General features: G+C 43.8%; 2 protein-coding genes across 2 annotated transcripts in view; one reads left to right on the forward strand and one right to left on the reverse strand.

Moving 5' to 3' along the window:
• Positions 1-10,587, forward strand: part of ASIC5 (acid sensing ion channel subunit family member 5) — a 23,530-nt gene extending 12,943 nt beyond the window's left edge. The window contains exons 6-10 of the mRNA XM_069976182.1: positions 79-226; positions 2,120-2,176; positions 6,732-6,900; positions 9,396-9,487; positions 10,200-10,587. Of these exons, the coding sequence (XP_069832283.1) occupies positions 79-226; positions 2,120-2,176; positions 6,732-6,900; positions 9,396-9,487; positions 10,200-10,381 (648 nt within the window). The 3' untranslated portion in view covers positions 10,382-10,587. The remainder of the gene's footprint in view (positions 1-78; positions 227-2,119; positions 2,177-6,731; positions 6,901-9,395; positions 9,488-10,199) is intronic.
• A 32,930-nt stretch (positions 10,588-43,517) lies between these two features.
• GUCY1B1 (guanylate cyclase 1 soluble subunit beta 1) lies at positions 43,518-99,143 on the reverse strand. Its single transcript, XM_069976629.1, has 14 exons — positions 99,045-99,143; positions 95,195-95,268; positions 81,301-81,401; positions 72,109-72,227; positions 70,285-70,482; positions 62,455-62,685; positions 57,534-57,650; positions 55,614-55,747; positions 55,091-55,288; positions 54,687-54,924; positions 51,513-51,653; positions 50,095-50,249; positions 45,542-45,668; positions 43,518-44,578 (listed from the first exon to the last, which is right to left on the reverse strand). The coding sequence occupies exons 1-14, from the start codon at positions 99,045-99,047 to the stop codon at positions 44,573-44,575; spliced, it is 1,842 nt and encodes a 613-aa protein (XP_069832730.1). The 5' UTR covers positions 99,048-99,143; the 3' UTR covers positions 43,518-44,572.
• Between the last annotated feature and the right edge of the window lie 45,036 nt (positions 99,144-144,179).

A 144,179-nucleotide genomic window follows, 5' to 3' on the forward strand; every position in this document is an offset into this window, starting at 1 on the left:
CTCAGGCTTCAGCTTGTTTTAGACCTCCTCCTTCTTTCAAGCCACTAAAATAGATCTCATATCTTGTACAAATTCCAGTCAGTTACTCAGGAATATCCGTGGGGTGAATGTAATCCTGATTTAGCACTAGAATATCATGAAGTCTACAGCACTTACGGATGCCTCCAAGAATGCAAGGCTGCCTATATAAAAAAGGAATGTGGATGCTTGCCTTTTCTATTGCCAGGTATTAGTTTTATTAAAAACTATTTTGACTCCTCTAATATAAAGTATTACTGTCACATATAAAAAAGAAAAAGTTACATGTCACAGGGTCTGGTTGCTTAGAACCATGCTGGTCACTAGAATGAGGTGGCAGAAGTGATTAGCAAAGCACTTCTCTCTCCTATCACTGCTAGCTGCATAAGACGGTCCAACAGACTCGCTATAGAGTCTGTCTCCTGAAGCAAAAAGTTCTTCTCTGCACCCAGTCCCGATCGAAACTTATGCTGTCTGTGACAGTGATACTTTTAGTGTTAAAGTGTCACTGTCATCAAATTTTTGTTTTTGCAGAAATCAATAGTCCAGGCGATTTTAAGAAACTTTGTAGTTGGGTTTATTAGCCAAAAAATGAATTTTTATCATGAAAAAGCAGTTTGAAGCTCTCCCCTGTCTTGGTTGTTTTCCTATGGAGAGAGGGAAATGAGACACCAAAACAGGACAACAAAGAGTTAATTTAAAGCTACATCACCGGGCTCTCTCCTCTTATGTCACCACTGACCTATCTGACCTCTGAATAGCACTCTGAATAGCTCCCCCATTGTGTAATCCTTTGTTCTCTGCTCTCTGCTGCGGACATTTCTCCTCCATCTCTCCTTCCCCCTCCCCTCGCCATAGCACAGACAGGATCCGTCTGATTGAGATTTCCAGATTCTCAGCAGTGGATGACAGAAAGGGGAGGGGGGGGGGACCTGGGGAAAGTCTTTTTAAATGCAGATAATGGCATATTTGCCTAATAAAAACCCAATTACAAAGTTTCTTAAAATCGCCTGGACTATTGATTTCTGCAAAAAAAAAAAAATTAACGACAGTGACTCTTTAAGTTAAAGAGGTTGTCCAAGAAAAAATAATTGATAGCCTGTCCACAGGATAGGCTATTATTGTTGATTGGTAAGAGTGCCAACTATCGGCACCCTGCCAATCAGCTATTCATGAAACAGGAAGAATTTTGAACATACTCCTTGTAATGGTGGTGCCGGATAACTGCAGCTTCGACTCCTGTTCACTTCAACAGGAGCTGAAGTTGCAGTAACATAGCTCCACCGTAACACTAGTATAAACCAACTTCCTATGGTCCTGTTCTTTCTGTAGTAAGGGCACCGAGAGTGCTACCCTGCTGAGAGCTATTATTTTTTCCTGGCCAACCTTTTTTTTTTTAAACTGTTAAAAACATTATTCAATAATACGTATTTTACATCAATATCACTCACTGTGCAAACATATACAAAATGTGTTCATAAACATTTTAGTAAAGGACATCTACTTTCACTGCATAGAAATACATGGTCTCCAGACCCCTACTACTATCCTGCTACAGAGATTAGAATTGGTGCTGCCAACTCTCCAGAGCTGAGAACTACTCTTTAGCAACTTCCTAAGCACTAAAGTTATAGATCTCTCTTCAACCTATAACATATCAAAGAGATTTGGTGATTCTTGGAGAGGACTCCAACTGATCACTATCAAAAATAGCTATATAAACTGGGCAGATAGTTTGGTAGAATTACGCCCCTGTTTCTCTACCTGAAGCCTATATATTTGTTTTTGGATATGAGACCAGCCCTTATATCGTATATCTGCAGCCCTTCCAGACACAGCACCTCTGTTCATTGCTTGGTACAGCAGCTTATCACCATTCTCTTTTCTTGGAATAAAAATATATATATGGATGTGACAGAAGGGGAATTCACTAAGTCGTGTAATGCAGAGTACTTAAGAAAATTATAGGAAAATGTTTACTGTTCTTCAATACAGTCAGTGTAGGTCACAGCCCACCTGATGGTGTTTCTTTAAACTTCTGTGATAAGCGTCATTATTTTGTATGATGAAGGAAGCCTGATGTACATTTGTTTCTTTATAGGTTTTGGGAAAGAATGTGATATTCAACAATTTTATAATTGTGTATCCCCAACAATTCGTAAGTATAAAAATTCACTTACAATGTGTACATTTGTAAACTCGTAGAATTCATACAGTAAATGTGCATGCACTGGATGGACAGAGGATCTAGTCATAACTAGCATAGGTACTTGTTCTGGTGACATGACAAAGCAATGGCGCAGCAAATGTGTAAATATGTGCTATACTAAAAGGGAGTCAGATTACTGGATAGTTTTCTAGGAAAACTCAATGTTTGACATGTGAATGTAAATTGTTTAAGGCTTCGAGGTAAAATCTGCAGTGTGTAATCGGTGAGTTTAAATATTTACTTGATTCTTCTTTCAATCATTGGACATGTAAAAATCACAGCATAAAATCTGTAATGAAATCCTTAGAATCAAATCCACAGCATCAGCTTTTATACATAGAAACTTGATGACTACATATTGTATAGATTTTATCTGTATATGCTACATGTGGACATACCCTTAAAAGTAGTCAGTGCCATGTAAGTAACGATATTCATGTAAGTAACTGTAGTAGTATGTGCTCATGTATGTGCTTAAGTACAGTAAGTAACTGCTGTACTGCGGGTGTGAGGGAGCATTTTAGACATCAGCACTTCAGGAGCTTGGGAAAGCCTCCTTGCACCAGAAAATAAAATAATTTTCCACGTTATGGAAGTATATCTATATGAAAGGTACTATATGTCTCTTGGTCCTAACAGCTAAGCTTAGAGTGTCAGCCATGACTTGCAGCTAAAAGATTTACTTTAAACCTTTAACAACCCATGACATCCTACGTAATCCATGTCGTCGTTAGGGGAGTTCAGAGAGGGGCCGCTCTGCGACCCCGGATACTTACCCCAACTCGCCAAGTCCCGTTCCTGGAGCTAGTCCCGGGACGGAGATATCCCCGTCTGAAGCCCGGCACGCGCGCTGCTGAGATGAGTCCGACGCCCATAGAGAATGAATGGAGCCCACATTCTATATGGGCGTCAGACTCATCTCAGCAGCGTGCGCACCGTTCTTCAGACGAGGATATCTCCGTCCCGGGACTGGCTCCAGCAACGGGACTTGACGAGATGGAGTAAGTATCCGGGGATCTAGCCGGGGGGTTGAGCGGTCTTCACCCCGGCCCGGGGGGTAACAGGTTTTCTTTAAAAAAAAAAAAGGTTTTTTTCTATTTCTATTAAAAGTCCAAATCACCCCCCTTTTCCCATTTAATAAATAAAAATAAATAAATAAACATATCTTGTATCTCCGTGTGCGTTATTGCCTGAACTCTTAAATTATACCATTCCTGATCTTGCACGGTAAACGGAGTAAGCGCAAAAAAAATTCCAAAGGGCAAAATTGTGCATTTTTTGTTGTGATCAAAAAGCCGTACTGTATATAGGCAAACAAGGAACTAATGGAAAGTACAGATCATGGCGCAAAAAAAGACACCTCACACAGCCCCATAGACCAAAGGATAACAGCGTTATAAGAAATGTAATAGAGCAATGCTAAGGAACATTTTGTTTTTTAAAAAGATTAAAAAAATTTAAAAGCTGTCAAATAAAATAAATGTTATACAAGTCGCATATCTTTGTAATCGTAACAACTTGAGGAACATGTACAACCTGTCAGTTTTACAATAGGGTGAACTGCGTAACACGCCCCCTCCCCCCCATGTGGGTCTGTAGGTGAAAAAATACAAGCACTATGGCCTTTTAAAAACGAGGAGGAAAAATCGAAAGTGCAAAAATAAAAATTGGCTCAGACCTTTAAGAGGACCTGTTACCCCGGCTGCTGAGGAAGAGCCAGTCTGAACCCCCTGTGGAGTCCCAGATACTTACCCCTGGAGCAGTCATTTTCTATGGACGCCAGACTCATCTCTAGTGATTAGCATAACGTGGGCACAGCTTCAGGCGGCAATTTCTCTGCGTCGGGTCCAGGTCCAGGAGCGGGACTCCCAGGAAAGGGTAAGTATCCGGGGCTCCACCAGGGGGTTGGGCGGGCTCTGCCCCAGCAGCTGGGGTGACAGGTTCCCTTTAAGGGGTTAAATATTTTAAGCTTTTTTCCATTTTATCAGTACTCATGTGATCTCCACAAGAGACAGCTGGATTACTCAACAAAAAATTACATTAGTTGCTTTTGAAAAGGGACTTTTGTAGGCAACTGACAAAAAAACATTGCACTTCCTTAGTGAATATCTCTAATTTGCCTTTAATTTACCTTTTATTTGCCCTTTCTTGGTAGGCAGAGGCAATTACTCTACATTAAATTGAATTCAGTAAGTTTGGTATCCAATGAACACTCTTTCGTTAAATATAACGTGTACAAATTTGATTTAGATGTTTAAGGCATATGTCACTTTTTTGGGGGTTGTTTCGCAATGACATTTTAAAGTGGTAGTCCAGTCAAACTTAAAAAAACGGGGAGGGCAGGAGGTGGTGGGGACATAACAATTAAGTTATAATTATCCATCTTGGTGCTCCTGCGCCAATGCTCACAGTCACCTGCTGGTCTCTTGTATCTCCCGCTTTCTGTTATGTCTTGACCCCAAAGGAACTACCCGCTCAGCCAGTCCACCTAGCATGTCAAGTCCTACTGTAAATCTTAGGGCCCTATTACACGAGATGCGTGATACCTGCGACATGGGGACATAACAATTAAGTTATAATTGTCCATCTTGGTGCTCCTGCGCCAGTGCTCATTGCTAATTCGTTCGCTAATCGTTCGCTGTAATTCCACATTCGTTCGCTGTAGTTCTGCATTCGCTCACTAATTGTTCAGTGTAATTGCACATCGTTCGTTATTTTGCTGGGATCAGATGTAGTAGCAGTTAGAGATGAGCGAACCTCGAGCATGCTTGAGTCCATCCGAACCCGATCGTTCGGCATTTGATTAGTGGTGGCTGCTGAAGTTGGAGAAAGCCCTAAGGCTATGTGGAAAACATGGATATAGTCATTGGCTATCCATGTTTTTCAGACAACCTGTATCTAGATCGCTGCTTGTTTACAGGTTTTATCGGGCCCCCATCGGCCCGTGTAATACCACCCTTAGTCTAATAGGACCCTTACTGCCTTAATCCTCTTGTGCAAAGGTGGTGAGTTGATTCCTACTTCTATGCAGACGGCAGATATTAGGAAGAGCCCGGCACTCACTAAGTAAATTATGCTTCTTTATTGTAGTGTAGCAAACATATGGTACAAGGACGCGTTTCGGCCAAGCATGGCCTTCATCAGCTTAGGGGTGTACCTAAGAGTCTCAAAACACAGGACTAGCCAGATATCCCTCCGGGAAGGACCCAGCCAAAGGGTGGCTCCTGTAAGGAAACCACCAAAACCACCATATTAAGTGGCCCTATAAGTCAATGTAATGACGAGGGAAAAACCAAGACCAGGTAACCATCCACAGCTGTTTCGTGGTGTTGTCCCTCATCAGCGTGGAGCAGGATTCTGGCTAGGTGGGAGCAATGCCTAGTAGAGCCATAAGAGAAACAGATCGCTGATCTCAGGGAGACCAGCCAAACGACAACACTGCCGGCTGCTAGTGAAAGTGCTCAATGCAGTGAAGTCCTAGGTGCATTGCCCCCTGGGAAACCTTAATATGCAAAAGAAGAGCCACCTAGCCAGAATCCTGCTACACACTGATGAGGGGCAACACCCTGAAACAGCTGTATGTGGATGTTACCTGGCCTTGGTTTTTCCCTTGTCATTACATTGACTTATAGGGCCACTTAATATGGTGGTTTTGGTGGTTTCCTAACAGGATCCACCCCTTGGCTGGGTCCTTCCCGGAGGAATATCTGGCTAGTCCTGTGTTTTGAGACTCTGTGATGTGGCTCCCTGAGCTCTTTTTTTGCATATTCATCTTTCCCAGGGGGCAATGCACCTAGGACTTCACTGCATTGAGCGCTTTCACTAGCAGCCGGCAGTGTTGTCGTTTGACTGGTCTCCCTGAGATCAGCGATCTGTTTCTTTTATGGCTCTACTAGGCATTGCTCCCACCTAGCCAGAATCCTGCTCCACACTGATGAGGGGCAACGCCCCGAAACAGCTGTATGTGGATGGTTATCTGGCCTTGGTTTTTCCCTTGTCATTACATTGACTTATAGGGCCACTTAATATGGTGGTTTTGGTGGATTCCTTACAGGAGCCATCCCTCGGCTGGGTCCTTCCGGGAGGGATATCTGGCTAGTCCTGTGTTTTGAGACTCTTTGATGAGGCTCCACGGGCTCTTCTTTTGCATATTCATGTTTCCCAGGGGCAATGCACCTAGGACTTCACTGCATTGAGCGCTTTCACTAGCAGCCGGCAGTGTTGTCGTTTGGCTGGTCTCCCTGAGATCAGCGATCTGTTTCTCCTATCCACCTCAGGTAGAAAATAAATCAACTAAATGAGGTAATACTAGCTTGTTGTAAACTAATATCGGCTAACTAGCTGCATAATGAGTAATAAAAAAATTGTAGGAGTGCTTCTTTAATTCAGTATTTCAACTTAACTCATAATGTGTTCTTTGCATGATCTAACAGGGAAATGTAATATTTAAGACAAATCCTTTAAAATGTAAAAGTTACCGGATCTGGTGTTTCTTTGTCTGCAGAGCGAATTGAGAAGGATGAACTTTGTAGTATAGGAACGTACCATTCCGCATGTCCAGTTCCTTGTCAAGAGACAGACTATCCTGCTTCACTCTCATATTCGACGTTTCCAAGTAACAAAGCTGCAGATTATCTCTCCACTAAACTTAACAAAAATGCTTCGTACATGAGGTAAATGTGAATGTCACCAGTCTGAATTAAAGTTCTTCTGTTGTCACCTTTATAATGATATTTATTCAAGCTCCCTTATTGATCACAAATAAATATCTGAGCTCATCAAAGACCTTAGATATTTTCAAGCTGGGGTTTTATTATGTGCAAACAGAGGAAGCCCAGAAGGCTCATAGTCAAACATCTTAATGCATAAAACATTGTTCTATCACTAAGTACTTAAGCAACATAAATCACATACAGTAAGCGACAACCATCAGCCGCCATTTTCTAATGAACACTCTATTGATTTTGAATGTGTTACCTGAGGAAAGAGTTCCGTGTACAACTATTCCCTAGATAAGAAAATGGACCATCCGCTAAGGAGGTCTCATAAATGTGTTTTATACACCGGTATTAATGACCATGAGGAACACTGCATACAAAATTATTGAATTAGATTTCTATTAATTATGGAACATGTTTAATATAAAGACAGGGTACAATCTATCATATTTGACAAGACTAACATAGTAGATTTTAGTCCATGGAAAAAGTCTGTATTTTAATTGCCAACTACAGGTATGTATAACAAGTCTGTCTTCTCCAGGACATTACTGTTTATGACAATAACTCTTTAAACTAACCAAATTAAAGGTTAAGAAAGTTAAACAATGTATTTATATGTTCAGTGATGTACTTATCCTTTTACACTTGGTGGATCTACTTTTCAACACGTAAGATAAAAGACATCTGTTAAGGCCCTATCACATGAAGCAATTATCGGCCATATTCAGTCGATACAATCTGTTATGGCCAATAATCGCTTTGTGTAATAGAAGACAGCAATCAGCCAACATGGATGATCTCGGCTGATCATTGTCTTTCACCAGGCTGAAACACAAACGATCAGCCTATTAACGATCTGCTGCCATAGCTCTGTTTAAGGAGCCTATTTCACGGAGCGATAATCGTCCGAATCAGCCCGATTATCATATATTTCTGTGGAATAGAAAGAACGATCAGCCGATGATCGTTGTCATCGGCTGATCGTTCATTTAGATTCATACCTAAAATCATCTGTTGTTACCCGCACATCGCTACATGGAATAGCGGGCGCGGCGGGCGACCAACGATTTCAAAACATCATACATTACCTGTCCAGGACAGGTCTTCTCCTTCTCCCAGTCCCACGCAGCAGCAGCAGCTTTGGAGCGGCCTGTCTGAGCTGACAGACCGCTCAGTCAATCACTAGCCGGGACCGCCGCGGCCAGTGATTGGCTGAGCGGTCTGTCAGTTCAGACAGGACCGGGAGAAGGAGAAGACCTGCAGCCCGGACAGGTAATGTATGAAACAAGGGCTGCAAGGACATCGGTAACAATGTCCTTGCAGCCCTCGCTAAACGATTTTCGGGCCGTGGAATAGGCCCAGTAAACGAGCGCCGATCTAGCAAATGGGCGCTTGTTTCCATCGTTGATTGGGCTCCCATCGGCCCGTGGAATAGGACCCTAATACTGTGTAATACCGTGTGGTTTGAAAATCACACTGTATAGCATTATCACTATATACACATACATGTTGCTTTGTCAGCTTAGCCCCACTGAAGAGACAGGGAACTGAATGAATCAACCCATATTGATGGGAGGGTTCTAGGATCAGTGTTCTTTCTTATAATCCCAACCCATGTCAGCAAAGCTGGATATATTAAGAAGCAATAATCTCCAAAAAAAAAGTCCAGTATTATTGTGGAGCAATGCATGCAGCAGCCTTAGAAATCTATGCATCTATGCAAGAGCTCATATAGATCTCCACCATCATTGACTGTATATACTGTACTTCATGACTATAAGTATAATGGCTATGCAAAACTCTGCCCCTCTTGGAAGACCTTGGAAGACCCCACATAGTTTTTGGCGGATGGGTGAAAGGGGTTTTCCAGCACTACAAAAACATCATGTGGTTTTGTAACTTAGTTCCATTGAAATGAATGGAGCTTAATTGTAAACCACACCTGAACTGGAGACGAGTGGTGCTGTCTCTAAAAGAAAGTGTTCATGTTTTTGTAGCATTGGATAATTCCTTTGAAAATGGGCATACATTTTACATAAATCAGGGTGTGTATTTTTTATGCTTAAACACAGGTGCAAACAGTTGACAACACCCCAACCCCCCCCCCCCCCCCCCCCAGAGAGTTTACTTGGACACTATGTAAAAGCCCCATTCAAGCTGTGATAAATACTGTAAATACATAAAAATAAACAAATACATGAGACATGCTGTTCCTAATGATAAGATTTCGGTGTGGACATTTGGACCCTGATCAGATTTAAATGCATTCAATAACTTTTCTGATATCCTGATAAATAAATTGACTTTCTTTTATTTATAATTACGTAAACAGAAAGGAATCTATAATTTGTCTACACTCATGAAGAAATCTGGTTAAGTACAAACATTTCAGTTTAGTTTTAACAGTGAGGATGCATTTGATCCATTTTTATTTTTTTTTTTTTTAGAAATAATTTGGTCTACATTGACATTAGATACCAGGAGTTGAATTACAAAATAACCAAGCAACAAAAAGCTTTTACATCAAGTGAACTTCTTTGTAAGTAAAAACAAAACAAAACTATAAACCTTCCAAGTCTTCATTTATGTGACTCCCATGTGTATCCAGCATACATGTACTAGAAATCAAAAGCCAACACTTTTTCCATCATTTCATTTCATTAGGCTTTACCATCTATCCCAGAATGCTGTACTGTAACAGGGGGAGAGATATCAAAGGGTGTAAAATATACACTGGTGTAAACTGCCATATGCAACCAATCACAGCTCAGCTTTTATTTTACCATACCTGAAAGCTGAACTGTGATTGGTCACTATGGGCAGTTTACACCAGTGTATATTTACACCCTTTATTATATCTCTACCACAGTGTGGTGTGTGTGTGTGTGTGTGTGTGTGTGTGTGTGTGTGTGTGTGTGTGTGTAAATATACAGTACTGTGCAAAAGTAAAAATGCTTTGAAAAACATTAGTGTTATTCAAGGTTGGGGTCATTGTCTTGCTATGGAATAAACACTTGAAGCCAATCAGATACATCCTTGATGCGCCATTAGGGTAAACTACAGCAGATATGGCTCTGCTTCTAGCCGCATTTGTTGTGCATATGCCAAAGCCACAGCTCGCCCAAACAGCTGATTAGTGGGGGCTGCCAGGTGTTGGTTGTTGTACCCTGCCAATCAGATTTTGTGAGATAAGGCGATACCTATGCCCTAATTAGAACCGTTTTAACAGATTTTTTTCTCTGTTTTTTTAGCTGAAGTGGGGGGACAGCTGGGTCTCTTCTGTGGAGCAAGCATGATTACAATTATAGAGGTTATGGAGTTCCTATGTACTAACTTTTTCTGGCTGTGTGCCTTCCTCATTCTGAAAATCCCCAATATCTCACAATGGACTGACAGCCAGTCAAGATATAAACAGGACAGACAAGAATGCTGAGGACCTGTATGTTATATGTCTTAGATAACTGATGTATATAAGTGTTGTAAAGGGGTTATCTTATATTTTGTTATCTCTGCAATCTGCTCATCAGCTGGCTTCCTTTTAACTGACTGCCACTCTGTGCAGCTCCTCCCCAGGTGCTAGGAAAAGCTGGATGAGCGGATTGCAGAGATAACAAAGCACTTTGCTTCATTATTACTGTAAATTCACTCATCTCTAGTTATCTGCCCGCCAAAAAAATATACCCATGATAGCCATGATGAAAAACTACAATCCTAGCATGCATTTCCTATTATGATATAACATTACACAGGTGTAGGCTGGCTCCCAGACTCTGCTCAATAACTAGAGCCCATCTTATGCAGGCTGCTTATGAGCATTCATAGTGACGCTCCTTCCCGATAAGTGGCCCAAGTAAAAGGACCAGAGCAAACTGGTTAGATTTTTTTTTATACAGGACTTAAAGTCATTGTTATTGGCCACACGTTTCCCAGTGTAAATGGGGTATGTGTAGCTGTTGCGCAGTGATCATTTGTATGGCCCGGCCTGCATGATAATTGAGCTATGTGAAGGCTCCTTAAACAGATGCCAATCAATAATATCAGTACAATTATCCAAACCTGTACCTCCTACCTTAAAGGGTCCTATGTCAGTCTACTGAGGTCACATGATTAGTGAAACATTGATACACATAGTAGAGAGAAATGTGGTAAGGCCCCAAAATCCCCCAATTGGTCCTGTGAGGCCCAGGTATCACTTAGGCCTGTTGGGTGAAGCTCCTGTTAAAATAGGAATTCCTATTAAAGTTTTGACCTTCTTCATTTTCAAGTGTCTATTGGGTGTTTCTTCATCTATAAAGTATCCTGGGTTATTGGCAGCATACCCTATCATGCTCTGTACTCTTGTTGTCAGTGTTTTGGCCTATTACACTGGCTTTCCTTTTGATAATCTGTTACAGGGGTGTTGCTTTATGTCCCTAGCATCCCTCTTATGCATCTTCCCTCCTTCCCTGGAAGCCAGCACAGGAGCGTGCATTTTCACGGTGCCATTCACAGCAGACAAATGCATTAGAGATCAGAGGGGGTGGCGAGGGGGGTAAGTTCTGGCGCCTTGTGACAGAAGGGTGGGTCCTATAGGAGCACGTGCATAGGGGATAGACAGGAAGAATTTCATAGACAAGTTTTATAGGCTTGTCTATGGAATAACCTATGGTATGCTAGTTGTCTATATGACATGAAAACTTAGCGACTGTAGTTTAGGATGAGAAATGAAATATGAAAATAGTCATAATTATTAATATATATTAAAAAAGCTATTTATCTTCCTTTCACCTATAAAATTAAACTGCATTAAAAATATATAGTTACATTTAAAATTTGGGGAATATTTCCATAAGAGAGTAAAATAAAAAATTAGAAAAAGTATCACCAAATTTCTTTAAATAAAGATTATCGATCTTCCAGTATGTCCAGGTTAGTCCACAGTCCACTCATTTCTAATATTTAACTTAAAAACGTAATTTTTAGGTCTTTTTGACTATATGTTCTTTTTGTTATAAAAATCAATGCTTCTTCATTTTTGCCTGCTGGAAAATCCTTAAAATAATAAATGCAATGTATAATATGTGTGGATTTTATAGATTTTAAAGATATAGATGCATGTATTTTTCAGACGTATAAATATGTAACTGTGCAAAATCTTTTTGAATAGATATAGAACATTGGCACTATAACTTTTTTTTTTCATGTGTTTTCTTGTGCATTTTATATGTATGAATAGTATATAATGATCTTCTGGTTTGATTACTGAACAGGATATTATAAAACACATTATGTGATGGTAAGATTGGTCCCTTTGTTTAACGGACAGCAGTAATGTAGATAAAGGCACATGTATATTTCCTGCATTGAAAAATATGTTTTAAAGGTGAAGTCCCACAAAAACTGAAAATGGCAGGCAGGTCGGGGGGTGATGAGATAATAACAAATAAGTAAACTCACCTCTCCTTGTGCCTCTTAGTGCTTATTCACAACAGTCGGTGTCCTAAAATGAGCAGGCATTGCCCGCCAACACCACCACAGTCACTGACTGGCTGAGCGAGCAATCGTTCAGCCGGGTTATGACGTTGCAGCTGAAAGAGCCGGGTACGCGACATACCATGTATCCAGCAGAAGATGACAGCTGGCTACTTCGAACAGGACCCAGGAAAGGCACAATGGAGGCACAGGAACAGTTGAGTTCACTTGTTTATTATTTTCACCCCCCTGCCTGCCTGTGGATTTTAGTTTTTGTGGGACTTCCTCTTTAAGGCTATGTTCACACTGCGTATGAATCTGTCCCTAGTGCGAACCGCGAATATACGCACGTAGTTTTGAGGTTGATGCGTTCGCTTGAAAGTATACAATATACGCCCGCACAGTGCCCACTACTTATGAGCTTACGGACGGATCGTATTCGGCGCTGTGAAAAATGAACAAGACCATTGTTTGAGGACGGAAATGTTGAAACTCACGGCCGTGGATTTCCATGCGGTCCCGTACGGAGTACTTATTTCAGCCAAATTGAACTTGATTTTTCGATCCAAAAGGTTCTGTGTGGTTTACGGGGCTGGGCAAAGATTTCCAAGTAAATGACCTGCCTCAGATCGCTTCGAAACAAGCTAGGGAAGCATAACTGTACTGCGGGCGTATGTTCGCGGTGCGTACACATTCGGCGCCATGTCGATTTTTCCCACGCCCGTAGTTTCAGCCGCACATGTACGGCGGCATAAGAACTGCGGATGGAATCGTACGCAGTGTGAACATAGCCTTAAGGATCTTACAATAAGATGTGGGGAGTCCTTACGCTTAATAACAGACTTGTAATGTCAGCATTACACGTCCCTGTATGGTACCACCAGAAAACACCATATTTTTCCCTAAAAGCAATACTTCTGCTTCTATTACAAGACATTTGAATGGAGTATGCCACATTTTTTTTTTACAATAGATTTGATAAGAAGAAAATCTCCAAGTCTCTTTGAAAAACTAGGCTAGTGTATATGATATTGTATGTCACTGTTTATGCAACATATTCAAGCTCTGTACACAAATTCATAATATTATTCCTGTGGACAAGGCTTAACAGTGCTAAATATATCAATAGGTGTTACTTATAGCTGCCCTAGTATATCCTTGTGCTCCATCAGAATATTAGACATTATTAATAACATTTATGCCCCCAATGCAAAATACAGATCAATCACAAGAACAAATCGAATATTCTATTCACTTCAGATACACATTATGAAAAAACAACATTCATGCCTCAACAGCAAAACAAACATCAATCTTTAAAATAAATCAAATATTCTATTTAGGCTGAGTTTCAAACTATGTTTTTTTCATCTATTTATTTCATCCGTTCTTACAACAACAGAAAAATGGATGGAAAAACAAATGCATTTGTGTGCATCTGTTTTGATCTGTTTTTTAATTGACTTTCATTTAAACAAAACACATCCGTTTCTTTTAGCGTACACAAAATTGGTCGACTGCGTTTTGGAGTACGCTAAAAAACAGATGTGTCTTGATCCTTTTCTTTATAATTGAAGTCAGTGGAAAAAACAGATCAAAACTGATTTTTTAAACTGATTTTATTTTTTTTAAAAACAACATAGTGTAAACCCAGCCTTGCTTCAATACAACTATTACCCAATTGATGTATCATGTTTTCCATGCATTTTACAGTTTGTCCAGCAGATGTCATTACAAACCTTTTTATAATTTCTATCTGTAGTCACATTTAGGCAGGAAATATTTGCAGTGTATATATTACGCTTTGTGTGTGTATCTCTGGTTAGCTTTTTTCGTCAATACTCCCATCACTTTTGATAGCAAGAACAACAATCACCCAACAGATCTAGAAACATGGGTTTTGTTGTAAACAGAAGCCATGATACCAGTGTGAACAGAGCCTTACAATCATTCATTTGTATCTGTAAGGAGTATTTGGCCCAAATGTAAATTTTTTACCCACATGTATTAAAACTAAAAAGAAACTACAAACTGTATCAATCAGTCAACTTTAAATACATTGATAAAGCAGGAAAAAAAAGTTGGGTGAAGTCATTGGCAAGCCATTCGTGAAAATGTCAAACCCCAGTTGGGTATTTTGCTGGGGGGGGGGGAATAAGCCTTTGATTCACAGACAATTTAGCAAATTTTCCCCACCTACAAATAACAAAGAGGTTTGTAATTTTATTGTAGGTACACTTCATCTATGAGAGACAAAATCTATATAAAATTACAGAAAATCACATTGTTTGATTATTAAAGAATTAATTTGCATTTTTTTAAAAACATGAAATAAGTATTTGATCACCTACCTACTAGCAAGAATTCTGGCACTCCTACTCTGCAGTTATTACCTAATTTAATTGCAAAGAGCTGTCTGAAGACACGAGGGACATAATTGTAGACCTGCACAAGGCTGGAATGGGCTACATGACAAAAATAGAAGCAATTTGGTGAGAAGGCTGTAACTCTGGGCGCAATTATTAGAAAATAGAAGAAACACAAAATTACATGCCAAGATCTCGCCTTGTTGGGTAAGGGTGATTCTAAAAGAGGTTAGGATTTATCGCAGAAGTACATGGAAGGTCCTGGTCAATGATCTGAAGAGTGCTGGGACCACAGTATCAAATATTACCATAAGTAACACACTAAACCATCATAGAGTGAAATCCTGTAGGATACAGAAGGTTTTCCTTTTCACGGCGGCTACATGTCCAAACCTGTTTTAAGTTTACCAATGATCATCTGGATAATCAAGAGGAAGCTTTGGAGAAGGCCATGTGGTCAGATGAGACCAAAATAGAACTTTTTGGTATCAACTCTTCTTGTCGTGTTTGGAGGAAGAACAGTACAACTCCAAAAACATAGTCCCAACAGTGAACCATAGGGAGTGGAAACATCATTCTTTGTGGATGCTGTTCTGCAAAGGAAACAGGATGACTACACCATATTTAAGGGAAGATGGATGGGGCCATGTATTGTGAGATTTTGTCCAACAACCTCCTTCCCTCAGTAATAGCATTGAAAATGGGTTGTGGCTGGGTCTTCCAATCATGACAATGACCCGAAACACACAGCCAGGGCAACTGAGGAGTGACTCTGTAAGAAGCATTTTAAGGTCCTGGAGTAGCCTAGCCAGTCTCCAGACCTGAACCCAATAGAAAATCTTTAAAGGGATCTGAAACTCAGCAACAGCCCCTGATAGATCTGGAGAAGATCTGTATGGAGGAGTTAGACATAATTTCTGCTGCAGTGTGTGCAAACTTGATCAAGAATTACAGGAAAGGTCTAACCTCTGTAATTGGAAACAAAGGTTTCTATATCAAATATCTTTAATATTTGAATGAATTTTTAACAGTGGCATGTCACCCATAGACTACTATTAGTGATGCATTCACTGAACAGATGTCACTGTTAGGTACCCATATTATTTTATGTTTTTTTTTATGGAATCCAGTGGCATGGAACTGTATATTCTACTACACTATGGCCACCTAAGGGTGCTTAGGATATTCTTTTGGACTTTGTATGATGATGGACCACTATAGAGACATTTAGCATGCATGTCATATTGTTTGTTAGGAGATTTCCCAACTAACAAAGGAAATAGCTTGATGTGAAAGGTGCCTTACTTTAAATTACTCACATTCTACAATATCTGCTTAATTTAACAATTTATTAAATATTATTTTAAGGATCATATAAATACACAGCTCTGTTTTCATCAATTAACTGCTGTAAACTATATGTTACTATTTACACCTAGGGGGACATTTATTAAGTCCGGCGTTTTTTACACCGGACTTATAAATGTCCCCGTATCTCCGGCGCTACGGAGATTTATGTAGAGGCGGACCGAAAACCTACCCTACCTGAAAGGTGGAGTAGGTTTTCGGCATATATTTGCGCTGAAAAAATGATAAATTGCGCGGACTCTGATTCCGCGCCCCCCCCCCCCCCCCGTAACGCCCCCTCCACACCCCCTCCCCGCCCCCGGCGTACTCGGCAGAAAGTGCCGATATGCGAATATTTTAGTCGCAAATCGGGCATTTGCGAATAAAAAATATGCAAATCTGCACTTTCCGCCGAAAATCATCCGTACGGCGGATGATACATGTCGCCCCTAGTCTTTTATTTTTACTTTAGATACAAGTAGATGTGAAATGTGCTATGAGTGCATGAATGGATTAATTGGGATCACTGAGTGCACAACAATATGAACAATAATGTTGGCTCTCAAGGTGTTCCTATTAAAGGGGTATTCCCCCCAAGAGCTAAAAAAAATTAAATGCCTCCAAACCTAGCTATTCTTACTCACCAAATCCCTCTGAGTATTTTGAGCCATCTCACATCTTTCTAGCTGCTGCCGCTCCCGAGTTACAAGTTTTTCTAAAAGATGGTCTCTATCCAAGATAGGAAACTACATTTCCCATCATGCAATGCTTCTACCTGATAATGGTAATGATGATAATATAGCAGAGCTGAGATGTGATGGGGATATAGCAGAGCTGAGATAGTGAAAACGATGTAGCAGAGCTGAGATAGTGAAAACGATGTAGCAGAGCTGAGATAGTGAAAACGATGTAGCAGAGCTGAGATAGTGATAACGCTGTATTAGAGCTGAGATAGAGATAGGGATGTAGCAGAGCTGAGATTTCCAGGGGTGAGGGGGCTGCGGGCGTCCAGGGGTGAGGGGGTGAGGGGGCTGCGGGCGTCCAGGGGTGAGGGGGCTGCGGGCGTCCAGGGGTGTGGGGGCGAGGGGGCTGCGGGCGTCCAGGGGTGAGAGGGCGAGGGGGCTGCGGGCGTCCAGGGGTGAGGGGACTGTGGGCGGCCACAGGTGAGTGCAGAGCGCAGAGGGCTGCGGGCGGCCACCGGGTGAGCTTGGGGGGAGATACATGGTGCAGGTGAGCTTGCTTTGGGGGGCATCACGCAGTTAGGGCTGCAGGCACAGGAGCGCTGCAGGCGGCCACCGGGTGAGCGGGGGAAATCGCAAAGCCTGGTGGAGAGGCACAGTGCTGGTGAGCTCAGCGGCGGGCGTGCAGGGTTTGCATCCAGAGGAGCGCCGGGCGGTCTCCAGGTGAGCTGGGTGGGGGAGGAGTGAATGGGTAGTGCACACAGTGTGGGGGGAGATGCATGATGCATGGGCGCCATTACACAGTCGGGGCTGCACTCATCGGAGGCTGCGGGTGGCCACCGGGAGACGGAAGGGGGGGTGGCTGCGCTCACAAATGCCGCCACCGGATGAGGGGCGGCACAGACTCAAACTGCGCCGCGGGTGAGCTGCGGGTGTGGGGGGCACAGACTGTGGGTACGCTCTGGGTGGGGGGGTTATATAAAGCTGGTGAGCTTCAGGGCGAGGGGCACACAGTGGGGGGTGCTGCTGTCAGAAAGGCAGACAGCTGCAGCTGTGAGCGTCTCACTGTCCTCCCTAACTTTAGTGGACTGGGTTAGAAGCGCTAACCCAGCCCATTGAAGAGAAGGAGAACAGTGATGCCGTCTCGGAGGGTGGGGGCCAGGAGCAGGGAGCAGTGTCGGGTTGGACTGAGAGTTGATGATTCTCTGTGTTTGGTGGGGGTGGATGCATCTAGGTAGCAGCAAAACTGTGCAGAATCCATAATAACTTGATATTGGAAAGATTGAAAGCTACGGGTGGGCAACGTATTAATGCAAAAATAATTTTGGGGGGAATACCCCTTTAAGATAATAGTTTAATCGTTAAAAATATATATTGGAGGCCGCGATATATGTGTAAATAAATGGGTGGCACATACAAATCACATATAAAATAAAATATACAAAGCTTAAAGGGGTTGGCCACTTTAAAGTAAACTTGTTCAGTGTACAGTATTAGTAAGTGTACTCACTGTATATAGTGACAGCAGCTCCCTGTGTACCTCTTAGAGCTAAAATCAGACTCCCCTCCTCCAGGCTGTGCTGCCCTGCTCTGTGGTGAGGCTGTCCATAAGATGGCCGACATGGAGGAGCATGTAAGCATGGACAGTGGGGGGTGGGGCATGGTCACATGGTGCTCCATGTCAGCCAACTTATGGACAGATGCAATTCTGTTACGGACTCTCTGTCTTCTGTAGGCTGTTTTGTGAGGTTACGATGTGGGTAGCACGATCTGTGTCTAGTGTGCTCTCTGTAGGCCATACTTAGATATGCTTAGATCCCTTGGATACTTATGTTTGGATCCCTGCTCACGCTAATAGATCCAAAGTACTGAGACCTCTCTCCTGTCACTGAAGCCTGGTAGCGGGAACTGACAGTGGCAGTATTGGAATGTCACAATAACCTCACTTCTTTTTCACTGACATCCGAACAGAGTGAGAGTATAGTTTACTGTGCAGCCTTGCACATGTTTAGACTACTCCAGTAGTTTTAATAGTTCAATAAGACAGCCTTACCAGGACACGGGAAGGGGGAGCGGTGGACGCCACCAAACCTGTGCAATTTGTACTCATTACAGTTATCACAGTGCAAAACAAAAATGTCATCTGTTGTCGGCATACTATATTTATTACCAGTATCATAAACGTCATATATATATATATATATATATATATATATATATATATATATATATACACGAACTAGAGATGAGCAAATTTACAGTATAATGAAGCAAAGCATTTCATTAGCTCAGCAGTTGGCTAATCAGCCAGCTGCCTTTGAACTCTATGCCACTCTGCTCTAGGTGCCTGCAAAAGCTGGCCCCAGTCCTGGGAAACTGGGCGAAGTTTCCCAGGACTGGATCCATCTTCTCCAGGCACCTGGGGTGGAGCGGCATGGAACACAAAGTCAGCTGGCTGATTAGCCAACTGCTGAGCTAATGAAGTGCTTTGCTTCGATAAAGGACAACTCTGGCGTTTGTTTGTTTTTTTACTTCTTAATTAACATACATTATAAACATACACACATAAATAAATAAATAAATAATAATATGTTTAATATTTTATTATTTATTGTTCTTCTCATTATTATTGTTATATTTAAAATGATCTAATTTTGCAAACATTACATCCAACTGTAAACCAAATCACATGCAGCACTCATGCAGCTTAACTGTATTAAGTGACAATGGCTCTAAATAGCTATAAAATCTGATAAAACCTTGTGTGACAGACTAATACATTATTGATTTCTTTTCACTCTGTCCTGTTCTATTCTCATAGCCTGCCCACTGCATTGACCCAGAGAGCACAGAAGATATTGGCATACTCTGGAATTTAATTATTACGACCACAGAAATGAGCAGGTAAACGACAGGCTTAAAACAATCAAATCCTGCAGCAAGCTGTCCTGCTGGCTATCAGTCATGGATTATTAACCCACCCGGCTGATTATCTGATCCAGTAGACAGATTAATGCCATTAAATTACCAGACCAGATAAACAAATCTGGTCATGTAAATTGCAGACAGTGACTGCAGAACTGAGATGTGAAATAAAATTAGATTTGTCATCTGTTCTACTAATTGTAGTGAACATAAACTGCCCATCATGTGCAAGGTGGCTGCATGTTGCCATTTGTAAACAGTGGCTCTATGGTCAATAAAGAAAGTGAGGGACCGCACAAAAAGGAGACGGTGACAGTTGTCTCTATAAGCATAGATCTACTAGATTAAGGCTGGGTTCACACACAGTATATTTCAGGCAGTATTTGGTCCTCATGTCAGGTCCTCATATTGCAACCAAAACCAGGAGTGGATTGAAAGCACAGAAAGGCTCTGTTCACACAATGTTGTAATTGAGTGGGTGGCCGCCATTTAATGGCAAATATTTGCTGTTATCTTTTTCTTTTTTCTTTTTTAAACCTAATTTTTATTGTTTTGAAAAAACATAACGAGTGAACATCTGCACTACAGGGGCTGTACGCAGACAGCCTTTCATATAAGAAGAAATCAAACAAGTCACCTCACAGTGAATAATCAGTGCCGATAAACACAGATCACAAAAGAAAGGAGAAAGGTAGAGAGGAGATGGGGAGAGATGATGATGGGGTAGAGAGGAGGTGGAGAGAGGAGATGATGGGGGAAGAGAGGAGATGGGGAGAGATGATGGGGGTAGAGAGGAGATGATGGGTTAGAGAGGAGATGGGGAGAGATGATGATGGGGGTAGAGAGGAGATGATGGGGGTAGAGAGGAGATGGGGAGAGATGATGATGGGGTAGAGAGGAGGTGGAGAGAGGAGATGATGGGGGAAGAGAGGAGATGGGGAGAGATGATGGGGGTAGAGAGGAGATGATGGGGTAGAGAGGAGATGGGGAGAGATGATGATGGGGGTAGAGAGGAGATGATGGGGGTAGAGAGGAGATGGGGAGAGATGATGATGGGGTAGAGAGGAGGTGGAGAGAGGAGATGATGGGGGAAGAGAGAAGATGGGGAGAGATGATGGGGGTAGAGAGGAGATGATGGGGTAGAGAGGAGATGGGGAGAGATGATGATGGGGGTAGAGAGGAGTGATGGGGTAGAGAGGAGATGATGGGGTAGAGAGGAGATGGGGAGAGATGATGATGGGGGTAGAGAGGAGATGGGGATAGAGAGGAGGTGGAGAGAGGAAATGATGGGGGTAGAGAGGAGGGGGAGAGAGAGGAGATGATGGGGGTACAGAGGAGATGATAGGGGTAGAGAGGAGGGGGGGGGGAGGAGATGATGGGGGTACAGAGGAGATGATGGGGGTACAAAGGAGATGATAGGGGTAGAGAGGAGGTGGAGGGGGAGAGAGGAGATGATGGGGTAAAGATGAGATGATGGGGTACAGAGGAGGGGGAGAGAGAGGAGATGATGGGGTACAGAGGAGGGGGAGAGGAGATGATGGGGTAGAGAGGAGATGATGGGGGTAGAGATGAGATGATGAGGGTAGAGATGAGATGATGGGGGGAGAGATGAGATGATGGGGGTAGAGAGATGATGATGGGGTAGAGAGATGATGATGGGGGTAGAGAGGAGATGATGGGGGTAGAGAGGAGATGGGGAGAGATGATGGGGGTAGAGAGGAGATGATGGGGGTAGAGATGATGATGATGGGGTAGAGAGGAGATGGGGAGAGATGATGATGGGGTAGAGAGGAGATGATGGGGGTAGAGAGGAGATGGGGAGAGATGATGATGGGGGTAGAGAGGAGATGATGGGGATAGAGAGGAGGTGGAGAGAGGAGATGATGGGGGTACAGAGGAGACGATGGGGATAGAGAGGAGGGGGAGAGAGATGATGATGGGGTAGAGAGGAGATGGGGAGAGGAGATAATGGGGATAGAGAGGAGATGATGGGGGTAAATAAGGGCTAGAGAAGAAGTGGAGGGGGTGGATTTGGAATTGGGGGGGGGGCAGGGGGATGTGCTATTATGAGAGGGGTCTGGCCAGCTTCCGGTAAGGGAACCAGGTCAGCGAGAAGGTTGTGGTGCGTGGGGCTACCCCGCCGGAGGCTCCTGCAGCAGTGGATTGTGGACCGGCAAATGTGGCACCACACTTCCACAGGCAGCAGTGTCAGCCGTAGGACGTGGGGGGCCCCATCCCCCGGTCCACAATCCACTGCAGGAGCCCCTTAGCCACTGACTTTATTTGAGGCCTTGCTGGTCCGGCAGCCGCCTGCAGGGATAGCAGCCTGCTGCCGCCACATCTCCTCTCCGCCTGTGCGGGTCACCTCAGACAGCCTGCCTGGGATTTCACATATCCTCCTTGAGCCCCCGATCCGGCAGCCCGATCCTTCAAATTCATCCTTCCTCCAGCAGCCTCGTACCTCTCAGAACGCTAGTGAGCTGCTGCTGGGGGAAAGATGTGAGAGCAGCGGCGGTGGGGATAGGTGCCGGGACATTGCTGAGTGATAGCAGTGTCCCACCACCCAAAACAAAAATATTCCCCACCACCACCACCTACCCCCTCAACCTGCAGTGCGTAGCCCCCTGGGGTACGTGTACCGCAGGTTTAAAAAACTCTGATTTAATCGGTAAGTCATAAATCCTGGAGTCCCTGCTGTGTGCCGATGTCTGGCACAGACCGGGACCCTGCGCCTCACCAGACTGCGAGCTGCGCCTCACAGTTTGAGAAGCGCTGGTCTAAACCATAATACAGTCTTGACTCTGAGCACCAAGCACAATTTTCTGCAGGTCGGCCATAGACACGGACCTGTTGTGGAAAAAATACAGCACTTCCAAAGTATGTTCACATGAGGCAGGTCTAGGCTGGATTCACGCAATATTTGATCTATATGTCACAATATACTATAGGATACAGCAAAAAATGTGTATCCTAAAGTATACTACATTTAAATTTGCATTTACTGCACCTCAAGTAGTCTATAAGCCACTACATTGTATCTAGTTCCGGAAGGGATACCTTTATTTTGCATGGCTCAATATATTTATATATCTGAATGCGTCTGTTTGAAAAACCCCATTGAGGAACTGGTTTTCCAAAATCTCTGAACAAATTCGAACATGTTCACTATGTTCACACTACGTAAAAGTACAGTCGTTGTTGCCATCAGCAACAACGACTGTACTTTATGCGCCTGTGAACACTGCCTCTACTTCCATGGGATCCCGGCCGGGTCACGGAACGGCCGGTCTAATACAGAATGTGAACATAGCCTAATACTATAACAAAACTTCATGTAATATTTGCTACTAATACTCAGCCAAGATAAATTACACATTAAAACTGGCACAGTAAGTATCAACACTGAAGTGATCGGTGTGATGTGAAAACTCATTAAGTCATTTTCTACGGAGCAGATTCTTTTGTAGTGATATTTTACTTCCATTGTTCAGCCTGAATGTCTAACTTATACACTGCCATTTATGGAGGTCGCTGGCTTTTTATGTTCTGGGCAGCCTAATCCGATTACTGAAACACAATGATATAGATTGTGAAGATTGATTTATAAGCTTATAAGAAATGTAGGTGATAAGTTTCCTTTCATGGGTCATTTACATAAGTAGCGTATGTTTAACCATAACCCAGGTCCACATCTATATTTAATGGATAATTCTCAACAAACTGTACCACACAGGCTTTGAAACACCCCAACTTGCCCACATTCTAGAATTTGTATTAACCAAAGCCAAAGTAAATCTATCTTATACACTTGTGCATAAAGTAAAAAGAAGCTTTCTATTTTCATTGTGAATGGATAGGTTGCCAAATGACACCTGAGATCAGGAGAATTTATATGATTAACCTAAAGTACTAAAGATAAATTGAGGTAAAAAAAAAAAAAAAACTTGTACAAAGGTGAAAACAGGCTTTCTATAAGGATTTGCTGCTGCTCTGGACAGTTTTTGCCTCGGACAGAGATGTCAGTAGTAAGTAGATGTCGGCACAGTGTCAGACAGAAAAGAAAACAACATTTCCTGCAGGACTTACAGAAGCTGATAAGTATGGGAAGACTGAAGATTTTTAAGTAGAAGTTAATTACAAATCTATATAACTTTCTGAAACTAGTTGATTTAAAAGAAAAAGATTTTTGCCGGAGTACCCCTTTAACCAATAAATCCAAAGTTTAGTGTGCAAAGCAATTTGCATGTACTGTAGAGCAGACATAGAATTGATGGATCTGTCAAGAAACCATTTTCAAAGCACTCTATGATGAGCCCAGAGTGTGTGAATAAGGCCTAAAGATCCTGTGTAATTACGTAAAAGAACAAGCAACAATATAAACTGCTCATAAAGTAATGTATACTGAGCCATTAAAGGACAACTCTGGTGCCTGGGGAAAAAAAAACTAAACAAAATACAGTTTTAATACTTACCATCACTTCTGGGTCTATCTTCATTTGAATTTCCTTCATTTGAATTTGCGGGTCTCTGGAGCATTGGTCAGCGTCTTCTTTTACTCCTGGATCTTCGGCTGGTAGAATCAGATGACTGACAGCTTACTGACAGCCAATTGGAGCTGAGCAAGCTGTGAGTCATCTGACAACGTAGTAGAGGGAGGCTGTCCTAACTGTTAGGCCAACCACACTCTGTGCCATCAACTCAAGATGGCACCGGCCATGGTCGACAGCTAAGTATGTATTTTATTTTAATACTTTAAAGGACAACTCCCACAAAACATTTTTTGGCTTATTTAACACACATTACAAAGTTATATAACTTTGCAATGTGGTTTAATAACCGGTCTGGCCCCCTTCCCCCACTTTCGGACCCCCGACCCCCCACCGCCCCCACTCCAAGGAAGTTAAATATTACATATTATGGTCGTCACCGTCCTCTTCTCCCAGGCGTCATCTTGTAACGATAACGTCAGAGCCGGGGGGGGCGGTCCGGGTCTTCTTCCTCCTCGGCGTCTTCATAGAAAGTGAATGGGAGAGAAAAGGCTGCTGGTGCACATGCGCACCAGAAGCCTTTTCATTGGCTGGAGCGCATCACATGGCTTCCAGCTTGCTCAGCCCTGATTGGCTGAGCTTGCATGAAGCCATGTGATGCGCTCCAGCCAATGAAAAGGCTGCTGGTGCGCATGTGCACCAGCAGCCTTTTCTCTCCCATTCACTTTCTATGAAGACGCCGAGGAGGAAGAAGACCCGGACCGCCCGCCGACTCTGACGTTATCGTTACAAGATGACGCACTGGCAGCCTTTTCTCTCCCATGGACCCGGAAGTGAGAGACATCGCTGGACAGCGGGCAAATCAAGTGGCGATAGTCACCTGAGGGATGGTGAGTATGGTGTCTGTGTGTGTCTGTGTTTTGTTTTGTTTTTTGGGTCCCATGGGAGTTGTCCTTTAAGGCTATGTATACACTACATAAAAAAACATTCCCGGGATCCCATAGAGGAATAGGCAATGTTCAATACTGCATTAAGTACGGCCATTGTTGCCGATGGCAACAACGGCTGTACTTTTACGTAGGGTGAACATAGCCTAATACTGTAATGTGTTTTAATTGCCAGAAAAACAAGTTTTCCACTGGGATGTCCTTTAATTTTATCGTTAAGGGTGCCTTCACCCTGCGGATCCAGTACCATTAACCCCTATGATAGCACATATTCGCAGCGGGATTAACATCCCGCTGTGAATATGTGCTTTAACCCCTCGCTGTCCGCAGCCCCGCCGCCGCATTAGCCCATCCTCGGCCGCATCCCCCATCTCCGGCCACATCCCCCCATCCCCCGCCGCATCCAGCAGCCCGCATCCCCTATCCCCGGCCGCATCCTGCAGCCTGCCGCCGAGAGCATAAAGTACCTGCTCGGCGGCGCGGCTGCAGTGAGCCTCCCGGCTCCGGTCCCGGGGACTGGAGCCGGGAGCCTCACTGCAGCCGTGCTGCCGTGCAGGTACTTTATGCTCTCGGCGGCGGGCTGCAGGATGCGGCCGGGGATGCGGGCTGCTGGATGAATGGTACCGGAACCGCAGCGGTTCTCGCTTCTAATCCGCAGAAGTGAGATCCGCTGTGGATCCGGTAGGTGTGAAGGCACCCTAATGGTGCGTTCACACCTACAGGATCTGCAGCTGATTTTCTGCAGCAGATTTCATTTAAATAACTGAACACAGCATCAAATCTGCTGCAGATCTGCTGCAGATCCTGTAGGTGTGAACGCACCCTAAAGGGTTATTTTGGAGTCTCTGTTTTCTATAATGTGTGTATTCACATTATCGTAGTGATCAATGTGTGTAATACTACTCCCAGTAGTATTGAATATTCCTTGTTTTATGCTGAACACAGTAAACTGCATATCTACTATGTGTGTTTGTGAGCTGATTATTATCTATGTATCTGTTTCCAATTTTACAATATAAAAACTTAAAGGTTTATGTCTATTCACTGGCTTGCAGTGGTTGTAAACATGCAAAGACTAGTGACAAATTACTACTAATGACCCTCTGCTTGGGTATGGCCTTCTAAGCTATGCCTTATTAAAATCCCTATGATTAAGGCTATGTTTACACAATGTATAAACAACGGACGTTTTTTGGAACTCAAAACAATGGCTGTTGTTTTGAGGATCAAACAACGGCCAATTTTTTTTTTTTTTTTATTGCAATTAAGTCTATAAATAAAGGCCCGAAATGCCATAGCAAACAATGGCCGTTGTTCAATACATTGTGTAAAACAGCAGCCGTTGTTTGCATTGACTTCAATGCACATCATTGCATTATAAGAAAAATGTTCAATATGAAAATTGGAAACAACATCTGTTCCTTTCATAAAAAGGATGTTATGTGAACATGTTGTAGCTTTTACAGACGTTAGTTTTTGCCTAGCTATGATTTACAACTGACCCTGTTCCACAACGAATGATGAGGATGTAACAGTTTGCTGGTAAATAGCCACTGATTCACTATTACAAAACAACATTCCACTTGCCAACCTTACCTTCATCCTTAGCACCCCATGCACACTAGGGACATATCCGCAGGTTAGATTCATTTCCCTTTAATAGCTTGTTATGTGTAGAATATGTGTAATTCAGTATGTTAATTTAAGTTTCTAATATAGAGTTAAAAATTTAGTGCTTCTAAATTTTATCAGCTTCATTCACATACAGCCAGCACACTCCATGTATTTGATTATAGGATGAAGCAAGATGATAATTGAATTACTGCAGCCCTTTATGTCCTCTCTGCGAAAAGAAAGTGTTAGAGAGAGCGAGAGATGGCAAAGAGATGGCAGTCTCTGGTGGGAGATGAGAGAGGAGTGGCAAGTAGGATGTGTGCTAGCATGCCAATAGAGTGCCAGTGACCAGCATTAAGTGCAGTCACCAGGGGACCCTTCATGGGAGTGCCCCTTTTGTAGCCCATCTGCTGACATGCTCAACTAGCAGAAGAGAAACAACCTACTTCCTGAAATCACCAAGAGAGGCCCCCAGCATCACTTCACTGGCAGGACCCAAAAGTTCCTGCAGCTCATATAATGCTGGCCTGGGTTGTCTTTGTGAAATATGTCCAGAATACAGTAATGCTTAACCCTTTCATGACTGAAGGTCAAATTGAAGCAATGTTCCTCCTCGTCTTCTAAGAGCCATAAAGCTTTTTATCCTTCCACTTACAGGGCTGGTTGGGGTGTCATTTTTTGCACCATGATCTCTAGTTTTTATTGGTATCATGTTAGCGTAAGACAACATTTTTTATTGGTTTTTATTTTTTCTATTATATAATTTAAAAAAATAAGCAATCCTGGTGGGGTTTTTTCCACTCTTCATTTACGCTGTTTACCATGCGGGAATAATACTGATATATTTTTATAGATTAAATTATTCCATACGATACAATATGTAATATCTTTATTTTTATGTTTTTTTTTTACTATTTTAATTGATATAATGGGAAGGGGGTAATATAAATCTTTATTGGGGCATTTTTATTAGTTTTTTTTTTTATGTTTTTTTGTCCCCTTAGGGGACTTATATATGCAAAGCTCTGATTGCATATACTGATCTATGCTATGCCATAGCAGAGCATTCATCAGTATTATCAGCCTACCTAATGCTCCCTAACCAGTTAGGGGAAAGGTAACCCTGTTGCTGAAAAATTCAGAGCAAAAGATGTTTGTCAGGTTCTTTAGAGATATGTCACAGCTGGAGGAAATTGTCATGGTGGTCATGACCAGATGGAGAAGAAAAAGGGAAAGTAAATGACTTTAATCAGGGAACATGTCACATGTAAGCCCCTGGATATAACAGTACTGTTATTAAATGGTCTGTACAAACTATAGTGGTAATGGTAAGGGTCAGGGTGTGGTGCTATTATGGCCCTATTTCATGGGTCGTCTAGAGGAGCAAACGAGCGCTCTCAGCACTCGTTTGCTCCTCATTCCCCGCTCACTGCCGTGGCTACTCAGCGCGGCAGCAGCGAGCGGGCAAGTGCGGGAGGTGCGGCGGGGACCTGCGGGGAGGGCTGCCCGGGCAGCCCATACTATACTGCAGCGTCTGCTGCCGATGCTCCTATTCAACGGAGCGACGGCAGCAGATCGCTGCTATATCAGTCGCTTGTTTTTCAACATGTTGAAAAACAAGCGACTGCAACGATCAGCCGACATGAACGATGTCAGCTGATCGTTGCACTCTATTCCACGGGACGATTATCGTCCGTAGCGGCCGATAGCGGCCGAATATGGACGATAATCGTTCCGTGGAATAGGGCCTTTAGGTAGTGGTATCATTGTCAATATAATTCTGTGTATAGGGCAGTTAGTACTAAGGTAATATTTAATCACTTTATGGTGTTAATATTTGCTCCTGGTATGGAATTGCTCCTCAGCAACAACGTTAATATATTAATTATATAAGTATATAAGGTATATAATTTTTTTGGAAAATGTATATATTTTTAAATTTTTGTCCTGGGGTTTGTGTCCCTGGTCTCTTAAAAAGAGTCTGTAACTTTGTACAAGGTAAGATGGTAACACATTCCCTTTAAGACTTGTCCCTGATGTAAATAGTATAGCATATAGCAAAATGTGTTAGTGGCCCTTTTATCTCACACTTGGAGTAATTCTAGAGTTTGTAAAGGATCCGTGTTAATAGAGGGTCCCTAATAGCAGAATAACATAACAATAGCTTTGTGTGACCATATTCTGACACTTATAATTTCTCTAAGTATTAAGCAATGTCACTGGTCATTTTTGCCTGGTGAATGGTAGTTTGTATTGTCATTTTGAGGTACCTAAAGAGGTTGTCCATAGGATAAGGGACAAGTAAGAGATCATGGGGGTCTGACCTCCGTAGGCCACACTAAGACATAGGACCTGTGGCTCTATTCATTTCTATGGAGCCACTGAAAAGAGATGAGTGCTGTCACATGTCGTACCCACGGCTGCATTCATAACAAAGGAGCCAGGGGGCCATACTGGGATCGGCAGGGGGTACAGAGGTCGGACCCCCTGCAATCTCTTACTTGATTTAAAGAACTCCGGGCAAAACAAATTTTAAAATATGTTTTGTGCAACAAAAGTTATGAAAATTACTAACAGACACTTATGATGGGAAATGCACCTATACTGCATTTTCCCTGCACTTACAGGGAGAACTGTCAGAGCTAGCTGGGAGCAGTGGGAGCCGGCGGCTATCGGTGCCAAGGGCCACCATCATAGAGACAGGTGGAGAGAGGTGTAGGGAGCTGGGGGAGGATGTAGCGGGATGGAATGGCGCAGCAGGAGCCGTCAGTGCTGGAGCAGAGGGGACTTCTACTATGTGACATAATGTCACCTTCTTTGCAGAGAAATGAACAGGCCATGCTGTAGTAAGTGCAGGGACAAAGCACTATAGGTGCACTTCAGTGCCCCAGCACAAGGTGCTGCACTATGTCTCTTATGCACCTGTGTAAAATTCTCTCTCAGGTTCACATAGTGGGATATGGTCTAAATGTATTCTATATTTTCCACACTAAGTGTCACTACTGTGTTTCTCTGTAATTTATTTTGTGCACAGCTGAAGGAAAGTATTGGGTTAACTGTCATTGTCACAGGTTGTTCTCCTGTCCAGTTACAGGTGTAGTTAATTTTCCGTCCTTTTTCCAACCTATCCTATCCTTTCTCTCTTAGACACTCAAACTACACCAATTACAGGGAAGCTTAGTACGCCCCTAGAAAAGGGAGATTAGTTCCTGTGAAAGGAGTCCTAGTTCCTGGTCAGTGGAGAGAGCAACCAAGAGACGCAGTTCCTGCTGCAATTAAGCCAGGGCTGTCAGGGATCAAGAAACTTAAACTTATTCTTCTTTGTCTCCAAGCAAATAACCGCTATCATGCAGTGCTAGACCCTCTCAGGAGAAAAAGAACGTCCTCTGAGCATCACTGTACTCATGGCAGGGATACCAGACACACAGTACAGGGCAGTGGCCTGGATCCAGTTAGGCCCTGACCCCAGTGGAAGAAAGCTACAGCCTACATATTCCACTGCTTAACGCAGGGCTATCCTGGAAAGCTTCAGGAAGTCTGCTCAACCCAGCGCAGGGACCTGGGACTCCGTACTACCTTCACAGGATGGGTACCTCGACACTATAGGGCATTGGGCGGTTCAGTAAATGTGAGTACGGGTATCTTCTCTTCTTCTTCTCTACTACTTCCAGCTACGATATCCTGACAGATTACAGTACTAAATTGGGCAGAGCCTTCAAGACGCTTCACTACTCCACTCTCTCCCAATTCACAGACTAACACTTCTTCTGTCTACCTTCTAAATCAGTTGTTATTGAAGCGGAAACCTATTTTTGTGTATTGCATGGGCGTTATTTGTGGTTAAGTCATTGAACTCCAACACACCAACACACCATCATAAACTTGGGCTACCTAAACCTGTGGATGCGGAGCTTGTCTGACTGGGGGGGGGGGGAGGGTAATAATGCCACTCCAGCCTACTGTGACAAGTGCCCAAGTGACCCTACACCCACCTAGCTTTCACAACATTGCCATAAGCTACCCCAGTATCCAACCCCGGCTTCAGCGTGTCACACATTTACCATAATAAGTGTCTATTACAATGCTGGGCAATAACATATCCTAAAATTGAATTTTTACAGAATCCTCCTTTAAGGTGGACAACCTCTTTAAAACTTAAAAGCATTTATGGTGTTTACTCTCAGGCAGATAGGGAAAGAATAAAGAAAATTATTTCAAGTGTGGTCCAATATGACCCTGGGTTTTCTGACACTGGGACACAGGTGTTTCCTCTGCTGTCAGATAAAAAGGCTCTCATAAGCTACTTTTGGGTAGTGTACCTCTTGGAGAGAAATGCACTCAAAAACATTCAGAGATGGCTTATCATTATATAAGTGAAGCAGGTTGGCCATTTTGCCATATTTCCTGCAATCTAGGCCATTTTGTCCAAACATCCACTGCTATATATTGGAATTGTATTGTTTTCAATAATTAATCCAGGTTCTGTTTGGGATCCAATAACAATCAAATTTTAGCATGTAGGTCTCGTAGTGAGAGTTTCAATCCTTCTTTTGCTGTAGAGTGACACACTTCTCCATCTGCTGGCGTTATGATCTAAGAAGCCATTGCATAAAACAGTCGGTCACTCATCTCGAATGGCCTTGTACAATATGGTTATGTGTGCCAAACATACCTCAAAGTTTACATATGCATATTCGAGAGTTGATATGTTTCCTGACATATTTGTAAATTACTTAATTTAGCAAACTAAGAGAGAGAGAGAGAAAGAGAGAGAGAGAGAGAGAGAGAGAGAGAGAGGCTTGCTAAAGTTGATCCATACTGTTCTCACCTCTCACCACTCATAGAACCCAGGGTAGCTATTCCTTGTGTAAATAAATACCAGTGTACCAACTGCTGTATGACACAGTGCTATAGTCATTGTGGCCCCTAGTGGCTATGACAACTGATTTTTACCCCATTCTAGAGGGTCGTTTGGAACCGGTGAGTCACTGTCATGCAGCTTCAAACCACCTTTGGTCATTATTGACAGTGGCAGTTATGCTTTTGGCTGCTGACAGCCACCAGGTGTGGGGAGGTCTTTGCTCCTGAGCCCAATCCATATGCCTCTGTGACAACAATGATGTATGCTATGTATCTTTCTGTTTTCTTCTATATTGTTTCCCTGTTGCTAAAGGGTTAAGTGAGAACCTTCAGTGTACTGGCTAGTTAATGACCCCCTGCTAGGCTCACATCCTGTCTTAAGGATGAGCCAAGCTAGTGGAGGATTATGGGATTGATAGTCTCTATATTGCCTTTGTCCTCAAGAACTCAGTTAGGGTTTATTACCTACCGACTCCGGTCACCAAAGGGATTGGCTGGAGGGCAGTAGAACCCAGGTAACTTGAGGTGATTGGGGAAGGTAATACAGGGGGTGGTCTGCCCAGCACAAGTATTAAAGACCCAGTGAGTATTGGGAGGGGAGAGTCTGTGTGTGGAGCCCATACCATCATTTCACAGCTCCCTGGATTATGGACTATACCAACAACTGAAAGCCAAGCTCCACTGGCAGGAACACCTACATCACATCTTTTAGGGACATGAGTTAGTCTTTTTATGTATCCCCTTTTATTTACCTTCCTTTGTATTGTCCTTTTGTAACTTCTATGCACTGTTGCTAAGTCATATTAAATCTTTTGTTTAATAGCTGCTGTGTTGTCCTGTTGATGAAAACTGGTTATATTTAGTATTACAGTCTACTGTGGGTATAACAGTATATTGGCTCAGCTGCAGGATACCTGAGTGGGGTATATCCTATAGTCTTACGCAGTGGGTGGGCATACTTCTGGCTTAGGCAGGAGTCCCAGGCAGATAAGGGTGGGGTCCCAGAGATTACAGTACTGTGGCAGGCTTTAGATAGCCTGGGTAGTCTAGGGACAGCCCTCTGCAGAGACCCACAGGGAAGCAAGTATAGGCTGAGTCAAGGGTTGGTTAAGGAAGTACGGTGTCTGGAGTAGTGTACCGTGACAACCGTTGTACTTTTTCTGGTGGCAGCGTGGTGGGATCATCAACTACAGTGAAGAAACCATTAGGAGAGTTCTTTACTGTATGGGTCCAGGACACTGTTATAGTTTGGAAAGGACTTTGTGTCTTGAACCTAGGAACACAGCAGCACAGTGCATTAAGGCAATACTTGGTGGATCCCCTCCCGGTTTTCATTTGTAGTAGTGGTAGGAGTCTTCAAGAGGATGGCTGACTACAGTAGGATGAGACTGAGTGAGCTGCAATCTCAGTGCCATGAGAGAGGCCTCCATGTGGACTCAGGAGCTACTAAAGCCATTCTGGCAGAGATCCTGCGTGATGATGATGAGAGGAGGGGAGAAACAAGCAGGGCAGTTTCTAGGTCATTTTGACAACAGGGCGAATATTGATAAAAGCGCCCCCCCCCCCCCCCCCCCCCCCCCGATCAGCCCTGGGGAAGGAAGGGGAGGTTACACGGGCTACTAGAAAGAATATAGTAATAATGCTTACTGCTGTACCCTCCATATAGTAATAATGTCTCCAGCTGTGTGTGTTCCCCCCTCTGCCTGCAATAACTCCCCCCCCACACACACACACACTACCCCCACCTGACCCCCCTACACACACTATCCCACCTGACCCTCCTACACACACTATCCCACCTGACCCCCCTACACACACTATCCCACCTGACCCTCCTACACACACTATCCCACCTGACCCCCCCTACACACACTATCCCACCTGACCCCCCCTACACACACTATCCCACCTGACCCCCCCTACACACACTATCCCACCTGTCCCCCCTACTCACACTATCCCACCTGACCCCCAATACACACACTATCCCACCTGACCCCCAATACACACACTATGCCACCTGACCCCCCTACACACACTATCCCACCTGTCCCCCCTACACACACTATCGCACCTGACCCCCCTACACACACTATCCCACCTGACCCCCCTACACACACTATGCCACCTGCCCCCCTACACACACTATGCCACCTGCCCCCCTACACACACTATCCCACCTGACCCTCCCTACACACACTATCCCACCTGACCCTCCCTACACACACTATCCCACCTGCCCCCCTACACACACTATGCCACCTGCCCCCCTACACACACTATCCCACCTGTCCCCCCTACACACACTATCCCACCTGACCCTCCCTACACACACTATCCCACCTGACCCCCCTACACACACTATCCCACCTGACCCCCCTACACACACTATCCCACCTGACCCCCCCTACGCACACTATGCCACCTGACCCCCCCTACACACACTATCCACCTGACCCCCTACACACACTATCCCACCTGTCCCCCCTACACAAACTATCCCACCTGACCCTCCCTACACACACTATCCCACCTGTCCCCCCTACACACACTATCCCACCTGACCCTCCCTACACACACTATCCCACCTGACCCCCCTACACACACTATCCCACCTGACCCCCCCTACGCACACTATGCCACCTGACCCCCCCTACACACACTATGCCACCTGCCCCCCTACACACACTATCCCACCTGTCCCCCCTACACACACTATGCCACCTGACCCCCCCTACACACACTATGCCACCTGCCCCCCTACACACACTATCCCACCTGTCCCCCCTACACACACTATCCCACCTGACCCTCCCTACACACACTATCCCACCTGACCCCCCTACACACACTATCCACCTGACCCCCCTGCACACACTATCCCACCTGACGACCCCCCCCCCCCCCCCCACACACACCCACACTACCCCACTTGGCCACCATTCCAACAGACACACTACCCCAACAGCCCGGCCCTAGAAACGGCCCTGGGTCACGTCTGTGCACAAGCCGCTCCACAGTGTCAGGAGATAGAGATATACTACAGGGTGGCAGATGTAGCAGAGCTGAACTCCCGGAGACCTGCAGTCCCATGTAACACCACAGATAACACAGTGATAACTCTAAGTACAGATAATGTAATCGATGTGGCCTGCAGTCCTATGTAACACCACAGTGATATCTCTGAGTACAGATAATGTAGTAGCTGTCCCCTGCAGTCCTATGTAACAGCACAGATAACACAGTGACATCTCTGTACAGATAATGTAGTAACTGTCCCCTGCAGTCCTATGTAACAGCACAGATAACACAGTGATATCTCTGTACAGATAATGTAGTAGTCACCTGCAGTCCTATGTAACAGCACAGATAACACAGTGGTATCTCTCTGGGTATAGTATAGAATATGGGGACAGAAGCACAGTATTGGGGACACCCTGCATTACCCCCATAGTAAGAGTCCTCCTGCATTGCCTCAACACAAGAAAACAAAACAAAAACAAACCAATATACTCACCTAATCCTGGCCCCGGTCTTCCTCTCCTCTCTTCTCTTCTCTCCTCTCCAGCCTGTCAGCTGCCGCATGGATCCTCTAGCAGGCCCGATGACGTCATCACTGGCCTGCTGGAGGATCTGTCTGAGAGAGATGCAGTGAGATCCGCGCAGGGAGAGAGGGGGCCGGCGCCGGCAGCTTGCAGGAGATCATCAGTGGAGTCCGGAGGGGAGGGGCGTCGGCAGCTTGGAGGACATCAGTGAGGTCTGGAGGGGAGGCGGAGGGGGAGCCAATTACTTGGTCAGGGCAGGAGCCGGGTGGTGTCGGGCGCTGTCAGCGCCACGTGCGGTGGCCCGGCCCGCCCGGTTCTAGAAACGGCCCTGGAAACATGCAGTAACCTCCTAGAGGAGGAGTCAAGGAGGAGCTACGAAAGCAATGAAGCAGAGACAATACCAAACATTTCCACTAGAGGGCTGGATCGGGAAACAAGAATGCCTCCAGCCTCAAGTGAGATGCCTTTCAACTGCTTACTCCCAGGACTATTAACCCAGGCAAGGCAGCTTGCAGGACCACATGCCAGTGTTGATGAGGTCCTTAAATGTTGCCAGCAGATGGTGGGCATGGAGCTAAGCCTGCGACAAAGTAATAATACTGGACCCAACAGCCCCACTCCAGCTTCTAGTGCTTATCCCCAAGCCAAAGTCCGAGCTGACATGTTTCCCCAATTTAAGGAGGATGGAGATATCGACAGTTACCTAGAAGCTTTTGAAAGAGTGGGAGAAGCAAATCGTATACCTAAGGATCAATGGGCAGCAGTCTTAGGTGGGAAGCTTTCTGGCACCGCCATGGATGCTTATAATCAAGTACCCCGAGAACATCTGCACAACTATGACTACATAAGAGAAACGCTTCTCAACCACTATTCTGTTACTCCAGAGACTTACAGGATTAAATTTCGCAGCATGCACCGTCAACAAGGAAAGAGTATAACAGGACTGTATCAGAGACTTCTTACCCAACTAACTAGATGGTCAGAGGGGTATAAAGTTCAAACTGCAGAGGACTGGCGTGACTTAATTTTCTGGAGCAACTGCTGTAGCTATGCCCCCCAGAGGCCAAAGAATTAGTTCTTGACCGTGAACTTACAAATGCCAGAGAGGCGGCTCGGGCTATCGATGCCTACCTGGCACATCAGCCCCACCTTTCACGGCCTGTTCGACATGGGCCACCCACCCCAAAGTCTTCTAAAGGACTTAAAGATTTGTCCCATACCTCAAATCAGGTCAGTAAGTCTGCCAGCCAAGCAATCAGACCCATGGACACTAGATATGAGAAGAAATGTTACCAATGTGGTCGACCTGGCCACTTCAAGGTGGACTGCCCTCATTCACCACCTAAAGAGAAGGCCACAGGTGGCCACCCGGTGGCCTGTGTGGAGCATAACAACCATGGAAGGTTACCTCCCTCAGACTTCCTGGGGGAGAGAGCATCCTACAACAGCAGACCAGTTGCGGTCGTTGGTCGGGCTGCAGAAGATAATCGAAGAAATCATTTGCATCCAGTAGTGGTGGGAGACAGACATGCAGAAGGTTTCCTTGATACAGGGGCCACCACAACCCTTGTACAGCCTAATCTGGTCCCACCTGAACAAGTGATCACTGAGAAGAAGATGGATATTATTGTTGCGGGGGGAGCCAGAGTTACCATACCTGTGGCTCGCATCCTTCTTGATTGGGGAGATGGACGTGATTATAGAGAGGTTGGTGTTATGGACGGGCTCCCTGCTGATGTCCTTCTAGGAAACGACCTTGGCCAAATGGTCAGTGGCTACATCACCCCAATCACAAGGAGTCAAGCAAAGCAACAAGCTAAAAGTCTCAGAGACAGAACACCCAAGGACGACGTTCTCAAAGACAGCGCACCCAAGGACGACGTTCTCAAAGACAGCGCACCCAAGGACGATGTTCTCAAAGACAGCGCACCCAAGGACGATGCACCCAAGGATGATGTTCTCAACGATGAAATACTCAGAGAAAATGCAGGACACTGTAGGACACTGTTCCCGCTGTCATGCAAATGACAGACCCTGAGGATAACCCTGAATCCATTCCCTTCATGAGTAAACAGCTTGCTTTTAAGGAGGCGCAACATACTGATCCTAGCTTGGCAATAGCCCATGAAGAAGCAAATAATCCCTCCTCAGGGAGATTCAGTGCGTTACCTGTGGGAGAATGACTTGCTGTATAGGGTTACTGATGCCCAAAGCCAAGAAAAGCCATGGACTATGACTAAACAGTTGGTAGTTCCCATGAAGTACCGTCAACAGCTTCTACATTTGGTTCATGATATCCCCTTTGCTGGGCATCAAGGCAATAAACGCACCCTTTACTGTCTGTCACAGAACTTCTTCTGGCCAAAGATGTCACAGGAGGTAAGCCACTACTGCAGATCATGTGACTCTTGCCAAAGGGCTGGGAAGCCGGGAGATCGTAAGAAAGCAACCCTGCATCCAATGCCTATTATTAGTGAACCTTTCCAAAGGGTTGCAGTGGATATAATAGGGCCCCTAGCAGTACCCAGTAGGACGGGCAAAAGGTATATTTTGACCTTGGTGGACTATGCCACGCGTTATCCTGAAGCTGTGGCTTTGTCATCTATAGAAGCAGAGAAGATAGCAGACGCACTGCTCACTATTTTCTCCCGAGTTGGTTGGCCCACAGAGATTCTCACAGACCAAGGAACTCAGTTTATGTCGGAGCTAGTACAGAGCCTCTGGGAGAGATGTGGAGTCAAGTCCTTGCGCACTACAGCTTATCACCCACAGACAAATGGACTCTTGTGAAAGGTTCAATGGCACCCTAAAACGAATGCTGCGAATCTTTGCGGAATCTGGGGACAAAGATTGGGAACGCTATCTGCCACACCTTCTCTTTGCTTACAGAGAGGTGCCACAGGAGTCGACAGGATTCTCTCCCTTTGAACTCTTCTATGGCCATAGGCCATTGTACTTAGTCCGTGCGGACTGGGAAGGACAATTTGACACTTATGAAGTGCCTGTTGCTGAGTATGTTTTAAAATTTAGAGAGAAGCTTCAAGATCTAATGGGGTTCGTAGAAACCAACCTTCAGAAAGCTCAGACTCGGCAAAAGACCCACTATGATCGCACGGCAAAGGACAGGGAATTTGTTGAAGGGCAAAAGGTACTCGCTCTGATGCCTGCCCGTCAAAATAAACTTCAAGCCATGTGGACTGGACCATTCAAGGTCATCAGACGTTTAAATGATCATAATTATGTGGTGTCCTTGGATGATCAGGATCAACGGCAAAAGGTGTTGCATGTGAACATGCTGAAAGGCTACCATGAAAGAGCAGGAGAGGTTATGGTAGTATGTAGCCCACCACTAGAGGAACAGGAGGATTAAACCTTGCCGGACCTCTTAGAAGAAACAGGGCAGGACGAGTCCTTGGAACAGGTCATTAAAGAGAACCAATCATGGATGATAATCAAATTTTTTTTTTCCCTAATTAGATGTATTTCATTATTTTATTAATATTTGTAAATATAATTGATTTTTTTTTTGGTTGCGTTTTTAAAATATTAACTTTTTACTTTCCTGTCTCGCGCCGGCTCTTTTAAAAACAGGAAGCTCCCGTCATGCAGAGCGGCAAGGCCGGGCGCCGCCATCTTAATGACGTCACTTGCGTTCCACCGCTGGAACGCAAGAGACTAAATCAAGATGGCGGCGCCCGACCATGCTACAGCGGACCAAAGGATCAGGTTAAGTATAAGATACAGACTGCAAAGGCAGTCTGTGTCTTCATAAATAGACAAAATGAAGATACAGACTGCCTTTGCAGTCTGTATCTTATACTTTACTTGATCCTCTTGTTCGGTGGAGGAAGGCCGGGCGCCGCCATCTTGATTACGTCACTTGCGTTCCAGCGGTGGAACGCAAGTAGTGTAATCAAGATGGCGGCGCCGGCCTTACTGCACCGAACAAGAGGATCAGGTAAAGTATAAGATACAGACTGCAAAGGCAGTCTGTATCTTTATAAATAGACAAAATGAAGATACAGACTGCTTTTGCAGTCTGTATCTAATACTTTACCTGCTCCTTTGTTCGGGTGCAGTAATGGCGGCCGCCGCCATCTTGTTGACGTCACGCTGGAACGCACGTGACGTCATCAAGATGGCGGCGGCCAGCATTACTGCACCGGAACAAAAGAACAGGTAAAGTATTAGATACAGACTGCAAATGCAGTCTGTATCTTCATAAATAGACTTCATAAAGATACAGACTGCCTTTGCAGTCTGTATCTTATACTTTACCTGCTCCTTTGTTCCGGTGCATTATTGCCGGCCGCCGCCATCTTGATGACGTCAATTGAGTTCCAGTGGTGCGTTCCAGCGTGACGTCATCAAGATGGCGGCGCCCGGCATTACTTCACAGAAGAGGAGGAATTAGGTAAAGAATAAGATACAGACTGCAAAGGCAGTCTGTATCTTCATAGATAGACTTAGGGACAGATGACCTTTGATAATAGGGATAGTGAATTTTAGGTGATTGGTTCTCTTTAAAAACATCCAGCTAGCAGGTGGCCAAAGGGATGAATTAAAAAGGCACCTGCAACCCTTTCAGTCTCTGTTTACCAGCAGTCCGGGAGTAACCAAAGTGACAAAACACCATGTGGATACTGGGAACCAACCACCTTTAAAACAATCTACCTATCTTGTATCCCCAGAAGTGCAGAAAGCCATGGAAAAGTAGATAGAAGAAATGTTACACCTAGGCATAATCCAAAAGTCGAACAGTCCATGGGCTTCTCCAGTGGTATAAGTGCCAAAGAGAGATGGTTCTACCCGGTTCTGTGTGGACTACAGGCGTTTAAATGAACACACTGTGGCGGATGCGTATCCTATGCCCCGCATGGATGAACTGCTGGATCACCTAGCAGGGGCAAAATACCTGACCACTCTGGATCTCAGTAAAGGATACTGGCAGATCCCTCTTACACCTGAAGCCCAGGAACGGTTTGCCTTTATCACACCTTTTGGTTTATTTGAGTTCATTGTGATGCCATTTGGCATGAAAAATGCACCAGCCACGTTCCAAAGGCTGGTCAACCAGATCTTAGACGGGATGGAGGATTTTGCCAGAGCATATCTTGATTATATTGCCATTTTCAGTCAGACTTGGAAAGAACATCTCATGCACCTGTCTCAGGTGTTAGATAAGATCCAAGAGGCTGGGCTTACCATCAAACCTAGCAAATGCCAAATAGGAATGGCAGAGGTTCAATACTTGGGATACCGTGTGGGTGGGGGAACACTAAAGCCTGAGCCTGCCAAGGTAGAGGCCATCCTTAACTGGCCCACCCCAAAAACCAAGAAGCAGGTTTTGGCATTTCTAGGTACTGCTGGGTATTACCGTAAATTTGTTCCTAATTATAGTACTATAGCCAAACCTTTGACAGACCTGACAAAAGGACGACTTCCCCGTAATGTGTCTTGGTCACCTGCCTGTGAGGAAGCATTTCTAACCTTGAAGAAAGCCCTCTCCAGTGACCCAGTGTTGGCCGCCCCAGACTATAAAAAACGGTTTATAGTGCAAACGGATGCATCTCTGTATGGGATTGGGGCGGTGCTTAGTCAGATTGATGACAATGGGGATGAACACCCAATCGTTTACCTAAGTAAGAAGCTCCTGGACAGGGAAGTTGCATACTCCACCATAGAGAAAGAGTGTCTAGCTCTGGTTTGGGCATTGAAGAAGTTGCAACCCTATCTTTATGGGAGAGACTTTACCGTAGTGACTGATCACAACCCATTAGTGTGGCTACAAAGAGTTGCTGGGGAAAACCCAAAGTTGCTGAGGTGGAGTTTATCCCTGCAGATGTACCACTTTAGCATTCAATACAAGAAAGGCAGTCGCCATGGAAATGCTGATGGCCTTTCTAGACAAGAGAGCTCAATATGAGTCTTTCAGATGGTAGACCTGCGGACCTTGTGGTCAGTCCGCTAGGACTGACACCCAGGGTTCTAATCCTGAAGGGGGGGGGTGTGACAACAATGATGTATGCTATGTATCTTTCTGTTTTCTTCTATATTGTTTCCCTGTTGCTAAAGGGTTAAGTGAGAACCTTCAGTGTGCTGGCTGGTTAATGACCCCCTGCTAGGCTCACATCCTGTCTTAAGGATGAGCCAAGCTAGTGGAGGATTATGGGATTGATAGTCTCCATATTGCCTTTGTCCTCAAGAACTCAGTTAGGGTTTATTACCTACCGACTCCGGTCACCAAAGGGATTGGCTGGAGGGCAGTAGGAGAACCCAGGTAACTTGAGGTGATTGGGGAAGGTAATACAGGGGGTGGTCTGCCCAGCACAAGTATTAAAGACCCAGTGAGTATTGGGAGGGGAGAGTCTGTGTGTGGAGCCCATACCATCATTTCACAGCTCCCTGGATTATGGACTATACCAACAACTGAAAGCCAAGCTCCACTGGCAGGAACACCTACATCACATCTTTTAGGGACGTGAATTAGTCTTTTTATGTATCCCCTTTTATTTACCTTCCTTTGTATTGTCCTTTTGTAACTTCTATGCACTGTTGCTAAGTCATATTAAATCTTTTGTTTAATAGCTGCTGTGTTGTCCTGTTGATGAAACCTGGTTATATTTAGTACTACAGTCTACTGTGGGTATAACAGTATATTGGCTTAGCTGCAGGATACCTGAGTGGGGTATATCCTATAGTCTTACGCAGTGGGTGGGCATACTTCTAGCTTAGGCAGGAGTCCCAGGCAGATAAGGGTGGGGTCCCAGAGATTACAGTACTGTGGCAGGCTTTAGATAGCCTGGGTAGTCTAGGGACAGCCCTCTGCAGAGACCCACAGGGAAGCAAGTATAGGCTGAGTCAAGGGTTGGTTAAGGAAGTACGGTGTCTGGAGTAGTGTACTGTGACAGCCTCCTTTGCACGTTGAGCTTGCATGTGTATCTAATGATACAGACAGGTTAAAAAGTTTTCCAACCTTCTAAAAATTGCCCCCTAAAGACCAGCTGCACCTTCCCCATTCATGTGCAGTCCAACATTACTGTACAGCCTGAGAAGATTGTTCGGGTCTCCAAGAACCCATCAGCTTCTGTAGCCCAAAAGCTTCGGCTCTAACATCTAAAGATTTTTGCTACTTAAGGGGAACCAATCATGAGAAAATTGCTATTACAGCTATAAATATTTTCCTATATGTTACCAGCACTTTTTCCAGGCATATAAGTAAACGCTATGAGCGTTACTCATATATTCTGAAAATGTACTTTTAAAATAAAACCTACCGATGTAGGCATATGGTTGGTCCGGAGCCCCTAACTAGTCACGGCTGGTGGGACATCTTGCCGGCAATCACACCTCCCTGGGAGCATCGGCACTCAGTGACAGCCCCTCTGTGGCGCTGCCGACTCCCGTACACCAATGCTCCCAGGGAGGCATAATTGCAAGATTTTCCACCAGCCATAACTAGTTAGGAGCTCCAGATCACCCCCATGCCTAGATCGGTAGGCTCTACAAAGAACATTTTTGGGACATATGAGTAACGCTCATAGCATTTACTTATATACAGTGGTGCCTTGGATTACGAGCAAAATTTGTTCCGGGACAGTGCTTGTAATCCAAATCCACTCTTAAACTAAAGCTAATTTTTCCATAAGAAATCATAGAAATGAAGACAATTGGTTCCTCACCCCAAAAAATAATGATTTATTATTCTGAATAACATGTAAAACAAATGAAACAAACATTCAGAAACAGCAGAATATGTGATATTATAAGTTACTGTACAGTAAAGGAGAGGATGGGAAACACAGGGGCTGACAGAGACTGCAGGGAGAATGAAGGAATGAGCAGGGCAGATGTGGGCACATACATGCAGTGCTCTCTGTCCGGGGAGAGAGGGGTTACAGCTATGCAGAGATTACCTCCACAGTCCTGTCCCCCGATGTAAACCCCAGCCTGAAGTGGATCTGCTATGATTTGGAAGGTGAGGGAGACTTCCTGGGTCAGAGTTCAGTGCTGTAGACCCCGCTATGCAGACCATGCCCCTCCTCCACTCCTGCTCCCACCCAGTACAGGAAGCTCTTACACCAAAGCAATGCTCTTAAACCAAGTCAAAGTTCTGAAAAACTGTGAGCTCTTAAACCAAAACACTCTTAAACCAAGTTACTCTTAAACCAAGGTACCACTATATCGGGAAACAGTGCTGGGGGCATATTTGAATATATTTATAGCTGTAACAGCGATTTTCTCATGATTGGTCCCTTTAATATAATATTTGTGCATTATTCTTCACGATCGACAAAGTAAAGGTCTTTGCTTTTTAGGAACACAATAAAGTATACTGTATACAGTGTGATGAAAAAATAATTTATTATGGATGTCTTTACAGTACCTGGACGATTTTTACTGTACATATGTGACATGTAAAGATACAGATAAACATTAGGAAGTTTTATATGCAAGATTAAGTAAATCATGAAATAAACCAGCACAGTACATTCTGTATGTCAACTAATTCATCTATATAGATCCTGAAATACACTATTATATGGCACATTGCTAAAAATATGATCTCTCTATTAATATTTACAAGCATTTGCTTCTGTGTGTCAAAAGTAAAGACTTAATTTTGGGGGGTTTATGTCAATGGACAAAGATACCCTGTTAGTTACTATTAAAACCTAAATTACAGTTTGTATACATTACTAGCATATACATGGTTGACATGTATGCACAGCTACTCATAATAAAGTACGGAACATACTAGTCAACATTATAAATTCCACATTACATGTGTTAAATGCATGTTATAGATACTACTGGCAACTGGCAACACTGAGCAGATTAAAAGCAACATGCACTGTCCCACATACTTATATATATTGTTCATTTACTGTATCTTAATTTTTGGCTCACTTTATGTTTGGAAATCGAGGTTTTGTAGACAAAATCAAAATTAACTTAGCGGCGTAACCAAGCAACTGGTTCATTTGTATAATATGCATTAGTGTGCATCACAAAACTATATTTTTTTGATCCACCCTACATACATCACACGTGAATAGTAAGTAGTATATGTGAATGGTGCTGAACAAAAGCTCTAAGTACAGACTATCAATTATTTATAATATTGTGCAACCAAATTTGAGAAACACAACCCCCTCCCCCAAATGTGGCATACAGATTACAGGTTATTAGTTGCCACCAGGGCAACATACAAAATACACTAAAGTAATCTTCACAGTAAACATTTACAGCTACAGTTTACAACTTTGTGTGTAGCAAATATAGGGGTAAACAACAAAATAACTACATCTTAAACCAAGTTATTGAAAAAGAAAAAAAAACACATGGTCGCACATCTTGAAGACTTTCCCTGGATTTGGTTCTTCAGTGTAAATGCTGCACTTATTCCTGGGAAACAAGGACAAAAATAATTAAATTAAGGTAAATCATACAATGCATACATAATGTAATCTTAGTACACTTAAACATTGCCATGTTTAGCCTTTAGCTAAAGTTGACAACTTTAATAAATGTTGGCTGAATGATGGTTTAGCTGACAGTCCACTTCCCTGTCCTTCGGTGACACTGGGGATCGGCACCATTAGAATAGATTTGGTGGGCAATAGGCACCAGTAAGTACATGTTTCCTATTTATTTTTCCCCACCCTAAGGAATTTTAAATGGAGAATTATGTCACTGTAATACCCTATTAAATAAATGTACATATAACAGGTAAAATAATAAATATTAAAACTAAAGGACCTCCTCCAAGACATACTTTAGCATTGTGGTGATATTATAGATTACTTAATATAAATAATACGGAAAAGGCCCCAAGCATACAACTGTATTATGTATATTGTATGGATATGGCGCGCGCAGTGTGACAGTATAATGGTGGTATATCTGAAGATGAATTTGGTGCCTTATGAGGTGGCCAACAACTCCATAATATAGGGACAAAAGGTTGTATTGAATGCCATGTGCTAGAGACCTGATAGTCCAACTGTTCAAGGGAGGAACAGTGCCTATATAAGTTACCATATTAAAAAACAGCCATATACTGTTACTGATACTGTTGCTTCATCCTAGCAAAACAGACCAATGCTTTTGAGATTTGGGTTTACAGACTGTAAACTTCTTTCTAAAGCTCAAGGTCCTTTAAACTGAAATGTGTTATAGAATTTTTCTTACTGAAAATAAATGTTGATTGTACAAACAATGTAGGAGAATACTTGGGCACTGCTAGAGAGTAATATTTAGACATATGAATCATTCCTCTAACAATGATTTATAACTCCAGATTTAATTCAAACATAAAAAATGTTAACTGTTTAGATAAGAGAAGTCTTTCATCCACATTAATCATACCTCTGTTTCTGCAGTCTTTCTGGATAAAAACCATACTTGCATTGGTTCGGTTTTCCCCTTCATGCTAATAGGTCCTCTATATTGTAAATTAAACTGGGGGTCAGCATTCTCTGGACTCATAAGGCATCTGAAAAATCATGAAAATGATAACATTAGACCAAAAGATTAGCAGCTATTTTTTTTTTTTAAAGAAATCCCCACCATTTGTGGTCACAAGCAGTTTTACAATATACTTGCTTTTTTAATAAGTTTTCTATGTTTAAATAAATATTTCACATGTAGCCAAACTATGGTCCATGACAATATTTGGTCTCTTTTTCTATCAAAAAAGAGACCAATCACAGGATGTCCCAGTCCTTTGCACACTTGCACAAAGTTGAGCTTAAAAAAAAAAAAAAAAAAAATCAACAGTGCCTCTTTAAATGGGTTTTCCAGAACTCTTTAGGCTTGATCAATGGGGGTCACAATAAAACTTGCACATGGCTGAGCCGTAGTTCCAGGCCCAGCCAACTATTCATTGTTAACTCATGTAAACAATGAAGAGGACATGCCACAGCCAATATTTTTTGTACTAGAAAACTGTTTTTTTTTTTTTTTTAACATACAAATGAATTTTTGCTTACTTCATAACATCTAGCACCTCGATTCTATGTGTAGCCAAGGAATAACATGCCATATCACTTGGTGAGTATTATTGTTCTCACACTAGCCTTATTCATAGCCTTAAGGCAATAGACAACATCATCCGCTATTGAAGGAATGTTATAACCAAAAGGGTATTCCCATGTTAGACATTTATAGCATAACATAAATGTCAAATAGCTGTCAGTCCTACCCCTAGTCATCAAGTCAGGGAAAGAATAGAAAGGTGACTGCAACTCTCCTCATTCCTGGTAACGGAAGTTATCTGGGAGACCTCTATTCTGGTGATATATCACATTAAAGAATAACACCAGGCAAATGTACAGGGGATGGGTAAGTATGACTTTATTATTATCATCTTTCCATTACCCACTTGCCTCTGTGATTTCTTTTATATTTTCCTTGAGGACCCCTTTGAGGGCAACATGGGAGATGTGCAAGGCTGGTAGCAGTGGCAGCAGCATTACAGTATGGATAATAAAGGACAACACAGGAGATGGTGGTTGTGTATGGCTGGAAGTAGTGATAGCCGCATTACAGCATGCATAATAAAGGAGACATGTGGTTGTGTATGGCTGGAAGTAGTGATAGCCGCATTACAGCATGCATAATAAAGGAGACATGTGGTTGTGTATGGCTGGTAGTAGTGGTAACAGCAATATAGAATGGATAATAAAGGACAACAAAGGAGATGTGTGGTTGTGTATGGCTGGTAGTAGTGGTAACAGCAATATAGAATGGATAGTAAAGGACAACAAAGGAGATGTGTGGTTGTGTATGGCTGGTAGTAGTGGTAACAGCAATATAGAATGGATAATAAAGGACAACAAAGGAGATGTGTGGTTGTGTAGGGCTGGTAGTAGTGGTAACAGCAATATAGAATGGATAATAAAGGACAACAAAGGAGATGTGTGGTTGTGTATGGCTGGTAGTAGTGGTAACAGCAATATAGAATGGATAATAAAGGACAACAAAGGAGATGTGTGGTTGTGTATGGCTGGTAGTAGTGGTAACAGCAATATAGAATGGATAATAAAGGACAACAAAGGAGATGTGTGGTTGTGTATGGCTGGTAGTAGTGGTAACAGCAATATAGAATGGATAATAAAGGACAACAAAGGAGATGTGTGGTTGTGTATGGCTGGTAGTAGTGGTAACAGCAATATAGAATGGATAATAAAGGACAACAAAGGAGATGTGTGGTTGTGTATGGCTGGTAGTAGTGGTAACAGCAATATAGAATGGATAGTAAAGGACAACAAAGGAGATGTGTGGTTGTGTATGGCTGGTAGTAGTGGTAACAGCAATATAGAATGGATAATAAAGGACAACAAAGGAGATGTGTGGTTGTGTGTGGCTGGTAGCACAGACATTTGTCCAAAATTAATCTAAACTAAAGTTTTAGATTCGCCTCATTTTTAGTAACTACAGTGATATCTCAACTTACAATGGCCTCAAGATACAATATTTTCAACATGCAATGTTCCTTTCTGGACCATTGTAACTTGAGACCAGACTCAACATACTGTACAATACTATGGACAGTCAGGATCTGCAGCACATGTGAAAAACTAGATGATGGACCAATAAAAGTGGCCATTTTACTGGTAAAACCCCAGTAGTAGTGAAATGCATTTTACTGTTGTGTTAGTTTCGATCTAGAGTTACGCACATACTTACAGATTATCAGGTGCAAAGCGCAGTTGTCTACTTGAATGTTTGCATGTTTGAATATGTTCATAAATGATTGTTATAACCATTCCAATCAAACAAATTGTTCGTGATCAACGAACAATTAGCATCATGTTCGTACAAAAATATGAACATTTACGAACATTGCTTCTGGGAACACATATTTAAAACCTTGTTGCGGAGTCCAGCCCTTAGTATGATCTCATCATTGGTAGCTACATTTTTTTTATGTAGAGGACCTTTATGAAAAATATAAAGCTAAATATTCCTGGCCAGAAACCCTTGGCATTAGATAAACATTGCTGTTTTCCATTGTTCTTTATCATTCCCTGTAGATGTGCCATTTCATATTTAATCTCCAGATTTTAAACCACATGTGAGTAGCAATTCTGTTGAATGATCTTGCCAGTCATTTTACCACACACAGGTTTATTTTAGTGAATAATTGAGCAATTCTCCATTCCACGTCTGGTAACGTTATATCTGTGCCATAAAGAATACCATAAATCAGTCGTGATGAGCTTAATATCCAGTTACTTGCATCCCAATATATTTTCCAGCTGTAGCAAATAAGTAGTAAATCTTTTCATTGAGAGATTCCAGCACTTAAGATATAACACCCCATTAAGCTTTTATTGTGCATTCCTACCCTTTAATCTAGATAGGTGCTAGATGTCACTGCCTGTCTGATACAAAGACCTTAAAAGAGAAGTTTGGCTGTAGCTAAATTCTGACAGTGTGTAGGGGCAGAGGGGAAAATAAAAATCAAGGATTGTGTACCTCTCATTGTACCCGAGAAGCGCCACCTGACCGTCTTCAGGACCCCCGCTGGTAGGCACTTACCACTAAGTTGTGATGTTGTCACGACTTGGGGGGAAATGCCCATCCCAGCCTATGAATCACACGCTCAACCAATCAGTGACTGCAGCGGCATCCCTCCCCAGTCACTAACTGGCTGAGCCAGTCCATCAGCCAGGTCGTGACGTCAACTCAGCTGGATATCTCGGAGCCTGACAGGGGTCCTGGAGCGATGATCCAGTGCTGGAAAGGCACTGGGAGAGGTTAGTTAGTATCGTTTGTTCCCCCTTTCCCTTGTACTTGAAATAAATTCTTGTGGCCAGAAATCTTCTATAAAGATATTACACTCACTATAAACATGTGCTTGTTGCAATGCTTAGCTCTAAACTGTACAAGTACTTATAGGAACCAATGCTGTTTGAAAGGCAATGGGTAGTCACACCAAATGTTGATGGGATTTACATTCACACTCTTCTGTTCATCCTGTTTGAATTATGTTAATTGATAAAACTATACTATGAACAGTAACATTTCTGAAAACATTCTTACTGTGCAGTATTTTTTTTTTCAAACCCTTAGGCCAGGAATGAGGACTTCAGACAGACGCAGATGGAGCAGTAACTTGGGTCTTTGCGTCCACATTCAGACAGGACAGACACACTCTTGAACAATTCCAACAATAAGTCGGGGGAACTCACACACCCAGGACATGTGATAGGTCCCCTCTGTTGCTGTGGCTTAACGTCAGCACAGCCCCACTTCTGGACCCTATAGTTCTAGCTCTTCAGTTCTCACTTTTTCCATGTTAGTCATTTTACACACACAGATATCTGACAGATTTTTGAAGCCAAAGCCAGGAATGGATTTGAGAAAAGGATAAAGCTCAATCTTTTCTTTATGACCTGTTCTCTCTTTATAGTCTGTTCTTGGCTTTGGCTTCAAAAATCTGTCAGATATCTGTGTGTGTAAAAAGACCCTTAGAACTGTCCAGAGTAGGAGATGAACCATCTGGGGTTTTGCACTGGTTCTGGACAGACAGAGGTGGTAGTAGAGAGCACTGTATTAGACTGGAAGGAACTTTTATGGGACATACAGTACAACAGCTGATAAGTATTAAAGGCTTGATTACAAAAAAAAGAGTCATCTACAAATCTGAATACCATTCTGACACCAGGAGTACCCATTTAAAGCAATTCAATATCAGCCAGCCTAGACATCAGTGCTCCACAATGGTGGAACTACTGATCTGATCTCACAAACGGCATCTTTATCATCATCTGATCCTGGAATCTCTAGAAACAGAGACTTGGGATATGTTCAATCCGAACTGAGTTTTACCTGAGTTGTAACTGGATTAATGCTGGTGAGATTTACCTTTACTATTTTATTCTTTCCTTTTTATTTCATTTAAACTGTCTTACCTGTAGGTATATTCTGAGACATTTATTTTCCCTTTTTCTCCAGTTGTCTCTGTTCTGCTAGTCAGATTGACAGTATTTCCAAACAGGCAGTAGCGTGGCATTCGCTGACCAATAACTCCTGTCACAACTTCTCCTGTATGTATGCCAATTGTGATCTAGAAAGATAGAAATTTTGTAATTGCTGGGGAATTAGATTAAAATTATCAACCTGCCATGCTCAATAGGTAGCTATGGAGCCATTTCAGAATTTAACATGATAAAAGAGTTTATCTGAAGTTATCCGAGTATCTATGCTAATTGGCAGTGGCTTTAGAACTGTTACTTCCAGAAATCAGGTCCTTTTAGACGGCCCAATATGGGGCCATCTATAAAAGTAATGGTGCGTTTACACGGAACGATTATCGTTCAAATTTTCGCAATAACTATCGCATTTGAGCAATTATCGGCTCGTGTAAACACAGGAAACGATCAAGCGATGAGCGAGAAATCGTTCATTGTGATATTTCAACATGTTCTCAAGTCGTTGTTGGTCGTTCGCTCAAAAATTCGCAGATCGCTTCGTGTAAACAGTCTTTCAAAGATTCACCCTATGTGTGAGATGGGCCTTAGCGATCTTAAAAACTATCGTAATAACGATTTTTCTAACGATTTCAAACTATTTATCCGTCTAAATTCTGATCGTTATGAAAACCAAATAGTTGCTTCAAAATCGTTAAACGATCGATTGGGCGAAATATCGCTTTGTGTAAACGGACCATAAGCAAGCGCCATTTAGTGAGATTAGCCCTCGTTTGCATTGCCTTCATAAGGTACAATCAATACTGTATAACTGTATTGTTTGTGTGGCCATTTAAATATACAGTGGTGCCTTGGATTACGAACATAATTCGTTCCGGGGCCATGCTTGTAATTCAAATCACTCTTAAACCAAAGCAAATTTTCCCATAAGAAATCACTGATATGCAGAAAATTGGTTCCACTCCCCGAAAATAATGATTTATTATTCTGAATAACGTAAAACAGATGAAACAAACATTCAGAAACAGCAGAATATGTGATATTATAAGTTACTGTACAGTAATGGGGAGGATGGGAAACACAAGGGCTGACAGAGACTGCAGGGAGCATGAAGGAATGAGCAGGGTATATGTGGGCACAGTATAGCAGCACTCTCTGTCCAGGGAGAGAGGGGTTACAGCTATGAAGAGATTACTTCCACAGTCCTGTCCCCTGATGTAAGCCCCAGCCTGAAGTGGATCTGCTATGATTTGGAAGGTGAGGGAGACTTCCATGGTCGGAGTACAGTGCTGAAGACCCCGCTATGCAGACCCCTCCCCCTCTCGCACTCCCACCCAGAAGGATTTGAAAATCATTCTCTAGTTTTTTTTGTCAACCAAACATTCTGAGTGACTATTTACCTGCACAGATTCCCCATCTACTTGAACTTGTCCTGCAATCTCCATCATATCTAAAGCCAAGTGACATATAGACCTTGCATGGTGGACACATGGCTCTGGAAGGCCGCTCACAGTCATATACTTGTCACCAACAGTTTCAACCTTAAAATATAAAAAATATATTTCAAGCTTCATGCAAATTTTACCTAAGCAAATTGTTTACTTAAGCATGAAAAGTGTATTAATTCAGCAGTAAAAACACATTATAGTCAATTACACTTTAAGGCCCAGTTCACACTAAGCAAAAACGGCAGAATTCCGCCGTGATCAGTGTCCTGCAGTGAGTGAATAGAAAAGCGCGTGTGTGTCTGCTCCCACCATTCTCCGCTCAAAGAATTGACATGTCAATTCTTTGAGCGGGGAGGAAGCAGATGCGCGCGCCCTCCCAGTTACACACTGCAGGGCACTGAACATGGCGGGTTTCCGTGGCTCCGCCTTTTCCACCATATTTGCACAGTGTGAACTGGGCCTTATTGATAATAACTGTATTTCAATGGAAATAGTTTCAATGCCTAAATACTTTGAAATGTATTTCCATGGATTGAGTCCTTTTTGTAACAAATTCTTTTCATGTGACATCACACAGACCCCAGTGTTGGTGTCTGTGTGTGTGTTTTTATATTTTTTTTAAACAATAAATAAAGAACATTCATATTTTCTCTGTAAACACTTCCCTTCTGTTTGTATATACTTAAAGAGGACCTGTCACCCCCGGTGATGGGGTGACAGGCTCCCAACCCCCCGTTAGAGCCCCCTATACTCACCTAATCCCGCCGGGTCCTGCTTCTGGATCCGGTCGGGTCACGGAGATCTCAGCTGCTGCAGCCCGGTGCGTGCGCTCATCAGATGAGTCCAACACTCACAGAGAATGACAGGAGAGTCCAGAGCTCTGTCATTCTCTATGAGTGTTGGACCTGAGTCGCGCGCGCCGGGCTGCAGCAGCTGAGATCTCTGTGTCCCGGCCGGATCCAGAAACGGGACCCGGCGGGATCACGTGAGTATAGGGGGCTCTAACGGGGGGTCGGGAGCCTGTCACCCCGGCACGGGGGGTGACAGGTTCCCTTTAAAGAGACATTCATATACAAATGTATGTAATTTATATTTGTTGTTTAAACACTGCTATAATGGGACTGTACTGAAATATAATGGAGCTGACTGTGCTGTTGTTATTTATTATATATAAAACTTTCTAGATCTGTCTTTGGCATTAATGAAGAAGTCCGTAGTGTGAAATACCTAACATAGAAAAGGAAATATCCTTTTCTAGTTCATCAACACAGTAGAGGAATTATGAAAAATAGTTCCATTCTAGCAGAAGGGGATGGTTACATTTAAGCCATCCAAATAATTGGTTTTGGTGGGATAGGCTAAATACTTTATATGTATGGGAGCACACGACTGTCTCCTATGCCATAATGTCAAGAAAAAGAACCATATGACATGTAGGATTTCAAAAATAATTAAAAATAAAAACCACTATCCAGAGTAAATGTATGTTTGAAATTGTGGGGGACAGGAGACGTAGCTTTTTTTCCCCAATAGCTCAAACTACAGATTATGATTAGATATAGAGCAATGTTGGACTCTAGCTAGTAATGGGTTTTTCCCTATCATAATCATTGACAGTTGTGAAACTAGTGTTACACTAGTAAGTGTTAAAAATGTTCAACTAATAGACATAATATTTATTTGTATAGCACCAACAGATTCTACAGTGTTTTTTTTTTTTTTTTAAATAAACACACACACAATACTGCGGTTATGTTTACACAGTACAAAATTAAACAATTAAAATAAATAAAGACACAAAAGTAGTGAGGGACCTGCTTGCAAGAGCTTACAGACGAAGAGGACTGGGGGTAACACAAGAGGTAGTAAGTGCTTTATTTGCGATGGTACATGGAAACAAAAATGTGTTGGGTAAGCCAGTCACCCATCAATTTTTGCGTACAGGTAAAGGCTGGGTTCACACTATGTATATTTCAGTCAGTATTGTGGTCCTCATATTGCAACCAAAACCAGGAGTGGATTAAAAACACAGAAAGGATCTGTTCACACAATGTTGAAATTGAGTGGTTGGCCGCCATTTAATGGCAAATATTTGCTGTTATTTTAGAACAACGGCTGTTATATTGAAATAATGGCAGTTATTTACTGTTATATGGCGGCCATCCACTCAATTTCACCATTGTGTGAACACATCCTTTCTTGCATGGAACTGTCAGATACTTTAGGGTACGCTTAAAACTGAGTGTTGGGAATGAGGGAGGAGATGTACTGTATGGGGGGGGGGGGGTGTAAAGAATTGTGGAGAGCTTTATGGGTTAGGGTGAGGAGTTTGAACTATGAATATTCTTTGAAAGTTGTGGTAATTCTCTATTTTTGAAGTCTATAGATTCATACTATAAAAGGAATCTTCTGAGATGACAGCCCTTAGTCAGTATCATTAACTCATTTCATACTGAACGCAAATAAATATCCTATTTATGTTGTATTTATAGGCATCTGAGACTATATTTGACACTACCATTCCTAAAGTAGAGCTAGTCTGGGCACAGCATGAATGTGATGATTCGATGCAAAGGAATGTGCCTACAATTTGTGCTACAGATTGTAATACAGAAGACGTAATGGAACTTCCATTACCATGGATATTATTTAAATGTGAGGGTCATGTATGATACATTCACTGCATAAGAGAAAACCGACTGATGGAGGGGATTTGTTTCTACTTAAAGAGATATTAATATACTAATGTATGTAATTAATATTTGTTGTTTAAACATTGCTATAAGGAGACTGTACTGTAATATAATGGGATGTTGTTGTTTATAATATATAAAACTTTCTAGATCTGTCTTTGGCATTAAAGCGGAAGTCTGGGGTTGGACATTGTTTCAAAAGTGTACCTACCTCCCCGGCTCCAGCACTGAGGTCCCCTGTCCTCCGCTCCAGTTTCCGTTTCCCGGGCCGCTACCTTGTCTGAGCAGGTACCCAGGTTGTGACGTGTCAGCCCCGCTTAGCCACTGGGCAGGCCCCCGCTATGGCCGATGAGTGGCTGAGTGGGGCTGACACTAGTGCATAGTGGACATTAAAAATCATATTTTTTCACAAAAAAATTCAATAAGTATTTACCTTATAAACAAATGGATTCTTTCGGGAATCAGTTAAAATATCAAATCTTGTGTAAATGTCATTCAGAAGATTGACAATCTTCATGGCTCCTTCCCCAGAAGCATGCTTGCTGCAAAATGCATTAAATCCTACAATGCCACTAAACAGAATTGTGACATTGTCATATCGCATGGCTGGAACTGGGCGCTTATGTCTGAGTTCATTAGCAACAGACGGTGGAAGCACGGAATACAGCAGGCTGCAAATGAACAAAAGGACTGTTCTGAATTCTATTCATAATAAGCTGACATTGGTGAATTAGACAACAGTAAAAGGCTAACAAGTCATCGTCCTTGAAATGGGGTCATTACATTTATTATGCCACCATAATTTATAATCATTGGTAATCCTATAGAATATCTTACGTATCAGTCTTTTTCTTCTCATCCTCCAGGGCCCTAAGGGTGTGCTGCAGGCGGTCAGTAAGTATTTCCAGTTCTTGTGTCAATTTATATTCTTCTCTAAATTGTTCTCCGAGAAGTACTAGGTCACGAGTAGCATCATGGAGGGGGATGTCACTCAGGTACAGTCCTCTTCTTGTCAAATCATCCAAGTTCATCACGCTGTGATTAAGATTGCATCAATTCATCATTTTATTTTTCACTTAGGTTACTTGCAGGTATACATGCATGTAAGAATTTGTCCAGTGTATAACATGATCTTTTTTATTGGGCAATTTCCATATTGTCTTTTCTCTAGCAGCGGCTCATGTACACAACTTTAGATATACAGTAGCATAAAATCAATGACAGGTAAAATTAATAACATCTAAAAAAATGTATCTGGGGAGCAGAAAAGGTGTTACCTTCCCTTGCACCCAGTGATACTACTGTACATCCCTTGTGTCCTTTCAGAAAGCCATAAACAATTTAATGTATATCTTATTACCTTGGAGAGCAGAGGAAAAGAATGTTGTCGGCTTCTGGTAAGTAGATCATCTGTCCTTTTAGACGTAGACAGCTTATTTCGGTTAGAGTCAGTTCATCTTCGGTCTCTAATTTTTCCACATCGAGTAAACCTTCCTTGTATCAAAGTATAAAAATAAAATAAATTAATTAATCAAAATAAATTAATTAATCAGCCCCACAACTGATTGGACGAGCTCTAGGAATTATGGTTAATTCCTTTCTCCTGCCCATTGACGCTCCAGACAGCTAACATGTGCGGCTGCCATGTTTTTTGTGAATTTCCTTAACACACCTGCAGCGAATCTTGCTTCGCTCATCTCTAGTTACCACTTTCACAGCTGCTCCACCTTTGCACTGAATTTAACTTTCACTGACATCTGAAGTGGAAAGCTTTTTCTGAACTTAACCAAGCTATCAACACTTTGCCGGATGATCTGTTATTTCATGTAGAAAACTGACAATAAAAGGTATTAAAAATTACAGCCACGAGCCAAGCCATATAAATGAGTTAAAATATGTTACATCCTTTTCCTCAATATTAAAGGAAATTCAGCGATTAAACATCTGACCATCACAATAAAAGGAAGGGACACTTCATTAAGGCCGCTTGGCACTTTGTGACATGTAAACATTCAACAGCAGTCTTGGGTTGCTATGATCCTATGTAGTCCAAATATAATCTTGCTGTATATTTAAAAATGTATTTTCCATCTTGTTTTCCCTATGAGACATTTGAGCTGTGGGTAAGCATAACCTTATTAGGGAATATTGCTGCATGAAACATAGTATAAATGAAAGCTGGCTGTTATTATTATTATTATTATTATTATTATTATTATCATTATCATTCTAAGAACTCTTTTCCTATCTTTCACGGGGATCCATTTGTGGCTGTATGTGCATAGACCAACAAAACACAACAACTAAACTTAGGGAGAACAGTGAAAAATTGCAATGGAGTACTCATTTACGAGTCTCCATTGATTGTCCCATACAAAATTTGAATATGCAAAAAAGGGGTCCGTGGAGCCTCAGTTACGAGTCTCAAAACATGGGAATAGCCAGATATCCCTCTCTCCAGAGAAGGAAGCCCATTGCCAAGGGGTGCCTCCTAGTGGGGAGAGCACCAAACCACCCTCGCCACAGAGTTAGACTTTGACTTGCAGGGGCCACCCTGGTGTTTCCCTATTTAGGTCCCAAAGCTCGTAACAGAGTGAGGAGAGAGGGATATCTGGCTATTCCCGTGTATGTGCATAGACCACAGGTATAGCAGTAACTTTAAAAAAAAAAACATTGCAGTACAGTAGACAGGATGTGGACATGTAAAAAAATCTTCATAAAGGAGATTAATGAAAATTCTCTCACATTTCCAGCTGCTAGCCTGAATGAAGAAGGAAAGCATATACTGTATAGGGGAGCTGATTCTGACTTTTAGAGTAGTTAGTTTTAACTTACAATTGAGACCCTGTTGCCATGAAGGATGCCTTATGCCTGTTAATCTGACATTGATCTGTTCTACAATTTTCCTTTTACAGTTCTCTCCCAGCTCATAGAACCTTGTTTACAAATCTTTTGTGTGCATATACTAGAGGATGGATCAAGCACACTGCCACTTGTGGGGTCTTGGAGCAGACAGGAAGGCTCCTCTACTTTTCACACATCCTTAATCTTCTATTTTCCCATACTCCACTGTAACATACTGTATTCCCATCCTTTTCCCTATGTATTCTGCTACTGAAAAACTTTTCTCTGTTTTACCATGTATTTACAAAAAAAGTTTGGGCAGTAATGCTGGGGGAGTTACACATTTCAAGCATAACTAATGTCACATATTTCTTTTTTTCATAAATTCAGAGTGAAAAATGTATGTGCAGTCATAACTAAATGAATTATGCTTTACCTTACTTCTCAGGACAAACACAGTGTTGATGTGAGACAGGATTCCATGAAAGCTTATGTCAATGTGGGGTCGTACCAAGGAGAACACTGACAGAAGGTTACAGTTTCCAGGCTGGAGCTATAAATTTGTGAGGAAAGAAACATTAATATTGATTATCCTTGTCTTACATAGTAGAAAGATCAGCACAGAGTAATGAACGTTTACAAATAAAACTAATTGGGTGTCTCGGGTGCCCTGACCCTGTTTTTACTTTTTTTTTTTTTTGCTATACAGGGGGTTTACTATTTGGTTGACTCTCTGCAATTTTCACAGAATTTTCATATGAGTGGAAAATAATAGGGGGCGAATAATAAGCTGGAGAGAGTAGGTGATTATAAGCTGCATAATTGCACCCCCAGCTTCATATTGACACCCCCTGAGTGTAACAGTCACACCACATTTTGCAGTAAGTCTATCTGACAATTCAGTGAAAAGCACATATAGTTAGCCAAAAAGTAAAATCCCTATGTGCCAGGAACCGTGGGAGAATATAACAAAAAAGAAAAGCTAAAGATTTTCTGGACTGACCACAGGTTCTCCATGGCCTCTATGGGTCACACGTTTGTCAGACAGATGTTCAGTTAAAGGAAGTGATATTCTTTCCAGTCCGGAGAGCAGGAGAGGTTTTCTATGGGGATTTGCGACTGCTCTGGACAGTTCCAGACAAGGACAGAGGGGGCAGCAGAGAGCACTGTGTCAGATTGGAAAGAATACACCACTTCCTGTAGGAGACTTAACAGCTGGACAGCAGCTATTTAGTCCTGGAAAACTTGAGATTTTGTGATAGAATTAAATTACAAATCTCTATCACCTTCTGGCATATGTTGATTTAAAAGAAAGAAAATGTAGCTGAACTATTCCTTTAAAAGAGATCTGAGAAATTTGGAAGTTGGAAGGTTGATTCAAAATAAAAAAAAAAAAAAAAATCAGATTTATCCTGTCAAAGACAGGAGTACTTGCTCCTGTACTTACTGGGTGGCATGGAATAGCACCCTACCCAGCAAATGTGTGCCACTTGGAGCTAAGTGGTTTATGGTTTTGCTTTATGCTCATTTACTGGGCAGCAAGGCATACATTGTATATCTCACTGATCAGTAATTATAGGGGCAGGGGCTTCTTTACTTAGTTTCCATGGTGCCCTACGCTGATAAGCCACAGAAAAAATATACAGGAGTAGCAACTGTGTGAATGGCTGCACAGCGTACAGGAGCCACCTGTCTTAACCTATTAACGACACATGACGGGTATACCCGTCATGTGGCCGTTAAGAGTAAACAGAGAGGGCTCCCGGCGTGAGCCCTCTCTGCAGCGCGCGGTCCCCGGTTGCTAAGTGCAGCCAGGGACCGCGTGTATTAGCCGGCGCGGCCGATTGCCGCGGCCGGCTAATTAACTATTCAAATGCCGCTGTCAAAGCTGACAGCTGCATTTGAATAGCAGCTGTGCCCCCTCTCCCTGGTGTCCAGTGGGGGATGTCTCTGGTAGCCTAGTTGTCCCCCCCATCAGTCATGTCCCTGGTTGCCTAGTTTTTCCCCCCCCCCCATCAGTCATGTCCCTGGTAGCCTAGTTGTCCCCCCCATCAGTCATGTCCCTGGTAGCCTAGTTGTTGTCCCCCCCATCAGTCATGTCCCTGGTAGCCTAGTTATCCCCCCCCCCCCCCATCAGTCATGTCCCTGGTAGCCTAGTTATTCCCCCCCCATCAGTCATGTCTCTGGTAGCCTAGTTGTCTCCCCCATCAGTCATGTCCCTGGTGGCCTAGTTATCCCCCCATCAGTCATGTCCCTGGTAGCCTAGTTGTCCCCCCCATCAGTCATGTCCCTGGTAGCCTAGTTGTCCCCCCCCCATCAGTCATGTCTCTGGTAGCCTAGTTATTCCCCCCCCCCCCCATCAGTCATGTCTCTGGTAGCCTAGTTATTCCCCCCCCCATCAGTCATGTCTCTGGTAGCCTAGTTATTCCCCCCCCCATCAGGCATGTCCCTGGTAGCCTAATTATTCCCCCCCCCATCAGTCATGTCTCTGGTAGCCTAGTTATCCCCCCCCCCATCAGGCATGTCCCTGGTAGCCTAGTTGTCCCCCCCCATCAGTCATGTCCCTGGTAGCCTAGTTGTCCCCCCCCATCAGTCATGTCCCTGGTAGCCTAGTTGTCCCCCCCCCATCAGTCATGTCCCTGGTAGCCTAGTTGTCCCCCCCCCCCATCAGTCATGTCCCTGGTAGCCTAGTTGTCCCCCCATCAGTCATGTCCCTGGTAGCCTAGTTGTCCCCCCCCATCAGTCATGTCCCTGGGATCCTAGTTAACCCCCAAATAAAAAAATAAACATCCCACTCACCTTACCTCCGCTCCCACGCAGTCCAGGTCCTCTTCTCTCCCAGGTCCTCTGTGCCGGTCTTCTCCTGCAGGCGGCGCGCGATGAAATGACGTCATCGCGCGCGGCCCGCAAGAGACTAAAGACACGCGCCGCTCTGCTGGGGAAGAAGCCGGCACAGACAGCATCCTCCGGTGTCCGCCAGCTGTCACAGACACCGGAGGATGCGGTGTATGCCGGCTTCTTCCCCAGCAGAGCGGCGAGCATCACAGGGGAGCTGCGAGCCGCGGGCCGCATCGGGAGGTCTCAGGGGCCGGATGCGGCCCGCGGGCCGGAGGTTCCCCACCCCTGCTCTATTATATACACAGGATTGATCTCAATGGGAGATCAGTTCTGTGTATATAGAAGTCCCCCAGGGGGCTTCATATTACTGTAAGGGAAAGTTAAAAAAAAGTGTTTTTATTAATAAAAAGCCCCCTCCACTAATAAAAGTCTGAATCACCCCCTTTTCCCATTTTACAAATAAAAATAAATAAATAAATAAATAAACATGTTTGCTATCGCCGCGTGCGTAATTGCCCGAACTATTAATTAATCACATTCCTGATCTCGCATGGTAAACGGTGTAAGCGCAAAAAAATCCCAAAGTGCAAAATTGCGCATTTTTGGTCGCATCAAATCCAGAAAAAATGTAATATAAAGCGATCAAAAAGTCGCATATGCGCAATCAAGGCACCGATAGAAAGAACACATCATGGCGCAAAAAATGACACCTGACACAGCCCCATAGACCAAAGGATAAAAGCGCTATAAGCCTGTGAATAGAGCGATTTTAAGGGACGTATATTTGTTAACAATGGTTTTAATTTTTTACAGGCCATCAGATACAATAAAAGTTATACATGTTACATATCGTTTTAATCGTAATGACTTGAGGAAAATATATAACAACTAAGTTTTTCCATAGGACACACGGCGTAAAAATGAAGCCCCCCCAAAGAAAAATAATTGCGTTTTTTTTTTTTCAATTTCACTGCACATATAATTTTTTTCTGGTTTCGCAGCATATTTTATGGAAAAATTCAGCCTGTCATTGCGAAGTACAATTAGTGACGCAAAAAATAAGGGCTCATGTGGGTCTGTAGGTGTAAAATGCAAGTGCTATGGCCTTTTAAGCACATGGAGGAAAAAAACGAAACCGCAAAAATGAAAGTTAGCACGGTCCTTAAAGGGTTAAATGAGGTTCAACAAGTAGCATTATCATGCTGATGGAGGCTAAAGCCAATAGGGAATACTTGGTCTGTCACATTATTTATGTACAGTAGATGCTACTAAACATGTCAAAGTAACATCCACATGAATGCTAGGACTTAGCAGAAGATCGCCCCCAGAACATCACACTGTGATGTGTCTGTGGATACATAACCGCATACACAGCAAACTGCAGTGCACTCTTTCTGACAACCAGTAGCCAGTATTTACTATTTAGTATTGTGTTACAGCAACTTTGGAGCCCATACTCTCATTTTTAGTTCACCTATATTGCTTCCTTGAACTTGTCTTTGTGCATACTTACCACTGTATATAGGGAACATCTCACAAAATAATTAGAATAAGCTATGGAATAGGTATGTAACAAGTATATAAGTAGTAGATATCTTAGACATTTCTGTAGTACAATTCACCACTTGAATGATATGTGGAAAACCTGATTTTTCTATGCATTTAAAGGAGTTATCAAGAGAGCAGAAAAGATCCTAACTCTTTTGCTCTCCGGCGCTCCACTTCCTCGCTCTGGTGTTCTCTGCTGATAACTTATGCAAATAAAAGGTGGTAGGAACTTGTAGCCGGCAATTAGAAACTACACCAACACGTTGCAAGACTACTGCAACATCAGTAACATTGTCCTCAACATGCTCTTCTCTTCTCTTTCTTCTGCAGAAGTTATCAGCAAAAATGGCCAGAGGGAGTAAGTGGAGACCCAGAACTTCTTTAAAGCCATATGCATGATGAACAATTTCCACAGTGGTGAAACATACTAATAAATGTCAAAGGTTTAGAGTTGCACTATAAGGCCATGTTCACACATCATATGTTCAGCATAAATCACGGCCGTTGTTGCAAATTGCAAAAACGGCCATGATTTATGCTAAACATACGTTGTATTTGAATAAATGGAATACCGGCTGGAGCGTATACACAGTTTTTCTGACGGCCACTATTCATTAAATTCCATAGCACAATCCACAATTCATTGATTCCATAGCACAATCCACAATTCATTGATTCCATAGCACAATCCACAATGCTTTAATTTCCATAAATTTTTTATTAGAACCAGAGCATAAATACTATGCAAAATCTGGACCCAACCTAGAAATGCTGTGCCAGGATTGTTAGCTGATCCTAGGAGGATGAATGAGAAAACCATTTCTTTTAGCAAGGTTTTAAATTGTTTTCGTTACCTTTTCTAAAATGTATTTTACTCTATCAAACTCACAAAGAGCATAAAAAATGGATAGATAGATGATAGATAGATAGATAGATAGATAGATAGATAGATAGATAGATAGATATTTTACCTGTGGAAGAACTCTGTATATAGCATTTCCACATTGTGTAACAACAAGGTCTCTATCAAACATTATATGAAAAGGGAATGCTTTACAGAATGTGTAAGGACTAATACGGGATTCTTGAGTTCCATTTTCCTCAAATCTATCCAGGTCTTCGTAAAAGTCTTCCTCTTTAGAGTCTTTTTCTTCTATTAAGAATTGTGTGTGGTCACACTCCTCATTTCTTTGTTGAATAACCTGTGAAAAACATTAAGAAGCAAAAACATATTTAACATTTTTATATTTGAACATTAACTTTTTTACCTGGATTTGTTTGAAATCTCGAATAATGGATTCCAACTTGCATAAAATATTGCGTATTGAACCTGGTATTCCTTACAGCACTGTTAACAATGCTCTTTACCTTGACTGTAGATATAAACAATTTATACCTGTTACACGTGAAAGAAAAAGATGGCCATAGCGATTGTCTTTGTAAGAGGAGCAGGGACGGCAGCAGACTACTTTCCCATTGGCCATGTGATCGTTGCATCCATTTACACAAAACGATTACTATTTAAATTTGAACAATAACCATCCCGTGTAATAGGGTCCTAAGTCTACAACAAGGACATAGCTATAGGAGATGCAGAGGTTACAGTCACCCCTGGGCCTTGGAGCCTTAGCATCCCCAGAAACTGCTCTGTATAGGAAACCAATTGGTTAGTTGGTTAGTTGGTTGGTAATACGCAGTTTCAAAGTTAAACTAGTAGTTCTGCATTGAACTTTATTATCCTGTATACTGTATACTGTATTATCTACCTGAAACCAAAACAGAAACCAAAAAGCAACCATTCACGGATGAATGCACTTTTAGGCTGGGTTCACACTACGTATATTTCAGTCAGTATTGTGGTCCTCCGATTGCAACCAAAACCAGGAGTGGATTAAAAACACAGAAAGGCTCTGTCCACACAATGTTGAAATTGAGTGGATGGCGCCATATAACAGTAAATAACTGCCATTATTTCAATACAACGGCTGTTGTTTTAAATTAACAGCAAATATTTGCCATTAAATGGCGGCCATCCACTCAATTTCAACATTGTGTGGACAGAGCCTTTCTGTGTTTTCAATCCACTCCTGGTTTTGGTTGGAATATGAGGACCACAATACTGACTGAAATATACGTAGTGTGAACCCAGCCTAAATAAGGCACGGTAACCTGCCTTTGGCTACGTTCACACAACGTTTTTTTTAGCTCACTTTAAAATGACGTCCGTCATTTTGAGTCTAAAATACCAGACGTCATTTAGCTGTCTGGCCTCCCCATAGTGCAATGACGGCTGTTGGTACTTTATTCTAGTTTGTAAAAATGGAAAAAGAATGGGGACAAAAGAAAAACTACGTGTGAACAACTAAAAAAAACTCTGCTGTTTGCAAAAGATGTCCGAAAATATGTTTTTTTAAATATCAAAATCGGCCACCTTTTCTCTATTTTTGACGTGTGAACATAGCCCTTCAGTGACCGATAGCTGCTAGTAGTAGCTTTAGCGGTTTCTTATATATACTGTATATATATACTATGTTGGAAATGCTTTGGCATGGGCACTAAATTTAAAGATGGGGGAAAAATTTCAAAGGGGTGTAAAGTACAACTGACTCAGTTGCCCCTAGCAACCAATCAGATTCCACTTTTTGTTCTTTACAGGTTCCTTGGAAAATGAAAGGTGGAATCTGATTGTTTGGTAGGGGCAACTAAGCCAATTCTACTTTACACTAGTTATATCCACATTGACTATGGGTATTTGCTACAGGATTATCCTATAAATTTTTGGCTTATGGAGGAAAATTACTTGGTATGTATAAAATAATAAGATTACTTAAAATGGGTGAATATTTTATTGGGGACTTTACTTTGATGGAGACTGGCCCATGCCCCGGGGGTCCCAATTCTTTCAGTCAGTGGGTTAGTGATGCTCCATATGCTGACACATAAAAGTAATGCCTGGGTTTGGACCCAAACCCCAACCCATTTTGTGGACACATGTTATGTATAGCGGAATAGTCTTTTCCACCATCAAGACAGGAGAACTGCCACACCGATGATGTCAGTGGGAGGTTCTTCCAAGCACACTGGTAGGCTCTTTTAGACTGCCGCTGCTGCTGCCTTGTGGTACCCATTGAGTGCCAGGGCCTTCCAGATGTCTTTTGGCTGATGCTGTAAGTCTACCCCTTTTCCCTCCTGACCCAAAATCTTCGTAATCTGGGGCAAACTTGTCCTCAACCAAGCTTTCTTCCTTCATAGCCATGCAGTAAGATCTCAGGGGTCTGACTTTGACTAGGACCACCATCTGTGCCACCTTGGCCACTGACTGTGGCTGTACCCTGAGAAGGGACAGATTTTTGTGCACGCATGGACATCTTATATTGTAATGCAAACTGTCATAACAGCCCCAGTGACTTGCTATTATGCACAATCAGCACTTAGGGCCCTATTCCACAGTAACGATAATCCCCATTCGGCCGATTATCGCTCTGTGAAATAGAGAGAACGATCAGCCGATGATCGTGTCATCGGCTGATCGTTCATTTAGGGCCAGACCTAAAATCATCGTTCCCCCACGCGCATCGCTACAGTTGAATAGCGGTGCACGGCGGACGACCGACGATTTGAGAAGCAGCAGCATACATTACCTGTCAGGTCTTCTGCTCCGCTCCGTCTTCCTCCCCGGGTCCCGCGTGCTCTGGCTTCAGAATGGCCTGTCAGTTGACGGAGCGCTCAGCCAATCACAGGTCGGGACCCCCGCGGCCTGTGATTGGCTGAGTGGCCTGTCAGCTGAAAGGCCATTCTGAAGCTAGAGCGCGCCGGACCCGGGGAGGAGGACGGAGCGGAGCAGAAGACCTGACAGGTAATGTATGCTGCAAGGACATCGGTAACGATGTCCCTGCAGCCCTCGCTCAACAATCATTGGGCCGTGGAATAGGCCCAGTAAACGAGCGGCGATCTAGCAGATTAGCAATCGTTTACATCATTGATTGGGCCCTCCTCGGCCCGTGAAATAGTACCCTTAGTCATTTGTTAAGCACGCCCAGTGACTTGGTATAATATACACCCAGCAACTTACTATAATACACAACTAGCTCCCAGTTACTTTGTATACTGGACACTAGCTGCACAGCTCCCACAGAAAACCACCCACAATCTATCCACAATGTACCACAATCAACCCACAATCCACCCTCCTATCCTCTCCTCTCTGTTTCTACAGTATCTCTCTGTATTTTGCTTACTGCCTGCGGCAACCTGTTGTCTGCTACACCCTATTATTATTTATTTATAAAGCACCCTTAATTCCAGAGCGCTATACAATAGATAGGGGTAACAAGCACGAACAATACAAGATCAGGACACATTACATAAAGGCAAAAGACAGGCTGGTACATGGGGGAAGAGAAACCTGTCCGCGAGGGCTTATAATACAGTCGACTGCCCGCCTCCAGGAAGTAGCTCACCCTATATAGAGGGTGAGGTGCTGACATCCCAGAGGGGCTTGCAGGTTATTGGACGGTCACAAAAGATTTTGAATAACCCCTTGCTCCCGCCCAGTGACAGTGCAGTAAGCTAACATGTGCAGCGGTCATTGTGGTCACCATGTTTAGCAATTTGGTAACAAATCGATGTGAATTCACTTTGCCATATTTGTTTCGCTTATCTCTTCCTATAGCTAAATCATTCTAATCTGGAACATAGCAGTAACAGTAAAATGAAAGGGAAATCACAGCTAAAGTTAGAGACCATTAAATTCAAATGGAAGGTGTTATACTGAAACGCCAAAGAATTTCTAAAATATACCAACAGCTTTCCTCATTTATAGCTGTTTGGCTAATAAAAATTTTTGTATCAGTGGGAATTATTGGCAGATGGGAGATAGACAGTTCTCAGGATGCAGGGTACTATAAATTTGCTCTTCAACGTAAGAGAAATAAAACCCCAAAGCAAATAATTACTGTAATAACTATGCAACAAAACAGCAATGTGATCACGTACTGTTCAAGTATCACCTCAGTGAAATAACATGTCAATAGCCAAGCCGAACACAGCTGGCAATGCTTAAGATCCACTCTTCATGTACATGTTTGGCCTTCATGCGTAGACATTTATTGTACTGATTATTTGTGCTGTTATGCTACATTTACTTTCATGATTTTATGTAATGGCTTTCCTTATTATTTTTTTTAGATGTAGCAAGACTGAAGTAATAGGCTATATTATGTTTTAACCAAAAGATCAGGTCAACTATCATCAAATTCAAGCAATTAATTCTATGCTAAGATTATTCTAGTGTTCAACCATATAAATTCTGAATGCAGTAGAGTACTCCTCCTGCCAAGTTAAGGGACTGCTTAAGGGATGAACACACAGGAATAGCAATGAACTAATAAATGTGTAATTGATGATAAGTAATTCAGATGTTCAAGTATTTCCAAAAATATTTAAAATAACTTGAGCACAAATTTTTGATTTTCTAAAGAGTCTTCTAATGCAGATGCATAACACATATTCTACTAATCTTTAGAAGGTCATATGAAAGGCTCTTTTCACACTGTGTCATTAAATGTCCATCTGAGATATACAGATATAGCTACTGCCATCTGTACTGTTGGCTTGTTACATTTTTCATAAGGCATACTCCACTATGAATGTAGTGTGTTTTCAGGGGAGCATGGACACCTATCTTAGACAGTTGTCCATGCTCTATTGCATACTTTTTTTGAAACTCTATACTGTTAGTGTAGGACTCCATGGAATCAGAAGAAGGACAAGGTCCTTGCTACTGTAGTGCACTACAAGCCACCTAGATAGATTCATTAAAGCATAACACATCAGAGACTTAGGGTAAATTCACACGGAAGGATCCGCAGCGGATTTTACACTGCGAATTTACAGCGAAATCTGCTGAGGATCCTATGGCTATTACTTTCAATGAGAAAACATACTCGCAGCAGGATTTACATCCTGCTGGGAGTATGTACCTCAAAGCACCATTAACCCCCCCCCGCCGGCCGGAGCATACTTTACCTCCTCCCCACAACGGCTTGCTTCGGGGCTCCTGGTGTCTTCACATCCCGTTCAGCCAATCAGTGGCTGCGGCGGAGCAGCGCACTGATTGACTGAGCAGGATGTCAAGCCAAGAACCTCCGAAGCAAGTCGAAGCAGGTAGGAGGCACTTTCACATACATACTCCCAGTATGCATCCTCATCAAAAGTAATAGGCATAAGATCTGCAGCGGATTTTGCTGCGAATTTGCATCGTAAAATCTGCTGCAGATCTGTCCATGTTAATTTACCCTTACTTGTGATTGGCTAGACTGGGTGCAAATGTACTGAAAACCAGCGGTGAATAAAGAAGCCAGCACTTTTCCATAGGGCAAATAAATGTAAACCCAAAATAAATTTAAAAAAAAATTAAAAAGAAGCTAAAGTGATTTTTTTTTTAGGCTGCCATCTTGTAAAGGGGGTTTGAAGGGTTACTACAATATCAGAAAATGTATTTAAATAAAACGTATTAGCCCAAGATATATAACTTACTATAATGTTGTCACTTATAGCACTGGCGTCAGCATCTTTTCCATGCTTCACCACCATTAGTTATGTCCCAGGCTCTTTCCTCTCTCCTGTAACAATGCATCATCCTCTGATGTCACAGGAGGTGGGGCTGTATCTGCTCACTGAGCTCCAGCCCCATTCCCCAGAGTGATGCAACATCTCTGACCATTCTCTACAGCCTATATCACCATGCTCTAGAGCAGACAAGGACTGAAAGAAGCTGGTTCTGCAACTTTATTGATTGTCCAGTATTCTGCTGGAAGAAAGGAGTTAGCAGGGTCGGAGAAATGTGATGAAGAGCCAAGGCAAAGCAATGGGACTTGGGACCAGGAAGTACCAGTATGTCAGGAATGTGCAGTAGCCTGGTGTGAACTGGGCCTGGTGTTTGCTTTTATGTTCCACACCCGATTGCTTCTCAGCTTTCGTCAATGCAGGAGTTCAGCTGAGAAGCTTCTGGACTTGATTATGCACCTGGGTTGTCTCTGTGATTGATGGGTTTCTCTGCCTGTCTGTAACCTGGAAGATCAGAGCGCCGGTCCAATGGGGATCCGGACCAGCCTCTTGGTCAGCATAAAACAAAGCTAAGGCAGAATCCCAGCGCTGATTATTTAGGTTAATACCTTGGTCCCAGCTCCCCCTTGTCTATTCCTGCAATCCCCGTCCTAACTCCCTCTGCTTGCTTTTCTGTGTTCCCTGACCTCTGGCTTTGACTTTTGACTATCCGATTGTTACTTGTTTTGGACTGCGCTGCCGTTTGGTTTTGACCCTGCCTGTTTGACTATCCTATATTGTGTTTGTCCATCTGTCTTGTTCTGTGTGTCACATACTCAGTATAGGGAACGTCTTTGTGGTTGTCTGCGGGCGCCTAGGGACAATTTAGGCAAGTAGGTAGGGACAAAGGGTGGGTTCAGCCCTAGGGCCCACTGTTGTGTCTTGTTCCTACCTGTCCCGTCCTGACACAGTGTTTATTTATTTTTATTTATTTATCTGATGTCAACATACTGAACGCCGGGGGATTTCCAAATGCTTACATTAAACATACACCAAAAACATAATGGTGTTGAACAAATTTCTTCAAACTATTTTATGTTATCCAACACGCTCTAGTAAAATGTTAGGTGAGGTTCATTAGTTTGCTATAGATCACACTCTATTTTTTTTTATAAAACACAACATGCCCATATTATAGCTCTTTTCCTGCTACTTTCCCATACAGTAGGTTTCACTGCAGGAAATGGAAAAATGCCTGTTAAAATAAATAAATAAAAAAGACACAAAAGAGCACTTACAAAGAAAGATGTGAAATATGCAGCACGTTTACAATCTGAAAAATGTGTGAAGAAGGTCTTAAAGATTTTTTTATTATAGGTAGTGATGACTAGGGGATGATTTCACTCACACATGGGTGGGGGAGTGAACACCTTAATCCCCAGAATGAAGAGGCTGCAGCACTAATTTAGTATATTTACAGAAGGCATAGCTCTTTGAGAGCCAGCAATAACACCTGTCATCCAGCAGGGAAGAATTCCCTTCACCTCTAGCAGTGGGATTCTTGGGAATTGCTTTATAAACCATCAATTGTTCATATGTAGTTTAAAAAGTCATGAATGGTACTTTAGGCTAAAGTTATAGGGACAATGAATAAATCACATACACATGAAACTACAATAGTGATCTATAGTATCTCTAATCCTATTTAAGAGTTGATAAAGTTCACATAACAATTTTCTGGAGTGTCCCCTAAATCCAAAAGATTGCGCATTAATACAGGTACTGAATTAGGGCTAGCCTCGTGTCAGCTATTGTCCTTTGACATACTATGAACAGTGTGTTCACACAGAACTCTGAAGTGTCTAAATTGGTGCGACCACCAAGTTGCCACAAAGGGGGAGATTTATCAAAGGGTGTAAAATTTAGACTGGTGCAAACTGCCCACAGCAACCAATCACAGCTCAGCTTTCAGCTCAGGTCAAAGGAAAGAGGAGCTGTGATTGGTTGCTGTGGGCAGTTTGAAATTTTACACCCTTTGATAAATCTCCACCAAAAAGTCTTAAAGACCAGGCAATGCTCCCTGGGAAAAGTATGCATAAAAATTTCTAGAGAGCTGGCTTGCCAGGCAGCGGTGCTACACGATTTGCAAAAGCCATTCAGCATTACCAGGTCGAAAAAAGATAAGAATAAAAATATTTACTCAAAAGAAAATTACTTCCTATTATATGTGGAAAAATACATACAAACAAACTCACCTTCATATCTATTTCTGTTCCATGGATCTGTTGGGCCACTGTCTTGATGATCCCAATAACAATATCTTGTAGTCCTTCTCTCTCTGAATAGTAGTGTAAAATAAGGCCTTTCCCCTTCTCTGCATCAGTACACCTAAATGATGGTGCACGCATACCTGGATAGATAGTACCCAAGTGATCATGCAGAGCATCTAGGTTCTAAAGATATAAAGAGAATGTCAAAATTAGCATTAAGTGAACCTACCAAAATTACTGCAACCTATAGCTGCAGATAAATGGTGTTTTTCTTTTAATAGAACTCTTATCATAGATTTATAGAGAACCTAAGGAAACCGAAGTTGGGTTTAGTAGAAATGTGGGGATTTAATTACAGAACAATATTGCACCCATATTGCAGTCATGTGAGAGTCAAAATTTTAGATTATTGGTGGTAAAATTGGCAGAAAATGTAAATCTTGAATGATGCAGAAGTTAACCTTAGACACATTTAAGGAAAGTTATGAATACTTGTACACCAAATTCTTACAAAAAATGATTTTATGTCAGTCTTATGCCACCCTCGCAACTCTTAAAAGTGGGTGGCACTTAGTGAGAGGGTGTGGCCTCCTATGTCTCAGTGAGTATATTATAATTCATAATTATAATTCACTTTAGCTAATTGCAGTTGTAAGTTTTAATCCAATGGGGTTAGCCAGGCATAAGTTTGGGACATTCTACTTCACCAAAGTTTCACTTTGGGGTTTTTCTGAGCAAAACAGACCGAGCTGATAGGTCATCATTAATTGTTTAGCATGGTGCTGACACACAGAACCATTACCAATTAGCCGTTTAGTGCCCACACTACACAGTGAACAGGACTGGGAACAATTTGCCAAGTTCATTGTGTAGCAGCAGCAATGCAGCTCAGCTCCTGTTCAAGTAAATGGCAGCTAAACTGCAGTAACCAGATCTGCTCACTACACAGTGAATGGAAGAGACGACTTCTGATCCCATTAAATTATCTCTGTATATCAAAGGGCCACATAAGCAATCTTGTCCTTGCTGTGTTTTAGCCATATGATCATTGTGTAAGGAGCTAGGATAATCCAGGAAATCATTGCTCTTTTAGGCTATGTTCCCATAATGTCTTTTTAGGCAAAATAACAGCTGTTGGACTTAAATAATGATCATGATAATTTTTAAGACCACATAATGGCCGTTATTTCAAAATGTTATTTGTAACGGCTGTTATTTTGACTCAAAATGATGGCCATCCTAAAAGTTGCCCAGTCAACAGAGCCTTTAAATGATGACAATTATAGCAATAATAACCAGTACAATGACCTTTAGCTACAAGAGTTTATGGACACAGCATTTTTTTTATATAATTATGGACACTAACAGAAATTTTTTTTGTTGCCATGTTTAAGAATGTCTGTGAATTCATGGACAGCTGGGTATCTAACTAAGCTTCAATTCCTCATTCTTCTGATAGCTTTCTTTAAGAATAAAGGAAATCTACTAAGTTTCTTACCACAACGTTTAATCTGCTAGAAGATGCTGCCACTATTCATCCTTCTCACATTTCAACATAATTGATTCCCTTTTCATTTTGCAATGCAAACCTTAAAAGCTCACTTGAGACTCTTTAATCGTTCAGTGATTCACTGACCGACATCTTGTTTTTCATAACTGTTATTGATTTTTCTTGTACTGTGTAAGAAATACCATGGCTTATGTATCTGTTTAGTATTTGTGGTCACTATGCGGAAAAAGTATTATCTGCTGTACATAATTTATAGCTTTCTATTAAGCTTACTTATGTGCAACAAAACAGGAACTGACCTGCAGGAACTCCCTGACATTAGATCCAAGTACCCGAAGAATTGTGTCATATCCAGATTCTTGGCAAAAAACAAAAAACATATTTCCAAACATTTGGAGAATATCACCGGCATTGAGATCTGTAGAACAATTCAAGAAAAAGATAAAGCTTGATTTACTGTACATTTAATAAAGATAAGGATTACCTGATAAGAAACGTTCAACATAACACAAACCTGTGAAATAAATTTGGCATTATATACTATATTTGTCAGGACTGTATCTTTGCGGAGCATTATGCGCCCCTCGGCTCATGCTGTGCGGCCGAGAAGGCGCTGATTTTCTTGCATTCTGTTTCTGTGTTTTGTTTTGTAGTGTGTGAACACTGGTTATTTGCTCACCTTGAGAGACACACCCGACTTCACCTGCTGAGTTCTGTCTGGCCATGTCTGGGTTAATCTGTGTTTTGGTTCTGCTGTGACTGACAGGTCTTCCTGCCAGTGATCTGGTTTGTTCTCAGCTGTCTGTGGTTGGAGATCAGGGGGATGGTCCAATGATGTTCTGGATCAGAACCCTGGCCTCCTATATAACTTCCTCAGTCTGGGATATCATTGCTGGTTATTGACTTAGTCTCTGCCTGCTTGAGTTTTTGCTATTATCTGTTGTTTCTCTGACCCTTCTGCCTTGTGTTCTGACCTTCCTTGCTAGCCGCCTGCCCCTGACCATATTGCTTGTTTTTTGACTCTGCTTATTGGATTGTGATTTTGTACTTTTGCTGCCCGATTGTTGTGACCCGGACTGTCGACTATTCTTCATTGTGTTTTGTCTGTCTGTCTTGTCTTTGTGTCCCACCTAGCCAGTGCAGGGACTGCCGCCCAGTTGCTCGCCGCCATCTTAGGGCGGATTGTGGCAAGTAGGTAGAGGACAGTGGGCGGGGCTGAGCTTAGGGCTCACTGTCTTTCCTTGTCCTGCTGTCCGGTTCCTAACAATATTGTAAAAAGATCTAAAAGTCATGTATCTCATGCGGATGGAAAAATCGTGCCAGATATTAAAGACTAAGAGACATGGGTCAGTTTTTCTGAGTTTATGCCTACAGTTTTTAGTAAAACGTTGGTGCATTTTGGTACTTCTAATTTTGTTGATGTGTTCTAAATAAAGTGAGGGAAGTAGGGGTGAGGTACTTACTGACTCCTCTGGTGGTGGACTATTTATATAAGGATAGAATAATTGAAATTTAACATGCACCATCCTTCTCTCCTCCAACCTCATCTATCTAGGCAAAGTCAGGAGGTCCCTGTGCCCATTAGATTTTTGTCCATTCCTGCTAAGTGGTAGGTTGAGTTGACATGTGTTTAATGTGTATGCTGACTTTAAGTTTGTGTTAAAAAGGTTCTCCTGGATTTTTCAATAAACTAGCATGGCATTGACCTCTGCGGGTATTGCATATTGTACATACATTTCTATTTTTTATTTAGAAAATTTATTGTGTTTTCAGACTTCAAATTAACACTATGCCTGTGTTTTCTTTATTGCCTGCAATATAGAAACATGTCAGATCTTTGGAACTCACCGGGGACGGAGAAGTAGGACCAGTATCATTGCTGGACGGCACAGATCAATGGCAGCTATATTGGCAAAAGTTACTTTGTCTCATAAACAAAGCATTTCAGGGTATACACCACTTTATCAAGTTTTGCAAAAAGACATGTCAGCGTCAGCGATCAGCCAAGGAGTATAAGAATCAGCATCAGCGATCAGCCAATGAGTGTAAGAGTTAGTGTCAGCGATCAGCCAATGAGTGACCACACACTGATCATTTTCTTTCAAGATGTTTAAAAATAATCTTTCATTGTCTGCGCATCTTTCCATGTAATAAGAGATGTTTGAAAAGTTTGAAAAAGTGTCCATATCCTGTGTCAGTATATGTTGGAAAATGTGTTTGGAAATACTGAGTTTGAATTATTGGTTTCATAGTTATAGTCCACTAGTGGCTATTCTACAATATCCTGAGACTAATATATAGCTACCAGCTCAGGCCTATTATACATGGCATAACAGCTCCTTGAAACATAGGTCTCTAGTTCCATTGAATATTTTCCATTCCTGCTTGGAGGAGGCAATGTTTGCTCTGGGTTCACATTATTGAAAAAAGACTGTTTATACGGTTCACCCAGTAAATCAGTGACTCACTCCAGAAGGAGTCATAGGGGACATTTACACATAACATTATTTAAATTTGAATGCCTAAAGGAGTTATCCTAGAATTAAGTAGAGCAGTAGCAAATGTTTTTAAAAAACAAACAAACAAACAACCATAGAGATTACCAGTTATATCCCCTGCCAACTCATCCCGTATGGTAAGATGATCCAGCGCCAGTCTTTGTTTACATTTCAGGAGTGATGATGTGTGATCTCTGCGGCCAATCATTAGCCTCTGTAGTGATGCCAGTAAGTATGATACATGACTGCTGAGGCCAGTAATCAGATGTCAGTACGGTGTGCCATCACTCCTCATATGGAAACAAAGACTAGCAAACCATTGAGGCTAGAGCTGCAGCAGAGGTTTAAACTAGTGATTACAGTGTTACTAACATTAGTTTTATTTTTTTACCTTCAAACCCCCTATGGTCAAGTTTTTCAGAAGTACCATAACTTTTTTATTTTTCTATTGACACAGCTATGAAGATTTGTTTTTTTTACAGGGCATTATATGTACAATATATTGCATTGCATAGCCACATGGGCAGCCTCAGATGCACCATATCTACACAGAGTTTTCTGCCTCTCAATAAATGTAGGGCAGCTGACTGGTGGGTTTTTATATGTGAAATACTAGTCTTAGTATTTTACCCCTTTAAGTAATTTTCTAACATTCACTCTAAGCTATGTAAAATATTATTTGAGGTAAGTAAAATAAACACAGATCTATGCTTAAAAATACTCTTAACCCCTTCAAGACCAGGTCATTCGTGCCAGGATGCCAGAGCCAAATTAATGCAATGTTCCCCCTCGCCTTCTAAGAGCCATAGCACTTTTTTTTCCCCTACAGGGCTGGTTGGGGTGTCATTTTTTGCGCCATGATCTCTAGCTTTTATTAATATCATATTGGTCTAACAGAAAAGTTTTGATCGCTTTTTATTAATTTTTTTCTCATATATAATTTTTAAAAGTCAGCAATCCTGGTGTTTTTTTGTTTTTTTTTTCCCATTTACGTTTTTTCCCTATTTCCCGTTACGTTTATTTATTTATTTATTTATTTTACTATTTTTATGTTTATAATGGGCAAGGAGGTATTTTAAACTTTTATGGGGGAGGGGGTATAATTATTTTTTTTATACTTTTAAAAACTTTTTTTTACTACACTTTTTTTACACTTTTATTTACATTAAAACATGCAATCAATAGATTGCATATACTGATCTATGCTATGCCATAGCAAAGCATGGAACAGTGTTATCAGCAATCTATGCATAGAGCCTGCCTGAGAACAGACTCTATGCACAGATCACTGAACCGTCAGGATGGAGGTAAGAGGCTTACCCCCATCCTGATCACTCAGTGACAGGAGCTTCTTCTGTCACTGAGTACCTTAACCCCTTCGTGCTGCAGCTAGTTTGGGCCTTAATGACCAGGCTAATTTTTCAAAATCTGACCTGTCTCACTTTATGCTCTTATAGCTCAGTGATGCTTTAACGTATGCTAGCGATTCCGAGATTGTTTTTTCGTGACATATGGCACTTTATGTTAGTGGCAAAATTTGGTCACTACTTTGTGTGTTTTTTGTGAAAAACATCAAAATATCATGAAAAATTTAAAAAATTAGCATTTTATGAACTTTGAAATTCTCTGCTTCTAAAAAAAGAAAGTCGTAGCACATAAATTAGTTACTAAGTCACATTACCAATATGTCTTCTTTATTCTGGCATAATTTGGTAAACATATTTTACTTTTTTAGGGTGTTATGGGGCTTAGAAATTTATCAGCAAATTATCACATTTTTGTGAAACAGATTTTTTTAGGGACCAGTTCTTTTTTTAAATGGATTTAGAAGTCTGGTATCCTGAAAACCCCCATAAGTGACCCCATTTTGGAAACTACACACCTTAAAGAATTAATCTAGGGGTATAATGAGCATTTTAACCCTACAGGGGCTGGAGGAAAGTATTCACAATTAGGCAGTAAAAAAATGGAAAATTTTAATTTTCCAATAATATATACGTTTAGATTAAAGTTTCTCATTTTCAAAAGGAATATGAGACAAAAAGCACCCCAAATTTTGTAATGCAGATTCTCTTGAGTACAACGGTACCCCATATGTGGGCGTAAACCACTGTATGGGCACACAGCAGGGCTCAGAAGGAAGGGAGCGCCAATTAGCTTTTCCAATGCAAATTTTGCTGAAGAAGTTTCTGAGCGCCAGGTGCGTTTGCAGTGCCCCTGTAGTGTCAGCAGAGAGAAAACCCCCCATAAGTCACCCCATTTTGGAAAGTACACCCCTCAAAGAATTCATCTTGGTGTGTGGTGACCATTTTGACCCCACAGGTATTACAGGAAAGTATTCAAAAGAAGACAGTAAAAATGAAAAACTCGAATTCTTCCAATAATATGTTCGTTTAGTTTGAAATTTCTCAATTTCACGAGGAACAAGAGGAAAAAAGTACCCCAAAATTTGTAACGCAGGTTCTCCTGAGTACAATGGTACCCCATATGTGGGCATAAACCACTGCATGGGCACACAGGAGGGCTCAGAAGGGAAGGAGCGCCAATTAGCTTTTTCAATGCAGATTTTGCTGCAGAAGTTTCCGAGCACCAGGTGCGTTTGCAGTGCCCCTGTAGTGCCAGTGGAGTAAAATCTCGCCATAAGTCACTCCATTTTGGAAAGTGCACCCCTCAAAGTATTCATCTTGGTGTGTGGTGACCATTTTGACCCCACAGGTATTAGAGGAAAGTATTCAAAAGTAGACAGTAAAAATGAAAAACTCAAATTTTTCCAATATTATGTTCTTTTAGTTTGAAATTTCTCAATTTTATGAGGAACAAGAGGAAAAAAGTACCCCAAAATTTGTAACGCAGGTTCTCCTAAGTGAAAAGGTACCTCATATGTGGGCATAAACCACTGCATGGGCACACAGGAGGGCTCAGAAGGAAAGGAGCGCCAATTAGCTTTTTCAATGCAGATTTTGCTGAAGAAGTTTCCGAGCGCCAGGTGCGTTTGCAGAGCCCCTGTAGTGTCCGCAGAGTAAAATCTCCCAATAAGTCACCCCATTTTAGAAAGTGCAACCCCTCAAAGAATTTATTTTGGGGTGTGGTGAGCATTTTGACCCCACAGGTATTTGAGGAAAGTATTCAAAAGTAGACAGTAAAAATGAAAAACTCAAATTTTTCCAATATTATGTTCTTTTAGTTTGAAATTTCTCAATTTTATGAGGAACAAGAGGAAAAAAGTACCCCAAAATTTGTAACGCAGGTTCTCCTAAGTGAAAAGGTACCTCATATGTGGGCATAAACCACTGCATGGGCACACAGGAGGGCTCAGAAGGAAAGGAGCGCCAATTAGCTTTTTCAATGCAGATTTTGCTGAAGAAGTTTCCGAGCGCCAGGTGCGTTTGCAGAGCCCCTGTAGTGTCCGCAGAGTAAAATCTCCCAATAAGTCACCCCATTTTAGAAAGTGCACCCCTCAAAGAATTTATTTTGGGGTGTGGTGAGCATTTTGACCCCACAGGTATTTGAGGAAAGTATTCAAAAGTAGACAGTAAAAATGAAAAACTCGATTTTTTCCAATAATATGTTCCTTTAGTTTGAAATTTCTCAACTTCTCGAGGAACAGGAGAGAAATGTCACCCCAATATATGTAAAGCAGGTTCTCCTGAGTAGAACGGTACCCCATATGTGGGCATAAACCACTGCATGGGCACACAGCCGGGCTCAGAAGGGAAGGAGCGCCAATTAGCATTTTAAGTGCAGATTTTTCTGAAGAAGTTTCTGAGCGCCAGGAGCGTTTGCAGAGCCCCTGTAGTGTCAGCAGAATAGATTCCCCCCAAAAGTCACCCCATTTTGGAAAGTGCACCCCTCAAAGAATTCATCTTGGGGTGTGGTGACCATTTTTACCCCACAGGTATTAGAGGAAAGTATTCAAAATTGGCCAGTAAAAATGAAAAACTCAAATTTTTCCAATAATATGTTGGTTTAGTTTGAAATTTCTCAATTTGACGAGGAACAGGAGAGAAAACGTACCCCAAAATCTGTAACGCAGGTTCTCCTGAGTACAACGGTACCCCATATGTGGGCATAAACCACTGTATGGGCACACAGCAGGGCTCAGAAGGGAAGGAGCGCCAATTTACAGGAGCAAAACCGCAGCTAGTAATGGTTATTAGAATAGCGCAGTTACTAAAATAAAATAAAAAAATGAGATTACAGGTAATGTGGGGTGGTTACGGGCAACCAGGGGTGGTTATGGGCAACCTGAGGTGGTTACAGGTAATCTGGGGTGGTTACGGACAACATGGGGTGGTCACGGGCAACCTGCTGTGGTTACGGCAACCTGGGGTGGTTACAGGCAACGTGGGGTGGTTACGGGCAACGAGGGGTGGTTATGGGCAAAGTGTGGTGGTCACGGGCAACCTGCTGTGGTTACGGCAACGTGGGGTGGTTACAGGCAACGTGGGCTGGTTACAGGCAACGTGGGCTGGTTACAGGCAACGCGGGCTGGTTACGGGCAATCTGCTGTGCTTCCAGACAATCTGGGATGGTTACGGGAAACGTGGGGTGGTTACGGGCAACCTGCAGTGCTTACAGACAATCTGGGGTGGATACGGGCAACGTGGGGTGGTTACGGGCAACCTGCAGTGCTTACAGACAATCTGGGGTGGTTACGGGCAACGTGGGGTGGTTTCGGGCAACCTGCAGTGCTTACAGACAATCTGGGGTGGTTACGGGCAACGTGGGGTGGTTACGGGCAACCTGCAGTGCTTACTGACAATCTGGGGTGGTTAAGGGCAACGTGGGGTGGTTACAGGCAATGTGGGGTGGTTACGGATAAACTGAAGTTCTTATAGGCAATCTGGGGTGGATACCTGTAATCTGGCATGGGCACCGCAATCTGGAGGGGGTCATTGGCAATTTGGGGTGGTCAGAGGCGCCGTGGCGTGGTCAGAGGCGACGTGTGGTGGTCAGAGGCGACGTGCGGTGGTAAGAGGCGACGTGCGGTGGTCAGAGGCGACGTGCGGTGGTCAGAGGCATCGTGGCGTGGTCAGAGGCATCGTGGCGTGGTCAGAGGCATCGTGGCGTGGGCAGAGGCATCGTGGCGTGGTCAGAGGCAACGCGCGGTGGTTACGTGCAATCTGGGGGGGTAACATGTAATCTGGCATGATTACGGGGAACCTGGGGGAGTTATGTGCAACCTGGAAGGGTTACAGACAATCTGGGATTGTTACTGATAAACTGAAGTGCTTATAGGTAATCTGGGGTGGGTACATGTAATTTGGGGTGGTTACGGGCAATCGGAAGGGGGTCACTGGCAATTTGCAGTGGTTACGGGCAGCGTGCGGTGGTTACGGGCAACGTGCGGTGGTTACGGGCAACGTGCGGTGGTTACGGGCAACGTGCGGTGGTTAAGGGTAATCTGGGGAGGGGTTAGGGGTAATTTGGGAGTAAACTGCAATTATTACTATAATAAAAAGTGTGTGTTTTATTTTTTTGTATGTTTGTCACTTTTTGTACTTTACATATTCATTTTCACTGTATTACTATGATTACTGTGATATTTTCTATCACAGTAATCATAGTTCAGTGACAGAGACCAAATTGGTCTCTGTCACTTTAAATTTTCAGAGTTGGCTGGTTGTGAAGCGCATGCGCACTTCATAACCAGCCAGGACGTCGAGGAGGACGGAGCTCCAGGAGCAGGTGAGTATATGGGGAAGGGGGGGTGACTGGGGGACGGGGGTGACAGGGGGGGTGACTTGGGGGGTGGGAGGACATCACTTTTTATCCCCTGTCACCAATCATTTATGGTGACAGGGGATAAAAAGTGCCGGGAGCACATGGTACAAGCGATCAGCGGTATATAGTATATACCGCTGATCGCTTGTACCGGGACCCAACAGGGGGGTCCCCGATGACTGCCCCATGCTCTCTGCTACCTCCGGTGGCGGAGAGCATGGGGCTTTCATTCATTTTAACTTTTCCATCGCTGTGAACCGACATTAGTCGGTTCACAGCGATGTCGGCGGCCATCTTGGAAATGATGGCCGCCGGGGGAGGGGGGTTGGAGATCGCCCTACTAGGGGGGGCTGATCTGAGGTCTGGGGGACATTTATTTCATCTCCCCCAGCCGTAGATTCACGGCGGGGGGAGATGAAAGGCGGCGGCAGCACCGGTAATCCCCTTTACCGATGGCTGCCGCTATAACGTTAATAGCGGCGATCGTCGGTAAGGGGGGGGCGGGACGGACCCCACACACTGCCCCAACTACTCAGCTACCTCCGGTAGCCGGGGGGATGGGGTGGGGGCCGTCCCGGCCCCGCAGCCTTATTCTCTGCCATAGCCGTAAAAAGCTGATGGCAGCAGAATAAGGACCATTAGTGACCGCCGTAAAAAGCCGTATCGGCGGTCACTAAGGGGTTAAATGCCGCGATCGCTATAGATTGCAGCATTTAGGGGGTTAATGAGAGGAAGCTGCAGGATCGCAGCTTCCGCTCATTATTCTCGGCTCCCCAGACACTGATGTGGGCGGGACCGCTCTCACTGAAGTGGTCTCGCACACATCTACAGCCTCTTCAGTCAGGAACGTGCATATATGTTCCTTCTGCACTTGGTATGTGCAGCAGGAACATATGCCTACGTATTGCTGACGTTAAGAGGTTAAAAACCATGCTCAGTATATTCTACAGATTAGAATGAATCCAATTCTATGTTTCTACATGAAAGGAAAAATATAGAAACATGAGAAATCATATCTTAAAATGCCCTACAGCTTACAGACTTTTGATAATATTTTATAACCTGTCTAGAAGGAATCTAATCTCTTACTATAAGGGGTTCACTAATAACATTGAACGTTACATTTATTCCTTATATAAAGGTTTATTTAAAAAAAAAAAACACACAGGAGAGTAAAAATAGATTAGAAAGTCATGAACATGAATTGCCTTCCTCCCAAACTTCCTGCAACAGTTATCACAGTTTTACAGGAGTCCGCATTTTACTTACTGAGCACTTTGCTTGCCGCTGCTACAAGGTCATAGGTTTTGGCGTCATCATATATTATTCTCACCAAGAACTGTCCCTCTTCATCCAGCTGTGCTTCCCTCCTAAAAATAAAATGGAGAGCTATGATGCAACATATAAACTGTTGTGCTGTTATCCTCTACCAATAACATTGCAATGTGTTTTCTTATAACTAGGTTTGAGATTTGAAGATTCCCTCAAATAGTCATAATACTGAAAAAATACAATTTAAAAAAAAATCCTACTGTACAGATTTTTATTTTCATTTATTGGCGCCCTGAGTACAATTTCCACCTCTATACTTTTATTTCAGTAATGGTTTTGATCACTTTGGTACTTTGCCACTTGTAATGGTTTTGATCACTTTGGCACTTGTGCCTTTTTCCTTGCACTGTTTAGGACCGTATATGGCCCGACACATTAGGAAACCAAACACATTTTTCTGGCCTGATGCAACTTCTATAAATCAAAGCAAACTAAGTTAATTATTGCAGATTGTTAATGGCTCTGCATAATAAGCTTTGGCTAATGCTATAAATGTAGTGTTATAATGAGCTTTTTTCTAGACCCTGAAACATTCCCATTCTGCTTCAAATGTCTACAAATAACATGTGAACTGGATAGCCTCTCACTGGCTCCAATGTGACTGACATGCTAACTTGTCCATGTACGACAAGTCATCACACTGTACACAAGGGACCAAGGAATTCTTTGAAGTTTAAACAGAATATTATAACTTTAGTTGTAACTTATTGTAAGGAGTTGAAACCCCCCCTTTAAACTAGAACACTAAATTCCACTCATAAGCCTCCAAGTTTCCACTGTACATGGCAATATGAAGTTTATTCTGCCATAATGCATTTGTAAGACAAAATTTAATTTTAGCTTTTCACTAACATGCCAAAATGAGATGTTATATTATTTTAAGTACCGTCACAACAAACTGAGTTTAGTTTCCTGCTGATGTCAGAAAAGCCTTACATTTCATAGTATAGCTTACAATGTGCAATACTATTGTTGGGAATGAAACACAACTGAATTATGCTACTGCTCCTTTTCTACCACAATCCTGCTTAACACACTGTACACAGTGCATGCTGTGCAGAGCAGCTGAAAATTCATTTTGCAAGATTTGCAAATTTCGATCAGATTAAACCATCCAAACAATAGTAGCTACAATAGTGAGACTATTATAGAGTAGCAATTTTTTTTTTTTGTTACAGTGTCAAAAATTGGATGACAATTTATTAAAAAAAAATGTCAATCAGCCAGTCAATCATTCAATTTCCTTTATGGACAGCAGTGTCCCTCGGACAGCAGTGGACATTGGTAAATGACCGATGTAAAATTACACTTTCTCCCAGGACAGCAGTGGACATTGATGGACCAGTGGCATAATAACAATTTTCTCCCAGGACAGCAGTGGACATTAGTAAATGACCAGCGTAAAATTACACTTTCTCCCAGGACAGCAGTGGACATTGGTGGACCAGTGGCATAATAACAATTTTCTCCCAGGACAGCGGTGGACATTGGTAAATGACCAGCGTAAAATTACACTTTCTCCCAGGACAGCAGTGGACATCGGTGGACCAGTGGTATGAAATCAATTTTCTCCCAGGACAGCAGTGACATTGGTAAATGAGCAGTGTAAAATGACAATTTTTCCAAGTACAGCAGTGGACATTGGTGGACTAGCAGCATAATATAAACTATATCCCAGGACAGCAGTGGATATTGGTAAATGAGCGGCGTAAAATTTAATTTTGTCCCCTGCTATTCCATGTGGGGTCTGAGACATCATCTTCATTGTCCGGGACAAAGGTCTCCTCTACCAAGCTGTCATCTTCCATAGGCATGCGGTACAAGACTGGACAAAAATGCCCCTCCCTGGCTCTCCTCACTTCTTTGTGGCCTGAACTCCTGCAATCTCAAAGATAGCTGCCAATTCTTGACTTGGAACATTCCTCCAAGATCTTCTGAATACAGGGGCAAAGAATCTGGGGGAAGTGCTAGGCTCAACTAGCTAGCTCTTTCTAGCTCTTGTGCCGACAGCCCTAGTAAGCGCAATTGGGTCTGAGACACCACAGGAGACAGGGCAAAGGAAATATTCTGACTTTGCCATGGAATGGTGGTGGCACTACTGCGAGACGACTCATCAGGGATTGGCTACCAGGGAGCTTGAACTTTGAAGGATCCATTCAACAATCCCAGCCTTGCTGGTGTTCACCTCCCCACTAGGTGTAACTGGTAGCTTAAACCCATGGCACTACCCTGTGTGCCACCTTGGCCACTGACACTGCGCATACCCTGAGAAGAGCCTGATTTATTTATTTTTTTTATACCCTTGGACATATTGCTTGTATTTGCATTTTTAGAAGGAACAAAATCAATTTTATCATTATTAGTGCCAATGATTTCAAAGCACCCACTCACTGACAATAGGATCCTTCTTCATAGCGCCCACTAAGTCATAAAAGACAGACACTGTGTTCAAAATTGTATAACACACTATGAGTTGAGTGCACCCATGAAGTTTGGAAGGCGGACACTGTGTTCACTGATGTAAGTGAACTGGTATAAGACACTATGAGTTGAGTGCACCCACTAAGTTTGAAAGGCGGACGCTCAATTCACTGATCCCAGGAAATTGGTATTACACACTATGACAAAAATGTATTCCAAAGTCTTAAAACATAATACAAAAATGCTTAAAAACACACACATGTTTTTAAAGAGGACCTGTCACCCCCTGTGCCGGGGTGACAGGCTCCCGACCCCCGTTAGATCCCCCTATACTTACAAGATCCCGCCGGGTCCCGCTTCCTGAGCCAGCCGGGTCCCGGAGATATCAGCTCCCGAAGCCCGGCGCGCGCACTGAGAGATGAGTCCGATGCGCATAGAGAATGACGGAGCATCGGACTCCCCATTCATTCTCTATGGGCATCTGACTCAGCGCGCGCAACAGGCTTCGGGAGCTGATATCTCTGTGACCCGACCGGCTCAGGAAGCAGGACCCGGCGGGATCACGTAAGTATAGGGGGATCTAACAGGGGGTCGGGAGCCTGTCACCCCGGCACGGGGGGTGACAGGTGTCCTTTAAGCATTTTTGTATTATGTTTTAAGATGTTGGAATAAAGTTTTGCCTTTTTATCTAACTGGAGCGGTGAACTCTTTGCAATTACAAGGCTATGATACCAACTGTCAGCACCAGGTTTCTCTCCAACCAGCTCCTTTCAAGGTTACTGGTCCTCACGAACGGGTAAAGAACAACTTATACGGGTGAGCTGACCAAATAAGTTTCTTTGCTTGACAAAACACACTATGAGTTGAGTGCCCCCACTAAGTTTGGAAGCCGGGACACGGACTGCCGGCATCCAGAAAGCAAATTACACTATGTATAGAGGGTGTGTGGGGGTGGTGCTGACATCACAGTGGCATTTGCACGTGATTGGATGAGCACAAGAAACTATGGATAATCCCTTGCTCCCACCAAAAGACAGTACCATAAGCCACTGCGGCCGCCATGTTTTGCGGATTTTGTTAACAAATCGATGTGAATTTGATTTGCAAAATAAAGCAAATTGACAGCGAGATTTGCAGCTGATTTTCTTCGCCAGATTCTATTCGCTTATCTCTACTCTCCAGCATAACTATAAATTACACCATAAAATGTTTCGTGATAAGACAGGTTTTCCTTTTTGCTGACTTTTTAAAAAGTTTTATTGACTTCATTTTTTTAAAGTTTGCTCTCTCTTCAAACCATAGTCACACAGTACTGCAAAATAGGCAAAAGCAGAGGCAACAGAATTTGTAATAAAATATACCATTTATCTATATTTCTATAAATATTACAGGAAATTACTAAATGAAGGACATGTAACTACACAATTTGATCTCCTAATAGCAGCGTATCATACACATTGTCAGGGTATGAACTTTCAATCTGATTCTCCATTTATGCAAGGAGCATGATACCTATGCATTGAATACATAGGTAATAAATAAAAGGATCTCTTAACCCTTTTTAAAAAAAGAGTTGAAGATGCTGCAGGAGGACCCGGAGGAGCGTGATTAGGTGAGAATGAGATGTTTTTTATTTTCTATGCAAGAGCAGCAATTCATTAAAAAACAAATGTCTTGAGTATCTCTTTAACCTTTATAGCATATGCACATTATTACTGTTTCCCAGTAAGGTTTTCTTTTTTTTGTGTTTAACCAAGCATATACTTCACCTACACAAAGGCATTCATAGTCAGAAAACATTTTCATTTCCTTGTTTCCCTAAGCAAATTAAGCATGCAGTCATTTCAGTGTTTTCAATTGTTCTTTGTATGCCTAATATTTAAAATGATAGTCTCATAATAAATAACTAAAGAAAATGACTGTTAAAGTACTGTGTGCTAAAGAAGAGGAATTAATAGCAACACAGAGGTGTGACTGTGCTGTGGGGTTATGTTTAAATGATTGCTGTTGTTTCATACAACTTACTTCCATGTGATAGCCAATGTGTTCTAATTTGTAAATTGCTTCATTTTCTAAGATGGCTCTTTAAAAAAAAGAAAGAAAAGAAAAAAAAAAGTCTTGGCCACCAGGTATCTCATTTCTCGCTATCTCACTACAAGCTGTGGTCTACTGCCTGTTGTTAGGGGACTTCCATCTTTTTGGAGCACAGTAAGTAGAGAAAGGGTCTATAGTGCAGTCTCTCTGCTGTGGTAATCACTGTATATGCCACCTCAGCCTGGCAGCTTCCACGAGAGAGTCTATGCTGTGCCTAAAATGTAAATCAAGGATTTCTACTCATTTCTGATCACCCAAGTTCGAGGTAACTGTTCCTTGTAAAAACACACATACACCCTAAAATGAAGGGAATGAGAAATAGCTGTGCACCATTTCTCATTTCTCAGAAACGTAACAACAGGAGTAAGAGCCCAAAGATCACCTTGTACCATCTAATGTATAATAATAATAATAATAATAATAATAATAATAATAATAATAATAATAATAATAATAATAATAATAATAATAATAATAATAAATAATGTTAATGTTAATAGTTCCTTTACATAGTGCCACCTTTTCATCACACAAATCATTCACCATTGAGGCTTACAATCTAAATTCCAATTTCACCTATCGGTATGTTTTGGAGGAAACTGGAGTACTTGGAGGAACCCCACACAAACACAAGGGGAATATGCAAACATTATCCTTGGTGGGATGTGAACCCAGGACTCCAGTGCTGCTAAACAACAGTATTAACTACTAAGTCACCACACCAGGCACATTATATTATGTCCATCGTTTTGGGGGTGTAGTGTCAGGAGCCAGGCGTCACACCTGGCTCCCGGCGTTGCCGAACTGCGCGGCCTGCCCCCTGCCAAAACCGACAACATCCCTGGTCACCGGCCCTTTCGGGTGAAGGGAGCCGCCAACAACGTCCCTAGTTACCGGTCTCACCAATACCGTGCAATCCTCTACTAGCTTTGCATCTATGTAAGCAGAGACATGTCTCATAAACTTCCATTATGCGTCTGTCTCTCAGCTTGTTCTCCCAATCAGTCGCGGTCTGAACATTTAGACCCCAACTGATCAAACCTTATAACATGTCTCTATAACATACCAAGAGCAATAGGGTCCAGCAGCACCAGTAGATCAAAAGGCTCGGATAGCTGCTGAGGATATGTGCCAGAGTCCAAGATCCTAAGTGTGTGGAGCCAAATATCTAGAAAAAGCAAAATCCAACAGCATCTAAGGTAGTGAAATAATCCAAGTGGTTTATTTATACTCAATAAAGACCACCATGGTCAAACATTGTATTATCACTTCCCAAATAAACTACTTGGATTATTCTATCACCTTGGATGCTGTTGGATTTAGCTTTTTCTAGATGTCTCTATGACATGTCAAAATATTTTTTTTGTGACAGTGCCCCTTTAACATTGTTTTTCTAATATTTTCAAAGATAGGTAAGTAGATCAGCTTGCCACCATGTAACCTCATCCAGAAGAGAGTGCTCAATTAGCCATAGGTGTACCAGCTTCAGATCCAGATCCAAGGAAACAAATAAATTGTCCAACGTGACTTGTAAAATCTTCAGTTTATTTTAATCAGATTTACATATAGCATGGTTGACATATGTTAATTATGCAGACTCCAAATTATATGTTTATATGGGGTTCTGATTGTGTGCTTAATCAAAACCAGGGCCATTTTTAGCATCGTGAAATACAGGTAATTGCTTGGGACACTGACAGGCCACTTGAAGAACGATCACGGTTACATAATGCATATAAGGGGCGAGCTGGGCCAGAGCGGCAGAGGGACATATGCCAGCTCACTTAAGAGCCACAGTGACCAGATGCCATTAACCCCTTAAGGCCGGGCCAATTTCGTTTTTTGCATTTTCGTTTTTTCCTCCTTGTGCTTAAAAGGCCATAGCACTTGCAATTTTTCACCTAGAAACCCACATGAGCCCTTATTTTTTGCGCCACTAATTGTACTTCGCAATGACAGGCTGAATTTTTTCATAAAGTACACTGCAAAAGCAGAAAAAAAATATGGTGAAATTGAAAAAAAAACAAAACAAAACACATTTTGTTTAATTTGGGGGGTATTTGTTTTTATGCCATTCACCCTGGGGTAAAACTGACTTGTTATATATGTTCCTCAAGTCATTACGATTACAACGATATGTAACATGTATAACTTTTCTTGTATGTGATGGCTTGTAAAAAATTCAAACCATTGTTAACGAAAATATGTTCCTTAAAATTGCTCCATTCCCAGGCTTATAGCGCTTTTATCCTTTGGTCTATGGGGCTGTGTCAGGTGTCATTTTTTGCGCCATGATGTGTTCTTTCTATCAGTAACTTGATTGCGCATATGCGACTTTTTGATCGCTTTTTATTACAATTTTTCTGTATTTGATGCGACCGAAAATGCGCAATTTTGCACTTTGGGATATTTTTTGCGCTTACGCCGTTTACCGTGTGAGATCAGGAATGTGATAAATTAATAGTTCGGGCGATTACGCACGTGGTGACACCAAACATGTTTATTTATTTATTTTTATTTATAACATGGGAAAAGGGGGGTGATTCTGACTTTTATTAGGGGAGGGGGCTTTTTATTATTAATGACACTGTTGCCAAATGACCTACAAACATCCCTGCTCAAAACATGTTATCCATGTTTCATGTCTTCATGTACAGTACCTATGATTTTGTTCTGCATTTAGTAAAGTGAATATTTTATCTAAAGTTTATCTTTTACTTAAAGGGGTAGTGCGGCATTTAAAAATTATTCACTAAATAACACACATTACAAAGTTATACAACATGTGTGTTATGTAAGTGAATGGCCCCCTTACCCGTGTCTCGGAAGTGTGGTGCAGTATACTCACCAGAATACTGTCGTCCCCAGCTGCCATCTTGGGTCAAACGACGTCATCTTCGGGAGGCCGGCCGAACCGCTGCAGCCGTCCCTCATGCCGGACCCCTCTGCCGCGTCATTAGCTGCTCAGCCCCGATTGGTTGAGCATAACTGTGCTCAGCCAATTGCGGCTAAGCAGCTGATGACACGGCGGGGGGGGGGGGGGGGCAGGTGGAGCGGTTCGGCCGACCTCCCGAAGATGACGTCTTTCGACCCAAGATGGTGGCCGGGGTCAACAGTAATCTGGTGAGTATACTGCACCACACTTCCGGGGGTGGGGGAATATGGATAAGGGGGCCGTTCACTTACATAACACACATTACAAAGTTGTATAACTTTGTAATAAGTGTTATTTAGTGAATACTTTTTAAATGCCGCATTACCCCTTTAAGCCATTGCGTTGGACAATCTGCTTCCTTTCTTATGTTTTACTACATGAAGGCTTGTTTTTGCAGGGTGAGGTTTAGAGTTTATTAGTGCCATTTTAGAAAATACATGACTTAATCATAACTTTTTATCCCATTTTTATGGGAGGAGCCAAACCAAAAGTAGCAGTTCTAGTGCCGTGTTTGCTATAACTCCACCTTGTATACTGTCTGCACCTGTAACACATGCAACACCCCTCTTGTGCATTACAGAAATGCTGTACCTGTATTGTGCATGTGGCTAAAGAGCTAAATGATACCCCTACAGTGCTATAAATGACCATTCTGATTGTTTAGCACTTCGGCAAATACCATGTTATCAGTACAGCACAAATAGTGTTTGCAGCAGTGGCGACGCTAGGCATTATGATTCGGGGCCAGTGCCCCGGATAGGAAGGTCACTGCCCCGAATCGTTTGCCTAAGAATATGCTGCATACGGCTCCTACCTCAGGGCAAGTTTCAGGGAAAAGTGGAGGCGGCACACTCTGGGGCTGGCTTTCTCCGGCCTCTGGGTGCTGTGACCCACTCCCCCAGTACACCTAAGCACCACGGGCCACTCTGCTCCTTTAAAAACCCGCCATTTTAGCAGATGTGCCAGCACATGCACGTCTGCTAGGAACGTGCCTCAGAGGAGTCGGGAGTGAGTGCAGCCGGGCTCCAGTAGAAGGGAGATGCTGGGGAGGAAGGTGAATATGCTGGGCCCCCTCACTACTTCTTGCCTCTCTGCAGTTCTCCCCAATCAGCTGTTATAATGGCAGCCGATTCAAGATAACTGCACTCCCTGGAGGCTGCCTAACGCTGCCATCTGGGGTCCTGCTCCCTCCACATCACCTGTTTCCTGCTCTCCTGTGCTGGGGGAGGGGCAGAAGAACCCTGTGCCGGCACCAGGACGAAGATGGAAGCAGGAGGAGGCAAGGACCTGCTGACACAATGAAGTTTCCTTATGTGTGTGTGTGTGCTATGTGAGCTGTGTGTGCTATGTGAGCTGTGTGTGCTATGTGAGCTGTGTGTGTGCTATGTTTGCTGTGTGTGTGCTATGTGAGCTGTGTGTGAGTGCTGTGTGTGAGCTGTGTGTGTGCTATGTGTGCTGTGTGTGTGCTATGTGAGCTGCGTGTGAGTGCTGTGTGTGGGCTGTGTGTGTGCTATGTGAGCTGTGTGTGAGCTATGTGTATATGTGTGGTGTGTGAGCTGTGTGTGAGCCTGTCTGCCTGTGTATAAAAATTGTGGATGTAAATATGACTACAACCACCATCATCCCCCTGGTAGCTGAAGTGTGTGTTACATGACTACAATGCCCATCATCCCCCTTATATCTGAATTGTTACATGACTACATCCCCCATGATCCCCCTTATATCTGAAGTGTTACATGACTACAGTCCCCATCATCCCCCTGATATCTGAAGTGTTACATGACTATAATCCCCATCATCCCCATATAGCTGAAGCGTGTGTTACATTACTACAGTCCCCATCATCTCCTTGATAGCTGAAGTGTTCCATGACTACAATCTCCATAATCCCCTGATAGCTGATGTGTGTTACTTGACTGCAATCCCCATCATCCCTCAGATAGCTGAAGTGTTATTGTTCCTACTATAAAATGATCACCTTCCTGATCACACACGGTAAACAGTGCAAGCGCAGAAATTCAGTACCACACACAAACGTGGTACTAAATAAAACTACAGATCATGGTGCAAGAAAATGCCCCCTCACCCCACAGCCAGACAGGCGGAAAGATAAAAAAGTCTTAGGAGTCAGAGGAAGGCATTTTTTTAATCAAATTTATTTTAAATAATAGGGACTTTATTTTTAAAGTAATAAAATGAAAGGAACATAAATTGGTTGGTACGGACGGATTTTAAACATAATTTAGTATAATAAAGTATCAAATTGTTGGTAAAAAGTTGGTATTGGTATCGAACTCAAAATTGTGGTATTTTTTTGTCCTCTGACTGTGCTCATTGGATGGCATGAGGGGAGGGGGCAAGCTAGAAATTTTGCACCAGGGCCCAATAGCCTTTAGTTTTGCCCCTGATGGGAATGCTGTGCTGTGTGTGTGTGTGTGTGTTATTCTATATGGGAATGCTGCACTCTGTATGTGGGGGGTATTCTATATAGGAATGCTGCGCATCAAGTGGAACTATTCTACATGGGGATGTTACACATCAGGGAGGCCTATTCTATATAGGAATGCTGCACAGGGGGGGCCATATATTATATGGGGATGCTGCATAGCAGGAGGGGTTATTCTATATGTGGATGCTGCACGGGGGGCCCACATACTATATGGAGACTGCTGCACAGGGAGCCTCTATAACATATGGAGACTGCTGCACAGGGGGCCCACACTATACTATGTGGGGGTAGAGAAGAGGTCTATACTACATAGGAGTACAAAGGGGACTATATTACTATATATGTGCTGGAGCAAGGATCCTAAAGTGTCTGGCAGATTCTGCAAAGAGGAATTGTGAGTCACTATTTCAAACACTAGCCGAAATGAACAACAAAACCTATATACACATAAGCATATATATGTACAGTATATAAATAACGTCAGAGCAGAGACCTCTTCCATGATCCACTTATAGCAACTCAGAGGGCCCATGCCCCGGATGTTTTGGGACCCTAGCAACGCCCCTGGTTTGCAGGTGCATGTACCTGATATACCAGTTCAGTTGTTTTCTTCAAGTGAATTGTCTTGATTTTATTGTTCTTTTTAATTTATTTGTATCAACATCTGTAATACCTCTACATCCAAGGGATTACTGGGCTTATTTATTGGAGATTTGGAATAGACCTTTTATAGTCCAAACTCCCTGTATGCAGTTACTTTCTCCTTTTAAAGTGATATCATATCTAAGATATATTGCTAGTAATATATGTCTGTCTACATATTATTCAAGGCGTGCTTTCAATCCTATTGAAATTTATTCTGGTGACAAAATATAGGAATTTAAAGGCCACTGACCAAAATGAGGCTCAAGAGCTGAGCTGTAGCAGAGAGAACTTAAAGGAGTAGTTCACAAAATGTTTGCTCTGAAATGGGCTCTGAAACAGTTTAAATCTCTGTGTTACTGTACTGAAACGGCTGCTCATGGTATCATTATAAATGATGATGCCAGGCTTTCCAAAGTCCGATCTGTAGCAGATCATCTGTAAAAACAGCCCGTGCACAGAACTTGTAAATTGGGCCTTATTTTGCATTAACTACAAGTACTGCATTTACAGTGTGACATTATTTGAAGCTAACGTTTCTTAAAAGATAATTTTTGATTCCACACCAAACTTTACAAAAATCAATTTAACGTTAAAATAAGCTTCTGTTAAAAGCTTATGTGAACTCAACTTGGGACCTAATGCACATGTACAAGGACATATTGACAGTATCTCAGCTGTGTTCAATGTATGAGTGCTAGAGCTCCAATGAACTTTATAGCACAGGAATCAACATAGATCTACAGAAATCTCAGGACCTTAAATGATCAATGTGGTGTTAGGAGTTGGACCACTTTTAATCTACAATCGAAGCCTTACAAAAACAGTAGCTAGTGTGCTAATCTATTTTCTGTTGTGATTGACCAGAGCAGCTAAGGAGGGTTGAGAATGTGATGTACAAATACTGTAGGACGCCATGCAATGCCACTAGTATATACAGTAATAATGGGTTAGGAGATAAACCTTTCCTTCCCTTTTAAGGAAACATTATGGGAAGTATATGTTACATTAACAAATCAACGCACAGGAGAACTTTTCCACTTAAGCAAAAGAAGAGAGGACTTTCACACTCACATTGAATGTCATATGAGGTTTAATTGAAATGTCTCACACTAGGTGAGAAATTCAAGTGCTATGCATTAACATTCTTTATGCAGACAAGCCAGTATGGCACACAATGTTATCTCATAAACCATAGTATAATAAAACAGACCACCTAAATTGAAACAAAGCCACTATACTTCTTACGACAGTGATGTCATTTGCAAGCACTTCATATATCAATAACTGGAATCTTGACCACTGTTTGGTTTACATATTTTGCCTCTATGGATAACAAATGATTCCCGTTTTCTCACCACTTAATGTTAGAGGGAGAGATTTCCCCAACATTCTTACAGACATTCCCTTTTGCTGTTCAATGTTGAATAAAAAGTTTATATTCTCGTTCTTGCAAATGTTAATTTATTTAAAGGATTAATTGCCCACCTAAGCACTTCTGAATATATTTTTTTGCCTCAGGACATCCCCTTTAATTGTGATCCTAAGCTGCACAAAAGGACATCAAATCATACACTGAAATATAATATTTTCCTTCTATGAGTACTTATAAGGTTTTTACTTGCATATAGGGGAAGGGTTTTAGGCTTTAAACTCTAAGGCCATGTTTACATGGCGTAAGACACCGGCCATACGCTCGATTGTGTGAACTGACAGGTTCTCTGCGGCCGCCATTCAATGAAAACTGACGTATGTTTACACTCCTGCCGGGATTCCATTCATCAAAATGCAATATATGTTTTGCATAAATCACAGGTGTTGTTGCAAATTGCAACAACGTCCGTGATTTTTGTAAAACATACGCTGTGTGAACATGACCTAAAGGTGATACCGATATGGGCAACTAAATTACCATTTAAAATTGGCCTCCTTTATAGCAAAATACTGGACTAAGAGAAATTATCTGAACACCTTTGTGGGTTCGAGAATGAATTTTTGAATCCACTTATTGACTACAATACTCAAGGGTTTTGTGGAACCGTGTAAATAAATTTTCAGTAATGATAAGTACAATCAACTATATAGTTCCTCCATATGGTAATATCATTGTAATCATTATTTTTAACAGTATATATTGCAGTGAAAGAACACTGTTTCCTAAAACCTAAAGTTGACATATCCTTCTAACACAATTCTGGTGTTAAAAAATTAACAAGCTTATAATTAAACATCATTTTATAATTTCTTCCTACACAATTCTACTGAGTAGGTCCACCTGTGAAGATGAATTTTTAAAGCTACCATTGCAAGCACTGAATGAGCAAAGGAAATACAATCTAACTGTCAGGGTCATTACCAAATAAGTAATACAATTAACATTTAGACTGATTAATATGATATTCATGAAAGTCGAGCATGCACAACAAAATATCTTCCGTGTTTTTGTCATTCCCATGGGAAACCACTGATAACATATAGCACATTGTGCCACTTGCTCCGCTACATTAAAAGTGTAACTGTCATTACAAACAAGTTTACATAGATCAATAGTGCAAGCAAACATAATAAATTTAATCAGTCCTGGGAGATCAGGTCACGTTGTCCATAGCAGTGTTATCAAAAGGGGGAGAGATTTTGTGGGGGGGGGGGGGGGGTAGGAGAAGGTGAGAGAGAGAGTGCTGGGATAGAGTTAGAAACACAGGGAAACTGCTGGCTTTGGCCTTAGTCACATGTCTGTAGTTCTGTCTGTGGACACCACAGAGGACCAGTGTTATTCAATGGCCCTGTTCACACATCCATACGTGTGTACAGGGTTGCAATCCGTGCTATGTTAATGAGGTGCCAATGTATGCTCCATGCAGCACTAAAGATGCACATTTGTAGTGCAGTCCCCAACAGCAGGCCATGAGACGTGTGGTGGGCGTGTGAATGTAACCTTACTTTCTCAGAATAATGTTGGATTCACAGCTTACACTGCTCAGTACTGCTTTATAATGGCCTCCATGTTGTTGCTATTTCTGATGGTTTACTACAGAGAAAGGGAAGCAGGCTATCCTCTTATTTGTGCGTCCTGTCTGTGGAAATTATCTTAGTAGCTGACTTCAGTGAAAGCTGACACTTTAAGTTCAAGCCTGTAAAGGGGATTTCTGGAGATAGCCAGAAATAGTGCTCATGTAAACACATATGACTACTTATTCTGTTAAGAAACTTACGCTTTAACTAATCAGGTCTATGTGTACATAATAAAAACATTAGAAAAACAGAGAATAAACCATTGGCCGCCAGCTTACTTGATATCTTCCCATACTTCTTCTCCATAGTTCCTTATCACCAGTAGTTCCAAGGCATGGTTGACAAATCCATACTATAAAAGACGAAGTGAAAAAAATAGACTTATCAACGGATGAGTAAACCATTAAACAGAATGACAAGAAGTGAAGTTTCTTCTATGAAACTCAGAATAGCCTGGATTAATAAAACTGAAGTATACTGATTAAGAGCTATCTTGGAGCTATTTACTTCTGAGTTCTGATGTTCATATATTAAGGGGGGGCGGGTCCCCAGTCGGCCCCCTCCATTGATAATCACAAGGGGGGGCAGGCCGGCTCACCTCTTCTAATGATTGTCAATAAAGGGGGCTGGCCAAGCCTGGCTGGAAGGATGGTAGCCATGCCCCCAGGGCTCCTAACGGCTTACCAGGCACACTTAGTAGCACGGAATTGGCCCTAAGGATGGAGGTAAGAGACATACCTTCATCCTTAGTGCCCCATGCCCACTGGGGAGCTATCATGAGATTAGATAGTTTCCCTTTAAGTGACAGCTGCAGTCTACAAGATGCTGTGACCCGCAGGTGTTTTAGGCCCAATGCTTGACTTGGAACAGCCAAAGCAACTGAAGTGTGTGCCTATTGGATAATGAGGGACAACAGCACTGGAGGTAAAAATGGAATGGTGTGACAAGGAAGCCATGTACAGAGTATGTATACGCTTGGAAGTGTAGTTTCAGCATTATACAGGAAGCACAGTAACACCCCACAACTGTAAGGAGCTGTACATTGACAACTTTGGTAAAAAATAAATAAATGAAACTGGCTGTTAATATGGTCTATAGTATTAGAAACATGTTATGATGTTTTTTTGTTTGTTTTTTTTAGGATTTTTTTAAAAATTTCTTTTAAGTAGCTCCATATTGGCAGGGAAACGCTTTTGATTAACATTATTTATTTTTAAAGCGCCCTTGATTTCATTGCGCTTTACAGGTAATAAGGGGTTAACATACAAATCACAAATAAAGATAAGAACAGATGACATAAATAAAGTAAATGACAGACTGGTACATAGGGATAGTGGACCCTTACAATCTACAAGGTGAGAGGAGGTGGGCAGTAGGTGGTAGGCGTAGCTCTTCACTGTGTGAGGAGACGGCAGCAGAGTTATTTTATGCTATAGCCCATTGTGAAAAGATAAATTTTTAAGTTGCGTTTGAAGGTCTTGATGGTAGGTGAGAGACAGATATGTCGGTTTAATGAGTTCATAAGTATTGGGAAAGTTGTGAGAAATCTCGGAGGTGGTTGTGTGAGCAGTGATGAAGAGGAGAGCACAGACAGAGGTCTTGTGAGGATCTGTGTAAGAGACAGTTTCAGGAGATAAAGTCCGACATGTATAGAGGGGACAAGTTAGGAATCACCTTGTATATTTTTGATAACAGTTTAAATTGTACCTGTCATATAAGCCCGCTGCAGAATTTGTGGCAAGTTCCTCTGTTCAGTAAATTCAGATATCCATGGATATGGACATACAAGGAGACCATGGATCCAATGGGGGTCATGCACATTATGGTCTCATTGCATTTATGTATTCATGGAGACCTGAAGTTCTAGATTAACAGAGGAACTTGTGGCTGATATGGCAGTGGGCCCCAATGACAGGTACACTTTAAAGGGAACCTGTCACCCCCCGTGCCGGGGTGACAGGCTCCCGACCCCCCGTTAGAGCCCCCTATACTCACCTAATCCCGCCGGGTCCCGCTTCTGGAGGTGGTCGGGTGATGAAGATCTCAGCCGCTGCAGCCCGGCGCGCGCGCTGAGAGATGAGTCCAACACCCATAGAGAATGACGGAGAGTCCAGCGATCTGTCATTCTCTATGGGTGTTGGACTCATCTCTCAGCGTGCGCGCCGGGCTGCAGCGGCTGAGATCTTCATCACCCGACCACCTCCAGAAGCAGGACCCGGCGGGATTAGGTAAGTATATGGGGCTCTAACGGGGGGTCGGGAGCCTGTCACCCCGGCACGGGGGGTGACAGGTTCCCTTTAAACTGAAAATTCTGGGCAACAGGTTGCCAGTAAAGAATCAGGACTGTAATTGACAGACTAGGTGTGTGTGTGTGTGTGGGGGGGGAGATGATAAATTCTGTTTTGTCCATAGTGAGTTTTAAAAGTGGGAGTAAATGAAGAAAGATATAGCTGATACTGCTGGATCCTGGGTAACAGAGAGGTGGCATCTGAATCTGGACCACAGACTTTCGTAGATTTGAGTGTTTACTATTTTTTAGAAAAATATATACTAGAGTACAGAATAGAGGATCATGTACCAATAGTGTCACTTGCACAACACCTACTGTAGGTTTTGGCTAGGAAGTAGTCACACATGAAAACATCCAAAGCATATAATATTAGAAAACCTAAGAAAAATTCTGAAAAGCTGTTATACTATTTCCGTGAGATCATATGTCATAATTAGAGATGAGCAAACCACTTTTTTTGCCTTTGTATGAAGAAAAACTGATCTGCCCTCATATCCCTTAGGCCGCCCGTTCTGTGCAGAGGGCGGATACCGCCTGGGGACTGCCTAAAAATGCATGCAAAACATGGATGCAGCCATACCTGTATCCATGTTTTCCAGGCGGTCTTAGGGTGGTATCCTCCCTCAGCAGAGAGCGGCCAGCCTAAGGGATATGAGGGCAGATCAGTTTTGCTTCATACGAAGCAAACAAATCTGGTTCACTCACCTCTAGTCATAATACAGCAGCTGGCTGCCCTGTCACTTTTTTATATGACTTTTTCAGTGATAAATGATTCAACACATGATCAAATGATGCATAAACCCCTCTGTAATTTTTAGAGCGTAATAAGATAAGAGTCTACATTACAGTTGTTATTTAAAAATCTATTTGGCAACAGTTTTGCACAAACCAATGTATAAAATCCTAAACGACATAACAGTTATCTATATATGATCAGTGTTACCAATTATTAATCTAATTTCAGTTATTCGTTTATTAGTCTGTGATTTAGTTTTTGACAAACCTTCATTTATTCTAATCTTAGAAATAAAAGATGGGTCAAAGTACAGAAAATAAAGCTTGAGAGAACCTATACCGCCACTGTTATGTATCTCCTCACTTTAAAGAAAATAGCATGTTACTTGAAACTTCAAACTGAATGTGTTAGTAAAGAAAATGAAACATGCACAACGGCTTGTCACTCGTGAACATGACGCATTTGAATCCAGTCCAGGGCCTTCTCCAAAATGACAATGCAGCTGAGGTACTGACGTAAACTATGATTACAATGCCCACTCTTATTTATGTGAAGCTTACATCACAGCCATTTTCAAATGTCTTCATAATGTACATCAGCGGACGCTCTTTTTGGTCATATAATTTGGCAGAACACGATTTAGGGGAATGGTGTTATGCAATTTCGAGCATGATGAGCATCTACAGATTTCGCATATAGCCAAAATCTAATGGTTTACAGTGGAAAATGTTATGACACAACAAAAACAATGAGCTCATTTAGGAATGCAGCTGTACCGACACCACAATACATGATAATGATGGGATTTATTAGTATGCAACATGCTCCAGTAGGAAAAACAGGATGCACTTGAAATGATCATGTAGAACACATCCACCCACACGTTATCGTAAATGTGCACTGATTTCTTATTGGAAACTAAGCATTTCTGATTACTATCTGGTATAATGTCACAATTGTATCAACATTGCATGAAATGAAGCTATGAAATGTGAAAAGAGATATATAGAAAGAGAGAGCAAGCTACACTTGAAATGATTATCCATACCTCCGTGTTATAGCTAATTTGTGCTACTGAATTGAACATAAATGAAGCACCTACCATTCTGCCGGTGGTTTCCCTTTCCCCTTTCAAGAAGAAAATGGTATATAAAGAGTTACTTAGTGACAGCCTCTGCAGCTCTAATGAAGCTTAGTACAGCAGCAGAGCCCAGTCGCACACCAAGCCCCGCCCACTGATGATGAGCAGCCAGCAGCAGCCAATGGGAGCTCAGATGCTTCTCTTCCCTTTTCTCCAGTGCTGAGCAGAGGATGCCTGACAGGGCTATGAGCTGAGACAGAAAGGAACCATCCTCCACTCTTGTCTTGTTGCTCCAGCAACAGCAAAGTCACAGTCAAGACACAGCTTAGCTATGTCTCTCTGCTGCATTGTGGGAAAGAGAAGGTTAAATTCATTTCTGCAGTGAGATATACAATAAACATTTTCATATTAGATAGAATGAGTGTAACTATTATGAAGTGATACAAAATCCAAGTGTAGGATAAATATTGTAGGTAGAAGTCTATGTAATATGTACCTGGTTATGGTTGGTTGTGTGCTTACCTCAGGATTACAGGCTGAACATGGCTTCTCTAAAAACAAAGCAGGGAAACTGCCTCAGTCACTAGGTTCTGGTCACTTGTTATGAGGTATATCAGAAAAAACATAGTTGCATAGTTCTTAGCCATTTATAATCCATCCTTATGGTTCAAGTAACTGTGCAATTCATTCTTAAAATGTTGTGCTGCCCCCTCAGTATCCCTGCACTGCATAATGCCCCCTCAGTATCCCTGCACTGCATAATGCCCCCTCAGTATCCCTGCACTGCATAATGCCCCCTCAGTATCCCTGCACTGCATAATGCCCCCTCAGTATCCCTGCACTGCATAATGCCCCCTCAGTATCCCTGCACTGCATAATGCCCCCTCAGTATCCCTGCACTGCATAATGCCCCCTCAGTATCCCTGCACTGCATATTGCCCCCTCAGTATCCCTGCACTGCATAATGCCCCCTCAGTATCCCTGCACTGCATAATGGCCCCTCAGTATCCCTGCACTGCATAATGCCCCCCCCCAGTATCCCTGCACTGCATAATGCCCCCTCAGTATCCCTGCACTGCATAATGGCCCCTCAGTATCCCTGCGCTGCATAATGCCCCCCCAGTATCCCCGCACTGCATAATGCCCCCTCAGTATCCCTGCACTGCATAATGCCCCCTCAGTATCCCTGCACTGCATAATGCCCCCTCAGTATCCCTGCACTGCATAATGCCCCCTCAGTATCCCCGCACTGCATAATGCCCCCTCAGTATCCCTGCACTGCATAATGCCCCCTCAGTATCCCTGCACTGCATAATGCCCCCTCAGTATCCCTGCACTGCATATTGCCCCCTCAGTATCCCTGCACTGCATAATGCCCCCTCAGTATCCCTGCACTGCATAATGGCCCCTCAGTATCCCTGCACTGCATAATGCCCCCCCCAGTATCCCTGCACTGCATAATGCCCCCTCAGTATCCCTGCACTGCATAATGGCCCCTCAGTATCCCTGCGCTGCATAATGCCCCCCCAGTATCCCCGCACTGCATAATGCCCCTCAGTATCCCTGCACTGCATAATGCCCCCTCAGTATCCCTGCACTGCATAATGCCCCCTCAGTATCCCTGCACTGCATAATGCCCCCCAGTATCCCTGCACTGCATAATGCCCCCTCAGGATCCCCGCACTGCATAATGCCCCCAGTATCCCTGCACTGCATAATGCCCCCTCAGTATCCCTGCACTGCATAATGCCCTCTCAGTATCCCGCACTGCAAAATGCTCCCTCAGTATCCCCGCACTGCATAATGCCCCCTCAGTATCCCCGCACTGCATTATGCCCCCTCAGTATCCCTGCACTGCATAATGCCCCCTCAGTATCCCTGCACTGCATAATGCCCCCTCAGTATCCCTGCACTGCATATAACCCCCTCAGTATCCCTGCACTGCATAATGCCCCCCAGTATCCCTGCACTGCATAATGCCCCCTCAGTATCCCCGCACTGCATAATGCCCCCCCCAGTATCCCTGCACTGCATAATGCCCCCTCAGTATCCCTGCACTGCATAATGCCCCCTCAGTATCCCCGCACTGCATATCGCCCCCCCAGTATCCCTGCACTGCATAATGCCCCCTCAGTATCCCCGCACTACATAATGCCCCCTCAGTATCCCCGCACTGCATAATGCCCCCTCAGTATCCCCGCACTGCATAATGCCCCCTCAGTATCCCTGCACTACATAATTTCCCCTTAGTATCCCCGCACTGCATAATGCCCCCTCAGTATCCCCGCACTGCATAATGCCCCCTCAGTATCCCCGCACTGCATAATGCCCCCTCAGTATCCCTGCACTACATAATTTCCCCTTAGTATCCCCGCACTGCATAATGCCCCCTCAGTATCCCCGCACTGCATAATGCCCCCTCAGTATCCCCGCACTGCATAATGCCCCCTCAGTATCCCTGCACTACATAATTTCCCCTTAGTATCCCCGCACTGCATAATGCCCCCTCAGTATCCCTGCACTGCATAATACCCCCTCAGTATCACCGCACTGCATAATGCCCCCTCAGTATCCCTGCACTGCATAATGCCCCCTCAGTATTCCCGCTCTGCATAATGCCCCCTCAGTATCCCCGCACTGCATAATGCCCCCTCAGTATCCCTGCACTGCATAATGCCCCCTCAGTATCCCTGCACTGCATAATGCCCCATCAGTATCCCTGCACTGCATAATGCCCCCCAGTATCCCTGCACTGCACAATGCCCCCTCAGTATCCCCGCACTGCATAATGCCCCCAGTATCCCTGCACTGCATAATGCCCCCTCAGTATCCCTGCACTGCATAATGCCCCCTCAATATCCCTGCACTGAATAATGCCCCCTCAGTATCCCTGCACTGCATAATGCCCCCTCAGTATCCCTGCACTGCATAATGCCCCCCCAGTATCCCTGCACTGCATAATGCCCCCTCAGTATCCCCGCACTGCATAATGCCCCCCCCCCAGTATCCCTGCACTGCATAATGCCCCCTCAGTATCCCTGCACTGCATAATGCCCCCTCAGTATCCCCGCACTGCATATCGCCCCCCCAGTATCCCTGCACTGCATAATGCCCCCTCAGTATCCCCGCACTACATAATGCCCCCTCGGTATCCCCGCACTGCATAATGCCCCCTCAGTATCCCTGCACTACATAATTTCCCCTTAGTATCCCCGCACTGCATAATGCCCCCTCAGTATCCCTGCACTGCATAATGCCCCCTCAGTATCCCCGCACTGCATAATACCCCCTCAGTATCCCCGCACTGCATAATTTCCCCCCAGTATCCCCGCACTGCATAATGCCCCCTCAGTATCCCTTCACTGCATAATGCCCCCTCAGTATCCCCGTACTGCATAATGCCCCCTCAGTATCCGCGCACTGCATAATGCCCCCTCAGTATCCCCGCACTGCATAATACCCCCTCAGTAATCCCGCACTGCATAATGCCCCCTCAGTATCCCTGCACTGCATAATGCCCCCTCAGTATCCCTGCACTGCATAATGCCCCCTCAGTATCCCGCACTGCATAATGTCCCCTCAGTATCCCCGCACTGCATAATGCCCCTCAGTATCCCCGCACTGCATAATGCCCCCTCAGTATCCCCACACTGCATAATGCCCCTCAGTATCCCTGCACTGCATAATGCCCCCTCAGTATCCCCGCACTGCATAATGCCCCCTCAGGATCCCCGCACTGCATAATGCCCCCTCAGTATCCCCGCACTGCATAATGCCCCCTCAGTATCCCTGCACTGCATAATACCCCCTGAGTATCCCCGCACTGCATAATGCCCCCTCAGTATCCCTGCACTGCATAACGCCCCCTCAGTAATCCCGCTCTGCATAATGCCCCCTCAGTATCCCTGCACTGAATAATGCCCCCTCAGTATCCCTGCACTGCATAATGCCCCCTCAGTATTCCCGCTCTGCATAATGCCCCCTCAGTATCCCGCACTGCATAATGCCCCCTCAGTATCCCCGCACTGCATAATGCCCCCTCAGTATCCCCGCTCTGCATAATGCCCCCTCAGTATCCCTGCACTGCATAATGCCCCTTAGTATCCCCGCACTGCATAATACCCCCTTACTGCCCTGTACTGTACAGTATAATGCCCCCTTAGTATCCCCTAACTGCTTAATGCCCACATACAGTATAATGCCTCTTAGTGACCCTACACTGTATAATGCCCCCTTACAGTATCATGTCCCTTAGTGACCCTGCACTATACAGTTTTATGCCCTTATAGTGCCCCCACACAGTATAATGTCTCTTCAGTATCCCCACACTGTATAATGCCCTGAGTGCTCCTACACAGTATTATACCCACATGTCGACGCAACACAGTATAATGCTTCCTTATGTCCGTTACACAGTTCTATAGTGCCCAACCAAAGAATTATGCCCTCCTAACAGTATAATGTTCTTTAGTGACCCAGTATAATGCCCCGTTTAGGGTAGTTTCAAACTACGGAATCCGCACGGATAAGTTCCGGCAGATTCCGTGGCTTGTACCCACCCACGCGCATATCCGCTGGCTCCCATAGACACCATTCTATGGCCGGGCCGATTCCGCGTTCCGCCAAAAGAATAGACATGTTAATTCTTTTGGCGGAATGCGGAGTCCACCGAAAGACATAGAATTATAAACAACTTGAGTAGGTTTACCGCTCAACCACAATATTGCCGATATTCAGTAATGGTTAATACCTGTGTCTCGATGTGTTTGGATCTAGGGAGGGTGCCGTAAGAAGCCCAGGAGCTCACTGGGTGTAAACGTAGAAATCCAGGATAAAAAAGTTCATGGCACTCCAATTCCCAAAATGATGATCCTTTATTTATAGCAAGCATGAATAAATCCACATAAAAAAGAAAGCATGCACAGCAACGCGTTTCGACGTTTCCGTCTTTATCACAGCTTATGCATTATATAATTAAAAACCACTTTATATACAAGTATCCAAAAGTAAAATCAAAAGGAAATGAGCCTCTCACCTTCCTTCGCGTTCGCCTAGTTCCACTGCGCATGTGTCAATTAGCTTGATTATGCAGTGCAGAGGCTGAAGTGGAGGCGGTGCGAAGGAGGCGAGTAGTGTTCACACCAGTGGATAAAGGCAGACATAATACTAGTATTAACAAACATGGCAACAAAGTATGAAAAATGGAAAACATCCTAGTATTGTTTGCATACACATGATATCGCTCTATACAAATCTATCTATATATATACATCAGGTCTGTTCTATAATTTAGTCCTTTGGGGAAACGAGTGTCCATATTCAAAATCCAGAAGGCCTCACGATTTAAAACCTTCTGTGACCAGTTCCCTCCTCTACAGTCTCTATGGACCTTTTCTAACCCATAAAAACCAAAATATTTTAAATCGCCATCATGCATGGATATAAAGTGTTTCGCCGCTCCAGACACATTTTCACCCTTCCGTCCAATGTCATAAATATGCTCTGCAATACGGGTTTTTAATTTCCTTGTAGTACAACCTATATATGTTTTATCGCAAGCAGAGCGTACTAACCAAATGCAAGCAAGTTTATGAGATTGGCAGACAGTCTTTTCTTAACTTTACATGCAACATGTCTAACAACGAGGATGCTGCTCCATTACAAGATGAGAGATTTGACAAACTATTGGAAATGTTTAACAGAGCAGAAGGAGTTACGTCTGAAGAGGACTATAAGAGTATCCTGAATAAATTGGAAAAACTCCTTACTAATGAACAAAGGACTTGGTGGGATTTCTCAGGGACACAGGGAGGGGGGCCGGGGGGATCAGCAGCCGATACACATTACTTCCCCACCGATGCCCACCCTGAGTCCCTGGGGGGAAGGGATGCGGCGGGCAGCCGGGTGTCTGGTAGCTATGAATGAAGTAATGCCGCCCGCCGCATCCCCTCCCGGGACTCGGTCGGCATTGCTGACAAGGTGGGGGGGGGGGGTTTGTGGAGTGATCACCTGCTGTAGTGCAGTGCCGGCCCAAGTAACTGGTGACCGGCACTGAGCCCGACGACCCCTGATAATTTACTGCAGCCTCAGGGGACCCTCACTCTGAAGCGTGTGGGGATGCAGAGCACTGAATCCTGATTGGCTGCACGCTACCAAGCCAGTCAGGGTTCAGTGCTCTGCTGCTAATGAGATGGAGAGCGACGCCGGCCGGGTGACGTCACCGAACCGGAAGGAGAAGAGGATCCGAGCCACAAGCTGCAAGATCACGTGACCGGACCGGAGATCGCCTTGGGGGGCCAAAAACAACAGGTAAGTATATTAGGAAAGTGTTAACCTTGGTTAACCCTTTCCTTTGCTAAATTATTGATTTTCCCTGGAATACCCCTTTAATTAATCACATTCCTGATCTTGCACGGTAAACGGCGTAAGCGCAAAAAAATCCCAAAGTGCAAAATTGCGCAGAAAAAAATTAATAAAAAGCGATCAAAAAGTCGTATATGCGCAATAGAAAGAACACATCATGGCGCAAAAAATTACACCTGACACAGCCCTATAGACCAAAGGATAAAAGCGTTATAAGCATGGGAATGGAGCGATTTTAACCCCTTAACGACCGCGGGTGTAAGTGTACGCCCCCAAAACCCGTGCCTTAACGCAAACGGGCGTACATTTACGCCCGCGGTTTCCCCGATCGCTGCGTGTACACACGCAGCGATCGGGGAAGATGGCCTGCTATAATGTATAGCAGGCCATCCCTGCTTGTCGGCACGGGGGGGTGATTAACCCCTCCCGTGCTGACGATCGCCGCTATTGGCTGATCAATTCAGATCAGCATATGGCGGCGATCTGCAGCTTTCCGGGTCACCGGTGACCCGATGGCCCGGAAAGCAATGGCGGTCGGTGCTGTCCGAGGACGACACCGACCGCCATTACTGTTAAAAGTAATGGTGGCCACGGTGCCACGTCCCGATCGCCGGGACCGGCCGGCCAGGAGCGGCCGGCCGATCACGGCGATATAAGTACCCCATGAAAGGGTTAAATACCTGCTGTGGACACCTCAGCTAGTAAGCTGAGGTGTCCAGAGCAGGTATTGACCCATACTCACCGAATCCAGCGTCCCGATCGCGTCTTCCGGGTTCCGAACGCGACTTCCGGGTTCCGAACGCGTCATCGTCTTCGTCAGCGTCTTCGTCTTTTTCCGGCGGTCCCCATCGGTAATCATCGGCTCCAGCGTCGTCAAACTTCGGCTTTTTCCGGAATTGGCGTTCTACTGCCCCCTAGCGGCTGATAAGTGTATATAGTACACATATCAGTAGCTATAGGGTTGAAGAAAGATTTTTTTTTTTTTCCCAATTTTTTTTTTTCTATTTTCCGCACCCTATCGCCGCTGAGTGCTGATCAGCATCGCACGTAAGTGCGCCGCTGATCAGCAACTCCTCCTTTTTGGCGTAGAGTGTTTTTTTCCTATATCCTACAGCCACGGTCTGCTTATAAGTGCCGCACATAAGTGCGGCATTTATCAGCAACTCCTTTCTTGGCGTAGTTTTTTTTTTTATACTTAATGTTAAAAAAACATATAAAAAACACCATTACACTACACGGAATAAAGTTTTACACTACACCACTACATACCCCATATACCAATCCCCGTATAAAGTTGACCCCCAGGGTGTTTTCGGTGTCGAACGCATACGCTATTATTGCCTCCGACACCGAAACAGCCAGTGAGGATGAATGGGGGGGTCCTTTGTTCCTCCATTCATCCTCATCCTCATCATCCAATGACGTATCTGGGGGTAGCGTAGCGTACGCTGCCCCCCAGACACGTCTTTTCCGCCAGTACCGTCCCAATAAGAGATCACGGTATGGCGTGAAATTCTACAAACTCTGTGAGAGTACCTCAGGGTACACTTACAGATTTAGGGTACGTGCACACTGCGGAATGGCGAAGGATAACCCTTTGTGCATTCCGCAGCTGGCACCCGCCGGCGGACTGATGCAGGCGCGCGTCTCCACCCGTGTCATAGACTCCATGTTATGCTTGGGCGGATTCCATCGTCCGTCCAAAGAATGAACACATTTGACGGAGAGCGGAATCCGCCCGTGCATAGAATGGAGTCTATGACACGGACGGAGACGCGCCCGCATCAGTCTGCCGGTGGGTGCCAGCTGCGGAATGCACAAAGGGTTATCCTTCGCCATTCCGCAGTGTGCACGTGCACTTAGAGTGTATGAAGGAAGGGACACCCGAATCCAGCCCCCAGATGCCCCCCCCCCCCCCCATCTTCTGAGTAAGTGGGGAGATCGTTCGGGAACTGATCTTCCCACTGCTGGATAAAGGTTACCACCTGTACGGGGATAACTTTTATACCAGCACCCCCTCTTCCTCTCCCTCGCTGCCCTGTAGCTTGCGGCACGATCCGAACATATCAGAAGTAGTAATAGCGCCCTAATATTTAGCAGCCATGGAGTGGACCCAGCGCTTCTGGATATGAAGGACCCCGTATCGCACCAGGACAACATTTTCCAGGTGACGTCCCCCACACTGGAGAAAGGGAGACCCCAGAAGAAGTGCAAAGTGTGGCGTAACAGGGGGATCAGGAAGGACGCCATTTTCCAGTGTGACGCCTGTCCTGATCACACCGGCCTCTGCATACTGGATCGAATCAAGGCGTACCACACATCATTGGGGTTCTACATTATCTAAATTCTGTCCCTTACTCCTATTTCAGGGGTCACGTTGATCCAGGGATTATTCTGATCGCCATTATGGAGTCGGGAAGGAATTTTTTCCCTGTGATGAGGCTACTGTCGTCTGCCTTACGAGGGTTTTTTTGCCTTCCTCTGGATCAACACAGGTTGAATTTGATGGACACCTGTCATTTCCAACCTTATAAACTAATAATTGGCCTAATACCCCCAAATAAATTAGAATGGTCCCTTTTTCCCCAGCTAAATAGGTATGGCCGCCATTCCCATTAGAGGATGCCATGATGCAATTACAAAGCCTCTGTGCGGCCAGGACAGTAGAAACCCCCAAAAAGTGACCCCATTCTGGAAACTACACCCCATAAGGAATCTAACAAGGGGGGCAGCGGGGATATGGCCCCCTGGTGACGGCCACATTTGGGACGTGAAAATGAAAAAAATTGTATTTTTTATTTTCACGGCACATGTTCTACATATGTGCCTGTTACCAGTGGGGTCCATATGCTCACTGTACCCCTTGTTGGATTCCTTATGGGGTGTAGTTTCCAGAATGAGGTCACTTGTGGGGGGTTTCTACTGTCCTGGCAGCACAGGAGCTTTGTAATTGCGACATGGCCTCCATCCTCCATTCCAGCCTCTAAATGGCGCTCTGTCCCTTTGGTGGCTTGCCCTGTGCCCATATGGCACAATATGTCCACATGTGGGGTATTTTCGTACTCAGGGGAAATTACCCTACACGCTTTGCGTTTATTTTCTTTTTTAACCCCTTGTGGAAATGGAAAAAAATCAAGGCTAGACCAACATTTGGTGTAATTTGTTTTAAATTTTTACTCTAAATCATTAATCTTGTCTTGATTTTTTCATTTTCACAAGGGGCTAAAAAATAAAAAAAACACAAAATTTGTAGAGCAATTTCCCCTGAGTACGGAAATACCCCACATGTGGACATAAAGCGCCATGCGGGTGCAGGGTAAGCCTCCAAAGGGAAGGAGCGCCATTTGGTTTTTTGAGGCTGGATTTGGCTGGAATGAATTTCGAGGGGCCATGTAGCATTTAAAAGGCCCCTGTGTTGCCAAGACAGTTGAAACCCCCCACAAGTGACCCCATTATAGAAACTACACCCCTCAGGGAATGTAACAAGGGGTGTAGTGAGCATATGGACCCCACTGGTGACGGGCACAAATATGGAACAATGTGGCGTGAAAATGAAATATTAAATTTTTTACACTATAATGTTGGTCTAGCCTTGAATTTATTATTTTCACAAGGGGTTAAAAGAGAAAAAAACACACAAAATGTTTAGAGCAATTTCCCCCGAGTCCGTAAATACCCCACATGTGGCCAAAAGCGCCATGTGGGTGCAGGGCAAGCCTCCGAAGGGAAGGAGCGCCATTTGGATTTTGGAGGTTGGATTTGGCTAGAATAGATGATAAACGCCATGTCGCATTTATAGAGCCCTTGTGCTGCCAAGACAGTGGAAACCCCCCACAAGTGACCCCATTCTGGAAACTACACCCCTCAAGGAATCTAACAAGGGGTGCAATGAGGATATGGACCCCTTGATGACGGGCACATTTGTGCCGTGAAAGTGAAAAAATGAAATTTTTCACTTTCACGTTACATTGTTCCACATTTGTGCCCGTCACCAGTGGGGTCCATATGCTCACTGCACCCCTTGTTAGATTCCTTGAGGGCTGCAGTTTCCAGAATGGGGTCACTTGTGGGGGGTTTCCAGTGTTTTGGCAGCACGAGGGCTCTGTAAATGCGACGTGGCCCTTGAAATCCATTCCAGTGAAATCCAGCTTCCAAAAGCCAATTGGCGCTCCTTCCCTTTGGAGGCTCGTCCTGCGCCCGCTTGGCACTTTATGTTCACATGTGGGGTATTTCCGTACTCGGGAGAAACTGCGCTACATGTTTTGTGGTTTTTTTTTCCTTTTATCCCTTTGTGAAAATGAAAAATTGAAGTCTAGAACAACGTTTTAGTGTAAAAAATACTTTTGTCTTTTTTCAAGCCATATTGTTCTGAAAATCTGTGAAGCACCTGTGGGGTCCAGATGCTCACCGCACCCCTTGTTACATTCCTTGAGGGGTGTAGTTTTCTGAATGGTGTCCCTTTAGTGGTGTTTTTTAGGTTTTGGCACCCCAGAGCCTCTGCCAACCTGAAGTGGTACAGTCAGAAATGACCAAATATAACGGAGCCATTGAAATGCACTAGGCGCTCCCTTATATCTGAGGCTTGTGGTTGCGTCAAATAGCGCAATAGGGTCACATATGGGGTATTTCTATAAACTGCAGAAACGGGGCAATAAATATTGGGGTGCATTTCTCTGGTAATAAGTTTATAATTATGAAAAATATTGGATTACAATAAAATCTCTACACAGAAAATTAAAATTTTCAAATTTCTTACACACTTAGCTTTTATTTCTGTGACTCCCCTAAAGGGTTAAAAAACTTCCTGGATATGCTTTTGTAGAGTTTGGGGGGTGCAGTTTCTGAAATGGGGTGCTTTGTGGGGCTTTCTAACATACAGGCCCCTCAAATACACTTTAAACCTGAACAGGTCCCTAAAAATATCTGATTTTGAAGTTTTACTGAAAATTTGGAAATTTGCTGCTAATATTTTACGCTTTCTATTGTCTAAAAAAAATGAAATATAGTTTAATAAATGCTGCCAACATAAAGTAGACATGTTGCTAATGCTATTTAATATATAATTTATGTGGCATAACCATTTTCTGTATAAGCAGAAAAGGTTTAAAGTTGGAAAAATGCATTTTTTTACAATTTTTCACGTTATTTTGTTTTTTTTCATAAAGATTCGTTATAAGTATCGACTCCAATTTACAAGAAATGTGAAGTACAATATGTCACGAGAAAACAATCTCAGAATCAGCCGGATAGGTAAAAGCATCCCGAAGTTATTAATCAATAAAGTGACACAGGTCATATTCATAAAATTTGCTCCGGTCCTTAAGGCCATTTTAGGCCCGGTCCTTAAGGGGTTAAGGAACGTATATTTGTTAACAATGGTTTGAATTTTTTACAGGCCATCAGATACAAGAAAAATTATACATGTTATATATTGTTTTAATCGTAACGACTTGGGGAACATGCATAACAAGTCATTTTTACTCCAGGGCGAATGGCGTAAAAACACAATCCCCCCCAAATAGAATGCGTTTTTTTTTTTTTTTAATTTTTTCTGGTTTCGCAGTGTACTTTATGGAAAAATACAGCCTGTCATTGCAAAGTACAATTAGTGACGCAAAAAATAAGGGCTCATGTGGGTTTCTAGGTGGAAAAATGCAAGTGCTATGGCCTTTTAAACACAAGGAGGAAAAAACGAAAACGCAAAAACGAAAAGCGGCCTCGTCCTTAAAGGGTTAAGGATGTGGCTTTTTTTAGAAAACTGTTTTCTCCTATAGACTGCAATAGAAGTCTTCTGCTTCACTAAAAAACGCCATAGCCTATTGGATTGCAGTTTTTAGTGACGCTTTTCTATAGTGAAAATGTCACGGTCCGGTCCCCATGAAGGTAATTAAACCTCCTGTGGGCCAGACTGTGTTCCATTCCGGGGGGGGGGGGGGGGGGGGGGGGTTCTACCAGGGGTGGGTTAACTCTGTTGACTGATAGCATCTCCATATTCATGGAGAGACGACTTTCCAAATTAGCAGAGGATCTTAAGCTGATCTTGAAGGGACACTTTAAGGCTGTGGAAATACATTTTGCCAGGTCGTTCTTCTCCCTCAGAGTGGCAGGCAGCGCGGTCAGTCTGTCAGGAGGGGTGCGATCCGTCTTCAGCCTCTTCTCCTGGTAGGCAGTGGGTGGTTCCCACAGCTCCCTGCTTCATTGGTGGAGCTGCCTGTGCTCTGCTGCTCTGTGTCTCTGTGCTGATACAACAAGTAAGTTGGTGCCACCGCACTTCCCCTCCCAGTCGCGGCTCTATGAAGTGGAAGGCCAGGAGCAACCCCGTCGGCCTCAGGAGCAGGGGCCCCCCTGCCTGGTGCTGACACCCACTGGGGACCTCAGTGAGCTCCCTGATTCGGAGGGCCCAGGAGCAGCCACTCTCGTCTGGAACCATATGAGGCCATCAAAAGAGCCACATCTGGCTTGCGAGCCATAGGTTCCCGACCCCTGCTGTAGGATAACATCACCTTTGAAGTTTTTCCTTCCACTAAATAAATCACTGTAATCAGTATACTTAAACAGACATGTTGGGACGAGCTCATTGTTAAAAAAAAAAAAATAATAATAATAATAATAATAATGCTGTAATCGATGCAGATTGTCATATTTTTAGTAAATTAAATACTCCCTATATACTAGCCATATATCTTCAACATTTGTTATATTAATATTAATTTTCTAAACTCATAGACCTAAAGTATAGGATTTCACTCTGGTTAATGCAATTAATTATCTCTCTCTGCAAGCTGTTTTAATATTTCAAAGTCCCAGTAGAATATATTTGCCAGCCAAAGTGTGAAACATTTTTTCCTATCTTGACTTTTGAACATCAGCCAATTGTCAGCTGAGCAGGCAGCTGGGATGCATAACATGACAAAAGCTTTATCAGTCAGTGGAATGACTTTCTCGAAAGCCAGGGCAGTATGGTTATTACACCTGAATCCTGCCTCATTTTCCTGTGATATATAGACTTTTGTGCAGCTATTTACATGCCCAGAACATTTAACATGGCAACTGAAACATTATTCCCAAAGCATCGGTCAGAAAAAACTAAAGAGGGCAATGGTGGCTTTTATTACCCAAAAATGGCAACAGGTTACCTCTGATAGCAAAACATAGACTCAATACAGAAATGAAAATCGCTAAAAGCAGCTCCCCAACTGCTAAATAAATCTCTATAAAAATAATGAGGCTCTTGGCATACCATTTGCAAACAGTGTGAGCCATCCCACCACAATAAGGTGTCCTCATGCCCAAGATGGACCTACACTGTACTTTAGCCTCTCCATGGCATATAACAAGCCTATGTTCTGGGCATGCAGGATCCATCTGATATTGGCAAAAATAACCACCTGGGTGGGATGGGTTGAGTGCTCCTGCCTAGTGTGAAGAGTGTTGCAGGAGAGCAGACCAAATTTGCCTTTTCGCCTGTGTTTCAGATGGGCGTGGCTGCCTCTACTTGGTCGTGCACTGCACCCTTCCCACCCAGGTGGTCTTTTATGCCAGTATCAGATGGATCCTGCCTGAAAAGGCATTTGTGCCACCCTCTTCGGCGAAGATTCAACCTCTGCATCAAAGACTGCGCTTTTCCATGTTTCTTAGTTCTCCCTGCTCTTTCCTTTGCTGTGGTCTTCTCACTGATTGTCTCTGCTGTGTTCTGAAGTCAGGTCTCTTCACATCTGGCTTTCTGTGTTTCTCCTGCTTCACCTTATTAGCTTGGAGTCCGGTACTTGTATTCCCTTAAAAGCATCTCTCTCCTTTTAGTCTGGGCTCTTGATAGTCTTGTGTAGCTTGTCTGTTCAGCTAGATCCAGCCTTTTTACCTTACCGTATGTATTCCTGGTTTGCTGACCCCTTTGCCTGTTTCTTACATTCTTTGTCTTTTGGTTCTGTGCCTCACTTAGTCCTCAGTGTGCCTTACTTTGTCCTCCATTTGTTTGGTCCTCAGTTCCTTGCTGCCTTCTTGGTTCTTACCTCTGCTTCTTTTGTTACTTTGCCTTGTCTACTGTTATTGTACCTTGTTTACCCTCTCTGTTACTATCTCTGGCTTTTGTACTTTGCTTGTCTGTTATTCTCCTTGGCCCGTTTGTGCTATCTATTTTGTATCCTTTATTTTGTTTGCCTGTGTTTTGCACTTATTTGAGAGCAGGGACTGCCGCCCAGTTGCGGACGGTCAGTTAGGACCGGCTTTGTAAATAGGTAGGGACAGAGTTGGGGGTACTAGCAATAGGGCCCACGTGTCCTGTCTCTTTGTTCACCGGGGCCCTGAAAATAGGTTTATTATATGCCATGGAGAATCTAAAGTACAGTGTAGGACCCATTCTGGGCATGAGGCCACCTTATTGTGGTGGTATGGTTCACACTGTTTGCAAATGGTGTGCCAAGAACCTCATTATTTTAATGGAGATTTTTTTTTGCATGGGGGGACTGCTTTTAGTGATTTTCATATTTGTATTGAGTCTGACCAAATTTTCCTTTTTGCCAGTAGCTTGTATTAATGACAGTACGATGGTGGATTGTATTAATGATAGTGGGTGACCATAATGGTTTCTAAAAGAACATATACTGTAAAAATGGTGTGGTCATCACTGTAGGCCTCAGCCTACAAAACGGCTGAATATTACAAAGATTGTTCTGAAGCACTCACATATAGATAAATACTGTAAAAATCTCCACTTTTCATCTGACTTCTCCTTCAAAAAAATGTATCCCAAAAACTGACAATTCTGTCATTCAACATTTTTTTTTATCTACTGCATTCATCATATGGGATAGATTACATTATGAGGGAAAGTTATCAATGAAGAGAAAGAGTAAGAGTCCCTTTACACAGAGAGATTTTTTTGACAGATTTTTGAGGCCAAAGCCAGGACTGGATTTAAAAAGAGGAGAAATCTCAGTCTTTCCTTTATGACCTGTTCTCTGTTTACAGTCTATTCCTGGTTTTGCCTTCAAAAATCTGTCAGATAAATCTTTCTGTGTAAAGGCACCAGGCTCGGACTGGCCCACAGGGGGGCAGGAGAATCCCCCAGAGGGCCCTACCCTTTGGTGGGCCCCCAAACAGGAGGTGGGCCTACCTGTCTAGCAGCTCCAGGATGACATATAATCCCCAACACTGCTGCACATGCCTTTCACCCAGTCAGTCGCTGCCTCTAGTAACCTGGGGTTTAATCACATTATATAGATGCAGGGAGTGACTGGGGTGACAATCAGCAGCATGTAGTGTGCAGATTAAGTGAAGCCTTTCTCCTCTTCCCTGGGACCCTCCGTCACCTTCTCCTCTCAGGCTGCCTTTATCTGCTCTATTTGCTGCTGCTGGCAGACGGGACACAGGAGAAGAGAAAGCTGCAGCATGTGAGCTGTACCTGGGGCTTTCCTGTACCAGAGGTAAATATATGTGTGTGGACAATGAAGTATGTATATTGTGTGAGTCTGTGTGTATGGTCCGTATGTGTGTATTATCTATGCATATATGTAATGTGGATTTGTTTAGATGTATAGATGTGTGTATTGTGCGTGTGTCTACTATGTATGCATATAGGTAATTTCTATATATTTGTGTATGGTGTGTGTATTGTGCATGTGTGTGTGTACTATGTATGAATATAGGTAATGTGCATTTCTTTATATCTGTGTATGTATTGTGCATATTTGTATATAATATGTATGTACACGTTATGTGCACTCACTTGTAACTCCCCTCCTACACCTAAACCTGCTGAGGACTCAGCTTTCAGGTGTTAATTAAGCAGGGAGGGAGGAGAGAGTTTTAGCTTGAAGCTATTCAGGTATACATATATATATATATATATATATATATATATATATATATATATATATATATATACCATGTGCCATCTTGACCTAACAGCATCTAACAGTGTCAGCAGTTGTGAAACACATTACATCTGACAGATTCCCTTTAAAGGAGATGTCTTGTCAAACTAACAAATGACAGACAGGCAGGGGGGTGCGGGAAGATAATTAAGAAACTATACTCACCAGTCACCGTTCCCCTGTGCCGCTCTCTCTCCAACAGATGCTGGAAGACATTTTTACCCGGGCTCCCTGTATGTCATGGCTCCAGCGCCTTTAGCTGCAATGTTACATACTCGGCTGATGGATTTGCCTGTTCAGCCAGTCAATGACTACTGCAATGTCCATCCCCAGTCAGTGATTGGCTGAGCAGGCGATCCATCAGCCAATATTTGACATTGCAGCTGGAGGAGTTGCAGGAGGCCGGTGGCTATTTGATATAATTAAGGAAGAGCTACCCTATAGACAGGAGTGGAGCTGTTTCTGGGAGAAGGCTGTGTTCACAAGCATTTTTAACAAGCATTTTGATTAGTGAACTTATTGAAAGACTTAGGAGTTCACCAACCAAATTGCATCATAAACGCACAGTGTGAACTGAGACGAAAGCTGCCAAGTCTGATCATGTTGCTGTGGGTTGCTGCTCTTTACATTTCTTATTTTATTTGCAAATAACTCCTTTAAAGCTTATAGGGGTACTTCAGCAGAAAATAAATCTTTTAAATCAACTGGTGTCACAAAGTTATATAGATTTGTAATTTACTTCTATTAACCCCTAGACGACCCTGGACGTAGGGTTACGTCATGGAAGTCTGTCCCCAGACGACCCATGACGTAACCTTACGTCCTGGGTGTTTCTCCCGCTATGAAGCGTGCTCCGGAGCGGAGCGTGCTTCATAGCAGGTGGGGGCCAACTGCAAACAGCAGCTGGGACCTCACCGGTAATGACACGCGACCGCGGTGTTTAAGTGTAAGTGACAGGGGGAGTCCCCTGTCACTTACCGATCGAGACCCCCGCAGTGTGACTGCGGGGGTCCCGATCGTTGAAACGGACTGCCGGAGGTCTCTTACCTGCCTCCGTGCGGTCCGATCGGCGATCTGCTACACTGAGCCTGCACAGGCAGGCTCAATGAGCAGAGCGCCGATAACACTGATCAATGCTATGCCTATGGCATAGCAATGATCAGTGTATAAATCAAAGTAGTGTATGTAAAAGTCCCCCAAAGGGACTTCAAAAGTGTAAAAAAAAAAAAGTTCAAAACACTATTACACTACCCCAAAACCCCTCCCCCAATAAAAGTCTAAATCACCCCCCTTTCCCATTATATAAATAAAACATATAAAAATAAATAAATAGATAAACATATAATATACCGTAGCGTGCGTAATTGTCCGATCTATTAAAATATAACAAGCGTCATTGTGATCGGTGAACGGCGTACACAAAAAGAGGGGAAAAAGTGCGCAGATTACCGATTTTATGTTACATTATATATTTAAAAAAATCAATAAAAAGTGATTAAAACGTCCGATCTTCACAAATATGGTATTAATAAAAACCAGAGATCATGGCGGAAAAAATGACACCCCATACAGCCCCGTAGGTGAAAAAATAAAACCGTCACAATAGGCCCATTTTATTAATATTTAATTGCCAAAAAAAAGGATTTCATAAAAAAATACATATATAACATTAGAGAATCTGTGTAACCTGCATATGGTTGTGTTCGGACTGACCTATAGAATAATAGTGTCATGTCGCTGTTACCATATAGTGTATTACGTAGACACAGGAACCCCCCAAACGTTACTATATTGCATTCTTATTTACGATTTCACCTATTTATATCTTCATAAATAATATATTTGGAATTCCATCATACATGTTATGGTAAAATGAATGACGCCATAACAAAGTACAACTATTCCTGTAACAAACAAGCACTTACATGGCTTGTAGATAGAAAACTGAGAGTGCTAGAGCTCTTAGAAGGGGAGGAGGTAAAAACGAAAACACTAAGATCAAAATTTGCGCGGTCCACTGGGTCATTTTGGGCCTGGTCCTCAAAGGGTTAAAAACCTTTATCTCCCAATACTTATCAGCTGCTGTATTCCCTGCGGGAAGTGGTGTATTCTTGCCAGTCTGACACAGTGCTGTATGCCGCCACCGCTGTCCATGTCAGGAACTTACTCTGGACAGTTTCTGACATGAATAGAGGTTGCGGCAGAGATCACTGTGTCAGACTGGGCAGAATACACCAATTCCTGCAGGACATACAGCAGCTGATAAGTACTGTAATACTGGAGATTTTTTTTTTTTCATAGAAGTAAATTACAAATTTCTGTCACCAGTTGATTTGAAAGATTACCCCTTTAATACTGAGGACTGTTTTACTTTTAGGGTATATTCACACGAACGGGCTCGCAGCGAGATTCTCGCTGCGAGCCCGGCAGGTCCTGGCAGTTCCCACACACTGCATACTTGCTGTGGTCTAAACGACCACAGCGAGTATGTAATTATACCGCCCTTGACCCCTTCTGCTCCCGCCCGGCTCCCCCGCTGTAAGCATACTTTACCTGTCCTTGCTGCACGGGTCCGGCGTCCTGCTCTCCCGCCCGGCCAATCAGTGGCTGCGGCTGGGCAACACACTAATTGGCCGGACGGGAGAGCAGGACGCCGGACCCGTGCAGCAAGGACAGGTAAAGTATGCTTACAGCGGGGGAGCCGGGCGGGAGCAGAAGGGGTTAAGGGGGCGGTATAATTACATACTCGCTGCGGTCGTTTAGACCGCAGCAAGTATGTAGTGTATGGGAACTGCCAGGACCTGCCGGGCTCGCAGCGAGAATCTCGCTGAGAGCCCGTTCGTGTGAATATACCCTAAAACAACTAGAAAACCCCTTGTGTACAGTGAATGCAGTTTCTCCAGTGATCCACTAATCGGATGATCACCGATTTCCTATGAAAGCCTGGGGAATGTAGTTTTACATGTCACCCATACTGCTTGTCTATGTACTGGAGGATTTCCAGGTAGGGATACCCTCCTTCTGTATTCACTTCAGCAGCTTTATGTATAATACTCTTTGGCAGCCCTTTCCACATACAATTAAATCAGATTGTCAGCAGTCTCCTATGTTAGCAAATCCCCCGTATATAACCGTATACCAGTGGTTTCTAAACTAAGTGACCAGAAATGCTGGGAATTGTAGTGTATAGAAAAGTCTGTGAACCACAAATGTCCCTCCAAAAAGTTGGGAGGTATGGAGGAAGGGCTGACTGCAAAGCATTATGGGGAATCTTGTGTTTTCAGTCATCATCATCATCATAATCATCATCAACCTTACAGCAATGGAGCAGCTTTATCAACCTGTCAGAGACAAAACATGGTCTGATTCACCTATAGCAACCAATCACAGCTCACCTTTCATATCCTAACAAGCTCTTATAAAATTAAAGCTAAGCTTTGATTGGTTGCTATGGGCAAGTCAGATTGTCTAAGTTGTGCATGGCAACCAATTACAGTTAAAGGGGTTGGCCACTTTATAGTAAAATTGCTCAGTTTACAGTATTAGTAAGTGTACTCACTGTATATACTGACAGCAGCTCCCTGTGTACCTCATAGAGCTAAAATCAGACTTCCCTTCACGAGGCTGGGCTGCCCTGCTCTGTTTTGTTTCAGTCCATAAAATGGCTGACATGGAGGAGCATGTGACCAGGCCCCGCCCCCCAGTGTCCACCACTGAGCCTGTATGTGTCTATGAAGGACACAGGGGACAGGGCATGGTCACATGCTCCTTCATGTCAGCCATTACATGAACTAAAACAAAACAGAGCAGGGCAGCCCAGCCTGGTGAAGGGGAGTCTGATTTTAGCTCTATAGGGTACACAGGGAGCTGCTGTCAGTATATCCAGTGAGCACACTTACTAATACTTTGTACTGACCTATTTTACTATAAAGTGGCCAACCCCTTTAGGCTTTTAATTTACCAGAGTAATTTGAGAAACAAAAGCTGGGCTGTGATTGGTTTCTATGGGCGACATCAAACATATTATTTAGTGTTCTTAGTGCGGCCTACCATAAGCTGTTTGCTTGGTCACAAGTGTGTTTAGTGACCTCTGCAGTAAAGCACATAGCCAGTCATTAATGGGTTAATGCTTCAGATGTGTTTGCCTGCAGTAACCATGGCAACCGTGATGACCAGGGCCAGATTAAAGGGAGGGCACCTGGGGCCCCCACCACAAAGCAGGGTTCCATGTTCAAGTTGGTGCATTTTTATTGTTTTTCAACCCCCCTCTGCCACCCCCCACCGGTAATGTCCGCGCCCGGGGGGGGGGGGGGGGGGGTTGCAGCTTCGGGGCCAGGTGAGCTTCCAGCAGACAGAATGTTAAACACAGGCACAGAAGCTCACAGCTGCAGCCCACTGTACCCGGACTTCCTGCTCGGCAGTGGCGCACAGTGACGTCATCGCACCGAGCAATCGGGTAACGCGGGCTGCTGCTGTGAGCTTCCGTGCCTGTGTGTAACAGGCTGTCTGCTGGAAGCTCACCTGGTCTGTAACTGAACGGGGGGGGGGGGATCGGGAGCCTGCCCAGCCTGCCCCTCGAGCCCCTCGACCAATCCCCCTGCCCCCCCAGCTTCTCTCCCTGCCCAGACTGCCCCTCGAGCCCCTCGGCCAATCCCCCTGCCCCCCAGCTTCTCTTCCTGCCCAGACTGCCCCTCGGCTGATGCCCCTGCCACCCTCAGCTTCTCTCTCTGCCCCCCAGCTTCTCTCTTTGCCCCTGCTTCTCTCCCTGCCCCCTAGCTTCTCTCCCTGCCCCCCAGCTTCTCTTCCTGCCCTCCCCCCAGCTGCTCCCCCTGCCCCCCTGCTTCTCCCCCTGCCCCTATCATCCCAGCTGCCCCATCTTCTCCCCTTGCCTCCCAGCTTCGCCCCTGTCACCACAGCTGCTCCTCCTCCGTCACCTCAGCTGCTCCCCGTCATCCCAGCTGCTCCCCCTGTCCCCCAGCTTCTCCCCATCCCCCTGTCACCCCAGCTGCCCCCCAGCTTCTTCCCCTGCCCCCCAGCTTCTCCCCCTGCCTTCCAGCTTCGCCCCTGTCACCACAGCTGCTCCTCCTCCCTCTGTCACCTCAGCTGCTCCCCGTCACCCCAGCTGCTCCCCCTGTCCCCAACTTCTCTGCATCCCCCTGTCACCCCAGCTGTTCCCCCTGTCACCCCAGCTGCTCCCCCTCCCCCTGTCACTCAAGCTGCTCCCCATCACCCCAGCTTCTCCCCCTCTCCCTGTCACCCTAGCTGCACCCCCTGTCACCCCAGCTGCTCCCCCAGCCCCCCAGCTTCTCCCCTCCCTCTGTCAGTGTCATCCCAGCTGTTTCCCCTGTCACCCTAGCTGCTACCCCTCCCCCTGTCCCCCCAGATGCTCCCCCTGTCCCCGAGCTTCTCCCCCTACCCCTGTCACCCTAGCTGCTTCCCCTGTCACCCCAGCTGCTCCCCATCCCCCTGCCCCCCCCCCCGCTTCTCCCCCTCCCCCTGTCAGTGTCACCCCAGCTGTTCCCCGTCACCCCAGCTGCTCCTCCTCCCCCTGTCACCCCAGCTGCTCCCCGTCACCCCAGCTTCTCCCCCTCCCCATCACCCTAGCTGCTCCCCCTCTTACTCCAGGTGCTCTCCCTCCCCCCCAGCTTCTCCCCCTCCCCCTGTCAGTGTCACCCCAGCTGTTCCCCCTGTCACCCTAGCTGCTACCCCTCCCCCTGTCTCCCAAGCTGCTCCCCGTCACCCCAGCTGCTCCCCCTGTCCCCCAGCTTCTCCCCCTCCCTCTGTCACCCTAGCTCCTCCCCCTGTTACCCCAGCTGCTCCCCCTCCCCCTGCCCCCAGCTTCTCCCCCTGCCCCCAGCTTCTCCCCTCCCCCTGTGAGTGTCACCCCAGCTGTTCCCCCTTTCACGCCAGCTGCTCCCCCTCCCCCTTTCACCCCAGCTGCTCCCCCTGTCCCCCTAGCTGCTCCCCCTGTCCCTGCCCCCCTAGTTGCTTTTCTTGACTCCCTAGCTGATCCCTCTCCCCCATTCACCCCAGCTGCTCCCCCTTCCTGTCACCCCAGCTGCTCCCCCTGCCACCCCCAGCTTCCCTCCCTTCCCCAGTCACCCCCAGCTGCCCCTCTGCAGATGAGTTGTGGTTGGAGAAGTCTTCATGATGGCTGCGCCAGATGGAGAGGAAAGCAAAGAGTGAGCGACGGCAATCGGAGAAGACGTCACCTGTGAGTCATTGGTAACTGCACCGTAATCATTTTTTAAGTGTGCAGAGCCTGTGTACAATTGGGGTCTAAATAGGCCAGTGTGGTTACGGTTTGCGGTAGTGTACTGACACAGCCCCATGGACACTACAGTACACTAGCGCAAACTTTTAAACTAGAATCCAACTACAACAGCTGCAGACACTACAACTCCCAGAATATGCTGAGGTCTGCAGACTGTCAGTACATGCTGGGAGTTGTATTGCCTGCAGCTGTTGTAGTTGGGTCCTATACACTGGATGCTTTGTGGGAGATCAGAATACATAGATCTGTGGGGGCTCAGTGTGACCCCAGAACATCACTAATAGGGGATAAAACAAAAACATCTACCCCTATCCCTATTAGTGATGTTCTGGGGTCACTCCCCTACACTGAGCCCCCCCACAGATCTATGTATTCTTATATGCCACAAAGCATCCAGTGTATAGGACCCAACTACAACAGCTGCAGGCACTACAACTCCCAGCATGTATGACAGTCTGCAGCCCTCAGGATATGCTGGGAGTTGTAGTACAGTGTAGACAGATGTATTGCTGGACCTTTAGAGCTGATTGTTGTCATCCACAGATTGCAGCCACCAGGAGACTCTGCACACAGTGATTTATTAAAGGGTTGTCCTCTCAGAGACTACAACTCCCAGCATACCCTGAGAGCTAAATAAATGTAGGGGGTTCTGAGAGTTTTAGTTCGACTGAAAATGTTTTTAAGGAAGGATTTGTCACAGATACAGATTAATCCAGGAAAGGAGCGGGTCAGCCTGTCGTGTCACACTGGTTCTATATTGGTGGACCCCAAGGATTATTTCCTCTGGTGGGCTTCAGGTTCCCCTAGTCTGATGAAGTAATTTATCTATGTAACATCTAGATTTGGTTAACCAATAATTTCCCTTATACATCTGGTATAAGACAGCATGGGGAAGGGGTCTTGGTTACAGTATGCACACAACACCAGTTTTCTCACTAGGATTAGCATATGTCTTAGGCTAAAGATATACTATGCCATGAGCTAAAACACATTACTATGTACGATTTCTTGGCTACCATATTAGGCATTACCATACCTTGTCTTCTTCTAACCTATCTATGTATATGTTCAATGTTATTGGTCAACTCGTTGGAACATGCTCAGAGAGTTGGTCAAGCTTTGCTATAAATAAAGTGGACTCACTCCACCATGGAGTGAGGCATTTGCATACCACTGATGTATGACTGCCTACTCATTCTGGCCAGACATTCTTCCCTTCCCCCGTACCAGGGAAGTTTGCAATTTGAAGCTCACAGACAAAGTAACCTGGGAGATCCATTTTGGGGTCTCAGTCGAAATTGCTCTAACAAGTCCGACACTGGACAGAAGCGGTTCACAATTTAAGATGTCCTCGGCCTCTTCCTTCCTCTTTCACGTCTGTTTGATGAGAAGAGCGGGCATCAAGCAGAGCGGCACCCCAGTACCCAGCACCCAGCCAGTACTACTGACAGCCGGTCAGTAGTACTGGGTGCTGAGTATTCAGGGCTGGGGTGCCAGCCCCGGCCTGCCAGCCGTGCCAGGGTATACACCATGCATACACCATACACCAAGCTGGGGTGCCGCGAGGGGCGGGGGTTTCGCCTCAACATGCAAAGTGCCTAGGGCAGCATGAATTCTAAATACAGGCCGGCATCTATGGCACGGTCCCGCGGAGAACTACAGCTACCAGGACATCACTGGGGATTGGGGGGGGGGGGGAGAAATACAGCTTCCAGAACACCACTGGGGATGGGGGGGCGGGTTAACTACAGCTACCAGGACACCAATGGGGATGGGGGGGGGGAGATAACTACAGCTACCAGGACACCACTGGGGATTGGGAGGGGGGAGATAACTACAGCTACTAGAACACCACTGGGGATGGGGGGGGGGGGGTAACTACAGATACCAGGACACCACTGGGGATGGGGGGGAGAACTACAGCTACCAGGACACCACTGGGGGGGGGTAGGGGGGAGAACTACAGCTACCAGGACACCACAGGGGATGGGGGGGTTAACTACAGCTACCAGCATATCATAGTAACATAGTAAATAAGGTTGAAAGAAGACAAGAGTCCATCAGGTTCAACCTAGGGAAATCCTACTGTGTTGATCCAGGGAAGGCAAAAACCCCTATGAGGCAGAAGACAATTGCCCCGTCACAGGGAGAAAACTCCCTCCCGACTCCAATGGCAACCAGAATAATCCCTGGATCAACGTATCACTGGAAATCTAATGCCCATAACTTGTATTATATTGTTCAAGAAAAGCATCCAGGCCTTCCTTAAACTTATTTAAAGGGGTAGTGCAGTGCTAAACAATTATTCACTAAATAACACACATTACAAAGTTATACAACTTTGTAATGTATGCTATGTTAGTGAATCGCCCCCTTCCCCGTGTTTCCCCCCACCCACACCAGACCCGGAAGTGTAGTGCTGTATACATACCTGCCTCTTTCCGACCCCCATCCGCCATTTAGTGCCAATTATATAATCTTCGGATGGCCGGCCGAACCGCTCCGACCGTCCCTAGTGCCGGCCGCCCTCTGCCGCGTCATCAGCTACTCAGCCGCGATAAGCATAACTTACGGGCCTGTAGTTTCCAGGATCACTCTTTGACCCCTTTTTGAATATTGGTATCACATTAGCTATGCGTCAGTCCTGTGGAACAATCCCTGTCGTTATAGAATCTTTAAATATTAGGAATATCTGTCTAACACAGTATTTAATTCTTGCAAAACTCTAGGATGGATACCTTCTGGGCCCGGTGACTTATGGATTTTATTGTTTTTAAGGCGTCACCCCACTTCTTGTTGTGTTAGGCAGGTGAGATTTATGGGAGGATTTACATTATCCCTGGTCATGTTGTCTGTTATGGGGTTCTCCTCTGTGAATACAGTAGAGAAGAATGTATTTAATAGATTAGCCCTTTCCTCTTCCCCCTCCACCATTACACCCAGATTATTTTTGAGGGGACCAACATTTTCGGTTTTAAGTCTTTTGTTGTTTATATAGGTGAAGAACATTTTGGGATTCGTTTTACTTTCACTGGGGGGGGGGGGGCTACAGCTACCAGGACACCACTGGGGGGGGGGGGGGGGAGTGAACTACAGCTACCAGGACACCACTGGGGATGGGGGAGGGGGGGTAATTACAGCTACCAGGACACCACTGTGGATGGGGGGGGGGAGGTAATTACAGCCACCAGGACACCACTGGGGATGGGGGGGAGATAACTATAGCTACCAGGACACCACTGGGGAGGGGGGGGGGGGGGAACTACAGCTACCAGGACACCACTGGGGGGGGGGGAGGGGGAGAACTACATCTTCCAGTACACCACAGGGGATGGGGGGGTTAACTACAGCTGCCAGCATATCACTGGGGGGGGGGTGGCTACAGCTACCAGGACACCACTGGAGGGGGGAGTGAACTACAGCTACCAGGACACCATTGGGGATGGAACGGGAGGGTAATTACAGCTACCAGGACACCACTGGGGATGGGGGGGTGAGGGTAATTACAGCTACAAGGACACCACTGGGGGTAGGGGGAACTACAGCTACCAGGACACCACTGGGGATGGGGGGGGGGGGTAATTACAGCTACCAGGAAACCACTAGAGGTTGACTACAGCCACCAGGTTCATTATTACTATATATGGGCACAGCAGGGAACATTACTATATGAAGGGCACAGCAGGGGACATTATTACTATATGGAGGGCACCGCAGGGGGCAATATTACTATATGGGGACACAGTAGGAGGCATTATTACTATATGGGGGCACAGCAGGAGGCATTATTACTATATGGGGTGTACAGCAGAGACATTATTACTATATGTGGACATACCAGAGGACATTATTACTATATGGGGTGTGACAGGACCAGGGGCAAAGTGGTGGATGGAATGTACGTTTCACCTATGTTCCTGTCATATGTGTGTTAAATAAGCAGCCAGGGAGTTAGGATAGCAAGGAGAATATGTTTCCTTGCTATAGGTTTTGGCAAAGACTAGAAAATAGGGCCTGGCTGCTTTGGAGTAGGGGAGAGATGGGTGGGCTCCTACTCCACTTGGCCACTCCAGGTATTGGGAGTGACTCTGGTTACTCAGGTGCAAGCCTCAGTGTGCTATCAAAGGGCAGACAGCTCACAAGATGATGGCTCTCTCTGCTCCTGGGTAAAACTTCATTGTAAGTAGCAAAGTGCTGCATGTTTTGTTTGAGAGCTGTGCAGTAGGCTCAGCTCTGGTCAGTTAGTTGATAACTGGTTAGGCGTAGGTTTTTCTTTGTATTATTGATTCTTTTATCTGCTGCAAAGAAAAATAATACTGGTTGCGGCCAGTTGCACCTTACTTGCTGGTGTGGACTGTGTTTTGTGCCAAAAAGCGCCCATCTAACCCAAGAGATGGTGATCCCATGAGCTAATCCCCTCACAGGAGACATAGGGACTTTATAACTATTTGGGGCACAGCAGGGGACATACAGGGGGCAACCCACATACCTACTCACTTTACTGGAAATCACACCAAAAAGTGGAATTACTACTGTTTGGGACCTTATGGGTTGGAAAAAGGGGAAGGAAGTTGTTGTAAAAGTGCGGAGCCTGAGTTGTTTGTCTGGCAGGTCAAGAAATCGTCATGGAGGCCTGGGCCGGATGGAGAGGAAATGGAAAGTGACGCCTCAGATCAAAGAAGACGTCACCTAAAAGTCACTGAATGACGTTTCTTTTGTATTTTTTAGAAAACTATTCGCTAGGGGTGCCCCGAGTTAAAAAAAAAAAAAAAAAAGAAAAAAAGGTTATACTATATTGCTCTAAGCCGTAATACCCACACTGCTTCTCCCTAGCAAAATCTTCCCCATTAACTTATCAATGTCTTTCCACATGTTCAAAAATCATTGGCCACCGGCCGTGCATCACTGTGTTTAATAGTAATGTGCCACCGATGGCTGATTGAGCCTTATAATAGGCTCTGTAAGCGAGCGCCTATCTAGCAGAACGGCGCTGCTTACCCAGGATATCAGGCCGTGTAATATGGCACTAACACAGTGGCTAAGAGCGCACAGAAAGTGCTGGGTTCTCACATTGCGTTATTAACACAAACACAAAGTGAGAACCCGCCCTGATACTCAGACTTCCCGCACCTGTCTCTGGGGCTTTGCATCTTCCTCTGCACTGCAGCCTTTAGTGACCATCACGTGCACAACAGAGGAGGATGCTGAGCCACACAGCCAGGAGCGAGGACGGGTCTGTGCTAAGTCGCCCACAGTAAGCTGACATCTGTATAGATTGCAATATTGTTTTATTTTATTTTTTTGGGAGGAGGGGGAGTCGGGGGCCTCCAACAAAATTGTCACCCGGGGCCTCCACCAACCTTAATCCGGCCCTGGTGATGACAAGCGCTTATGTCATAAAGAAGATTCCATAAAGCAATGCATCGGGCCTTAATCAGTGCCATCTTGGATGCCCCAGAGGACCTTGAGCTTGACTACTTTATTGCTCTCTACCCTTCATGTAATTTGGAGGTTCTAGCAGGGGAAAAGGGGTGGTCTGCTTTAGACTACCCCTTTATTGAGTCTCCACCTTCTTGAGAAGTGGACCTGGATCTGTGAGGGAGAAGAGATACATCTGCCTAGCCATCAATAAGGTGACAGATATTGCAGCCAGATCTGTCTCATATCCAGTTTATTATATTTATAGTATGGTATTACCCTCTAAGCCCAGGGGAGGGGCAACTGTCCAGCCATGGCTCCCTCAAGGTTTCCCCACAGGGGGTTTTACCTCGCCTGAGTGCTGGAAGTTGACTTGTCTTGAGTTGGGGGTCTGCTATATTCAATGTCATGTAATATTGAATAAAATCGGGACCCTTTGACACCTGATTACAATGTGTTGTTTCTTTATTTTGCGTTCTTTTGCAATCTGTACTACCCAGATTTATCACCTGCACAATGAGCGCAAGTAGGATGGAGCAGTGGTTAGTAGAACTCCTGCATGTATGTGCATATCCCAGGAAAAAAGGGGCACTCAAATCTTGAAGAAAAAACATGCATCGCAAGGTTTATACCTACATCTGCAAGGTCTGTCAAAAGTTTTTTTCAAGTGACAGGGTCACACCAATCATAGCATATCATAGCAACATGGACACCACCATAAATATACATCATATATATGTTGCAGGGAAATTATAAAATCAGGGATTTGATCAAATCCCTAAGGATTTGATTTCCTTATTGTGTATAAGTGTTTGTGTGTACTATGTATGCATATAGGTAAAGTGCTTTTTTTAATATTTGTGCATGATGTGTGTATATATTGTGCATATTTGTATGTAATATGTATGTACATGTTATGTTCACTTATTTGTAACTCCCCCTCCCATAACTTAACCTGCTGAGTAGACATGAGAGAACTGTTCAGACTTTTGGTCCGAAAGCAGTTTGCTCTCTTGTCATGCCTGCGATCCCGGGAATATGCGGCCAGGATATTCCAGGGAATCCATGGTAAATTCCCCGAAATATCCTGGCCGCATATTCGCGGGATCGCAACTATGCGGCTGGGATCTCAGGCATAATGAGAGAGCACCGATGCTGTCGGACCAAAAGTGCTTTGAGGACTGCTGAGGACTCAGCTTCCAGGTGTCAATTAAGCAGGAAGAAGCCTCTTTGACTCTTTGTACCAGAGAATAAAAGCATTTTCTATGCTATGGATGCACAGACAAATATATTTAAAGTATCATGTGACCTAACAGCGTCTAACAGTGTCAGCAGTTTGGAACATGAATTACAGCTGACAGATTCCCTAAAGGAGAAGTCTTGTAAAACTAACAAATGTCAGGCAAGTACTGGGTTGCGGGAAGATAATAAAGAAAGTATACTTACCAGTCCCTGTGCCCCATAGCGCTGCTCTTGGGTCTCTCTTACAGCTGCCAAAAGTCATATGTCAGATATCTTTAACCTCTTAAGGACCCATGACATACCGGTACGTCATGGATCACTGTCACTTAAGGACCCATGACGTACCGGTATGCGGGTCCTTTAAGAGGGCGCCACGGACCGGCCGCATGCGATCGGGAGAGATGGCCTGCTGAAATACACTGCAGGACATCTCTCACTGTCGGCATGGGGGGTTGTTAACCCCCCCCATGCCGACGATCGCTGCTATTGGCTGATCAGTTCAGATCAGCCAATAGCATCGATCAGAACCTTTCCGGGCCATCGGTGACCCGATGACCCGGAAAAAAATGGCCGTCGGTGCTGTCTGAGGACGGCACCGACCGCAATTACTGTAAAAAGTAATGGTGGTCACGGTGCCACCGGCCGGATTGCCGTGAACGATCAAAGTCCCCAAAAGTAATAAATACCTGCTCTGGACCCCTCAGCTAGGTAGCTGAGGGGTCCAAAGCAGGTATTCGTACATTACTCACCTGTCCCGGGGTCCTGATCCGCGTCTTCCAGCTTCGCGGCGTCCTCGTCTTCTCTTCGGGTCTTCGGCTTCTTCCGTGCGGTCCCCTTTCGGCTCCAGCTTCGTCTTTTTCCAGATTTTGCGCTCTGCTGCCCTCTAGCGGCTGATAAGTCTAATACAGTTATCAGCAGCTATAGGGATGTTCAGTATGTAGTAAAAGTTTTGGGGTTTTTTTCCAATTTTTTTTTCTATTTTCCGCACCTTATCGCCGCTGAGTGTTGATCAGCATTGCATGAAAGTGCGTTGCTAATCAGCAACTCCTCCTTTTTGGCGTAGGGTGTGTTTTTTTCTATATCCTACTGCCACGGTCTGCTGATAAGTGCTGCACATAAGTGCGGCATTTATTAGCAACAGCATTTTTACTTACTGTAAAAAAACACGTAAAAACACTATATTACACCACACTACACTACATTGAATAAAGTTTGACACTACACCACTACATACCCCATATACCAATCCCCATATAAAAGTGGCCCCCAGGGTGTTTTTGGTGTCGGACGCATACGTTATCATTGCCTCGGACGCGCCCGCATCAGTCCGCCGGTGGGTGCCAGCTGCGGAATGCACAAAGGGTTATCCTTCGCCATTCCGCAGTGTGCACGTACCCTTAGAGTGTATGAAGGAAGGGACACCCGAATCCAACCCCCAGATGCCCCCCCATCCTCGGAGTTAGTGGGAAGATCGTTCGGGAACTGATCTTCCCACTGCTGGATAAAGGTTACCACCTGTACGGGGTTAACTTTTATACCAGCACCTCCTCTTCCGGTCCCTCGCTGCCCGAGCTACTGTAGCTTGCGGCACGATCCGAAATATCAGAAGCAGTAATAAAGCCCTAATATTTAGCAGCCATGGAGCGGACCCAGCGCTTCTGGATATGAAGGACCCCGGATCGCACCAGGGCAACATTTTCCAGGTGACGTCCCCCACATTGGAAAACAGGAGACCCCAGAAGAAGTGCAGAGTGTGGCGTAACAGGGGGATCACGAAGGACGCCATTTTCCTGTGTGACACCTGTCCTGATCACCCCGGCCTCTGCATACTGGATCGCTTCAAGGCACACCACACGTTATTGGAGGTCTACATTGTCTAAATTCTGTCCCTTATTCCTATTTCAGGGGTCACGTTGATCCAGGGATTATTCTGATCGCCATTACGGAGTCGGGAAGGAATTTTTCCCCTGTGATGAGGCTACTGTCGTCTGCCTTACGAGGGTTTTTTGCCTTCCTCTGGATCAACACAGGTTCAATTTAATGGACACCTGTCATTTTCAACCTTATAAACTAATAATTGGCCTAATACCCCCCAATTAATTAGAATTGTCCCTTTTCCCCAGCTAAATATAGTTACATAGTCACATAGTTAATACGGTTGAAAAAAGACACATGTCCATCAAGTTCAACCAAGGAGGGGATGGATACAGGGAAGGGGGAGGGGTGATAGGTTCTATACATATGCATTTATATTTTTTTGCTCTAAGAACTTGTCTAGCCCTGTTTTGAAGCCCTCTACTGTTTTTGCTGTGACCAGATCCTGTGGTAGACTGTTCCACAGATTCACAGTTCTCATGGTAAAGAAGACTTGTCGCCTCCGGAGATTGAACCTTTTTTTCTCCAGGCGGAGGCAGTGCCCTCTTGTCCTTTGAGGGGGTTTTACCTGGAACATCTTTTCCCCATATCTCTTGTAGGGGCCATTTATATATTTAAATAAGTTAATCATATCTCCCCTTAAACGTCTCTTCTCCAGACTAAACAAATGTAATTCTTTTAATCTCTCCTCATAACTAAGATGCTCCATTCCCCTTATTAGTTTAGTTGCCCGTCTTTGTACCCTCTCCAGCTCTAGAACATCCTTTTTATGATTCGGGTTCCAAAACTGGATATAGCCGCCATTCCCATTAGAGGATGCCCTGATGCAATTACAAAGCCTCTGTGTGGCCAGGACAGTAGAAACCCCCCACAAGTGACCCCATTCTGGAAACTTAACCCCATAAGGAATCTAACAAGGGGGGCAGCGGGTATATGGCCCCCTGGTGACGGCCACATTTGGGACGTGAAAATGAAAAAAATGGTATTTTTTATTTTCACGGCACATGTTCTACATATGTGCCTGTTACCAGTGGGGTCCATATGCTCACTGCACCCCTCGTTAGATTCCATATGGGGTGTAATTTCCAGAATGGGGTCACTTGTGGGGGGTTTCTACTGTCCTGGCAGCACAGGAGCTTTGTAATTGCGGCATGGCCTCCATCCTCCATTCCAGCCTCTAAATGGCGCTCTGTCCCATTGGTGGCTTACCCTGTGCCCATATGGCAAATTATGTCCACATGTGGGGTATTTTCGTACTCAGGGGAAATTACCCTACACGTTTTGCATTTACATTTTGCGTTTCCCTTGTGGAAATGGAAAAAAATCAAGGCTAGACCAACATTTAGGGTACAAACCCACTTGACGTATTTGCTGCGTGAATCAGTCTTAAAAATAAGCAGGCAAAACGCAGGTTGGCTTTATACGATTGTTCTGCGTTAAAATACGCAATTGCGTATTTTTGAAGCGTGAAGCTTGTTGTTAGCAAAGCATCAGTTGTTAACAACCTGTGCGAAAAACGCATGTAGCTTCATGCTTCAAAAATACGCAATTGCGTATTTTAACACAGAACAATTGTATAAAGCCAACCTGCATTTTGCCTGCTTATTTTTAAGACTAATTCACGCAGCAAATACCTCAAGTGGGTTTGCACCCTCAGTGTAATTTTTTTTAAATTTTTACTCTAAATCATTAATCTTGTCATGATTTTTTCATTTTCACAAGGGGCTAAAAGAAAAAAAAAAACGTTTAGAGCAATTTCCCCTGAGTATGGAAATACCCCACATGTGGACATAAAGCGCCATGCGGTCGCAGGGTAAGCCTCCAAAGGGAAGGAGCACCATTTGATTTTTTGAGGCTGGATTTGGCTGGAATGGATTTCGAGGGGTCATGTTGCATTTAAAAGGCCCCTTTGTTACGAAGACAGTTGAAACCCCCCACAAGTGACCCCATTATGGAAACTACACCCCTCATGGAATGTAACAAGGGGTGCAGTGAGCATATGGACCCCACTGGTGACAGGCACAAATGTGGAACAATGTGGCGTGAAAATGAAATATTACATTTTTTACACTATAATGTTGGTCTAGCCTTGAATTTATCATTTTCAAAAGGGGTTAAAAGAGAAAAAAAAAAAAAAATGTGTAAAGCAATTTCCCCCGAGTCCGTAAATACCCCACATGTGGACATAAAGCACCATGTGGGCGCAGGGCAAGCCTCCCAAGGGAAGGAGCGCCATTTGGATTTTGGTGGTTGGATTTGGCCAGAATGGATGATGAACGCCATGTCGCATTTACAGAGCCCTCATGCTGCCAAGACAGTGGAAACCCCCCACAAGTGACCCCATTCTGGAAACTACACCCCTCAAGGAATCTAACAAGGGGTGCAGTGAGGATATGGACCCCTTGATGACGGGCACATTTGTGCCGTGAAAGTGAAAAAATGAAAATTTTCCACATTTTTCCACATTTGTGCCCGTCACCAGTGGGGTCCATATACTTACTGCACCCCTTGTTAGATTCCTTAAAGGGGTGTAGTTTCCAGAATGGGGTCACTTGTGGGGGGTTTCCAGTGTTTTGGCAGCACGAGGGCTCTGTAAATGCGACGTGGCCCTTGAAATCCATTCCAGTGAAATCCAGCTTCCAAAAGCCAATTGGCGCTCCTTCCCTTTGGAGGCTCGTGCTGCGCCCGCTTGGCACTTTATGTCCACATGTGGGGTATTTCCGTACTCGGGAGAAACTGCGCTACATGTTTTGTGTTTTTTTTTTTCCTTTTATCCCTTTGTGAAAATAAAAATTGAAGGCTAGAACAACGTTTTAGTGTAAAAAATACTTTTGTCTTTTTTCACGCCATATTGTTCAGAAAATCTGTGAAGCACCTGTGGGGTCCAGATGCTCACCGCACCCCTTGTTACATTCCTTAAGGGGTGTAGTTTTCTAAATGGTGTCCCTTTAGGGGTGTTTTTTATGTTTTGGCACCCCAGAGCCTCTGCCAACCTGAAGTGGTACAGTCAGAAATGACCAAATATAACGGAGCCATTGAAATTTACTAGGCACTCCTTTATATCTGAGGCTTGTGGTTGCGTCAAATAGCGCAATAGGGCCACATATGGGGTATTTCTATAAACTGAAGAAACGGTGCAATAATTATTGTGGTGCATTTCTCTGGTAATAGGTTTATAGTTATGAAAAATATTGGATTACAATAAAATCTCTACACAGAAAATTACAATTTTCAAATTTCTTACACACTTAGCTTTTATTTCTGTGACTCCCCTAAAGGGTTAAAAAAAACACTTTCTGGATGTGCTTTTGCAGTTTGGGGGGTGCAGTTTCTGAAATGGGGTGCTTTGTGGGGCTTTCTAACATACAGTCCCCTCAAATACATTTTAAACCTGAACAGGTCCCTAAAAATATCTGATTTTGAAATTTTACTGAAAGTTTGGAAATTTGATGCTAATGTTTTATGATTTCTATTGTCTAAAAAAAATGAAATATAGTTTAATAAATGCCGCCAACATAAAGTAGACATGTTGCTAATGCTATTTAATATATAATTTATGTGGTATAACCATTTTCTGTATAAGCAGAAAAGTTTTAAATTTGGAAAAATGAATTTTTTCACAATTTTTCACGCTATTTTGGGTTTTTTCATAAAGATTCGTTATAAGTATTGACTCCAGTTTACAAGAAATGTGAAGTACAATATGTCACGAGAAAACAATCTCAGAATCAGCCGGATAGGTAAAAGTATCCCGAAGTTATTAATGAATAAAGTGACACAGGTCATATTAATAAAATTTGCTCCGGTCCTTAAGGCGATTTCAGGCCCCGTCCTTAAGGGGTTAAAGAGTCACTGTCGTTGTTTTTTTTTTTTTTTTTTTTTGTAGAAATCAATAGTCCAGGCGATTTTAAGATACTTTGTAATTGGGTTTATTAGGCAAGTATGCCATTATCTGCAATTAAAAAGCCTTTTCCCAGGTCCCCCCCTCCTCTTTTCCATCCACTGCAAAAAATCAGGAAATTGTGACTTGTTGCATCAGATATACCCAGTCTTTTCTATGGAGAGGGGAGGGGGAGGAGGGAGTTAGCCGACAGCAGAAAGCTGAGAACAAAGGATTAGAGGCACAAAGCTGGGTGACAGCTGTAACCAGAGCTCAGAGAGGTCAGTGGTGACTGTCAGAGGAGATAGAGGGTGATGTATTTGTAGATTAACTCTTTGTTGTCCTGTTTTGGTGTTTTATTTAGCTCTCTCCATAGGAGAACAATGAAGACAGGGGGGATAGCTTCAAACTGCTTTTTTATGATAAAATTGCATTTTTTGGCTAATAAACCCAATAACAAAGTTTCTTAAAATCGCCTGGACTATTGATTTCTGCAAAAAAATTTTCATGACAGTGACACTTTAACCCTTTGAGGACCAGGCCCAAAATGACCCAGTGGACCGCGCAAATTTTGATCTTAGTGCTTTCGTTTTTCCCTCCTCCCCTTCTAAGAGCTCCAGCACTCTCAGTTTTCTATCTACAAGCCATGTAAGTGCTTGTTTGTTACAGGAATAGTTGTACTTTGTTATGGCGTCATTCATTTTACCATAACATGTATGATGGAATTCCAAATATATTATTTATGAAGATATAAATAGGTGAAATCGTAAGAAAGAATGCAATATGGTAACGTTTGGGGGTTTCCTGTGTCTACGTAATGCACTATATGGTAACAGCGACATGATATTATTATTCTATAGGTCAGTCCGAACACAACCATATGCAGGTTACACAGATTCTCTAATGTTATATATATATTTTTTTTATGAAATCCTTTTTTTTGGCAATTAAATATTAATAAAATGGGCCTATTGTGACGCTTATAACGGTTTTATTTTTTCACCTACGGGGCTGTATGGGGTGTCATTTTTTCCGCCATGATCTCTAGTTTTTATTAATACCATATTTGTGAAGATCAGACGTTTTGATCACTTTTTATTGATTTTTTTAAATATATAATGTAACATAAAATCGGTAATCTGCGCACTTTTTCCCCTCTTTTCGTGTACGCCGTTTACCGGTTGCAATGGCGCTTGTTATATTTTAATAGATCGGACAATTACGCACGCTATGGTATATTATATGTTTATCTATTTATTCATTTTTATATGTTTTATTTATATAATGGGAAAGGGGGGTGATTTAGACTTTTATTGAGGGAGGGGTTTTGGGGTAGTGTGTTAGTGTTTTGAACTTTTTTTTTTTTACACTTTTGAAGTCCCTTTAAGGGGCCTTCTACATACATTACTTTGATTTCTACACTGATGAATGCTATGCCATAGGCATAGCATTGATCAGTGTTATCGGCGATCTGCTCATTGAGCCTGCCTGTGCAGGCTCAGTGTAGCAGATCGCCGATCGGACCGCACGGAGGCAGGTAAGAGACCTCCGGCAGTCCGTTTCAACGATCGGGACCCCCGCAGTCACACTGCGGGGGTCCCGATCGGTAAGTGACAGGGGACTCCCCCTGTCACTTACAATTAAACGCCGCGGTCGCGCCGCGATCGCGGCGTTTAAGGGGTTAATGACACGCGGCAGCGCGATCGCTGCAGCGTGTCATTACCAGTGAGGTCCCGGCTGCTCACTGCAGCCGGCCCCACCTGCTATGAAGCGCGCTCCGCTCCGGAGCGCGCTTCATAGCGGGAAAAACACCCAGGACGTAAGGTTACGTCATGGGTCGTCTGGGGACAGACTTCCATGACGTAACCCTACGTCCAGGGTCGTCTAGGGGTTAAGGAAGCGATATGAGGGCACAGGGATGGGTAATTATACTTTTGGTATTATGTCCCCCCCGCCTGAGTTTATTAGTTTCATGACACTCCTACTTTCAAGAAAATTAAGTGGCACACTATGCTTTTTGCATAGAGTGACTGACCATTTACTGGCAGTGAGCTAGCATCGCAGGTCACATACAGAGCTCTGTGCAAAGTCGCTATAGTAATGTGAAAGGTTTGGCGCTGGTTATATCTGGTGTATGTAGGATGGGCCCCGAGCTTAAAATTCCTTGGTAGGCCCAAGGTACCCCAGTCTGACACTGAAAGGCACCCTTAGGCCCTATTACACGAGACAATTATCGTGCAAAAAATGTACCTGTGAATGCCTAATGGCAAATACAGCACTGAATATTGTTGGGGGATTCATCTCTTTCCAGAGAGGAACAGACATTTAATACATTCCCTAGATACCCCACCACTGAACGTTTGTAGGAAGAAAGAGGAACACTGTATGGGTACAGCAAAAACAAGACAAAAAAAAGTCTAAAAATTTGTGAGAAAAGGACACTCCCAGAACATAGCAGCATGCTGATGTTAGGTCCACAATGCAAACAGATCCCATTAATCAAATGGTATTCTGAGTAAAAATGAATATGCAGAGGCAGTTAAGAAATATTAAAAAAATTACATACCTAGCTCTGGTCCCCAAAACCTATTCTATTCTACCCTCATTTTTTTATTAATACATTATCCCCTTCCAGCATGAGGGCGTAACTGTAGGTCCTCATGCGGGTGGGGGCGTTCAGAGATGAGCCGCGCAGCGACCCCGCTTTGAACCGCCGCAATCCCGGGTGCTATCTGCAGCCCGGGACCGCGGCAATTAGCGGGCACAGTCCGATCGCTAATTAGACTTTTAAATGCAGCTGTCAAAGCTGACAGCTGCATTTAAAATGCTCCTTTGCCACTTACCTGGTGTCTAGTGGGGGGGGGGGGATCGCCGCAACTATTACCAGCTGGGGTCTGAGCCATAATGGCTCTGATCCCGGCTCAGTACTCTATTGCTTTCGGCTGCAGCAGCCGAAAGCAAAAGGATGCCTATTTCATGGATCTATGCAGTATATCTGTACTGCATAGATCTCAATGAGAGATCGGAAAAGGAAAAAAAGAAAAAATTGCCAAACTCCTTGGAAACACCAGCGTTGTCTTCACAAAGTCATGGGACCAAAGTTTAAGTTGAAAGAAATAAAATGCATTTATTTCAGATAGCACAAATATAACGCGTTTCCAGAGTCTAAGCTCTCTTCATCAGATACAGTGCATGAGATATAGTAACAAACAGGGGATATAAATAAGTAGAAAAAGGGCGCCAGCCCCACCCACTTATGCAAATAAGTAAACAAAATACACAATTGAATTCATTCATATAGAACAGAGCAAAACAAAACATGTGGTGATCCATAACATTGTACTGAGTTAGAGAATGCAGAGAACAAGCATCATCTCTTATTATTTGTAAGCAAACAGATGCAGTGCGAGCTGCTTTGAATCCCCATAGAGCCGTGGCACGGTACAAAGTGCTTGTGGTAGATGCTGGTGAGCTTTCAAAGCTGGCTGCTATAGTGGGGTCACATGACCGGCCTGAGCCAATGGGAGGAGGGGGAGTTCCCAGTCTCCTGGTTCAGATAGATGCAAGTACAGTAATCTGAGCTCTGAGTGCTATCCAGTGGGAGGGGAGGGTGTGCTGCTGCCTGGCCAATCAGAGGAGTGCAAGCACAGAGTACAGGCTGTCAGCTAGTCCACAGAGGAGACAAGGCAATGAATTACAGGCACAGTACATAACAAGCCATGTAAGAATAGAGGTGGAAAGCATCTGCAGTAGTAAGACAAGTCATGTGTTACATAGATGAGGGGATAGGGTGATACTAACAGGACAAACAGTATGGTATCACATTATGGGTAGCAGATGCAAGTTGTAGTGAGAAGCACATAACATAAGGGATTACAGACAAAGTAAGGCTTGCCAGTGGGATACAGCAATGGTGATGTTAGAGCAAGCAGATAAATGCATAGAGACACAGGGGGTCAGTAAACATTTTCTATGTATTCATTTAACCCCTAAGGAACAAGGGACTTGAGTTTGAAGATCCAGTAATTCTCCCTTTTGCGTAGGGTTTGGAATCTGTGGCCTCCACAGGGGATTTGTTCAATGGGGGTCATGTGAAAGGGGCTGAAACTGGACCTGTTGCAGTCGATGGCATGGCGTGAGACGCTATGCAGAAGAAATCCTTTTTCCACATTGGCCCTATGTTGATTGATCCTGCTGCGGAGGTTCTGGGTGGTGCGACCAATGTATTGTATTCCACATTGGCACTCCAGTAAGTAGATGATGTAGGATGATCCGCAGTTCATGAAGGATCTGATGGGAAATGTCTCACCGGTGGTGTTGGATGTGAATGTGGTTGCTCTCTGGGTGATATTACAGGAGCATTTACATGCCCTTACCCCACATTTGTAACTGCCAAGGACCTGGGGCAGAAAAGAGGCAGAGGGTGTTCCTGTAGAGTTAGTAGGTTTGGTTTTCCTGAGTTTACTGGGGGCAAGGATATTTCTGAAGGTTACTGAGGGTCTGTTGGGTAGTACATCCTTGAGGAACGGGTCCTGTTTCAGAATACCCCAATGTTTCCTGAGTATACCTTTGATGGCCTTGTGGTCGGAGGAAAAGGTGGTAATGAAATTCAGACCAAATTCAGGCGAGGTATCTGTTTCCTTTTTCCCAGGGAGCAAACATTGTTTCTGGCTGAGTGACCTTGCTTTAGATCAGGGGTGGGGAACCTTTTCCATGTCGAGGGCCGGTCGGGCATTAATAAAATCATTCGAGGGCCGCATACTGTGCGCGGCAGTTAGTAGCGTGGGTTTGCAGCACACGGGGCAAGGCAAAGTATTGTTCCCCCAGTGCCCCTGCTATTGTAGTTAACCCCCAGTGATGCCCCTGTTATTGTAGTTAACCCCAGTGATGCCCCTTGTAGTCTAGTTAACCCCCAAGTCATGTCCCTGGTAGCCTAGTTAACCCCCCCAGTGATGCCTCTGGTAGCCTAGTTAACCCCCATCAGGCATGTCCCTTGTAGCCTAGTTAACCCCCCCATCAGTCATGTCCCTGGTAGCCTAGTTAACCCCCATCAGGCATTTCCCTGGTAGCCTAGTTATCACCCCCATCAGGCATGTCTCTGGTAGCCTAGTTATCCCCCCATCAGGCATGTCCCTGGTAGCCTAGTTATCACCCCCATCAGGCATGTCTCTGGTAGCCTAGTTATCCCCCCATCAGGCATGTCCCTGGTAGCCTAGTTAACCCCCATCAGTCATGTCCCTGGTAGCCTAGTTAACCCCCATCAGTCATGTCCCTGGTGGACTAGTTAACCCCCATCAGTCATGTCCCTGGTGGACTAGTTAACCCCCATCAGTCTTGTCCCTGGCAGCCTAGTTAACCCCCAAATAAAAAAAAATAAACATCCCTCTCACCTTTCCTCCGTTCCCACGCTGTCCAGGTCCTCTTCTGTCCCAGGTCCTCTGTGCTGGTCTTCTCCTGCAGGTGGCGCGCGATGAAATGACGTCATCGCGCGGCCCGCAGGAGACTGAAGACACGTGCCGCTCTAGTGGGGAAGAAGCCGCCACAGACAGCATCCTCCTGTATCCGGCAGCTGTCACAGACACCGGAGGATGCTGTGTATGCCGGCTCCTTCCTCATCCAGAGCGACGCGCATCACAGGGGAGCTGGGGGCCGCGGGCCGCATCGGGAGGTCTCAGAGGCCGGATGCGGCCCGCGGGCCGGAGGTTCCCCACCCCTGCTTTAGATGCAGAGTTTTTGATCAAGGAGGGTGGGTACTTCTTAGCTATAAACCTCTTAGTAAGAATCTTGCTCTGTTTGTCATAGTCACTGATGTTGGAGCAGTTGTGGGGTATACTTCCAAATTGACCAAAGGGAATGTTGGTGATCCATCTTTTGTAGTGTGAGCTTTCGTAATGTAGGTAGCTGTTGCCATCAACTGTTTTGAAGAACGTTTAAGTCAGGATTTTGTCCTTTTGATAGAAAACTATGATGTCAAGAAATTCAGCATTATTGTCAAATGTATTGTGCGTGAACTCAAGTCCCCAGGTATTGGTGTTAATATCACTGATAAAGTTGTTGAGTTCTGCGGGGGTGCCACCCCAAATGATAAAAATATCATCAATGTAACGCTGGTATGATATACATTTCGGAAATAGATGATGTGTGTAGACATGTTCAGTTTCGAAAAGGCCAACAAATAGATTGGCGAAACTTGGTGCAAATTTACTTTTACCTGTTCCTTTTTTCGACACTAATGAGAGATCAGAATAGTTACACTATAAGTCCCCCTGGGGGACTTCTAGTAAGTGTGTAGAAAAAAAATATATATTAATAAAAAATCACCTTCCCTAATAAAAATTTCCTCCTGTCCCCATTTTATAAATAATAAAAAAAAAAAACATGTTTGGTATCGCCGCGTGTGTAATCATCCAAACTATTAATTTATTTAATTCCTGATCTCTCATGGTAAATGGCATAAGCGCAAAGAATTTACAAAGTGCAAAATTGTGCATTTTTGGTCGCATCAAATCCCAAAAAATTGTAATAAAAAGCGATCAAAAAGTCACATATGCGCAATCAAGGTACCAATAGAAAGTACAAATCATGGCGCAAAAAATGACACCTCGCACAGCCCCATAGATGAAAGAATAAAAGCGCTATAAGCATGGTAATAGAGCAACTTTAAAGGAACATTAATTTTTTTAAATAGGTTATAATTTTTTAAAAGCCATCAAATAAAATAAAAGTTACACAAGTTACATATTGTTGTAATCGTAACAACTTGATAAACATGCTTAACAAGTCAGTTTTACCCCAGGGCGAACGGCATAAATACAAATACTCTCCAAATTTAAAAAAAAATGTGTTTGTTTGTTTTTTCAATTTCATCAGACATTAAATTTTTTGCTGGTTTTGCATCGTACTTTATGCAAAAATTAAGCCTGCCATTGCAAAGTACAATTAGTGGTGCAAAAAATAAGGGCTCATGTGGGTCTGTAGGTGAAAAAATACAAGCGCTATGGCCTTTTAAAGCGACTCTGTACCCACAATCTGACCCCCCCAAATCACACCTTCGGATAGTTGCTTTTAATCCAAGATCTGTCCTGCGGTCTGCTCGGCAGGTGATGCAGTTATTGTCCTAAAAAAACTACTTTTAAACTTGCAGCCCGTACCAAACGTGAGTATCTGTGCCCTAACTTTGCACCACCCCTCCGTCTCTCCTCCCCACCCTCTTCATCATTGGGAATGCCACTGGAACATTTTCTCCATGCTGAACACTGCACAGGTGCTTAATGATCCAGCCCCTGTGCCGGGCTTACACAGGTGGGGAATAGGAGGCAATCTGCCTGGAACATTTCTAATGATGAGGAGGGTGGGGAGGAGGGAAGGAGGGGTGGTGCAAAGTTAGGGCACAGATACTCCCGTTTGGCACGGGCTGCAAGTTTAAAAGTTGTTTTTTAGGACAATAGCTGCATCCTGTCGAACAGACCCCAGGACAGATCTTGGATTGAAAGCAGCTATCCGGAGGTACAAGTGGTTTACAAGTGGGTACAGAGTCTCTTTAAACACGAGGAGGAAAAAACAAAAGCGCAAAAACAAAAATTAGTCCGATCCTTTATAATGTAAAAAGGTGACATTAAAAAATAAAACTGAAACACCTTTATCTGTACCTGGGCATGAAACAGAAACAGAAAAGATTGACAGCAGAGAAACACTACTTGGTCCATCTAGTCCACTCTTCTAGTATTTCCTGCATTACCCACCACCACTTTTTTGTTTCTTATAAATATACGTTGGTGGTGCTTGATCTGCATGTCTTTGCTAATAGTCAGCTGTTTCTCTACATTAAAGGGGTACTCCAGCGAAAAGCTTTTTCCAAGTAATTGAAACACATTACAAGCAAGATGTAAGCCATCTAACAGCTCTACAGAGTCAGTTAGACATCACAGGAGACAAAGTGCATCATGGGAAAGCCCAAACCAGGAAGTAAAGAAAAAATGAAGACACCAACTGGAGCTTTAGTGACCTGCAAACAGCGGGAAATTCAAACAGAGAAAGACTCAGGAGGGATGGTAAGTGTAAAAACTTTGTTTATGATTGATTGATTGTTTTTTTTATCAGCGCTTGAGTACCCCTTTAATGTTTATTCCTTTGGACTGATCTTTTAGAAAACCTGCACGAGGCTAGTTAGCTGCCACCGCAGTTTTTGTGCCAAAATCATAAGTGGATCAAACAGGAGAGAGAAGTCCTCTCTTTATATTTCCCATCCCTTTTCTTAACTGCCATGTGTGAAACCCGCCGTACTGCTAGATCTTAGTGACTCTAACTAAAACTTAAGAAACTAACCTACTATATTGAGATCCATATTATACCCCCCACACACACACACACACCTAGTTGATTGTTTTGTACTGTATTTGTTATGTTATGTTGCATGTAACTAACATTGATGCCCTCTTCATCCTCCTATCAGTAGAGGAGAGAATTAAAGAAAATAATTGGTAACAAAAACACTTTAAAATGTGTTATGTGCCTCCAGCATCCTCACATTGTCAATAAGTGTTACGAATCAATGGCAAAAGGGGTCTCATTAATGCTAAGGGCATTGTAGCAATAAAGTAATAACTTATATTGGTCTCTTTAAATTGGGAACAGAGGGATGTTTACGCCGACCTATCATAAACAGTGCACCATTTCTGCTTAGAGAGGGAAGTCCCTATAAACGTTTCCCATTTGGCCATATACGGGTGTTGAACTTCTCTGTCAGGGGTAGGTGTAACGCCTGGAGTAGTGGATCCACAGGACCGTCACTAGCGATGGCACTAACCTCACCAGGGAGCGGAGTCTAAGGGGCCGCTGGTTTTCACCAGGGCCCGCCGCAAGGCGGGGTGGACTTGCTGCGACAGGCGACCCCCAGGTCGCTACCCCTGGCTTGGTTGCAAGTGACGGCAGGCGAGGTGTGGCAGGAGCAGTAGGCAGGAGATTGTGCAGGCAGAGGTCTGTAGGAGTGATCACAGGTGGCGGACAGGACTCAGGAACAATGGGAAGGCAGCGGGCAAGGACTAGGGACAAGGACTGCGGACAGGAACAAGGGACAAGGACTAAGTTCAGGAACAACAGGGAGCTGGGCCAAACGCTATGGAAAGCATGCAGAGGCTCCAACACCTGGGAGGGGGCAGGGCTGGAACTTATAGGGGAGTGATTGACACTAAAACCAATTAGGAGCGCACTGCCCCTTTAAATCTGAGACAGCCTGCGCGCGTGCCCTAGGAGGCAGGGACGCCGCCGCGGCCGTGACAGTAGGATTCGCCAGTATCCTATTTATTTCAATTATTAAAATATTACAAAGCAATGGGGAATAGATAAAGAGTAGGAAGTCAATAATGCCTAATCTGTAAATAGCAGAAATTAAATCTAAGGGGGAGGTCAAATTTGTTCGGAATGAGTGGAAAGTGGAAGGAGAGGAGGGGGGGCGCTGCTGTCCCCGAGATGGTGCAGCACATGTGGTGAGAGGAGGGGGGTCACAGTAATTGCCGGAGGGGGAAGGGAGCTTCGCTGAATGAATGATTCTAACCCCGCAGAAGCCAGCAGCACAGAAATAAGGGCGCTTTGGTTTGTGCTGCTGGCTGTATTAGGATTAGAATTATTGATTCAGGGAAGAGCTGCCTGTATGAGAGGCCAATGCTAGATCACACATAAACAGTACAGCGGGAGCCGCTGTATCTTAGTTACACAGTCCCAGGCCTGCCCCCGGATGATGATGCAATGACAGGGGGCTGTGAATGACGCCCATAAAGGCGTGATTACAGCCAAACCCCGACCCCGAGGCCGTGACTACTTGGCCTGAACAAACGCCACATGACTAACTTACTGGAATTAGCATACAGCGTGGGACAAGATCAAAGTATGATTTTGGGGTGTATGGGGCAGGGGCAGACATTACAGTTATGTGTGGAAAGTGTGCTTTTTTAGGTGATTGGTTTCCTTTAAGGGAACCAAAGTTGCAGTATATTATAATGAATTATTGTGGGCACAGTATTGCAGCATTATATTCTGAGAGTACAGTGAGTTCAACAATATTATACTCAAAGGGCACAGTGGCTGGTTGCTTTATATCCAGGGGGACACTGTGTGGCAGTATTATATTCAGAGGGCACAGCCATCGCTCTTGACCATGTGAATGGAATAAAGTGATTTGAGAACTAATGGTAAGTGCTAAACTTCCTTTAATCTTTTGCAAAGGATAATATCCA

The sequence above is a fragment of the Dendropsophus ebraccatus genome, chromosome 7 (genome assembly GCF_027789765.1).
Source record: "Dendropsophus ebraccatus isolate aDenEbr1 chromosome 7, aDenEbr1.pat, whole genome shotgun sequence".
Taxonomy (NCBI): Eukaryota; Metazoa; Chordata; class Amphibia; order Anura; family Hylidae; genus Dendropsophus; species Dendropsophus ebraccatus.

Bases quoted from the DNA above. Each gene is read 5' to 3' on its own strand.
- GUCY1B1 (XM_069976629.1), bottom strand. The intron at 54,925-55,090 runs GTAAGATATTCT...GTTCATTTGCAG, and splicing joins GAGAAGAAAAAGACTGATAC to CCTGCTGTATTCCGTGCTTC. The intron at 50,250-51,512 runs GTAAATAGTCAC...CTATCTTTCTAG, and splicing joins TAGATGGGGAATCTGTGCAG to ATCACAATTGGCATACATAC.